This window comes from Carcharodon carcharias, chromosome 14, assembly GCF_017639515.1.
Source record: "Carcharodon carcharias isolate sCarCar2 chromosome 14, sCarCar2.pri, whole genome shotgun sequence".
Classification (NCBI taxonomy): domain Eukaryota; kingdom Metazoa; phylum Chordata; class Chondrichthyes; order Lamniformes; family Lamnidae; genus Carcharodon; species Carcharodon carcharias.
The window spans coordinates 49740751-49884929 of record NC_054480.1 but is presented as its reverse complement, the minus strand read 5'-3'; the positions used below and the strand labels follow the sequence as shown (position 1 = coordinate 49884929).

The following is a 144179-nucleotide window of genomic DNA, read 5'->3' as shown; positions in this document are numbered from 1 at the left end:
TGAGCAGCCCGTCTCTACCTCTGCTAAAGCCATAAGAGTTGCACCATTTAGAAATGGTAGGAAATGGAAGATGAAATCTTTGTGGTCGCATAAGGGTATATGGATATGCCAAACCAGTATATTCTGAACTTCAAACTAAATTTATATTTTAAAACTGAACACAAAAGACTACAAAAGATGGCCTCCCAAGGGTCACCTGACTCATTTTATGGATTGAAACCACTCCCTTGTCTCAAAAGAGAACAGGAGGAACATTCCAGACTGTTGTTGGCTCAATGCCCTTTCTTGAAACTAATACAAAAAAAGTATAACAAATTGAATGGGCCATTCAAACACAAATGCCCTGGCTGTCTCAAACTCAAGGTGTGAAACCCACAACATAAGGTGTATAATCAATCTAACTACCCACCTTATTTGGAAAAGGGCTTTGAACTTGTAAAAGGTCACGTGATATGACAGCTATGTTTTCTGTCGGCCTTTAAATTGGCTGGAAGCTGCTTGTAGACAGAGTTCTATTGAAAGTTATCAAACTAGATGCAAGTTGTTCAAGTAGCCAAGGTAATTAACAACAAATACCTTTAAAGCAGGAGATTCGAAAAGAGAGAGAGAGAATGACTCACCTAACCTGATCCAGTTAAAGTTCACTTGAGAACCAACCTCTTAGAAATTGACTACAAGAGACCTCACATCCAGCTGATAATCCTTCACTTTATAAGGCTTTCACTTCAACTACAAAGCATCAACTGCATTTAAGAAACTACAGGCTTGCCACAAAAGAGACTAAGGTAATTATAAGTTGTAACACTATATTTCTTTCAACTGTACCTAATCTTTGTGTGTTTGAGAGTATGTGTGGGACAAGTAAGTGAAACATTGTGGCATTTCGGGTTAAGTGTGATAATAAATAACTTTTATTTTTAAACTCATAAAAGCTTCCTGCTGAATTATTTAATTTGGACATACTCCATGAGTAAGAAAGCAGACACCTGTTTCAACTTACTGATCATGGATAGTAAAAAGGAACATGTAAATTCTGTCCATAACAAGATAGGGTTTGAGAAAATGTTATGTTGCTTAAGATTGCCAGCTGTAGTAAAGTCATATAAAATTTAAAACTTTGCACTATTTTCCTGTTTAGTCTATTGCTGGTTATGATGGGGTTGGGGGGGTGCAGGTGGTGGGGGGCAGCTCACCTTTTCATTGCTTGCTGATGAATAGGAAGACATGAATTGCTGATGCACCATGGGTTGGTTGATAGCAGGACTGCTTTGTGTCAGCAGGATTGAGGGTGGGGGGAGGGTGGTGGAATGGGAAAGTAGGATAGCTGCCAGTTCTAGTTATTACATGGGTCCAGTTGTGGTAACTAACTGATCCTCACAGCTGTAATGGAATCCCAAGCACCTTGGGCAGGAATCTAAGCGGCTGGTGCTTGGGGTCACCACCTTCTTCACACTCTTCTTTATCTTCCATGGATTCTTCTGCAGGCAATATGTACTCTGCACCTCGTTCCTTCTGCAGTTTCAATCCTCACTGCTAGGGAATGTGTGCAGCACACCATACCATTCTGAATATCCTGGCTGGCACATACTGAAGGTCACCACCAGATCTGTCCAGGTACCTGAAGCACAAGTTGAGCATGCTTATCACTTTGTCAATAACACATTGGGTAGTTATATGGATTTCATTTTACCATTCCTGGTCTTCAAAAAATAAAGAACAAAGAAAAATACAGCACAGGAACAGGCCCTTCGGCCCTCCAAGCCTGTGTCGATCATTTTGCCTGGCAAACTAAAACATTTTGCCCTTCCGGGGTCCGTATCCCTCTATTCCCATCCTATTCATGTATTTTTCAAGCTGCCTCTTAAACACCACTATCGTACCTGCTTCCAGCACCTCCTCTGGCAGCGAATTCCAGACATTCACTACCCTCTGCGTAAAAAACTTGCCCCACACATCTCCTCTAAAGTTTTCTCCTTTCACCTTAAATCTATGTCCTCATTGGTTGTGTTTCTCACAGGTGTCAGCACCAAGTTTGAAGTAGATATTCTTTGTCTCCTAGCAGCCACCTTTTAAGTCTGCTTACAGGTGCAAACAGATTAGGAAGCTTGGAGCATTGCAAGATGAATTGACAGGGATCAATTGGAGGTGCAGCATTCTGGCACTTCCCCAGGAATCTGTTGCATACCTGAATAAATTCTTTCTCATTGTTTCACATCATCTGCTCTTGCGGTTTAAGAATATTCCATTAAGAATGGGTCTGGGTGTTTGCTGCATGTGTACAGTCAATGACACCTTACACTTGTGAGAAGCCAGCTAGAAATGCAAGCCTGAACATCTGCTTATTCTGTCTGGCATCATCACAGGCGAAGTTAACATAAAGCCAGCCTTTGCAAACTACATCATTGACCTGCCTTATGCATTTATGTGCAGCCAACTGGAAGATGCTGGACATGTCTCTGACAGTACCCTGCGAGGATTATGAGGCAAAAAAGTTGACAGCAATGGTCGCTTTAACAGCCAACTGGTAATGCATTACCACCAGGTGTATCAGGGAACAGGGCTTTTTCTAAGGGGCTGCGGATATCTGCCACCCCTGGACTGACAATCGCAACATTTAGAAGCATTGCTCCATTGAGACCCGTAGGAAGCTAATCCTCTGCCTGTAGACTCTGCTACCCAGGAAGTTAGTGCTTCCTTTCATGGTGTAATGGTATTGTCACTGGGCTAGTAATCCAGAGACCCAGCGTAATGCTCTGGACCTTGGTTTGAATCCTGCCACAGTAGATGGTGGAATTTGAATTCAATAAATATCTGGAATTAGAAGTCTATTGCCCATGAAACCATTGTCGATTGTTGTAAAAACCAATCTAGTTCACTAATGTCCTTTAGGAAAGAAAGTCTGCTGTCCTTATCAGTCTGGCCTACATGTGATTCCAGACCCACAGCAATGTGGTTGACTCTTAAATGCCCTCTGAACTAGGGCAATTACAGGTGGGTAGTAAATGCCAGCCTGACCAGCGATGCCTACATGCTATGAATTAATTTTTTTAAATGAAGTGCTGTAGGATGTTCTGACATGGTTAAATATGTTCAATGTAAGTCTGATTCTTTATGGAGCAAATACACAATATATTCAGTGAGCATGTATGCATATCAGCTTGGGTTATTTAGTAGCAGTTATGACCTTTTGGGCCAGAAGGTTGTGAGTTCATGTCCCACATCAGGACGTAAGCACATAATATGGTCTGACATTCCAGCTTGGCACCATGGGACTGCTGCATTATTAGCATTGATGTCTTTCAGTTGAAACATTAAATGGGGCCCTGTTTACCTGATGTTCAAGATTGCATATCACTCAAAAAAGTAATTTCCCTCAAAATATTAATCAACTGGTCATTTATATCATTGTTTTCTGGTATGTTGGTAACTGTAAGATGCCTATCATATCTACATTAAACCACTCCAAAACTAAATACTTGTATGCAGTAATTTAATTTGATGAGGCCCTATATAAACGCTGTGTCTGTTCCTATTCAAGATCTTTAATACAGGTAGTCCTCGACTTTACGACGTTCGACTTACGATGAACGGCACTTTCGATGTTTATAAATTGACAACCTGTTTTGGCTTTCCATGTTAGTTTCAACTTTACAATGCCACGCCAGCAAACAAGTTCAGATGTTCCTAAGTGCGCATTGACATTCTGCGCCGCCCATCTCCCTGATTCAAAATGCTCAGTTGCTGTTCTGATGCCATTAGTACAGTATTGCACTAAATTTCTATATATATTTTTAGCTTATTATGTGATTTTTATGTCAATATGATTGCTATTTGCAACATAAATGCATTAATGTTGCTCTATTACTCATCTATAATTGATTGAGTACAAAGTTCTGGGTTATTTCGGTGAAAATAGGGTATCGGGCCTTGGTTCAGGCACCAATTCACCATTTATAATATTGTTCTTATGGGAAAATCGGTTCCAAGTTACGACGTTTCAAATTAAGATGCAATATTCAGGAACCAATTACGTTGTAATTATGAGGACTGCCTGTAGAAGGGAAATGTGTGTTTGAGTTTGAACACACTAAAGCATTCCAGAAATCTCTGTCCTAAGATTCCACCCCTTCCTCTGATGATGTTGGTGACTCATGGTGTATGATTTCATGAGCACTAGCCATCTCCAACCTCCGCCTAGTGGCCATGCTTTGCATGTGGACCTTAAAGTAGTTTATTGGGGTGAACTAACATGGGATGGGCAATCAAGTCCAAGCAAGCGAGCACCTGCTCATTTTATACTGCCCACTCACCAGACAGGGAGGTTTAAAGTTGACTCCATTATCACTGGCAACTCAGTTCATAAACCTTAACCTGGCTGACTTTGAGGATTATTTAATGCCAGCTAAAATATAATTTCAGATCTTCTAAGCGGGTACTGTTGCCAAACCTCCTTTAAAAATAAATTGAATTTCCTTAACTATATTAAATGGTTGATCATATTTTGCCAATTACATAGAATGTTTGGAATTAAATGAGAGCTTTATTAGACCTGAGCCAAATACTTTGACTACCTGTGATAACTGGTTGTCCAGCCAGTTACCAAAGGCACTGTTCATAGTATCATAGGATTTTACAGTAGAGAGAAAGGTCACTTAGCCCATCACACCTAGGCAAGCTCTCAGAGAGCTCCACATTTAGTGCCATTCACCTGCTTTTTCCCCATACCTTTCAAAAAGTTTTATTTTTAAATATTTATCCACTGTCCCTTTAAAGCTACTTTGCATTTGTTACCACCACTGTTTCATGTCAACAACTAATTATTTGTTTTGTTCTTTGGTGACTGTCTTAAGTTTATCTCTTTCAGTTACGAACCAGTGGATATTTTTCAGATTTATTTTACCAAGAAGTCTCATAATTCTCAGCACATTGAATAGATGCCTATAGAACACAAACCCATGTGCATTTGGTCAATAGTTAAAATCTCATTTATGTTGAATTACTTAGAAATTACATTATGGAAACAAGCAACTCAGCCCTACCAACCCCTGTTAGTGGTTATCCTCCACACAAGCAGTGGTTCTAATCCCATGTTAACCCGTTCCTTTTGACAGAAACCAGAAGTAAAATGCATAGTGATTGACTTCAGCTGTAGGATTATAATATGTATTTCAGTACCTTGGAGAAACAGCTAACAGACTCTAGTAGACTATTATTAACCCCATTTGTATTGTAGCCAACCATAATGAAAAACAATCAATAAAACTTGAGCAAGGCTTGTAAGTGCTAATAATTCACAGACCCATGCCCTTTCCTGAAAGCACTGAGACCCTTTCTTTCTTTATAATCTTGACATAAAGCGACCAGCCAGTGTGAAAGTGCTGGCCTGAAGTTGAAAGAAGTACATTCTTTTCTGTACAACAAACATTAGCAATGACATCGAGGATGACCCTAGAGCAGTGCTGGAAAAAAATAAAATAATTCATCAGGAAATGTTTAGAAACCTATATTTTCACTGGCAATAATCATTATAATTTAACAATTGATTCTGTACTTCCTTACTGCTCTTCAGGTTTCTTGTCATTTTTCCTCTTTCATCCCAATCTGAGTGTTCCAGTTGCCAATCTACCTACAAAGTAGCCTATGTTGTTCAATTCTAATTTATTCTGGTCTTTGATCCAGAGTTTGAATTGCTCTACCTGCCCCAATTCTAGTTTCTCCCCAATACCCCAACCCCCACCTCCCCAACAACCTTCACTTTATATGGCACTTGGAAAGACGGGCCTGTTATATATGGTTGTGTATTAGCAAAATAATGAACATAAGAACATATGAAACAGGAACAGGAATAGGCCATTCAGCCCTTTGAGCCCACTCAGACATTCAATAAGATCATGACTGATCTTCTACTTCAACATCATTTTTCTCTCTCTCAACCCTAGCCCCACCTGGGAACTCAACAGACAATATTCAATTTTATATCTCTTACCATCACCCTGGTTGAAACCAGTTAAGTTAGCACAGCTGCTGATACCTCCTCCTTTGGTTTGGTGTTCATTTTTGACTGATTACACTGGTGTGAAACACCTTGGGATAATTTGCTGCATTAAATGTGCTATCTAAATCCAAGTTGTTTGAATGATTTCTTTCTGTTGAGCATCATTTCTTGGATCTTAACCATTGGTTCTTAACCATTATGCCGGTTTTCACATTTCATAATCTGCTCATATTTGTGCAGGTAATAGAAGGCTTCCTGCTGACCTGTAAGTCAGGTTATCAGATTGCGACATTTCAATGTTAACCACTTTTTTGTGGGTGACATATTGGACATTTCATTTTGCAAAAAGACAAACTAAAACATGAAATATTTAAGGTAGTGCTAGACTAATGTCAGAAGAAGGATGAAATGATACTGAGGCAGAGCTAACTTCAATATTTTATCTATAGTATATTTTTAAAATAAGGCTGTTTTGGACTGTTTCCATACATTCTGCATTACCTGCTTCATTTCCAGCAATAACATTCATAATTTACAGGACATTGTATGATCAACAAATATTTCCCTATTCCTCTCAGTTGTAGGTGCCTTTAAAAGTTAAATATAATGTCTTTTTATTATGCTTTGGTTGATTCCACTGTTCTGATTGTTAAAAACAGTAAATGGCATATGTACGATTAGAGAAAAAATAATTTTGGTGAGTTTTATCTTTAATGTTGACAAATTTTTTGAAGTCCCAGATTTGCTCCTGTCATGAACGTGTAATTATGATAATACAGATTTTAAGGGCAACTGTTTTAAAGATACATTTCGATCTTCAAACCTTGTTGGACTCATATCTGTAGAGCTGGCTATGAAAAGTCATTTAAAATGGGGTTTTCACAACTTTTTAGAGAATACAATGAACATCCTCCAGTGATGCTCATCGTATTCTCTAAAAGGGGTAAAAACTCCTTGGCTTCTGAATGAACAGGAGGCAGGAAGGGACTTCAAAGGACCACAATGTAATTAACTACTTTGCCTGGTGAAAAAAATGACTCTTTGAAAATTAATATAGCAGTAATTTTTGTGTTTTTTGAGAAGGCTGTAAGAAGCCATCTTGTGTGTGTGAGACACAATAGCAGCACACAGTTCTCAGTGGAAACAGCCATGAACCCCCCAAGAAGAACCCTCAGACATCAGAGGGGTTTTCTCTCTGCCACTGGGAGTCAAAGAACAAGGGATTAAGAAATCAACTGCTGTTCTGCTGAAAGAATCCAGGCAATCTTCGAGTGTTTTAAACGCAGAGCTAGTGGGAACAAGAAATCTTCTCTCTCTCCCAGAACCTGCTTGGTCTGCAGAGCCCACCCAAAAAGACAAATACCGACTAATCAACTGCAAAAGCCATTGAAACTAAGGATCAACTCCTACCAACACCACAAAAAGACAACAGGAATCAAGGACAAGCAGGATAAAGGCTGAGAAGAGGGAAGAATGATGAAAAAGGGAAAGGAACACAGAAAGTGGGCTTATTTTATTTTCCAACTATATATTTTTTTTACTAACATTGATGATGTCCCTGGTTTTCCATGTTAAAAAGTAACCTCTTGAGCTGCCTTTTAAAAGGAAGGAGGACTTGCATTTATATAATGCTTTTCATGGCAACTGGACATTTCAAAGCCCTTTACAGCCACTGAAGTACTTTTTGAAGTGTTATCGCTGCTGTAATGTTTAATAAATTTAATGTTAATAACTATTCTCCCAACAGCCCTGGAACCATCTGGCAGGTGCTTCATGCACACAATCCCTTTGGGGTATTTCTTGTTATTCCTCAGTTAGGTGTAACCTGGCTTCATTGTCATTTGTATTTAGAGCCACTGCTTCAATAACCTTTAGAGAATGTTTTGTAAGTGTATGTTTGTTAAGTCAATTAGGCCCCAAAGGGACATTCATAGCTGTCAGAAAGTCACTAGTATAGTTTTCCAGTGCTATTTATGAGCACACAACATAATGACTTAATTCAGTTCAAAACATTATTGCATTACTTGTGTCTGAAATCTTATAATAACATGATATGCAGCTCTCCTAGTGATGTACAATTCTCCCAATGATGTAATACAGATCTGCTACGGTTGTTGTGTTCTATCTTGAAGTTGTCTCTGGCACTTGCAATTTTCTTGTTAGCAACGCTTTTAATTAATATTTCTTTACTATGGGTTAAGAATTCAAGGAGATGGAATACTGAGGGAGTATTTACAGTGTAAATATTCCCCCTCAATGTGAAAATAGCCCCTAACATCTATTATTTAATTAAGGAACCTGTGGTGTTTTATGCCTAAATCCCCAAGATCAATGAAGTAACTGGGATCTTGGCCACTTCCCATACACACAGACACAACCATAGAAACAGACACTTTGATTGCATAAGCTTAATCCATTGTGGGAAACAAACGATAAAGATAGATCAGATATATCAAAATCTGACAATAATAAAAATGCTACCATAGAGACTCACAAACATGCCAGCATTCTGTGTATACACAATAAACAACACCTTACAATTTGTCAAACTGAACATGCATAGCACTGGTTTGCTAAAGCAAAGGGAGTGATTAAACTCAGATTATCTCAATTGTGTGAAAATCTTGATTTCTTAAAATAATTCCAAATGGTCATCATTTAGATTTACTTGAGGAACAATTTTCCTATGGGCTTCCAGACCTTGCTGTCGGGGTCAAATGGGGGTCATGAGCACATACTGTGTTGGAAACAGAGACGCACCTGTGATTTTCCCTGATCAGCTAATCAATGGCCAGCGGACGGGCTTGCCATCCAATGAAGGACATCAGGTAGCCCTTGAAGCTGAAGGGCCAATCAGAGGCCCTCTAGCTTGAAAGCAGCAGCAGCAGGATGCCCTATGGTAGATGAGGGAGAGGGAGGGTGCCCCAAAATGAAGGCACCCTTTCTTGACCTTTTCAAAGTTAAAGTATTAAATATATTCAGCTCAGGAACAGAATTACCTGGAAAAACTCAGCAGATCTGGCAGCATCGGTGGAGAAGAAAAGAGTTGATGTTTCGAGTCCTCATGACCCTTCAACAGATTTGAGTAATATTAGGAGAGGGGTGAAATATTTGCTGGTTTAAGGTTGGGGGTGGTGGGGGGAGAGAAGTGGAGGAGGGGGTGTGGTTATAGGGACAAGCAAGCAGTGACAGGAGCAGATAATCAAAAGATATCACAGACAAAAGAACAAAGAGGTGTTGAAGGTGGTGATATTATCTAAACGAATGTGCTAATTAAGAATGGATGGCAGGACACACAAGGTACAGCTCTAGTGGGGGTGGGGTGGAAAGACTAACAGGGCATAAAAGGTATAGATTTAAAAATAATGGAAATAGGTGGGAAAAGAAAAATCTATATAACTTATTGGAAAAAAAACAAAAAGAATGGGGAAGAAACGGAAAGGGGGTGGGAATGGAGGAGGGAGTTCAAGATCTAAAGTTGTTGAATTCAATATTCAGTCTGGATGGCTGTAAAGTGCCTAGTCGGAAGATGAGGTGCTGTTCCTCCAGTTTGCGTTGGGCTTCACTGGAACAATGCAGCAAGCCAAGGACAGACATGCGGGCAAGAGAGCAGGGTGGAGTGTTAAAATAAAGTGTTTAAATATATTCAGCTCCCTGGCCAACAATGGGTAGAGGGGAGCCCCTTCACAGGGTGACCTGCAGCAGCTGCTGAACGCTGGCAGACAGGGAGGGCCTTGAAACCTGCCTGGAGTGCTGACCACCCCACCTCTGTCTGCGACCGGGAGGCCACCTCCAGGTAGCTGGACTGTCTCCCGGTGCCTGTGGGGTCTGAAGGCCAACTAGAAATTCCCAGTCAATTGGCCTTAAGTGACAATTAATTAGCTAAGTTGACTGCCTGTAGGTGTGTAACCCAACCGATGACCACCCCCCCACCCCCCCCCCAACCCATTCCACCTCTGGGAAAATAGTCCAGGGACGAGATGGAGTTTGGGAACTGGTACTCTGGCCGGCGGTACTATTTTTAGCGTTCACCTGAACTGATCCTGGCCCTATTGGGGCCTTAAAATCCTATACGAACATACAAAAATAGGAGCAGTAGGCCATTTGGCCCATCAAGCCTGCTCCTCCATTCAATAATATAACAGCTGATCTGTTTGTGTTTGGAGTTCCACATTCCCATCTACCCCCAGTAACCTTTGATTCTCTTGCCTAACAAGAATCTACCTAACTCTGCCTTAAATATATTCAATGACCCCGCCTTTACCACCATCTGGGGCAGGTCACACAACCCTCTGAAGGAAAAAAAATTCTCCTCATCTCTGTCCTAAAACCGCAACCCCTGATTTTAAAATAGTGCCCCCTAGTTCTGGACTTACCCACAAGATGAAACATCCTTTCCATGTCCACTTTGTCAAAACCATTCAGGATCTTAAATACTTCAATCAAATCACCCCTCACTTTTCTAAACTCCTTTGGAAACAAGCCCAGCCTGTCCAGCCTAAAAAGGCAACCTGCTCATTCCAGGTATCAATCTAGTAAACCTTCTCTGAACCACCTCCAATGCATGTACATCCTTTCTTAAATAAGGAGACCAAAACTACAGTATTCGAGATGAGTGTCACCAATACCCTGTATAACTGAAGCATAACATCCTTACTTTTATGTTCAATTCCTCTCATAATAAAGGACAGTATTCTATTCGCCTTTGTAGTTACATGCTGCACCTGCATACTAACTTTTTGTGACCAATGCACTAGAACATCTAGATCCCTCTGCACCTCAGAATTCTGCAGTTGTTCTCCATTTAAGTAATACTCCACTTTTGATTGGATTCAGAAGTAGTGCTCATTCACAATGGCAGAGTAGCTCTCTGGAGAATAAATACCTGCAGAAGAAAAGTCTAAAAGAGAAAAGATATGGAGCTAAATTTTATGGGGCGGTGTATGGATCACAACTTCCCCCACCACCCTCCCCACAACCACCCCAATTACAAAAGTCTATTTCAAACTTACCGACATAAAGAAAGGTGACAACAGCATGCTGGTGTGGCCTAAGGGAGTCGGTAATGGGACTTCCACCCCTCAGTGGGAGGAAGTCTGCCCTCGAGAGCTGACGGCCAGCAACGCTGGCAGTCCCAGCAGTGCCAGAACTCAGTAGTGGACACTGTCAGAACTGCAAGCAAGCCCCAGGAGCAATGGATATCCTAGATTAAGGTAAGTACTGGGCTTTTAGGGCGGGAAGGGATCAGGCACCCTAAGGAAGGGGAATGGGGGGTGTGAGGAGGGGCTGGGGAAAGGTTTGAGAGGTTGGGTGGGGAGGTATAAAGGGGGGGTATGATATCATCTTGGTGGTGGAGGGGGGGTGACCCCAGTGCATACAAGGCACCGTCCCCCACAAAGAATAATCCCCCACCTTCCTTCCCGCCTTTTAACCAGTTGGACTAAAAAGACGGTCTGCCTGTTGATGCCAAACATATAATGGCATGTTAACAAACTCAATTGTCTGTTAAGTATTTTTTAAAAATATAGCATGCAGGCTGCCAATTTTGGCACCAGCCCACCTTTTGTTTTATGGGGACCCGGTCGGGGATTGGCAAGAAGACAGTGGGCTAGCCGCCCATTATATTTTACGTTCCCCCCCCCCAACCCCCAATGAAACGTGCCTAGCAGGGCTGTAAAATCCATCACATGGAAATGAGACTAAATGAATTGTTCTTTCAGAGAAGGAATGCGCCCAGGGTGGGTCAAGTCGCCTCCTATTCAGCAAGATTCCATCTTTCTAGCTGGAAAATTTTGACTATTGAAAGGAATTCAAATTTATGCCCATTGAGTAGACTCTAACTCACAGCCACTAGAGCTAAATGGTCACTCTTGTAAACTGTTTTAAATGCAGTAAGAAGCAGTTTGTGAACAAGAGTTTGAGAGCAACTGTTGATGAGCAGAGCATGGATCAGAAGGAATTTATATGCTGCTGTCCAGATCCAACTAAAGTTATCACAAAATGTTTAAAATAAAAGCACAATTTGCCCTTTTGAAAGTTGGAAAATGAACAAGGGCAGAGTAGGGTGAGGAACAGAAACTCAAAGAAACGTCAGCTATTGGAAAGGCTGAAAGACAGAAAAAGAAGAATAAGAAAGAATAAAGTGCAAATTATTTTAATCAGACAAAGTGATGTATTAAGTGAGACTGGTACAGTTCATATGAGCCCTGCAACAGGCAGTGCACCTGGGAGGTCCAACCTATCGTAATGGCTGGACCTCATTACTGTTACATTCATTGAAGCCCTGCCCAGACTCAGCCTGAGGCACTACCTAAAGAGAGAAAGAGCAACTATGAAGTTCAGTTCACAAGCTACACCGTTCCCTTAATGATGTCTTAGAAGAAGTTGTTTAGGGAAACAACAGCTCAGTATGGAGTTACACAAGGAACTCTGTCTCCCATTGCAAACTGACTTTCATATCAACACTCAACCACACAAAAAAGCAAACGTACCTTGGAGCACCGGATTTCATATTACAAAGTGGCTTTACTGTGCTCATGTTTTCAGAAAATGTCCTTTTAACCACCATGCCTACCATTGGTTCCTCTCTATGGTGTTATTAAACTTAATTTGGTTTTGTGCCACGATGCCATCTGGGGACCAGGGGTACTAGTGGTATTTGTCTGCGCTGTGGTGTCATAAGCTTCTTGGGATTGAGATGGCCCTTTTCTCAGTGTTATGATGTGGCAGATGATGCGTGCCAGGCCAACCAAATCCATGAAGGAAACTTGGTCACACTATCACAACAGTTTTGCAATTTGTATTTATTACGAGATGTGTGTACTGGATTCAGAAGTAATAAGTCCATCAAGACCTTTAGAGATTTTTAGAAAATAAAATTAAAATATTTATTAACAAAATAAAAGATGTCAAGCACATTCATAAGACTACAATTATTACCATAATAACTCCTAAAAATTCCTAATTAACCTGACCCCCAGTTACACTACCTTTAAGGCCACGGTCTGAGATAGATTTTAGATTTAAAACAAACTCAGCAAATTAACACAATAACCTGGACAGTGGAATTCCAAATGGCTTTTCTCCAGCTTCTGTTTAGTTAGACACCAGACTTAATCACAAATGCAGGCGGCTTCATTAAAGCTATTTCACACACTTTTGTTAGGTCTTACATGGTCTTCCCCTGATACATAGCCTTTCATTCTCCTTTAAATATGTTTCTCTCTTTTTAATATGTAAATTCTATTGTTCCAAAAGTCTTTGGAACTGTATCTTCCCTATAATATAAAAGCTTTCATATTGTCACTATGTATTGTCAGTAACCTTTGGGAAAAATAAACACATTCTTTTAACCTTGCTTATCTGGCTAGTTGTAAACAGACTAAAATCCCTTTGAAATCCAAATATGCCCTCATTTATCTAAAAATGCAAATTCTCTTCACACCTTACATGCTAAGCCAGCATCCATGTTTACTTATTAGCATGTCAAGAACCTAGCTTCTGTTGATGATTTAAACTTGCAGTCTACTTGACTCCAAATGTAATTAAATTACACACAAACCCAACTATATTTACCCCCATAAACCTACTTCACATTAGACCAGAAAAATATTATGAAAATTATTATACTTTCATGACACTCAGGGATCTGAGTCCCAGAAGGACTCCAGTAGGACGTATCACCACTGAAGATGATTGGCCAATCTAGTCCTGTTTCATGCCACCAAAATAAATGTGCAAAATAAATGATGACCAGAAAGAGCACATAAGCTATCACCAAGAAGAGAGGATAGGACCCCAAACTATCAGAAACTGTTATGCATCACAAAATCACAGAATCTTTACAGTGCAGAGGAGGCCATTCAGCCCATCAAGTGCACTGGCTCTCTGAAGGAGAATTTTACCTAGTTCCACTCTCCTGCCTTATCCGCGTAACCTTGCACATTCTTTCTTTTCAGGTAGCAATCTGATTCCCTTTTGAATACCTCAATCAAACCTGCCTCCGCCACCCTCTCAGGAAATTTGTTCCAGACTCCAACCACCCTATGGGTGAAAATGTTTTTTCTCACATCATTATTACTCCTTTTTGCCACTTATTTTGAACCTGTGCCCTTTAGTTCTTGATGTTCTCTTCAGTATGAATAGTTTTGCACTATTTACCCTGTCCATACCCCTCTGGATCTTGAATACCTCTACCAAGTCTCATTTCAGCCTTTTTTCTCCATGGAAAACAGTCCCAACCTCTCCAATCTATCCTCATAGCTACAGTTCTTCACACTGGGAAACATTCTTGTGAATTTCCTTTGTATTTTCTCCAATACCTTCACATCCTTCCTCCAGTATGGTGTCCAGAACTGGACGCAATACTCCAGATAAGGCCTAACCGGTACCCTATACAAATTCTCATAATATTTATCTATACATAATTCGCTCCAAATTTCCCCAACCCCCCAACAAAACACTTGAATAATAGTGGTCAAAACAACCATTTTGGATACAGTGATTTTTCTAGAGGTTTTTCCAGCATGGGGATAGATGCAGGCGTTACTGGTATCATCACTCATTCCAGGTGCCACTGTATTGTTTCAAATCATTTTAAGATATTGTCACTGAAAATGACGTTGAATGCTGGCATAATTCCCACTAACTCCCATTTGCTCCCACTTCTATGTGCAGCTCCCATTGTGGCCTTGGGTCAGTTGGAGGCATCCTGCTTGCTTGTCTCTGCTTGCAGCTGAGCTGCATGTGGAGGCTGTCCTCATTGTGGAGGTGGCAGTGGAGGCACCTCCAGAGGCTGCTGCACCAGCGTCAATGTAGGGACAGACTATGTCACAGGGCCCTGCAGCACAGATGGTCCCTCAACTGAAGTGTCTGCTGGAGGTTGAATACCCAGAGGCCTGCCATGTGTGTTTAGTATTGCACTCATCTTGCCAGAGTGAAAAAGGTCCTTGAACTTTTTCCAACATTGGGCTAAATTTCTGTCTATCACACTTCATTTACTAACATTCTGACATGGGGAGATGATGGTGTAATGGTATTGTTGCTGGACTAGGAATCCTGAGACCCAGCATAATGCTCTGGGGACCTGGGTTTGATTCCTGCCATGGTGGTGTCATGAAGTTATTAATGTATATAATGTTATTGGAAATTATTTTAAACTGGACTTGTAGTGAGGTCTGCGTTCAGGGTACGAGTGTGTTTGTCTTAATTGGATTAAAGCCAGCTAGTCTAGGTGCTTTGGCGTATAGTGGTTTTGAGATGTTAAACAGTACGGTAAAGGGTACACTTGCATTTTGTTGAATAAACCATTCAAAGACTGGGGGTGAAATCTTGCACCTAGCTAGGAGACACCAAGCAATGTGTTTATATTACTAATAAAATTGGTACTGTGAAAGGGGTTTTATTGTTAGAAGAGGTGGAGCTCAAAGGGCTTGGTAATACAATGATAATTTGCATTCAAAGGGAAGGCTAGGTATGTACACAAAAAGGTTTTGTGTGTGGGTCAGAGGCATATGAGATCTAAGCAGCCTGTAAGCCCTATCACTGTGTTTGTGAAGGAACAAATTGAAATGAACCTCATTTTGAATTCGTAAGATAAAGTGTGCTTTGCCTGGTGTCTGTTTAAGTCTATGGCCAAGATATTGAGGTAGGCAAGCCCACTCACAGACACATAAAATTACCACAGGATGACTTCGAGCAGAACTCCCGATGCCACCCCTCGTCATTTCAATTTTCAGGTCGGTGGGGATGCAGCCAAATCAGCGGTGCACCTGCCGACCTGTCATTGGCCAATTGAAGCCATTTAAAAAGTAATTGAATTAGTTAATGGACCTGCCTATCCAACCTTAAGTTTGGCGGGCAGGCTGGGAGCCCTGGCGGGCTTCAGCAAAAGCATGAAACCTCATCCACGGGCAGGATGAGGTTTCATGTAGGTTTTAAAAATGTAATAAAAGTTTGAATGAAAGTGATGGACATGTCCCAACTCATGAGGCAGTGTCACATGAGGGGACATCTCAGGGAAATTTTAATTTTGTGCATTGACCATTTTTGAATTTGGCGCCAATCTCCCTGAGGCAGCACTTAGCCTCAGGGAAATGAGTGTGCCCTTTCATGAGCATGCACTCCTGGCTGAGGGAATCCCCTCCTGCCCACACAGGGAGCTCATAGTGCTTCCTGGTGGATGTCAAGATGGGTGGGCCTTAATTGGCCCGCTTACATAAAATGGTGGCGTGCCCCCAATTGGGGGCGCTGATCAGAGGAGTGCCTACATGCGTCCACTCCTGCACTTCCCCTCCAACAGGGGAAAAATTCTTCCCTATGGGTTATTGTTGCCTTGGGGAAGATTACCTGGGAGTGATTAATTTGGGGATTTGTTTAAAAGTTATTATGGTAGTAATTTGTAGACCAGTGCATGTGTATAAATTTGCTGTTAACTTAATAAAATTTTAATTTGATTTATATTAAAAACCTCTGGAGCTTGGTGGTTTCACTTCTGAATTAAGAGCTGCTTCTCAAACATGCCAGTTGGAAATATAGGTTATGAGAGTTGTTTAAAGTTTCCCTCTGGGATTATACCAGCCTTTACCAACCACTGTGTCATAACAGGCAGATGGTGAAATTTGAATTCAAGAAAAATCTGAAATTAAAAGTCTAATGATGACCATGGAACCATTGTCGATTGTCGTAAAAACCCATCTGGTTCACTAATGTCCTTTAGGGAAGGAAATCTGTTGTCCTTGCCTGGTCTAGCCTACATGTGAGTCCTGACCCACAGCAATGTGGTTGACTCTTGCCTAGCAAGCCACTCGGTTGTATCAAAACTGCTACAATTTCACAAAAAAGATTGAAACCAGACAGACCTCCTGGCTTTGACATAGGCACCAGAAATGCCAATGGCATTCTCAGCCCTGTCGACCCTGCAAAGTCCTCCTTACTAACATCCAGGTGCAAGTGTCAAAATTGGGAGAGCTGTTTCACAGACTAGTCAAGCAACAGCCTGACATAGTCATCCTCACAGAATCATTTCTAACAGATAATGTCCCAGACACCATCATCACCATCTCTGGGAATGTCCTGTCCCAACTGCAGGACAGAACCAGCAGAAGTGGCGGCACAGTGGAATGCAATCGGGAGGGAGTTCCCTTGGGAGTCCTCAACATTGACTCCGGACCCCATGAAGTCTCATAGCATCAGGTCAAACATGGGCAAGGAAACTTCTTGCTGATTACCACACACCGCCTTCCCTCATGAATCAGTGCTCCTCCATGTTGAACACCACTTGGAGGAAGCAATGAGCGTGGCAAGGGCACAGAATGTACTCTAGATGGGGGACTTCAACGTCCATCACCAAGGATAGTTTGGAATCACAACCTCTGACCGAGCTCACCGAGTCCTAAAGGACATGGCTGCCAGACTGGGTCTGTGGCAGGTGGTGAGGGAACCAACAAGAGGGAAAAACATACTTGAACTCATCCTCACCAAACTGCCTGCTACAGATGCATCTGTCCATGAAAGCATTGGTAGGAGTGACCGTCACACAGTCCTTGTGGAGATGTTGTCCCGCCTTCACTTTGAGGATACCCTCCATCGTGTTGTGTGGCGCTTCCACCATGCTAAATGGGATAGATTTCAAACAGATCTAGCAATTCAAGACTGGGCATCCATGAGGCGCTGTGAGTCATCAGCAGCAGCAGAATTGTACTCGATCACAATCTGTAACCTCATGGCCCAGCATATCCCCCATTCTATCATTACCATCAAGCCAGGGGATCAACCCTGGTTCAATGAAGAGTGCAGGAGGGCATGTCAGGAATAGCACCAGGCATACCTAAAAATGAGGTGTCAACTTGGTGATGCTATAACACAGGACAACTTGCATGGCAAACAGCATAAGCAGCAAGTGATAGATAGAGCTAAGTGACCCCACAACCAATTGATCAGATCTAAGCTCTGCAGTCCTGCCACACCCAGTCCTGAATGGTGGTGGATAATTAAACAACTCATTGGAGGAGGAGATTCCACAAATATCCCCCTCCTCAATGATGGGAGAGCCCAGCACATCAGCACAAAAGATTATGCTAAAGCATTTGCTACAATTTCCAATCAGAAGTGCCAAATGGATGATCCATCTCGGCCTCCTGCAGAGGTCCCTCAGCATCACAGATGCCAGTCTTCAGCCAATTCAATTCACTCCATGTGATATCAAGAAACGGCTGAAGGCACTGGATACTGCAAAGGCAATGGGGCCTAACAATATTCCAGCAATAGGGTTGAAGACTTATGCTCCAGAACTTGCTGCACCCCTAGGCAAGCTGTTCCAGTGTAGCTATAACACTGGCATCTACCTGGCTATGTGGAAAATTGCCCAGGTATGTCCTGTACACAAAAACAGGACAAATCTAACCTGGCCAATTACCACCCCATCTATCTACTCTCAATCATCAGTAAAGTAATGGAAGGGGTCATCAACAGTGCTATCAAGTAGCACTTGCTTAGTAATAACCTGCTCACTGACACCCAGTTTGGGTTCTGCCAGGGCCACTCAGCTCTTGACATCATTCCAGCCTTGGTTCAAACAGGGACAAAAGAGCTGAACCCTTGAGGTGAGGTAAGAGTAACTGCCCTTGACATCAAAGCCACATTTGACCGAGTGTGGCATCAAGGAGCCTGAGCAAAGCTGGAATCACTGGGAATCAGGGGCAAAACTCTCCGCTGGTTTGAGTCATACCTAGCACAAAGGAAGATGGTTGTGGTTGTTGGAGGTCAGTCATATCAGCTCCAGGACATCACTGCAGGAGTTCCTCAGGGTACTGTTTTTGGCCCAAACATCTTCAGTTGCTTCATCAATGACATTCCATTCATCATAAGGCCAGAAGTAGGGATGTTCATTGATGATGGCACAATGTTCAGCACCATTCGCGACTCCTCAGACACTGAAGCAGTCCAAATGCAGCAAACCTGGACAATATCCAGGCTTGGGCTGACAAGTGGCAAGTAACATTCACACCACAGAAGTATCAGGCAATGACCATCTCCAACAAGAGAGAATCCAATCATTGCCCCTTGATGTTCAATTGCATTACCATCACTGAATCCCCCACTATCATATTCCTGGGGGTTATCATTGACCAGAAACTCAACTGGACTAGCCATATAAGTACAGTGGTTCCAAGAGCAGGTCAGAGTCTAGTAATCATGCAACGAGTTACTCACCCCCTGACTCCCCAAAGCCTGTCCACCATCTACAAAGCACAGGTCAGGAATATGATGGAATATTCTCCACTTGCCTGGATGAGTGCAACTACCAAAACACTCAAGAAGCTTGACACCGTCCAGGACAAAGCAGCCCACTTGATTGGCACCACATCCACAAACATTCACTCCCTCCACCACTAACGCACAGTAGCAGCAGTGTGTACCATCTACAAGATGCACTCCGGGAATTTACCAAGGCTCCTTCAACAGCACCTTCCAAACCATCGACCACTACCATCTAGAAGGACAAGGACAGCAGATAGATGGGAGCACCATCACCTGGATGTTCCCCTCCAAGTCACTCACTATCCTGACTTGGAAATACATCACTATTCCTTCATTGTCACTTGGTCAAAATCTTGTAACTCCCTTCCTAACAGCACTGTGGGTGTACCTACACCACATATACTGCAGCACTTCAAGACGGCAGCTCACCACCACCTTCTCAAGGGCAACTAGGGATGGGCAATAAATGCTGACCAAGTCAGCAAAGCCCACATCCTGTGAACAAATAATAAAAAAAAATTCTCAGCAACCCCCCCCAATCCATGTTTGCTTGGTCTGGGAAGGTGGCCTTCTCCTAACACCAGGTGGAAAGAGGACCTCCCCACTCTCCCTCACTGACTCTAGAAGGACCTCTAGGTCAGTGTTGGCAAAGTGAAGGGCAGTCCTGCCCAGGTGCTGACCCTTTGCCTCTCCCATTACTGCTGCTTCAATTTGCTTGGTAAAACAACAGTCTCATTACTGGCTGCCGTGCATCATTTAAGCCGGGCCTACACTCAATCCTGCCTCCATTCCTCCCCCAAGGACACTAATTGGCTACCCAACCCAACCTTTGGCTAACTAGCAGCCTGCCTCTGTGAAAGTCAGGGGCCGTAACTGCTTCCCCACTGGGGCAGGATTGAAACTCGAAACTCTGATAAAGTCCTGACATCAGTTTCCCAACCCCAGAAGGAAAAGTGGATTCATCATCCCTGTGAGACCTGCCTCCAGCACCTTTAACCCTCACCTAATGCAAGACCTAACTACCCAATTACCGTTGAATTAAACAATGTACTCAATTACATTATTAATACTTCATTCCCTTAGCTGCTGTTCCTTCAACCTTTAAAACTGCCTGTTCTTGTTTTTAAATTCCTCCATTACTTAACTCCATCCTACTGCTGTAAACCTTCTCCTACCCTATATGCTAACAGGTTCTGTGTTCCTCTATTTCCTCTACCCCAGCTTTGGAAATAGACCTTTCAGCTCATTATGTCTCCATCTGCTTAACGTTCTCTCCATCAACCTTGAAAAGCCTCTGTAAAACTTTCCTCTTCAACTGTGCTTTTAATCAGTGTTTCCACTATTGTATATTTATGTACAAGTTCCATTGAAACTGAATTCCTTATCCTGAAACACTCTTAAGTAACTCAGCACTCAGTTAGCATGTGCCTAAGTAACATGAAGAGAATCTACTGGTGCCGAATAAATACTAAAGTAACAGTTTACCTAATACTGTTGTAACGTGTTGTTACTTATCTCTCAAACTTTTGAATTTTCCTAGCCAACCTCCATGTACCACTAGAAAAAAGAACTAACGATACAATGAACTATTATAAAATAGCTAAAAAAATCTACTTCCACCCTCCCCTTCCATAACCAGCTATAATCTCCTCCAGCCCCACAACCATCTGAGATCTCTGCTTTCTCCCAATTCTGGCCTCCTACACATCTCCAATTATAATTGCTCCATCATTGGTAGCCATGGCCTAGGCTCTAAGCTCTGGAATTCCATCTCTATATCTCTCCACCTCTCTACCTCCTTCTTGTCCTTTAAGATATTCCTTAAAACATATCTCCTGACCAAGCTTTTGGACATCTGTCCTAATATCTCCTTATGCGGTTCAACATCAGGTTTTAGTTGATAATGCTGTTGTGAAGTAGCTTGGGACCTTTTACTACATTATACTGTATAAATGCAAGCTTTTGTTGTTGTTTCCCTAAATTTGCTCAATGAGGTATAACATACATGCCTGGGCACAACATATTTTTTATTAATTCATGGGATGTGGGCTTTGCTAGCTAGGCCAGCATTTATTGTCCATCCCTAGTTACCCTTGATAAGATGGTAGTGAGCTGCCTTCTTGAACCATTGCAGTCCAGATGGTGTAGGTATACCCACAGTGCTGTTAAGGAAGGAGTTCCAGGATGGTGTCAAACATCTTGAGTGTTGTGGGAGCTGCACTCATACAGGCAAGTGGGGAGTATTCCATCACACTCCTGACTTGTGACTTGTAGATGGAAGACAGGCTTTGGGGAGTCAGGAGGTGAATTATTCATTGCACAATTCCTAGACTCTGACCTGCTCTTGTAGCCACAGTATTTATATGGCTAATCCAATTCAGTTTCTGGTCAATGGTAACGCCCAGGATGTTGATAATGGGACATTCAGTGATGGTAATGCCATTGAATCTCAAGGTGCAATAGTTAGATTCTCTCTTGGTGGAGATGGCCATTGCATGCAACTTGTGCAGCATGAATCTTATTTGGTGCTTGTCAGTCTGAAGGTTGAACAGGTCTTGCTGCATTTGGACATGGACTGCTTCAGTATCTGAGGAGTCACGAATGGTGCTGAACGATGTGCAATCATCAGCGAACAACCCCACTACTGACCATATGATAGATGGAAGGTCATTGATGAAGCAGCTTAAGATGGTTGGGCTTAGGACACTACCCTGAGGAACTCCTGCAGCGATGTCCTGGAACTGAGATGATTGACCTCCAACAACCACAACCATCTTTGTTTGTGCTAGGTATGGCTCCAACCATTGTAGAGTTTTCCCCCTGATTCCCTTTGACCCCAGTCTTGCTGGGTTCTCCTTGATGCCATACTCAGTCAAATGCTGCTTTGATGTCAAGGGCAGTCACCCTCACTTCATTTCTGGAGTTCAACTCTTTTGTCCATGTTTGAACCTAGCTATAATGAGGTCAGGAGCTGAGTGGCCCTGGCGGAACCCAAACTGAGCTTCAGTGAGAAAGTTATTGCTAAGCAAATGCTGCTCGATAGCACTGTTGATGACCACTTCCATTACTTTACTGATGATGGAGAGCAGACCAATGGGGTGGTAATTGGCCAGGTTGGATTTGTCCTGCTTTTTGTGTGCAGGACATACTTGGGCAATTTTCCACATGGCCAGGTAGATGCCAGTGTTGTAGCTGTACTGGAAAAGCTTGGCTAGGGGCGTAGCAAGTTCCGGAGCACAAGTTTTCAGTACTATTGCCAGAATATTGTCAGGGCCCATAACCTTTGCAATATCCAGTGCCTTCAGACATTTCTTGATATCAAATGGAATGAATCAAATTGGCTGAATATAGGCATCTGTGATGCTGGCCATTATCTTTACAGTGCAGAAGGAGGCTAATCAGTCCATCGAGTCTGCACTGGCTCTCTGAAAGAGCATTCCACCTAGTCCCACTCCCCTGCCCTATCCCCATAACCTTGCACGTTATTTCTTTTCAGGTAGCAATCCAATTCCCTTTTGAATACCTCGATTGAACCTGCCTCCACCACCACCTTTTCAGGAATTTTGTTCCAGACTCCAACCATCCTCAGGGTGAAAAACATTTTCCTCACATCACATTTACTCCCTTTGCCAATTATTCTGAATCTGTGCCCTCTAGTTCTTGATGTTCTCTTGCGTGGGAACAGTTTCTCACTATTTACCCTGTCCAGGATTTTGAATACCTCTATCAAGTTTCCTCTCAGCCTTCTTTTCTCCAAGGAAAACAGTCCCAACCTCTCCAATCAATCCTCATTGCTACAGTTCTTTGTCCCTGGAATCATTCTTGTGAACCTCCTCTGTACTCTCGCCAATGCCTTTACATCCTTCAAGTATGGCACCCAGACTGGATGCAGTACTCCAGATTAGGCTAGTGTCTTGTACAAGTTCAACGTGACCTCCTTACTCTTGTACTCAATGCCTCTATTAATAAAGTCTAAGATACTATATGCTTTATTAACTGCTCTCTCAACATGCCCTGCCATCTTCAATGACCAATGTACGTATACACCGAGTTCCCTCTGTTCCTGCAGCCCCTTTAGAGTCCCTCCCCTTATTTTATACTGTCTCACCATATTCTTCCTGCCAAAATGGATCACCTCACACTTCTGTGCTTTGAACTTCATCTGCCACTTGTCTACCCAATCCACCAACACGTCTATGTCCTTCTGAAGTTCAAGACTATCCTCATCACAGTTTTCAAAATTTCCAATCCTCATATTAGCTGCAAATTTTGAAATTTTCATGCCGTATCATCCCAATCTCGCTTCTTTAATCATGCATTCCCAGGAAACATGCCTTCTCAATGGCGGGCAGGCTCTCATTTGCCCTCAACACTGTACCTTCTGCTTCCTCACACAAGGCACCATATGCGCAGCCGCGCGCACACCTCTCAGTGCTTCCATTCCAAGACTGCTGCAAGAAGACATGACCCTGAAAGGCAAGAAGACTGCAGATCCCCCCTGCAGATGCATCCCTGGGATGCCTTCTGGACACCATTGGAGCCCACTGCGATGTCCTCCACCCCTGCTCTGACCGCAGGAGGCCCATCAGTTTCACCGCTCCAGCTTGGAAGGCGGTGGCAGTGGTGATCAGTGTCAATGCTGCACACAAGAGGTCAGCCATCCAGTGCAGAAAATGGATGAATGGTCTCATCCGTGCCACCAGGATAAGGCAACCATTTCATCATTCTAAACTCACACACTCACAAGCCCATTACAGATTCACTAGCATCTCACTAACTGCCAGCTCAAGGGATATCACCACTCACTCTCTCACATATGCCCGCACATCTCCAACTGGCCCCATCTCCACTGGAGACTGCCTCCTCAGCCCTCACGCTCTAGACACCACTTGCACAGATCAATGTGCGCCAACTCTTCCTTTGCCTCAGGGCACCTCCCCTTTCCCCAAGCAACCCCTACCCCTGCAGCTATTGAAAAGCCACCCCGTCCTTACAGCTAGCCTGGTAGGTAGAGACCTGCCCATGAGCCCTGCTAAAAGTGATGTGGTGCTGCCTGCGAAGCTTGGCACTGATGGCCGTGGGTGCTGCCTGAAGGCAAACAAGTGTCGAGCGAAGTGCTGAGCGAAATGCAGCTCGCCAAGTGCATGTCACTTATGTTCAGTTGTGAAACATGTCAGCATGGTGCTTGGATGATCCCGCATGGGGGGATGATTCCAGCGATCTGGGCTTCTAATGGTATGTGGATGTATTACAATGAAGTTCCCGGCAGGTGGCAATGGTAAATGGGACCTGCCATTGATGGGCAGAGTAGATGACTACAAACTGGTTTCATGACACGTGATTTTTGGCCTTCCCACCATATTGTCCATTCACACCCACCAGGACGCCAGCAGGCATGGAAAATTCCACCTTTTAAGTTTTTTGTTCAAATGCGCCTCCATATCGAGAGGAAAATTTGACCCTGTCTAGAATTCTCAAAGTTCCAAAGAACAAATGATGAGTGATTAAAGTAGGAGCAAGTAGTCAGCACTGAGGGCAGTCAGAGCAGGTAGTATTGAGGTATGCTGGAGTAGTCAGCAATCTGCATCATAGAGAGTAGGCAACAGTTAAGGAGTAGGTGGGAAATGAGTGATAACACTGTCCATACTTGGTGATTGAGGGGGTTCTTGATCCTCCTCCTGTTCTGAGCTGGAAGTGGGGCAGGACTTCCACCTACCAACATGATTCCACTTCTAGCATGCTCAGGTTTCCTAAAACGGGTCTCATATCTATAGGGGAGACAGGAAGGCAACAGTAAAACCACTGGTGCTGGATTTATCACCACCAGGAAGGAGAAGAATTGAGTTCTGCTGCTGCAGTTAAAACAAGTATAAAAAGAGTACAGGGAGGGTCAATTCTGAATTTGAATGTGCTTCACCAAAGAATGCAAGAAAGGGATCCAACCAAATATTGGATCAGGGCATTTTTCTGGTGACTGTCTAAAAGGGGGATTAGGTTCCCTGAAAATGTAAATAAGGGCTAGTGTCTGTTTTAGGTTCCTCCTGTGAAACTTGATATTGTAGACTGAGACAAGCTCCAGGCCTACTCTGCTCTGAATTCTTCAGTGATCATTGCAACCTAAGCAGAGGCTACCAACAAATGATAAATTTTCTGTAACTTAATAATGTTGTTGTGGAGCCAAGAGAAGCAAGAGTGCTCCACAACTCCACTGCATAATAATTTCCCCCATGCCTGGCACTTATACCTTCAGGCCATGGCTAATAAAGCAACTGACGTGAAATTAATTTTCTCCAAAAAAGCGAGCTGCTTTTGGAGGTGCGAAAGGTGCCCAATTGATATTAACAAGGCCTAATTTTATGCCAGCCTTGGACCCGCCATCCATTTGAGTCTGAAAATGGACCTAAAGTTATAACCTTACTGTACATTCTGTAGGATGGGCCTTTCAGTCTCATATCTAGGTGAAAGGAATATTGATTTCTTCTCAGTGAACCTCTGGAAACAATAATACATCAAGTTAACTGCAAATTACTATGCAAAGTCATATTACTTCTAATACAAGGCTTTGAACAAGGAGTGTTTACAAAAAGTCTTCACCTGCAAATCTGATAACAGTGGTATGTATGTATACAAACTTATGAGCAGTAAGCATCCTTGCCAGTCACATGCCTTTAGTTTTGTGTGCTCCCATTGCAAAAGAAATGGTATTGTATAACAAGCACCAAAGAACTGCAATTGGAGAACGAACAACAAACAGGAAAAGCTGTAGGAGAAAGAGAAGTATGAGGCCAGATGCCAAAATCAAGGTGGTAAAGTTAGGACAAGGGAGAGCACAGGTTGTTTCAGCTTTATCCAAATTGTCACAAAATATAGTAATGACCATGTACTTAATTGCCATTTCTTCAAAGAGTCATGCAAGTTGCCTACACAGCTAAACTAGCTTGTGTATTTTTAAATCCTAGGAGTTGACTTAGTAGAAGACACCAACCTTTCGGATGAATAATTAGGCTCAATGAGATCCACAACTTTTCGCCATTGTCACCAACTCTGACATGGAATTTTACCTGACTGAGTATATCGACCACTTAGGAGGAATTAGTAAGTGCAAAGTGTCTTTGTTGGGTGAAGAACTGTGTACTAGTGAGTATGAGGAAGTGGAAGATTGGGAGTGTGCCATTCTTTCATGGTGTAGAGGTGATCACAATACATTGAGAACTATATGAATTCAAGTTTAAGATGTCCAGTCTTCAAAAGAACAATGGTTCAGGGCATAAATATCATGTGCAGGTAATGAAGCTGGTTTTCATGTACATTGTTGTCAAATAAGTGGAGTCCACTACACATATCTGTAACACTGGAGACAGTGACAGTCCACAAGACTTCTGTATCAAGGAGCTGGCAGGAAGAGGATTTAGGGATATTGGTGGATTCTAGAGTGGTCACTACCACTGTTCGTTTAATACTTAGAGCTTCAGCCTTTTGTGAGACTCCCAAAAGTTGATTGGGGCTACCTGGTCTATTATGACACTAACCCATATCTGAGCCTATGACTTGCACGAAGGGGTTAGGCAGAGAGGTCACAAATGTTGTTAGCTCTCATGGTATTATGACTGGTCCCCAGGTGAGGTCTCCCAATTTGTTATGATCACGCATGAGGTATCCCAAATTGTTATGCTCCTGGGTGAGGAAGGATGAGCTGGCTCCCCTTCTTTGTTCAAACCCCTCAGTTGGTCATAACAATGTTAATTTAAAAAGGATCCCTTCCCTTGTGGATACCTTTTCCCAGTCCAAATGTATTTATGTTTTAAAAGGAGCCGATTTAACCAGGCTGTCTTGAGTCAAAAAAGAGAGTTTATTAGTTACTAAACGCAAGAAAAAATAAAAGCGCAACACACAGATTAGAAATGAGAAAATTAAGTCCAAAATTAAAAGTTAGAAATATATATGAATCAGTCCTTTGGCTTGTTTGTGAGGAGTAGATGGTGAAACATTGCGGCTGTTAAGTAGGGGTGATTCCGGTAGTGCTTTGCAGTTGGCTTTGCAGGTAATCTTGGTTCTGCATGTCTGCTGAAAGGAATTGTTCTGTTTCCTTTTCGACTGTGGCTTGGCTGACTTGTGACTTGCTTCCAGCAATCAGAGAGAAAGATTTTTTTTACCTGCAAGTGCAGGGATACCCAGTTGTGTTCCTCAGCTGTGGCTTTTAAAGCACACATACACCAGAACAGAACACCAGACTAGCACACAGAACTAGGGTTGTAGTTGCCTTTTTTAAACCCGTTTCCTTGTGTATTCCTGGAAGGGAAAAACAAACATGTCTTTCGCCCAGATCTGTTTTATTTTCAACTCAGTTCATGTTTATAGTCTGGGATATAACTCAACAGGAGGTGGTTTTGGCTGAGATGGTAATCATTTTCCATTATCCCTGCAACCACAGGAGATGACAGTTCACGTTGCACTGAATCTTTTCCTTTGAAGTGCCTCTGTCTGAAGTTGACAGTGTCATACCTTTTAGGTGCAACATTCCATTCTCTCTGAACTAGTTGGTTAAGTAATCCACATGGGAGCTTTCCAGCAAGTCTGAGTCAGCTTTTACTTGTATGTCCTTCTTTAAAAAACCCATGTATTACTTAAAAGTTCCATATCTCCACAAGTCATTCGGGGACAGGATCCATGGTCATGACAATGGTAATGCCATCACTTGGGGGAATTTTATACTTGAGTTTGCTCCCCACCATCTCAAAATGGAAGAGAAAGGCCCATTGTAATTTGCTAATCAGGGATAGCAGTTTCACTAAGACGAGAGTTGCCTTAGTCCTCATTTCCAGTCACCCATTCTCCACCCTAGACCACTCGGGAATGACTCACCAAAGTAGCAGAAAAGCAGCAACAGGAAGTAAGGTATCTGATATAAAGAGTAGTGGTAGGAAATCGTAGAGTGCATAAAGTTATTGTAATTGGAAAATTTGAAATTTTAGAACTTTTTCTGGTTTGTAAGTATTATGTGGTCACATAAACTTCACCATGGGAGATGGCAGACACTTGGTCACATCAGGCGTTTACCATTTCTGGATGTTTGTGAAGATTGTGAGGAGTGGAACTTCCATCCATCCCATAAATGGCCAATGAACAATGATGTATAGAGATAGGGAGATCCCAGTCCTCTCTAGGGAAGGGGTCCAGGTGTTGCAGTGGCAGCCATATACAGAGTGAGATGAGGTGTATCCACAAGTATTCTAGGTGGACCATTGGTATCCAGGACTGGAAAGCAGCCTAAATGCCCAAAGAGAAACACTTATGGTAGACCATCAACTCAGGATAAAAACACTCTTTGGTTTGCCTGAAACCTTCTGGCCTTCCAGTGCCAGTCCACTGAGTGTTGCTGATTGGCACATTCCAAGGTCCAGGACTATCTGCTGAGGGAGGCACTGAAGCTTAGGGCTACCGCCACAAAGACTAGTTGGGAAATGCCACAGTCTAAGGCCTTTCCATCATGGTACACCAAGGATCAGGAACCTGTGTAAAACCCCTCAGACTGTATGAACCAGAGACTGTTTGACATGAAATGTGAATGTATATTGTAAATATAACCAGTAATTGTGAGTTTAATGAGACACTTCAGAGTGCAGAGTATTGAATTGGAAGAAATCGCACTTTATTGCACTTTAAGTAATGTCATATCTGAACTATTATGTAATGTGCTTTTACAAATGTTACAAATGAAGTGTATTTTTTGAGAAAAACAAAACACTTCTGTAAAGAAAATCTGTACAGACTTACTTGCTCAAGGGCCAATGGAGCAGTCCTGGAGGTGAGGGGCCCGAGAAATTGCACCCCCTACCCCACCAACCCCACCTTGCAATCACTTGTCCACTACAGGTAGGTGAGTGTCTGTTTGCTGGGGACATGGGACAAGCAAATATGCCCTAAGTTACAGATCGATCTCTGAAACTTCAGAGCCTATCTAACACACTCCTTAGTTAAAGGAGATACTGAAATAGACTTGGGAGTGATAGTAGATTCGCTATCTAGCATGTTTGTAATTGTGAAACAAAGATTAATAAAATTAACAGAATGCTGAGCCATACTGTCAAATCAGTATATTACTTGTCTGAAGTGGTCATAGGGACATGTACAGTCTTCTGGTCAGGCCATATTTTGAGTGCCATGATCATTTGGTCACTGGTCCACATAATTTAGGTCCTGGGGACAGTGCTCATAAAGACCCATGAGGGTGATTCCTACTTTCATACAACTGAGTAATTAGGTTCAGTTAGAAAAATGCAAGGCCCTCTGGACTTGAAAGAAAAATTCAGAAGGGATATATAGAGATATTTTTTTTTCAAAACAGCCTCGATTAGAAACTTAGATCCTGGAATAGGACTTGGATCAACAACTTTTTAACTCAAAAGGTAAGAGCATCTCCAAAGAAGCCAAGCTGACACTTGTGGCAGAATTCAATGGCATGAGAAATCACAATAATAAGTACAGATGAGGGAGGTCATCATCCAGCTAACTCATTCTTTAATAGAAATATAAAGTACCCCAATTATTGTACTTAAATAGCTTTTGAAAGGTTTCAGAGATTTTTGTCTTCTGATTTAAATTTGCCTTTGAGCATGTTCAGCCCATGTTATACAGTTATGCAGTTGTGGCGTAAGGCAAAATAGGATTCTAGATTTACCTTCTGCTAATCATCTTTTTTCTTTATATGGCACTTGTTATGATCCTGGACCAGACCACCAAGTTCTTGGTACAATCTGGTTAGGGACCAGTAACTTTTTGTTTTTCAGTAGACAAAATCTGATATCAAGACACTTGCTAAGAGAATAAAGCCACAAGATTCCATACATTTTGAACAAAGGTAAATTTTACTGTACAGAAAGATAAAACAATTTACAATATCTACCTTTAACTCCAACATTCATGGTTAATATGAGATGCATGTGAATAAACTGTGGACCAACATATCACACTGCACAATAAATGGTCAAGATCGATCCCACAGGTTTCTCAGCAGCCCATCTAGAAATTGGAAGCACTGCAAGTCAACAAATCTCATTGAAACTCTGTCTCTCTCACGAGGAATTCCAGTCTTCACCTGCTCCTTTCTTTTAGTTCACTATTGGATACTCTGTTTCTTCAAATTTTCCTTATCTGCTTTTAAAGTCTGGATCTGTTCTTCCACTGCACATATCTCATTGTTTTTGTTCTCTAGACTACTTCAGAGTTCAAGAATTTCATTAAGATAAAGGCAAAAAACTGCGAATGCTGGGAATCCAAAAGAAAAACAAAAAGACCTGGAAAAACTCAGCAAATCTGGCAGCACCTGCGGAGATGAACACAGTAACACAATTAACATTTCGAGTCAGAATGACCCTTCAACAGAACTAAGTAAAAACAGAAAATAGGTGAAATATAAGTTGATTTATGGGGGGGGTGGGGGGTGGGACAAGTAGAGCCAGTGATAGGTGGAGATAACCAAAAGATGTCACAGACAAAAGGACAAAGAGATGTTGAAGGTGGTGATATTATCTAAGGAATGTGCTAATTAAGGGTAGAAAGCAGGACAAGCAAGGTACAGATAGCCCTAGTGGGTAAAGGAATCGAAAAAGTCTAAAAGGTAGAGATAAAACAATGGATGGAAATACATTTAAAAATTTAAAAATAATGGAAATAGGTGGGAAAAGAAAAATCTATATAAATTATTGGAAAAAAAGGGGGGATCAGAAAGGGGGTGGGGATGGAGGAGAGAGTTCATGAAGGCTATATATATATATATATATATATATAAAGTGCCGACTGGAAGATGAGGTGCTGTTCCTCCAGTTTGCATTGAGCTTCACTGGAACAATGCAGCAGGCCAAGGATGGACATGTGGGCATGAGAGCAGTGTTGAAAAGCAAGTGACAGGGAGGTCTGGGTAATGCTTGCGGACAGACCAAAAGTGTTCTGCAAAGCGATCACCCAGTCTGCGTTTGGTTTCTCCAATGTAGAGGAAACCGCATTGGGAGCAACTAATGCAGTAGACTAAATTGAGGGAAGTGAAAATGAAATGCTGCTTCATTTGAAAGGAGTGTTTGGGTCCTTGGACGGTTAGGAGAGGGGAAGTGAAGAGACAGGTGTTGTACCTTCTGCGGTTGCATGGGAAGGTGCCGTGGGAGAGGGTTGAGATGTAGGGGGTGATGGAGGAGTGGACCAGGGTGTCCCGGAGGGAATGGTCCCCGCGGAATGCCACCAGCGGGGGTGAAGGGAAGATGTGTTTGGTGGTGGCATCATGCTGCAGTTGGCGGAAATGGCGGATGATGATCCTTTGAATGCGGAGGCTGGTGGGGTGATAAATGAGGACAAGGAGGACCCTATCATGCTTCTGGGAGGGAGGAGAAGGTGTGAGGGCGGATGCGCGGGAGATGGGCCGGACATGGTTGAGGGCCCTGTCAACCACCGTGGGTGGAAAACGTGGGTAAAGGAAGAAGGAAGAAGGAAGCCATGTCAGAGGAACTTCACTTCCCCTCTCCTCACCATCCAAGGACCCAAACACTCCTTTCAAGTGAAGCAGCATTTCACTTGCACATCCCTCAATTTAGTCTACTGCATTTGTTGCTCCCAATGCGGTTTCCTCTATACTGGAGAGACCAAATGCAGACTGGGTGACCGCTTTGCAGAACACCTTTGGTCTGTCCGCAAGCATTACCCAGACTTTCCTGTTGCTTGCCATTTCAACAATCCACCCTGGTCTTATGCCCACATGTCCGTCCTTGGCCTGCTGCATTGTTCTAGTGAAGCTCAACGCAAACTGGAGGAGCAGCACCTCATCTTCCAACTAGGCACTTTACAAACTTCCAGACTGAATATTGAGTTCAACAATTTTTGATCATGAACTCTCTCCTCCATCCCCACCCCCTTTCTGATCCCCCCTTTTTTTCCAATAATTTATATAGATTTTTCTTTTCCCACCTATTTCCATTATTTTTAAATGTATTTCCATCCATTGTTTTATCTCTACCTTTTAGCCTTTTTCAATTCCTTCACCCCACCCCACCCCCACTAGGGCTATCTGTACCTTGCTTGTCCTGCTTTCTACCCTTAATTAGCACATTCCTTAGATAATATCACCACCTTCAACACCTCTTTGTCCTTTTGTCTGTGACATCTTTTGGTTATCTCCACTTATCACTGGCTCTACTGGTTCCACCCCCGCCACCGCCCCCCCACCCCCCCCCCCCACCCCTTAAACCAACTTATATTTCATCTCTCTTCTACTTTTACTTAGTTCTGTTGAAGGGTTATTTGGACTCGAAACGTTAACTGTGTTCCTCTCCGCAGATGCTGCCAGGCTTGCTGAGTTTTTCCAGGTATTTTTGTTTTTGTCAAGAATTTCATTGCTCATTTCATAACGAAGTTCCAACAGTTCAACAGTCTTGATTTTTAATTCCACATTCAACCAACTGTTCTGATTCATTAGCAATTCCTTTTGCTGTTCAAAGCTTTTTCGGCAATGCTTAATAGAGACTCATGATACTTGAAGTTCATCAAGTTTTAATTGAAAATCTAACTATGTTGAATTTGATTCTACAAATTTATCATTTAGATGTTTCAATCCTCATTCATGTGTTTTACTTCCTGCTACCAAGACCCCAGTGTTCTCACCCATTTCTCGTTTTTCATTAGCGAACTTATATTTCATACGTGAACGTTGATTCTCCATACAGATCAGTTTTTCATTCAGTTGCTTGCTATCAGCAAAAAGCTTCTTGTGTTTGGCCACAGCAATTTTGTGGAGTTTGGCAAGATCAGCAATAATCAAGCAACTGCTGCAATACAGTTATCGCCACGTTACTGTCCACACCAACCCAATCATTACACCATATAAATCATACACTTTCAATAAGTAAACCAGGAACAGTTTCCACAGTAACCATTCCATTTACTAAGTCACTTCATAAATTGGCTTTACACAAGGGAACAGATTCAAAAATCCCATGAATACCCTCTATTAATACTTCTCTTTTCATCATCCACCATCAATGACTGAACTGCCTGTGTCTCTCAAAATATTCATTTGTTTGCTTGTTTTGCTGGTGGAATAATGAAATACTTCTCCCTTAGAGACAAAACTTCTAAAACCTCCAGTAATCTGACTCACCTTAGTAGTATACAAAGAAGAATCCCCTTGACTATCCTGAGCTACATTCCCCATTCTAATAGATTTCAGTTGTACTATTGCCATTCTTTTAACACCCATTTCCTCTTCAGGTACCATATTTTCTGAAGATTCCTTAAACGTTCCTACTACTGCCACTGGTTTACCATTCAGCTTCCAACAATTGGCTTTGAGATGCCCTGTCTCATGGCAATAAAAGCATACTGGTTTCTTTAAATCACTTTTATCCTCTATGTTATCATTTCTATTGATTAGAACAGCTTCTGCCTGCTTCCTAAAGCTAAACTCTTTTCTATTTGTCTAGCTTCCCTTTTCATGTGACAGCATACTAACACAGAGCTGTCTGTGAGAAATATCATATGCATCTGCCAGAGCTGCTGCCCCTTTGACTTTAGATACCTGATAATCACCCAGGTAAGATTTAATTGCTATCGGAATGCTATTCCTGAATTCCTCCATAATCATGATTTCCCTCGCATTATCAAAAGTTTGCTCTAACTTCAATGAGTGAAACCATTGAGCCAATACCAGTTACTTTTCCCTTGCAAATTCAACAAATGTCTGACTGGGTTTCTTCTGCACTGTCCTAAAATTTAAGTCTTAAGCCTCAGGAACAAGCTCATAAGTGTTAAGTATTGCCTTTTTAACTTTTTCGTAATCTGAAGACTGTTCTTCTGAAAAATTCAAGTAAACATTTATAGCTTTACCCATCAAGACACTGTAGCATATGAGTCCATGAGTACTTTGGCCACCAATTATGTAGCAACTTTTTCAAATGATATAAAATATGTCTCAACTCTATCCTCTGTAAATGTAGGCACTAGGCAAAGATTCTTGATTAAATCAAATTTCCGAATGGGACTTTGCTCCTCATCTGAACTATTAGACTCTCTTTCATCTGATAAGCTAAGCTTTTCTTTTGCCTGTTCATTCTTTCTGAGTTCTTTCTCTCTTTGAAACTCTCTTTCTCTTTCCTTATCTCTTACCTCTTTTGCTAACTTCTCTCTCTGGAGTTCAAGTTCAAACTTTCACATTTCTTTTTTCTTTTTACAGTTTGAACTTTTTCATTTCTCTTTCTTTTTCCTCTTTTTCTCTTTCTATCTCTAGCTGCTTCATCTGTAACTGAATTCTAGCTAATTCTAGCTAATTCAACTGAATTACCATCTGGATTAACTTCTCCTTTGGATGTCCTCAATGACAGCCCACCTCACAGGGTTTCAGTTTTGTCTTCTAAGACTCTGTTCCCCTGATGCTTGAGTCTGCACTCCAACACCAACTCACAAGCACAACTTCAGCTCTTTGGCTGCGTTAAGCAGAACATTATTGCTCCAAAGAGGTACCGTTCCCTCATTGGCCTGCAGCACCGAGTCACCAACCTTTTGCTGCCTTCTACGATCACCATGGTTTCTCCTGAGCCCTCTTTGATCTCCATGGCTTCTCCTGAGTCCTCACTGATTAAAGTCTGCCAACCACAGCCCTTTTTCTGCTTGAAGCCTCTTTCTCTGCTCCCTTTTCCTCTGGACTGAGACCTCACCCTGTCCAGGATTCTTTTCTGATTATGATTCTCCAATCCCAATCAAATGGCTGGGGTTTTTGTGCCGTTTTCTTTTCACACAGGTGCACTGGGCCCATCCTCAGCCTAAAGAATTACAAAAATGCCAGGTTGCGCATGCATCACCCCTCCTGGCCTGCGAATGCACGAGACCCCCGAGGCTTGACAGGACTTGGAGTTCCCGGCTCCAGCTCCACAAGGAGGTAAGTCTAGACTTTGTAACACAGATCCTTCAGTGCACCCATATGTTGCCATTATTACTCTCTTCATAAATCTTCCAAAGATCCTGCTCTTTTCCTCCTCAACCTTCTCTTATTCTTGTTCATGGTTAGAAAGTTATCTACTGCCTTCTAAAGTGTTTTAATATTTATCTTTGTACCTGAGGTGCTATGCAAATGATACCTGTTGATTTGCTACAAAAATTCTCAAAATTTTTAGCCTCAAGCTGATAACTCCATTTACAATCTCAGACAGTATTCAGCCTTTGTGATTGGAAATGACTCAGTCTCCATGGTGGAGAATGGAATTTGAACCATGCAAATGATGCATACAGGCACAGAACAGCAAATGACTATTCCTTTCCCTTTATCAGAATGTATGAGTCATGTGACATTCCATGTAGACACCACAAAATAGTGATATGTAAACCTGATACTTTGTTTTGTTGATTCTAATGGACAAGTTTTAATTATAAAATATACTTTACTTTCAGTAATTAACTAATGGTGCCTCATTATATTTGTTTATGTGGAATCAGCTGACACAAATTCAGTATGACTTACTTATCTGAATTAAAAAATATTTTTTAAGTGCTCTGACTGAGAATTGAAATATTAAGTTTTGACTACTACATCCAGACAGATCCTAAACATATGTCTATAAACATATATTTTAACCATAGCCTACAAACTACTTTTGTTAATATTAGCAGATGTCTATGTAAAGAATTCATGATGACTTTTCTTTCTCGGATATTTTAGGGAACACATTCACGCATTGTATTATAGACATCTGCATCACCGAATGAAGCCAATCAGCCCATTATGGCTGCGCTGGCACTTTCCTAAAGAAATTCATAACAAATATCACTGCTCTGCTCTGCTCCCATATCTCTGTATTCTTTTCTCTTCCAAACGTTTATTCACTATGCCCTTAAAACATACAATGGTCTCTGCTCAACCACTTCCTGTAGCAAACTTTTCAAACTCCACTCTGGATAAAGACACTTTTTCATATAAACTCTCTCCTCATTCTCTGAAAGACAATTTTAAATCAATGAGTCCTTCTCCACTAAACTCCTATGCGGGGAAGTAGTCTTTCCTTATTATTTCCCCATTAACTCCATCAACACAGTTCTTAAATTTCTAAAAAGAAATGCTATTAAATGCATTTTAACTTTCTTTGCTGCAGTGGAAGTAGCCTAAATACCTCAAGTATCTCCTGATAAATAGCAATTTTCCTGGGTTTGGCATCCAAACGTCCACTAATCTTTTGCTCAACTTTTAATCTGAATAACACTGCAGTTGAATCCCTTTATGACTATTTGTGTAATTGCACATGACTGTGCCTGAAGGGGGCATAGAAATGTAAATTCATGCACATGAATATGAGAAACATATGTACTCAGATTTCTGGGTGCAATTCAGGAGAAAACGGCTTTTAAAAAAAACCTGCCACTATATTTCTAGAGCTGCTTTGTCTGATATGCAACATGAAGGGACAAGATGCTTTTTTAAAATTCATTCACAGGATGTGGGCATTGCTGGTTTGGCCAGCATTTATTGCCCATCCCTAAGTTCCCTTAAGAAGGTGGTGGTGAGCTGCCCTCTTGAACTACTGCAGGCCATGTAGTGTAGGTACACCCACAGTGCTGTTAGGGAGTTCCAGGGTTTTGACCCAGCGACAGTGAAGGAATGGCGATATATTTCCAAGTCAGGATAACGAGTGGTTTGGAGAGGAACTTCCAAGTGATGGTGTTCCCATGCGTCTGTTGCCCTTGATCTTCTAGATAGTAGTGGTTGTGGATTTGGAAGATGCTGTCGAAGGAGCCTTGATGAGTTCCTGCTTTGCATCCTGTAGATGGTGTACATTGCTGCCACTGTGCATTGGTGGAGGAGGGAGTGAATGTTTGTGGATGGGGTGCTAATCTAATGGGCTGCTTTGTCCTGGATGGTGGCAAGCTTCTTGAGTGTTGGAGTGTTGTTGGGATGCGTTCATCTAGGCAAGTGGAATATTCCATCACACTCCTGACATTCTTTTGTAAGCACAAGTCTTGTGAGACAATTTTCATATCTGCTGCACATTGGTTATGAGCATGGTGAGTGCACCACCCACCACCCAGTGATGACTGTGTGAGACCTGGTCAACTTCCGTGGTTGGATCCCAGATAAATAGAACAGGCATTCAGCCAGATCTGATCACACAGCTTAAAGTAGCTCATCATTAGGGAAAGTGGGAAGACTAGAGCGCATGAACTGTGAATCTTCAACAACATCTGAAAAGATGAAAGTCAATGCAGCCTTTAATGTCACAGTGCCCCAAACTCAAGCAGCATGCTTCTACATCCTCCTTGGGTCCACAAACCAGACTTTGCCAATAGACCCATCATTTTAGCCTGCTCCTGTCCCATGGAAAACATCTTCTCTTGCGTTGGCTTTGTTTTTTCTCCCCTTGACTGAATCCACTTACATCCATAAGTTTTCTGACACTCTCCACCATTTTAATTAATCCAGTTTCTAACATTAACTATCCCTTTTTCGTTAGGATGTTCAGTCCCTCTACACCGCTTGGATGGTTTTCTGGACTTTTGTTTCATCCTTGAACAGCAGCCCAATCAGTCTCAATCCACAACCACCCTCCTCCAACTTAATGAATTTAATCTTCCATGAATAGATATTCCTTTACCACCATTCTCTCTCCTAATGGAAAGTGCTGCTACAAAAACATACACAGATTCTAGCTATGCTTTTTTTTGTAGGATATGTTGAGTATTTTATGTTTTGCTGTTGCTCTGTGGTGCTGCTTCAGCCCTGGTTTAGAAAATGTCATTAATTTTCTTTTTAACCTCCTTTATGCACCTTTATGTGCTCCATCCCATACTCTTCACTTCATTGCCTTGACTTCTCTATCTCTATCTCTGACAATAGACTGTCCACTGATTACTACAACCCCAACAACTTCCACAACTACTTTAGTCATACTTCTTCCTACCCAGTTTTGTAAGAACACCATTCCTTCTTCTGTTTTTCTTCCAATCCCATCTTCCCTGATAATGCCATCTTCCATACCACATAGTATACCAACTCTCCAAGATTGCCCTGGATGCTGCAAACCATTAAAGACTAAGGGCAGAATTTTACTGCAAGCTTCAGGACCCTGACATCGAGGCCAAATGGGATTCCCAAGTCTGCATTTGCCAGCAGTGGAACCAGCTCAGTAATCTTGCTGGGGGCAGCCTCCAAATTGGCTACCTTCAGGTTCACCATCCAGTTAAAGATGGCAGGTAGGATGTACATGGGGCCAGCAACTCTGAAGAGTTGGGGTGGGTGTCATCCACACAGAGGCACCCTCGGAGAGATAGGTCAGAAGGGCCCCCAGCTGACTCCTCCCTCCCCCGGGAAAAGATGGGAAAGAACAGTAAAAACTGGAAATTAAGAGTACTAGTCCATTCAGACTAATTTCCCAGTTTTAATTGTTCTTTCCCATTGAGTGTTCCTCACCCCTAGATCTCAACACACCTTCCAAGTGTAGCTGTTTGATTCAGAGGCAAGTGTGCTGCCAACTGAGCCACAGCTGACATTCTAAAATCCAGTTTAAATTACATTTGCTGCAATAGTGTTGTTTGCTCTCTGCTACCACCTCAAAGGTTCAATAACATTAACCAAATAGTGTTTTAGAATTCAGAGCTACTCCCACTCCCAATGCTGGCCTCAGCTGACCCAACTCATCATAGGCGATGCCAACTCTGATTGGTCAGCACCGTTCCACAACAGGCAGACTTTGATTGGGTCCATCTGGGTGATGGGGTATTTTGATTGGTTATAGGAGTCGGCACTGTCACGTCATGCTGCGGCAGCCGTGCTGTGATTGGCTGTAGCCTGTTGTCGGAAGCTGGGGCCAGTTGAAGATGGCGAGCGGGTTTTCCCGGAGTGAGAGCTCATCTGTGCTCAGCCTCGCCGAGGAGAGCTGGCACGAAGACGGGGAGCCAGCCGTGCCTCGCTGGGGGCCTCAGCATCCCGGCGCCAAGGAGCTGGCGCAGCTCTACTCTCCCGGTAAGAGAGCGATGGAAGGCGGGGCCGGGGTGGTAGCAGGAGGTGGAGCGACAGCGGAATCTCCCTCCGAGTTCCAGCTGGAGTGGCCTTGAGCGCCATTCCTTTGGCGGGTACCTCACATAGGCAGCGATAGCTACTTTGTGTAGTATTGACCCACTGTGGGGTCCGTGATCCCAGGGAACCTGGAAATCGATGGGAATGAAGGGGGAGGGTGTGTGAGGGGCAGGCCACGGAGTGGGGTAGCTAATGGCTAGGGAATGAGGTGTTGTGAGTGGGGAGATGATTGATGGAATGAGTTGCTCTCAGGGAGGGAGGAGTTCTCCTGGGGAACTGATAGTGGAGGGAGATTCTTACAATTAAAGAGGGGATGAGTCTTCCAAATACTGTGCTAATGAGGGAAGACGAAGACTTATAAATGGATGGGGGAGGTGAAGACTTCTGAAAGTGGAAATAGGGGTGATAAGAGCTCTTGTGGTGGTGGGAACGAGATGGAGACTCAACATGAGAAGAGATGTTGCAGGTTAAAGGGACCTGTTCCGATATCTTTTTAACTGCTACCCAGGAATTTTGTGATTGCAAGTTTCTTGTTTGTGTTTATGTCATCTGTGCTGGTTATTTTAAAGATCAGGATCAGGCTCTCCACTGCAGAGAAAACTCTTTTTTAGTGCTCTATACAGAACAAGTTTAATCAGCAGTCCATCTTGACCTTAGTTGATTTCAGTCTGGGTGTTTGGAACACATCTGTATGTAAACCCTGTCTCTAGGTTACAAAATAGAAAAAGCAAGCAAGATTCCTGTGTTGAAAGGGAGAAAGGTGAAATAGCTACTAAGATTCTAGGTTTAGGGAAGGCTGACTTCAAGGGGATGAGACAGAGACTATCCCAAGTAAATGGAGCAAATCTGTCAATGGGTAAACTGCATTACTGACACAAAAGGGTGAGAGATCCCCAGGACTAGATGGCTTCCATCCCTGAGTTTTGAGAAAAAAAACATTGTGGATACCCTAACTCAATCCTCAAAAGTTCTCTTGATTTAGAAACCATTATTTTGAATGGAAAGTTGTGGATGTCACTCAGCTTTTTAAGAAAGGTGACAGAGGGAAACCAGGGAATTGTTGACCAGTTAGCCTAACATCTGATAACAGGAAATCGATGGTCTCCATAATTAAGAAGACTACTGAAAACCTTGAAATTTTTTAGTAAAGATCAAAGCATGGATTTGTAAAATGTTGGTCATGCCTGGTGAATCTGGGGCATGGAGGATGGTCTTAATAGGCACATTAAAATGTCATGAACAGTTACAGATAATCAAAAAAGTAAATGGAATGCTGGCCTTTATATGTATAGGAATAGGGTACAATAGGTAGCAGTCATGCTTCAGCTATACAGAGCCCTGGGTGGACCACACCTGGAGTATTGTGAGTAGCTCTGGGCATCGCATCTTAAGAAGGATACATTGACCTTAGAGGGAGTGCAGTGTAGGTTTAGTAGACTGAGTGGACTCCCAAGAGTTTTGCCGCATAGAGAGATTAAACAAACTACTGTTGTCTTCCCTGGAGTTTAGAAGGTTAGGTGATGATTTGGTCAAAGTTTTCAAGACAATAAGGGGAACAGATAGGGGCGATCTGGAAATTTTTTTCCGCTGGCTGTGGAGTCTAGAATGAGAAGACCGCTTAACAATTAGAACCAGATTTTTTCAGGAGTGAAATTAGTAAACGTTTAAACACAAAGGTGGTGGTCTGCAGCTCTCTTTGGCCAGTAGCAATTGATGCTAGATCAATTTTAAAATTTAAAACTGAAATTGCAATAACTTTGGTCAATAAAAATTCATCAAGAGTATGGGATAAAGGAGTTAGATATGGAGTTAGGTCGCAGATCTTCCATAATCTCATTGAATGGCGTAACAAACTTGAGAGGCTAAGCGATCTATTCTTGTTCTTGTGTTCCCAATTGTTGTATTTTGATTTGCTGTGTGAAGGTCTTGGTGATGTCCCTGGGTGGGTTATGGCCACAAGTGAAGAACATTGACCACTTTAGTGGCAGGCAGCTCTAGAAAACAGCATGGAGTTAATTCTTCAGAAGGGAAGGCAAATAATTTAGATCTGAATGCACTTTTTAAATTGATGAATATGGCCTTTGGTTTGTAGTGATAGAGTAGGTTAAATTTAAATTTTATTGTGTGGGATCTTGCATTTATTACTGTTTTGAGCATTTGTTTATTTTTGGGATCGATAAATTTATGGTATCTAAGTTAAATTTTGCTTTTAATATGTGGAATCATGGGATCCTACCACTGTTTTGGCAAATGCGTCCCTGATTCTGATGATTTTAAGTTATATCCAAATTTCTGGGGCATTACTTGAGCAACTGTTGGTCAGGCTGTATGTTTAGGGAAATTCCTCTTTTTTTTGTTTGTGCACTGTGATAGTGAAGCAATGATTGCGGTTGTGAAGCTCATGAAATGTGAGGTAAACTTTATTTCTGTAATGACGATGCTAAATTACCATCATATAATGATTCGAGTAAAGATAAAGTATTTGAACACTGTGCAATTGACCTGTCAGCCCTTTTTCTCTTGCCCATGCCATTATTTAACTTACTTTAACTCATTCTTAACCTTAATTTTTATGTTAAAAAAACAATAATTTACCCTACTACGTTTGATTTCCTGTTCTTATAATTCATTTTAGAATTTGGAAGCAACTTCTTTAAAAGCAGCATTTTCAGCCTTTAAATTGATGTAAACCCTGGATTGTGAAGATCAATCTCTTTGTAACTCTTTCGAGTACAAACCCGTTTCCATCTGTTTCAGATGAAGTTACATAGTTTGCCATTGTGAGATTTGAACTCTTGATCTTGGGGTTACAAACCCAGTACCATAACCACTTGGCTATTTAGGCCAAGCTCAATCTCTTTGTAGCAGTCCGTGATGTGAAAATGTATAAAGTACATCCTTGTTACTTGTTGATGGTCTTTAAAGCTTCACAGTTTCCGAACACAAGAAGAGGGGAGGGGGATTCAGAAACGGTTTTGCTGTTCTTTTCCAAACTCTTTTCCGTGCATTGCCTTTGACCTGTTTCAAAATATGGCCAAAGTTATAAATGAAACCTAACCAATAAATTACATAAAAGTTGGCATTATCAATTTTTGAATATATACTATCACCAAATGACAGCAAAACAAATCCCGGTGAACTAAGTTAAAAGATAGCCACAGATTTTCTGTATAGAAAGGTGACCGCTTTACTGTGCAATAAAGCGCAACAATGTTGGAGAGATTTGGATGATGTGAATCTTGAAATCAAATTTCTAAAACTTAATGTAAAACAAGAGCCTTTCATGGCCTCGGGGCAGCCCAAGGTGCTCTACAGCCACTGAAGTATTTTTTTGGAGTGGAGTGCTGCAGTTAATTTGCGCACACAATGTCCCACGAAGAGCAATGAAATAATGAGTTGTTTTGGTGATGTTGCTTGAGGGATAAATTCTGGACAGGACACCAGGGAGATCTGCCCTACTCTTCCAATGGTACGATCGGATATTTTTATGACCACCTGAAAGGACAGATGTTGCTCCAGATAATGTAGTCAACCATCCTAATATCATTTTTGGCTTATTCACAATTTGTGCCTGATGGGATGGCTGGGGGAGTTAGTGATGGTATATTTTTCTTACAAAGAAATTCTTGAAGGAGCTACACACATATTGTTTAAAAAAAAAAAATCATGAAGGTAACACATTCCAATTGTGTTGTTTTGGGATACCACAAATTGAATACTTATTACTTGGAAGTGGTAAAATTGAGCTGTAATGTATGACTGTCCTTTTAAGGCAGTGATTCTCAAAATGTGGTTCATGGGCTGGTCCAAAACACACGTCACTGATGCGCAATGCCAGGGCCAAAGCCATCTGAGGGAATGCACCAGAACCCTCATCCATGCCATCCATCTGGCATCACAACTAGATTAGCTTCCAGGTGTGCAGCAAGAGTCGTCATAAGTCTGAGCATTAACAATGTAGTTTAATAAGCATGACTTATGTTACTATTACAACATACAGCTGTGAGATCAGATTTTCAACACCTGAATGTGTGCAACCTTACATGAGACTGAAGCTCTCCAGTTTGAAACCACATCACCTCATTGGTGCTTCATCAAAAGCAACACAGTTCTCCCTATTAATTCTGAGTTCCTTTTGTGGTGGCAAGTGAAAGTGGGTGGGGCAAGACTGGTAGGTGGCCCTGAGGGTCTTTTGCCTCACCTATATTGTCCATGGATGAAAAGGTTTGAGCACCACTGATTTGAGACAAGAAAGTAATGGCTATAAGTAAATAAACCTTGAGGCCACTCAGTTTCGTTGATCGCTCAAGGAACTTTGCAGTATGCTTGTCAGTTTCAGGTTGCAGCTCTGAAGCATGCACCAGTTTAAACTTGAGCTGGGACGTCTGCAATCGCTGACATACTGGTCTTGAATTCCCTGCATGGATGCTTCCAGAAATCATATCCAGAAGTACTCCCACTCCTGCACCTAGTCCCCTGCTGTCAAGGTGTGCTGGAATTCCCTACCAATTTAAGAACAGGTGTATATCAACATAAACAATTGGGGCCCAAGCAAAGTGCCAAACTTACCTTATCCTTCCTTTTAATATGAAAATAAATGATCCAACTTGTTCAAATGAACCTGCAATTGGGCAAGCTTTTCAATTTGTAATATACCTTTTGTTACTGACCAGGTGAGGAGGGGTGAAATGACTTCCCTATTCTACCACTCCAGGTCTAACTGTAACAGTTTTTTTTTGAGAATTCAGAGAGGATGTTCCTTCCGAATGCTGGAGGAGTCCCACTATTTACGCTTTCAGATTATAATGAATTAGTCAGACACGTTTTCTTAGGTTAAACAAAGAACAAGATAAATTTATTGAAACTATTTCCTGAATTGAAATAAGATCTAGGTAAATTGTAACCACCATTCATACATCTCGCACATTCGCCCACACACATACTGGTACAGATGGCAGGACAAGAGGTTAGACTTGAGAAATGTTTAGTTTGTGAGGATAAAACAAAGGAGTATACGAGTAGCTGTTCTTGGCTGGTCTTGATGCGGTGATTCCACATTGCGGCTGTTTTGTTCAGTCATCTTCCTGGGTGTAGTTATATGGAGCAGATTTCCATGTTTTATTCCCAAAAGATGTCAGTTTGCAATAGATTTCTCGTGATGGTTACTTTGCAAATCTGGGCATAATACTTCTGAGAGAGAGGGAGAGAGAATGGCTTTTGCAGCTCTTTTCAGTACAGCATTCAGATGTCTCTCCTACTTGGTAAAACAATCTCTTAAAATACCCTGCTGACTATATTCCAAAGAAATTCTGTTTGTCCAAGTCTGCTGTGGTCATTGTTTTAGAACAGGTAATTGTGCTTTGATGTCTCATCTCAGACACATTTGACAAGTTTCAGTATTGTATAAGCGAACAGGAAATGGGGTCTTTCATGCCCTTCAGAGGGTTGTGTCTTTTTTTTCCACCTCACTTGGTGAAATGCAAACTGTATATTGTAGCCATCTTGCAGTCCCCATTGTCTCTTAAGGGTTTCAGTTTTTTAAAAAAAAGTCCAGCCAGAAAAAGAAAAAAATAAGAGATTGTATTTTTTTTGAAAAAAATGCACCTACTTGTAACACTTTCTGTAATATGAAGACCAGAGTTTAGTACTCTGTGATCTAGTCAAGTTTCGATGTAAGTTTAATATAACTTCTATGTTCTGAATGTTAATCCTTAAATCAACCCCAGTGCTTTATTTGCATTTTATATGGTTTTGATCTGTGTTGCTACTTTAAATAATTTGTGAATCTGTAACCCTAGTTCCCTTTGCTCCTGTACTCTGTTTAAACTCTTATTTTCCACAGGAACTCCTTATTTCTCCAGCCAAGATGCACCATGTTGCAGTTATCTCTATTGAAACTAAGTTGTCATTTGCACACCCATTCTATATTTTGTTAAGGATGTCTTGTCTTGTATTTTGTCAGTCTTCCTTGGTGTTAATTAAATTTGGTATTGTCCATATATTTTGATATGTCAATATTTTGACATTTCAGATCGTAAAAAATGTCTAAATATATTTAAATAAGTTGTAGCAGGTCATAAGATTTTGGTTAATTGTTTAGATATTGTTGCCATCATTTACTATCGTGGCTTTCATACTCACTTGGGTGGCCAGCCATTGATACAATGGCCCCTTGCAGTAAAAGCTGACGAAGTAATGCTTATACAGATTGAGAGTTTTTAGTACAGGGAATATTTCTTGATGTAGGAATGTGTCAGCATCCATAAGTGTAAACACAGTAATGGTGTTAGAGGCTTATGCTGGATTGCACTATGTGCTCTTGAGTTTCTTCTCAGCTTTCCTGGAATTCACTGGAGCTCAGTCAACTGTAACCGTTGGAGTTTGAGTAAATTGGACAACATGGTATGACTTGTCTGCACCATCAAAACTGACTGATACATTTGGATAGATAATCCTGATCAACTAACATTCTGGGCATGTGCTTGAACAAAGCTCACTGTTTAGATGGATTGTGTGTTACCTGAGTCAGGATGCCACCATCTTTATTTTGGGGTACAAATCTCGTACTATTTATAAAATTAAATGGGAAATTGAGCCTAAACCAGGGGAGATGGACAAGGAATGTCCCTAAACTTGAAGCTGAGAAGGTAATCTTTAAAAGAGCAGCATGAAGTCAATCAGTCTCAAGGATTCTAGCCACATTTGGATAGATAATCTTTTCCAAGGCTTCACAACATATCCCAAAAACAGCGCTTTCTTTGGTGCACCTAATTTTAATTAATTTACATTTGTGGTCCATGTAAACATTACGAGCTATTTTCCTTCAGGTACCCAGTTTTCTTCCAGGCTGTAGACTAGAACCCAGCCCCTCCCTTAGGAATTATAACGATGCACTAGTGCCCCTACTTGCTTATCTGAAAGATTGACTGTACAGAGCTTTGGTATTTCAGCCAAGGAAAGTGCTTCATTTAATATTGTAGTATTTCAAAATGTAAAACAACTGGCAAGCTATATTTGTGCTGAGAAAATAGAGGTAAACTTCAGTCATCTGATATATAAAAAAATTTCAATAAATTTGCATATTTACTCACTTAAAAAACTAAATTACTATTTTTTTTTCTCCCACAGTGAAACGATTTCAGGAATGGGTGTGTGTTATTTTAAACATTGTTCTAATGAACTGCAATTTCTATCATCTGGTCATAAATTTCAACTGGGACCACATCCATTTGATCCTTATTGGAATTAGTAAGTATACATTAAGCAAGTAAATGTTTAACATGCTGTGCAACAGAATTATATGGCCCAAAAATGTTTCCTATTTGACCCTAGACTGAGTTTTTGATTCAATATGCTTTCAGTCACAAAGATCAGCCAGTTCATCTCCATAACATTGCCACCTCTGCCCCCAATCGCCATGATTTTTAAAGCTATCAATAGGATTTGTATTTACGTTTACATAAGCTGTCATTCTTGAACATAGCATTGAATTACTGTTAAAAACAAAAAACTGCGGATGCTGGAAATCCAAAACAAAAACAGAATTACCTGGAAAAACTCAGCAGGTCTGGCAGCATCGGCGGAGAAGAAAAGAGTTGACGTTTCGAGTCCTCATGACCCTTCAGCAGAACCTGGACATGAGGACTCGAAACGTCAACTCATTGAATTACTGTTTGTTACTATTATAATTAGCAGTTGACTCCTGGAATTAAGTGACTTCAGTTACAGCCTTGGATCCATACAAAAGACAGCAATTCCAGCATCTATTAATTTATCTTACAAGATGTCTATGCATCTTGTGCTTCATTTACATATGGTTGGCTCTGACTGCCTCTAGAGATAGAACAGTATTACAGGAGAAATTATTTAAGGACCTTGAAGTAGTTTTGTTTACTTGCCTCTGGTGACAGCAAAGATAAATAGCTGCCAATGTGCTATTTCATTCAAGTAATTGATTGGCAAACATTCTAGGCATGTGCTTGATCAAAGCACATTGTTTAGATAGATTGCATAGTATTTGAGCCAGGATGCCACCATCTTTGTTTTGGGGTGCAAACCTAGTACTATTTATAAAATTAAAGCAAGAGGAGATGGACAAGGCATATATCTGAACGTCAGGGGCAGAATTTTGCCCGCGGTTGGTGGGTGGGCCCCACTGCCATTTTAATTGGTGGGCCAATTAAGGCCCACCCAGCGGCCTGCCCAACGGGAAGTGCTATGCGCTTCCTGTGCAGAGGGAGATGGATCCCCATCTGTCAGTGTGATGCGTGCGAAAGAGCGCACTGCTCTCTGAGATTAAGTGCTGTCTCAGGAAGATCAGTGACAGTGTTAGAAAGTTAAAAACTTATTAACATGTTTCCCTCGTGACAATGTCACACGAGGTGGGACATGTTAATAAATATCACATAAAATTTATTAAAGTTTTTAAAAATGGACATGAAAACTCATCCCGCCAGTGGATGAGGTTTCATATATTATCAGAAGCCTGCTAGGGCTCCTGGCCAGCCCGCCAGCCTTAAGGTTGGACGGGCAGGGCCTTTAATTATTCTAATTACCCTGTCAATGGCCTCAATTGGCCATTGACAGGTCAGCGGGCGGACAGCTGATTTCACTGTCCGTCCGCCTTCCTAAAGATTTAATTGGACTGGGATGACATCAGGGGTTCCTCCCAACATCATCCTGTGTAATTTTCCTGTTGGCGAGCGGGCCCCGCCCCCAAATCGCCGATGGGAAAATTTTGCAGCAGGTTGTAAAGGTAAACTTTTAAAGGACGGTAGCAAAGTCACTCAGTCTCAAGCCCCAGTTTAAGGACAGCAAATAGTGCATGAAAAGAATTTACACAAATAAATACAAGAACGAAAATAGTGTCAGCTGTAACTCAGGTAGTGATCTTCCCTTGGAGAGAAGGGCTATGAGTTCAAGCACCACTCAAACCTGAGCACAAAAATCTAAGCTAACATTTTGATGCACCACATTCTTCCTTGTCACAGATAACAAAGTAGGAATAAATAGGTCATTTTCAAGTTGGCGGACTATGCTTAGTTGGGTACCGCAAGAATCAGTGCTTGGGCCCCAGCTATTCACAATCTTTATCAATGATTTGGATGTGGCAATTCAATGTAACATTTCCAAATTTGCAGATGACACAAAGCTAGCTGGAAGTGAGTTGTGAGGAGAATGCAAAGATGCTTCAAGGGGATTTGGAGAGGCTAAGTGAGGGCAAAAATTTGCCAAATGAAATACAATGTGGAGAAATGTGAGGCTGTCCAAGTTGGTAGGAAAATGGCGAGAGGCTGGGAAGTGTTGATGTTCAAAGGGACTTGGGTGGCCTTGTTCATGAGGCACTGGAAGATAACATGCAGGTACAGCGAGCAATTAAGACAAATGGTATGTTCACCTTTATTACAAGAGGATTTGAGTATAGGAGTAAAGATGTATTACTGCAACTGTATAGAACCTTGGTAAGACCATAGCTGGAGTATTGTGTGCTGTTTTGGTCTCCTTACTAAAGAAAGATATGTTTGCCATAGAGAGAGTCAGGAATGTGATGAAATATTCTCCACTTGCCTGGATGAACGTAGCTTCAACAACACTCAAAGCTTCACACCATCCAGGACAAAGCAGCCTGCTTGATTGGCACCCCAGGCATTCACGCTTTCCACCACCAGTGCACACTGGCAGCAGTCTTTTCATGTGATTGCCTTCCTTTTAAGTCTTTAACGTTTTGCAGCCTTGCCACGTTCCTCAGTTCTCAGCGTTTTTCCAACTCTTGCTGTTGTGCACATACTGACTCCCTTCACCCCACCATTGACAACATGCCTTCAGTTTTTTGGGTCCTAATCTCTGAAGCATCACCCTCGATCTCAATTTCTTCACCTCCCTCTCCTAATTTAAGACCCTCCTTAAAACATGCCTCTTTAATCCAGCTTTTGTCATCCCCGCCTTTAGTATCATCTTTGGTTCGGTATCTATTTTTGCTAAGCACTTTGGGTTTTTTTGGGATATTTTTCTACATTAAAAGTGCTGTATTGATCCAAGTTGTTAAATAAAATGGAAATTGATCATTACTTTAGCTTTAAATTCATATTTACAGCAATGCACAGCTTTGGATTAGATTTTATTTAAAGGACTTGTTCTAAACATTTGTTTGCCAATTGTTGTGTGTGTATATATGTTGTACAATCTTGTATCTTTTCAAATACCCAATTCATAAAGGTGGTAAATGTTCTAATTGTGTTTTTTTTTATCCAGTTGCAGGGATGATTACTGCTGATTTTGCTTCAGGATTAGTCCACTGGGGCGCAGACACGTGGGGTTCTGTTGACCTGCCTATACTTGGCAAGGTACATAATAGGACTGTACTTCTGTACTTCAGGCTTTCTTCATAGCCATATGCTGCAATTACTTAGTTTGGTGTTTCTAGCTTATGAATTAAACAATGTTTTTCTTTTTCAGCCATTATCGTGTATGCACGAGCATGTGGACGGTGAGGGGGGAGAGGTGGTGTGGGCATGAAAACTTCAAAATTGAGCAAGGATAGAACAGTAGAGGCAACTGAATAGATGATTCAATCTTAGTGTCAAAGTCCATATGCTCCTTAAGTCTGGATCAGTTTCCATATATGTGTTGGTAGTAAACAGAGAGCCAAATTGAAATGGTCATGGGAAATAAAGCTTTAACTTTGGGAAAACAGAAACTGCATCTGGTTCTTGCAAAAAACTCTAACCTTGTTTCTGACTCTCTTCCTTCCCAGCTGCTCACTCAGACTGAACAAGATAGTGTGCAGTCCAAAGTTCTAGTCAGTGAATTTTCTTTAAAACTCTGTATCTTGTTGTCAAAGTAATAACCCCTGCAACTTGCCCATCTCTTCTCCTTTGCAGCTATTCTGCCTCCTCTGTTAATGATTCTTATCCATGTTTTTCTTACTTCCCCGTGTGGACTTCTCTCTTTCAGACCCGCCACCACCCTCCCCAACCCCTTTTTAAATAATTTGCTTGTCCAAAACTCTAATGTTTTCATCCTGACCTCTTTGCTTATCACCTGTGGTCTCACTGACCTTGACTGTCTCTTTTATTCCCCCAACATACCAAATGCGTGTCTTCATGAACAAATTGGTGCATGGCCTCGACCAGCTGTACCTTTAACTTTCTCCAATCCTAAATCTGAGCCCATGTTCAACAATGCTCTAAGGCTGAGCTCCAATGCATCTGCTCCTTCTGCTACCCCTTCCAGGTGTTTCTCAATTACCAGCAAAGCTTTTAGCTGTTTGGGACTCTCTACTTAAACCTGTCTACCTTGTTATTTCCTTCCTAAATCACCAATAGCTAGTTTTATTTCTATCCACTGTGAAATGTGTTGGTATTTTTATTATATTAAGGACACTATTTAAGTTGTGTCCCTGCCATGCTGGTGCCTGTCTCACTCACCAACTACTTGTTAAAATGGTTATGGGTATATTATCTACATACCATTTTAAAACGTGCTCCCTTGCACTAATGTGGTCATTATTAGCTGGTTACACCACTCAGTTGTAATGTTCTCTTCATAACATTGCTTGAAGGGTGATAGCTTACAGCCTGCAGCAGGAACCTTCACCAGTTGCTTCTGCTAATTGCTGGAAATAGCTCGCAGCCTACTTTTTTTGGTCTATTTTAAAAATCCTTAGCTCCTTCCACCTGTCTGAAATGCAGCTGGTTGAACACACGCACCACACACATCTTTCTCTCTTTCTTCCGACCTTCCCAAAGTCATCTTTATAATTCGTTGGAAATGATGAACCTGGACCACCAAATCTAGCTGAGAAAAGCTAACTCAGTAGTGATTTTGGCAAAATTGAAAGGCTTAGTCAATGAATGCTGATGCTAAATTGTATTGACATCCACATTTATCCACATTGATACATGTTTATAGATGTTGAAAAGCTAGATTCTGCTAACTATTGAATTCATAGAAAAATTGACAATAGTAAATAATACATACAAACATCTGGGCCATGCATTCTGGAACTTTTTACTTATCATGGGATGTAAACATTGCTGGCAAGGCCAGCATTTGTTGCTCATCCCCTAATTGCCCATGAGAAGGTGGTGAGCTGCTGCCTTGAACCACTGCAGTGTGTACTCTGGAAGTTGCTCTCTGATTTACTCTGTGATAACAGTAAGCGCTGATAGCCTCTCCATTATTCCAATCCCAAACTTTTATGCACTTGCGCACATATTTTAGTACCATACTGAAATTGTGCACTGTTAAAATGGAAATATTATCTTGTAATGTAGAAGCACCTTTTGTGCCAAAAATGTTCACAAGCTGCTAACATTTTTTTCTGTAATGATGTTTCCCCTTCTTCCAGGCTTTCATTAGACCATTCAGAGAACATCATATTGATCCCACTGCTATAACAAGGCATGACTTCATAGAAACAAATGGTGATAACTGTATGCTTACTGTGATACCCTTGGCTAACATGGCATACAAGTTTTTTACTGCACCCCCAGGTATGTTGATCAGATGCATTGATTTTTCAACAAGTGCAGTGTGATTGGTGAATAGAACTGGCATGGGATTAATCAAGATCAGTTTATTCCTTTAAAGGCTCCCCAGCTGGCTGAGTGGGTTTATCCAGGGAGCAGATGAGCCATTCACAACAAGAATCTATGTTTCCATCTCGAGTATTATGCTGAGGTAACTGATTTCAGCAGGGTTGGTGGTAAATGTTAGAATTGGCCAGAGTTACCATTTTAGAATTGCAATCTAGTAGCCTTTCTGGGTGAGGATAGGATTCAATTTTGCTGTGATATGTTCTACTATCCAATACTGTCTGTTAACATTTGCTGTAAAATCTGAGGGGGATTTAAATCAGTGAAACTCTACCCCAGTATGAATTCCATTTCTTTAGGAGAGGAAGGCAGAGAGGAAATTGACAAGGAAAAAGATGTTTATTGTGAATCATGTTCAGTGTTCCACAGTAATCTACATTTTAGACTCCAAGACATTTTGAGGATTTGATGAGACATTTATATGAATGCATGTTATTTTTAATTTGGTTACACTTGCTCTGCATAGTACATTGTTGTACTTTAGAATGAACTATGCAGTAATGTCATTACACTTTGTCCATGTCCCTCTTTAAATGCTGTAAGCTTTGGAATGTGTAAAACTTGAAAGATTCCATGCAAATTGCAAATCAACACCTTTTAACAATTATCGAATAAATTGATCAGAGTTCATATTGTTGCTCAAGTTCTACTTTCCCACCATTCTCTGTATTTTAAAAAAAACTTCATCCTAAATTATTTATTTGATCTGTCAGTGGCTGTCTTGTATTTATGCACCTTGTTCAGGACTTGCCCAACAGTAGAAAGAGGGTGGGTGCGGAGAAACTTCATATATTTAAAGACTACTATCAGGTTTCCTTTTAGCCTTCTCTCTTCAAAAGTAAAGAGTCCCAGGCAGCTCAATCTTTCGTGATTGTTGCAACCTTGTACTTCTGCTAATACCTCAGTAAATCATTTCTTTGCTTTCTCCGGTGCTTCAATATCCAAATATCCAATATCCTGAACTACACACAGTATTTTGGGTTTGCTTTAATTAAGAATCTACATACATTTAACATTACCTCTCTGCTTTTGCATTCTGTCCCTATAAAAGTGAACCCCAAAAGCACTTTGCTACTTGGAGTAATTTGTGGATATGTATTCATAGATCTGTTTGCTCATTAAGTCTTTAATCACACCTTTTTTCCTCCTGTCAAAATAAACTGCCACATTTTGCCATATTGAATTTTATTTGCCTGTACCTGCTCACTATGCAGCTTGTTTGTCTTCCTGTATTTTGGTGGAGCCTTCCATGTTAGCTATACCCCCAGTTTGATACTATCTGAAAATTTCAACACAATACCTCTAATTTCTGGGTCCAACTTATTTATTTATAAATATTGGCCAGGTTGCCAAGAAAAATCCTACTCCTTTCCAGTAGTGCCGTGGACACTTTTTTATGTCCAGCTGATGGGCAATGCGGCGGGGGGTGTTCTTAGTTTAACGTCTTGCCTGAAAGATGGCACCTCGAACTGTGAAGCACTTCCTCAGGACTGCCCTGATGTTTCTAGATTGTGGCAAATTCCCAGACTGGGCTTGATTACATTGATTTTGACTCATGGGTGAGAGTGAGATGCTCCTCCCCCCCCCCCCCCCCCCCCCCCACCCTTACTGAGCAATACCACAGGTGATCCAAAATAAAAAGCAGTTACTGAGATAATGTTTCTGCATATTTATTCATGTCTGCAAAGCTGTTCAATTAATTTAATATTAAAATCACTGTTGGGAATTTCCCATGGACATGTTTACCCCTCTTACTTTGGCTTAAGTTATGCTTTAGACACGAGTAGAAAATTTCACCTAAGCCTTGTGTGCTGGATATTTTAAGCTGCTGTGAATAAGCTTTGCAGGTGTGAGAGAGGTAGCATAAGAGTTTTGATTTTTTACCTGAGGAAGCTAATGAGCTAGAGTGCACCATGGCAATGTGTGTTACATGACAACCAGGTAGAAACTGGGAGATAATTGGGAGATATACAATAGGATGGAGACACAGATTTTTCCCTGCTCTTTATACAGCTCAAGCTATTAATTTTCTTTTAATAGCTAAAGGTGTTTGGGCTGTCACTGAGGAGCGCAGATGTTTGCACCAGCATGGAATATTTGCACGGCCCATTGATTCTAGCCTTAGACATTCCAGCTGGAGGTGACCTAGGTCGTGATGTGATCAAAATCATGATCACTAGAGACTTGACAATGGGGAAAAACTACAGGGTGAAGCCCACAGCTGTCCTTTGCAAGATGTATTGATCTACTTTTAGTAAGGCAGAAGAAAAAAAAATCTTAATATGTAAATGGTTGATGATAAAGATTTGGGGGAGGGAAAGGAATGAACAAATGATGTGCTTGAAGCAGTGTTTTAAACTGCATACTGCTAACTCTTCAAGTAATGTCATAGGAGTCTGTGTGTCTTTGCCCATCTGTCAAACAAATTGGGAGTGAATTGGGAGTCAGGTTAGCATACTTTATTTAACTCTCAAAGGGCAATATTTGAATGCAGTCCATACATTTTGGCTGAAAAGTCTTTGTGTTCTTGTCTGTGTGTATCTTCAATGTCACATGAAGACATTTTTATAACATTACTGAGTTGATGCAATGCACTTACACACCTTTTCCTTCCCCAACAAATGTGTGATGGTGATCTGAGCTATTTTTAAAAATGGATTTTTAAGTAGACACCTTAAATCAAAATAGGCCATTAAGCTCTCAGGCCTTTCCGATCTCCAGGGTAAATGTCAGAGTCTGTACATGCAAACGCAGCATTTTTCATGAACTTGTGATGTATGAATGTAAATAAGCTCGTGTATTAATTATGAAGTTATCAATGTCTTTGTGCTTCTTGGAGGAAAGATTTAATAGTTTGTTTACAGGAATCTGGTAAACGTTCTACCTGTAAAGCATTTTTTTTTATTTACTTCTAGCCTTAATCTAATTTCTCGGTTTTCTTTAAAAAAAAGTTATTTTCCCAAAAAAGCCCCCAGGAATTGCTATGAAGTGATCAAACATCATGGTTAGTTGCTAATGAAATTGGCATGCTTCCTCTTACAACACAGAGCTTTCTCAGGATATGTCACTTTTTTTCCCAGAAAATGCAGAAATGTCTTTTGAAGAAAGCTACAAAGTGAGGAATTCATCCCCACCCCACCCCCTTTCCCCTGCCCAGTTAAGAGAATGGTTGGTACCAATTAGATTTTTGTGCTGCTGTTGCATCAGTCACTGGAAGGTACCAATTTTAACTGCCCCCAGGGGAGGTGGTCATGCAATGCAGCTTTTTGGCAGTATTTTTAAGATGTAGAAGTGTGTAGGGGTTTCTGAGCAAGAAGCTGGATTCTACATTTTCTTCTAAAACACACTTTTAAAGTGATTTGCTCTACTACCTTTTCAGAAGATTATAAAAACTACTGTTGCATCAAAACCCTAAAGCCAAGGTTCTTAATGAGTTGGAGGCCGGTAGGCAGTATCCTTTTCATTGCCTAAAATCCAAATGTGGAACTCTGATTAATCAACTTTAGATATCATCCCATTTAATTAAATGTTTGATCTGTTATAATTGAAATCATTTTGAAGATTCTCTAGTACCTCCCTTATTTCACCTAAGCAAAAATTATTGACGAGCACCACCTGCAGGGTTATTGGAGTTTCAAGGCTAAGTGAATCTATCTTTTGCTCTGCATCAATGCAATGAATGAACCGAGTTTTATAACATGTCACATTGAAGCTTATTGGGATGCAATGTGGATGATTCATGAGAAATTTGCTTTTAAAAGTAAAAACCTAGCAACATTTAAGATGCTGGTTATTAAATGCCTGCAAAGAGTGGTTTACCAAGGTGTGTCTACAATGGATGTTTTATACAGTTGCCTGAAGGCTTTAAGTTAATATTCCTCCATAAGTTACTCACTCTCGTTCAAGATAATATTCTAAGATATGTAGTGAAAAGCTTCATCCTTGGCTTAATCAACTTGGTGAGGGGAACAACAGGTTTTCTTGTGTGTTTATGACAAGGTTCCTCCTTACCTTGGAGGGCCCACTGATGCTTCTGCCCTAGCTCAACTCCTGTGAAAATCCCAGGATAATGCAGGTCATATTGTATCCATAAACTGGAATTGAGCTCAATAGGGTGAAAAGAATTTTAATCCCTAGTTGATTACAAACAGCCCATGGGTGACTTTAATTGAATATCACTTGGGTTCTATTGAGAGAATGAGAGAGAGATTTTCAACTATATATTTTCTGTGGGCAAGAATTTTTCTGAAAACTTGTGTGTTAAAGACATTTGTTTTATAGGCATTAAATTTGTATTTGAATCTAAATTGATTTTAAGTTTTAGTTTGACCACTTATATGGAACTAAAGTATATTTCTTACAGTGGCTAGAAAGTGACTTGGAAAGTAGTTCTTGAGAATTCTGGAGGATGGGGTGATGTGATGAAAAGAATATCAGCTGCTGGATTGGTAGGCTTGTAGAACAAGTTATAAACTTGTTTCATGAAAGTGGAGGGTAGAGCCAGGATTGTGATGGAATTTGTAGATGAGGATAATATCATCTTCTGGGGCGTAAGTCAATAGCGAAGTGAAGAGGGGGAGTTGAGGAAGTCAATAAGTAAGCATTGCAGTAATCTATCCTTTTAAAGATTCGAGCATTGAAGGGCGAGGTTTGGTGATTTGAGCAGGTAATGTTTAAGAAGCTGGAAAATAAAGTAGTTTTAGTAATGAAGTTCAGCTTTCACTCTTAACAGAATACCAAGCTTGGGTTCAACCCAAGTGAACTACCAGAGAGTTTCATGGAATAGAAGTATGTAGGTGCCGGAAAAGACAGTTATAATGTAGAAAGCCACAGCTTATTAAGAACCTTGTCAGGCAGTCCCATAGAAAATGAAGAAGAGAATGGAGAAAACTGAGATGCCTGCGAATGCTGTGCAGGGGCTGAGAATGACGCTGTGTTTGGAGTTTGGCCACGATCACAAGGATTACCCCAATACACTTCCATAGCCCTATTTAAGGACTTGGTGCCACTGAGTTGACATCACAAGGAGGCAGTGGTGGAGCTGCACTGTGCTGTTTGTTTTTTGTATAGTTGCGTGAAATTTAAACCTTTTTCTATTTTGTTAATTGTTTGTCATCTTTTTATAAAACTGAAATTTCAAATAATATGTTCAAAAAGAAAAAAAATGGCTCTTGATTAGAGGATGATGATAGGTGGAATAAGTTGGCTATTAATTGGGCAGCATAGAGGTGAGAAATAAAAAGGGATGTTGACATGGTGAAGATTACTGCAACTATTGGAAGATATTGTGACTACCTTAGTACAGACTGGAGTGGAACTGAGAAGGTAATGCCATTGGGCTGCACCACTCAGATAAGTGATTGAGTAGAAGGGAGTGGTCAATATTTTTGAATGCAGGGAAAAAAAATTCCATCTTCCTCAGAAGAAAACCCGCGACAGGCTGCGGAGTATTTTTTTGTCCCCACATTTACAGTGTAAAGCTTTTGAGTTAGCCTGCTTGCTTACTGTCATGTTTTTGAGCAATTTGTTACTGTAGATGGATATGCACTAGAAATCTGGTTGATGGAGACCAGCCAATCTTAAATACTTGCATTGCTGACCTGGAACTCAGCTTGTGGATGTAGAATCATAAAATGTTTACAACACAGACATTGGTGTAAAGGGCACAATTTCAAAGTTTGTGGATGTTATAAAACTTGGAAGTATTGTGAACTATGAGAAGCATAGAGTAGAACTTCAAAAGGACATAGACCGGTTAGTGGAATGGGCAGACAAGTGACAGATGAAATTAAATGCAAAGAATTATGAAGCGATTCATTTTGGTAGGAAGAATGCAGAGAGAGGTGAACTGCCCCATCAGAAGGCTAGCCTAACGGACTGAATGGCGTCCTTTTTCCTCATGTCGTCATTGCTTCTTTTGATAATTACCTTAAATCGACGCCCTTTGGTTCTTGATCCTTCCACCAACAGTTTCTCCTTATCTACTCTTCCCAGACCCCTCATGATTTTGAATATCTCTCTTCTCAAAGGAGAAGAGTCCCAACTTCTCCAGTCTTTCTCTGTAATTTTCTATGTATATTCTTAATCCCTTGAACCAGACTTGTGAATCTTGTCTGCATCTTCTCTTATGCTTTCACATCCTTCCTAAAAGTGTGGTGCCCAGAACTGGTTGCAATGTTCTATTTGAGGCCAAACCAGTGTTTTATACAGATTTAACATGCTTTTGTAATCTTTGCCCCTATTGATAAAGCCCAGGATGCCGTAAGCTTTATTAATCATTCTCTCAATCATCCTGCCATCTTCAATGATTTATGCACATATACACCAGGCCCCTCTGCTCCCTTTAGAATGACACCCATTATTTTATATTTTCTCTCTGCATTCTTCCTACTAAAATGAATTGCTTCATAATTCTTTGCATTTAATTTCATCTGTCACTTGTCTGCCCATTACACTAACCTGTCTATGTCCTTTTGAAGTTCTACTCTATGCTTCTCATAGTTCACAATACTTCCAAGTTTTATAACATCCACAAACTTTGAAATTGTGCCCTTTACACCAATGTTTAGATCATTAATATATATCAGGAAAAGCATGGGTCCTAACATATCCCTGGGGAACTCCACTATAAGCCTTCCTCCAGCCCAAAAACAACTACTCACCACTTTTTTTTGTTTCCTGTCAATCAATTTCATATCCATGTTGCTACTGTCCCTTTTATTCCATGAATTGTAACTTTGCTCATATGTCTGTTGTGCAGCACTTTAAAAGTCCATGTACTCCAAATCAACAGCATCACCCTCATCAACCTCTTGGTTACCTCATCAAAAAAAATCCAAGTTAGTTGAACATGATTTGCTGTTAACAAATCCATGCTTGCTTTCCTTAATTAACCTGCATTTTCCCAAGTGACTATTTTGTCCTGAATTATCATTTCTAAAACCTTCCCCACTACCAAGGTTAAATTGACTAGCCTGTAGTTGCTGGGCGTAACATCCTTTTTAGAACGAGGGTAAAACATTTGCAATTCTCCACGTAGGTTTTGCACTGATGATATTAGTCCTACCTTGTTTTACATCTTCATTGCAGCTAATCCAAATGCCAAATACACTGCACTGGCATATTTTTGATCAAGAAGCTGGATTTTATGACCAGGGTGAGAATGTTTAGGTGCAAAGTTTGTGCCCTTACCTCTAACACAACAGAATTCTGAAGATTCGCCTTGTATAAATACTGATTTCACACCAGAAAAGCACTTACTCCGGACAATGGTTAAGAAAGAGATTCCAAATCTCAAGGGCGACCGGATTAATGTTGATGTAGTAAGATTTGCAGTCATCTTTAAACCAGTTGTATAAAGTAAATGGTGACTTAGAAAAAAATGTTTTCATGTAGAGTAATGGTGTGGTATGCATTTATGTACTTTCAAAACATTGGTAGCCAGTGTCTTTCTGCTTATATGCTTCTAATGAAGATGTAATTCTTTCTACAGAGGCCATGTATGATATATATCCTTGGGAGTGCTATGTTTTTTCTCTTGGATTATTTGTGACACTGACCAATCAGATTCACAAATGGTCTCATACGTATTTTGGACTTCCATCATGGGTCTGCCTTTTACAGGACTGGCACATTATTCTGCCTCGAAAACACCATCGTATTCATCATGTATCTCCACATGAAACCTACTTCTGTATTACCACAGGTCAGCAATTGGAATCAGCCAGCTAAGTAAAGTGTGTGTGTGTGTACCTGCATATGATGTGGAATGTTAAAGTGTTGGGGAAATATAGATTATTGTGCAAAATACATCAGTGTTTTTGGTATATTTCACTAAGCAGTCAGATGTAAAATGAATACAGAATGAACCTAAGTTTATGCACGTCCAGACTCCACTCTAGCTAATTATTTTCCTTCAAATTTACATGTTATTGTTTGAATTAATGATGCCACTTAAATTGGTAACTCTGTGAAGTATTATGCCTGTCCTTTTTAAAATTCAGAGTAGAATAATGTGTAATACTTATGTTTTAAGGTTGGCTTAACTACCCCCTGGAGAAAATAGGATTCTGGAAAACTCTGGAGGGCATTATCCAAGGATTAACTGGAAACAAACCCAGAGCAGATGATTTCAAGTGGGCTCAGAAAACAAAGTGACCCTTTGCCAATGTTTTGACTTTTTAAACTACTTCTTGCCAACTAATTGCACCAGCCAAATCTATGACTGCAGTCTGAAAATGATGTACCCTGGAAGCGCATTCTACTTGAAAAATAAGGACTCATAAAACTGAAGATGTTTGAAGGAACTTGAAAGTATTTGAATAGTGATCCTTTGATGTAGCCATTTCTGTTTTTTAAATTAACATTCACTTAATGTAATATGAACACAATGTGTGTTGCACTTGACATTAATAAGGTCAATAGAAATATGTTCTAGGGATACCCTCGTATAGCTGTGGTAATACTGGAATTTCATCTTGGGGATGGAATTGCTACAAAGTTGCAGTGTCCATATGGTGCTTGCTTGTTTGTGTACTATAATACTGACAAGGCCTTAAAATAAGTTGTTTGCCAGAAATATTTAACTTTATTATTTTTGAGTGTGTGTAGTATATATATATAATGTAAAACTGCTGCATACTAGTTATTGTTCAATTTAAAGTCATACTTTACAAGTGCTTGCATATAATGTTAGGCAATTTGACCTAAGATCTGTTTTTTTTATCATAGCTGCTTAAAATACAGGAAGAATTCAACTTTCATTGAGGAGTGGTTCAATATCAATATTTCTGATGTCTCTGTTCTGATATCCAGTATTTTACTATTTGGAACTATTGTGGAAGCTTTAAGGTTTGAAAACCAAAAGCACCTTGCCACAGGGTTCCAATGCTTTATAAGATCTAGGAATATAAAGTACTTTGCACATCATCAGAAATTTAAACTTGTTATTGATTTTCAGTACCTGTTGATAAGATGGCTTCATGTAGTGTTATGGCTTTAAATACAATTGCCAAATAAAAAATTTGAGCCATTCCTAATACTTGTAAGTATTTATGAATCCAGGTTCTAGAATTGAGGAATATTTGCTTATTACTGGAAAATTGTCTGAATAGCTTGATACCACTCAAATACTACTGTAACTAGTAAATAGTAACTACTGTAAATAAAGCCAAGGCCAACTACAGTGACAACTTGGAGCCTATCACATTGGAGATCTTACCATGATTTGAACTAATAAAGTATCTCCATTCTTAGGACTAGCAAATTTGCATAATCCAGTTATTGGGTTTACTCACTTTAACCGTAATGAAGGAATTCTTGTTTTTAGACCCTCTAAGTTCTCAGCTCTTTTTATTAAAAAATATACAATTTATGTATTTATTATCCATTTGCATGCGGTTTTTGACTGGAGCTCCAGTCAACTTCCTGGGCCAATTACTTCTATCTCCATTTTTCTTGCCCCCACCCCCCCACCTCTTGTCTCTCCTGTTCCCTTCCCTTGAAGTCTCCTTTTGGTTATTTTGCTTTTCTACTCTACTATCACAATTCCATCTTACGGTTTCCTTCTGTGCCCCTCTTGGTATTGTCTGAAGTTTGAGGCACCCATAAAGGCCTTATGAGCAGCAACCCAACTGCCCCTTATTCTGTCTTCCTGTTGAGGACTAACCTTGCTATCCTCTCGCGCGCGCTCTCTCTCTCTCTCCCTCCCCTTCCCAATCTCCCCACCTCATCCACTATCATCACTTTGGACTCTGCTCGTGGGCCGACAATTATACCTCCACATTGTCTTCTATAACATTCATTCACTCACAATTGCTGCCTTGACATCTACAATCTTATTGTGGAGAATTATATTGTACTGATGTTCTAATTTTACTGAAACTTCCCTCTTGCTAAAACCTCCACTCCTGGCTATAGTTCCTATCACTTGTCACAGCATGCCACAGTGGCAGTGTGTCCCTTATCAAATTGCACTTTGGTCTCTTCCTTTTCTCCTGCTATTCATTTTATTCTGCCTCCTTTTAAAATCCTCTTTGGTTACTGCTCTTTCCTAGTCTCACCCTGAGTTTCAAAAGATCCTCCTTCCTTTCTTCCCTCAGCACTCATATGACTCTTCGTCCTTAAAGCATTTGACTTTAATCTTGGCTTCCTGTTCTTGCATTCAAGACCTCCCTCCAATATCTACCTCCATATAAATTCTCTCATCAATATATTTGCACCTTACCTAGCCTCTCATCACTTATGATATTGAGCATAGAACAGGCCAGATCTTTTTATTTGTGTGTTTCACCCCACGTCCCTTAACCCTTTCCAATTCCACTTCTTACTGTCACCACTCTTTGGGTGGGGTGGGGGCGGTTGACACCAATGGACTTGCAAATGCATTTTCTAAATTCAAACTGCCTACATTTTGGCCCTCCATTCACTATTCTGCTCAACCCCTTCACGTTCAACTTTCATGCTTGGTTTCCAGCACAAATTTTGATTTTTCCCATCCTGGTTGATTCCACTGCAATGGCTATCATCTTTGCATTCTTTGCACTAAATGGAGCAAACTAGAGTATAACTAATGAACGCCTGTCGTATCATTATAGATAAATTATAATTATCATTATAGGTATTAGATTAAATGCTGATGGATGTTGTTGTTCTCCTCTGCTAAAACCTCCCACTATTCCAGGGATGTCCTGGACAGCAAGCAAAACCCAGTTTGTTTTCTCAACTACCAACTGTCTGCTTAAGGTCCTCTCCTCTTCCCAGCCCCCATCTGCAACAACTGAGAAGCTCATGGTCAAAGGTTACTAAATTCTCTTGAGCTCTTTCTTATTTCACCCCAACCACCCCCATTCTCCTTGCCAACCAAAATCTTCCTGTGGTTCCGGCTACCCTAACAGTAAGCATGAGCTTATATCTCCTTTTCTTTCCTATCTCCCTAATGCTCTTTGTGAGGTCATGTTGCCCAAGGGACTCCCTTACTGCATGTCTCACTCCCACTAAACTGCCGACCACCCAAGTTCCCTTCCTGGTCTGCGTGCTAGCTGATATTGTAAATGGATTTCTCTCTTCAGGGACTATCTTCTTCCTTCTGTGAAAACTGACATCACCTCTCCTGAGGGGGAAAAAATACTCACTACTCTATTCTTGGACACTGTAGAGGGGAAAATAAGCTAAAGGGGGTAAAGTAATTGGATATTTTGCTTTGCAAAACAATGCCTACCTTTCCTGCAATGCCATGTTTGAATATCCCCAAAAGATTTCTACCCCACTACATCACTGAGACAGTGCTAACCAAAGCCACAATGTTGATGTAACTGACTATAGTGTATTATCCCTCCTTGTCCTCTCTATTCCTTTAGCGCCTGACACATATTCTACCCTTACCACCTTACCTACTCTAACCCCTTCCCTGGTTATTGTCTTAAACTGAATTAAACTGCTAGCTGTGTCTTATTCAAGCTGAGCCTGCAATGCCATGCACACTCTATCACAAAGATGCCCTACGTTCATCTTCAATATCACTGCCTCAGCTGATCCGCCACTGAAACCCTGATGCCTTTTGTCGTCACCAAAATCTACTATTCTGGCCTTTCCACGCCAGAGCTCCATCCTTGACGCTATAAACTTCAACTCACCCAAAACATTCCTGCTTGTATCTTATCCAACGAAACCTCTAATTTTTCTTGGCGTGCATGGGCAGTTTGTTTAAAGTCTGTGGTTCCATTAAATTTCTTTTTGTATGTCTGCACATATGTATTAACTTGTGCACAGCCTGCATGGGAACTTTCAGGTTGCTGTACAGCCATGCAGTTTACAGGAAACGCCAATCTGATCCCACATCAGATCCTGTTCATCTATTATCCTCATGTTGGTTGTTTTCTTCGCACCCCCGCCCATTTCCCGTAACTACAACTTAAAATTCTCAAAATTGTTCAAATCCCTTCATGGCCTTGCCAATTTCTCTAACCTCTTGTCCCAAAACTTTTTTCAAGAACTCTGTTCCTCTGATCTGGCCTTTTGTGTATTCTGTCCCCAGTACTTTTGCCCCATTGACTACTATACCTCCAGAGACCTCGTGCTCTGGAATTCCCTCCCTAAACCCATCTGTTCCTCTACCTCATTTCCCCCACCACTCCCCTCCCCCACTTTAAGAACTTACTTACAGTCCACCTCTTTGTTCAAGTGTTTGGTGAGTCCTGCTATTACCACCTCCTGTGGCTTGAATCTGAAGGGCTGTGGTATGTTTTTCTATGTAAAAGATGCTATGCAAATGTAAGTTGTTGAACGTTCTTGCTCATTTTCTGGAGCAAACCTGTAATTTTTATTTTCAGAAAAACAATATGCCCAACAATGGTTAGCTATGAAAGGGAATCAAAATGTGTATAATTCATACATTTCCTATGTTCACATAATATTTATCAATACTTTCATAAGATTAAGTTTAAATGCTTTCATTTTTGCCAGAACAACTTTTTTATATATATATGCAGGCTTGTGTTTAATGCAGTCATTTGATTTTGTTTTGCCAATTTATCTTCTCAAGGCTAGCATAACTTTAATAGCTAAACCTTACTATCTTGTATCACTGTATTCTAATTACAATCCTCAAAACAATTTCCTGGTCTACAATGTTTTATTTGTGTATTATTTTTAAATTCATTTTTCTAGTGAGCATGATGGTTACCAGCAGTACATGTAAATAAAATTAATTAAATATGACTTATTTATGGTCTGCAAACTGATGGTTATATAATTAGACAGTACCAGTATATAAATTAACATTTAAAGATTATCAAACAAAACATTTGAAGTAGCTTTTACACACATTACAAAGTTAACATGAAATTCAAGTTATATTTCACAATGTTTAACGTTTGATCTGAAATGATTAGTTTTCCCCAGTTTTTTTTTGTAAAACACATCAGCTGGTGAAATGAATAAGGCAAATCAATATTATTGTGTAGGGTCTGTGGTTTTATTATTTTTGGGAGGGAAGAAGACTTTTTGCTTAAACCATAACTGTTGAATGCATGTCTTGGTTTTAAATAAAATATTATTTTCAAGATTAGAGTTGTAACAAAGCTTAGGACCCTGCTAACCATGTCCAATGAAAAAGCTGTGTTCTTTATCTGGCCTCGTTTAAGCTTTATTATTGGGACCATTATGTTTCCCTAGTTCTGTTCAGTTACTTTAACTCTGTACCAATGTCAAAGTTCTGAAGCTTTATTAGATGTGTCCAGAGCATTGTTATTTTTTCTCATCTCCAAAACGTTTTTGTTCCAGCTATATTTTTAGGCTGTGAAAAACTGATTCTGATGAGATGCTTTCTGCTCACCATTAGCTTCAGTGCGTATACTATAAATGTGACACTTAAGGAAAACATATTGTAATTTTATAACTTGTGGAGTAAACTTAATTGGCAAAAATAAAAATTCAGTGATCAAATGCAAACTCTGTCCGGTGATTTTACTTATGCGAGAAGGGACTTTGTTAGTCTTTTGGGTTTGGATTCCAATACCCCTTTTATTGTGAATTAGCAGCACTACCTTGTGGTGCTCCTGGATATAATACAAGTATTTGAATAGTTAGCCAAAGTTAATTTAGGTTTCCAAGAAAAAAAATGTTTGAATCACCAATATCTTAAGCATATTTGTACTCCAGGTCTGTTTGTGTTGTGGTCACCATCTCTGTTGCTTTATACATCAGCAAAAGGCTGTGTTGGTGTAATATAATTCTTGGTTTTGCTTATGACCTCACCTATCAATTCCAGCCACCTGTTTGTTGGTCAGATAATCTAGGAAACATCCCGGAGACGTAAAAAATTGTCTCAGTCAATGATCTTACCTTAGAATGAAGAATTGGATGGAGTGGGAGGCATAGTATTACTTTAGATAATTAGCGCCAAATCTGTTGATCTTCAATAAGTTTAGTTATATGGGTCATCACTGAACCAAAATCCTTGAACTACCCCTATGTAACTTCACTGTGAAAATATCTTCACCACACAGACTATGGCACCTCGAGAAGCTCCACCATCACCTTCTCAAAGACAACTAGGAATGGACATTAAATGGGGGGCTTGACATTGCCCATATCCTGAAAATGAATTTCTAAAAAGCCCATTTTCAATATTCTTCATTTTTGTTTATATCACTACAATTGTCATGTACCTTTTTTTAAGTCTCATTTTAATTTTTGTAAATTATTTGTTCAGAGGATTTGGGCATTCCTAGCTAGGCCAACATTTATTGCCCATTCCCAATTGACCTTGAGAAGGTGGTGGTGAGCTGTCTTGATCTGCTGCACTCCAAGTGGTGCACAGTACTGTTGGCGGGAGTGTTTCCAGAATTTTGACCCGACAACAGTGAAAGAATGGCAATATAGTTCCATGTCAGTGTATGACTTATGAGTGGAACTTGCAGGCGGTAGCGTTCCCATGTGTCTGCTGCCCTTGTCTTTCTAGGTGGTAGGGGTCACAGGTTTGAAAGGTGCTGTCAAAGGAGCCTTGGTGAGTTGCTGCAGTGCAACTTGTATGTGGTATACACTGCTGCTACTGTGCATCAGTGGTGGAGGGATTGAGTGCTTAAGATGGTATATGGGGTGCCAAGCATGCAGGCTGCTTTGTCCTTTTTTTCCTTCATGAGATGTAGGGATCACTGTCAAGGCCAGCATTTGTTGCCTTGAATTGAGTGACTTGCCAGCAGAGGGCAGTTAAGAATCAAACACATGCTGTGGATCCGAAGTCACATGTAGGCCAGCCTAGGATGGCAGATTTTCTTCCCTAGAGGGGCATAGGTGAACCGGATGAGTTTTTATAACAATCAATGATAGTTTCATGGTCACTGGGACTAGCTTTATATTCCAGATTTATCAAGCTTCCATGGTGGGATTTGGACCCATATCCCAGAACATTAATGTGGGCCTTGGGGGTACTAGTTCAATGACATTACGACTATGCCACTCTCCTCCCCTATCTATCTCTACCCATCTCCTGGATGGTGTCAAGCTTCTTGAGTGTTGTTGGAGTTGCGCTCATCCAGGCAAGTGGGGAGTATTCATCACACACCTGACATTTTTATTCATTCATAGGATGTGGGCTTCACTGGCTGGGCCAGCATTTATTGCCCATACCTAGTCACCCTTGAGAAGGTGGTGGTGAGCTGCCACTTTGAGCTGCTGCACTCCATGTAATGTAAGTACACCCACAGTGCTGTTAGGGAGGGAGTTCCAGGATTTTGACCCAGGACAGTGAAAGAATGGTGATATATTCCCAAGTCAGGATGGTGAGTGACTTGGAGGGGAACTTCCAGATAGTGGTGTTCCCATCTATCTGCTGTTCTTGTATTTCTAGGTGGTAGTGATCGTGGGTTTGGAAGGTGCTGTCGAAGGAGCCTTCGTGAATTCCTGCAGTGCATCATGTAGATGGTACACACTGCTGCTACTGTGCGTCGGTGGTGGAGGGAGTGAATGTTTGTGGATTCACTCAAGCAGGCTGCTTTGTCCTGGACAGTGTCCAGCTTCTTCAGTGTTATGGGAATTGCACTCATCCAGGCAAGTGGACATGGACTGCTTTGGTACCTGAGGAGTCACAAATAGTGCTGAACATTGTGCAATCATCAGCGAACATCCCCACTTCCGACCTTATGATGGAAGCAAGGTCATTGATGAAGAAGCTGAAGATGGTTGGGCCGAGGACATTACCCTGAGGAACTCCTGCAGTGATGTCCTGGAGCTGAGATGACTGACCTCCAATAACCACAACCATCTTCCTTTGTGCTGCGGAGGGTTTACCCCGAATCCCATTTACTCCAGTTTTGCTAGGGCTCCTTGATGTCACACCCGGTCAAATGCTGCTTTGATGTCAATGGCAGTCACTCTCACCTCACCATGGGAGTTCAGCCATTTTGTCCGCGTTTGAACCGAGGCTGCAATGAGGTCAGGAGCTGAGTGGCCCTGGCAGAACCCAAACTGGGCATCAGTGAGCAGGTTATTGCTAAGCAAGTGCCGCTTGATAGCACTGTTGATGACCCCTTCCATTACTTTACTGATGATCGAGAGTAAACTGATGGGGCCGTAATTGGCCAGGTTAGATTTGTCCTGCTTTTTGTGTACAGGACATACCTGGGCAATTTTCCACATAGCTGGGTCAATGCCAGTTTTGTAGCTGTACTGGAACAGCTTGGCTAGAGGCATAGCAAGTTCTGGAGCACAAGTCTTCAGTACTATTGCTGGAATATTGTCAGGGCCCAGAGCCTTTGCAGTATCCAGTGCATTCAGCCGTTTCTTGATATCACGTGGAGTGAATCGAATTGGTTGAATATAGGCACCTGTGATGCTGGGGTCCTCTGAATGATGAGATGGATCATCCACTCGGCACTTTTGGCTGAAGGTTGCTGCGAATGCTTCAACCTTATCTTTTGTACTGATGTGCTGGGCTCCTCCATCATTGAGGATCGGGATATTTGTGAAGCGTCCTCCTTCAGTGAGATGTTTAATTGTCCACCACCATTCATGATTGGTTGTGGCAGGACTGCAGAGCTTAGATCTGACCTGTTGGTTGTGGGATCACTTAGCCCTGTCTATCACTTGCTGCTTATGCTGTTTAGCATGCAAGTAGTCCTGTGTTATAGCTTCACCAAGTTGACACCTCATTTTTTAGGTATGCCTGGTGCTGCTCCTGGCATGCCCTCCTGCACTCTTCATTGAACCAGGGTTGATTCCGTGGTTTGATGGTAATGGTAGAGTGGGGGATATGCCGGACCATGAGGTTACAAATTGTGTTCGAGTACAATTCTGCTGCTGATGATGGTCTACAGCGCCTCATGGATGCCCAGACTTGAGTTGCTAGATCTGTTCAAAATCTATCCCATTTAGCATGGTATCCTCGACGTGAAGGCGGGACTTTGTCTCCACAATGCCAGTGTGGTGGTCACTCCTACTGATACCGTCATGGACGGATGCATCTGTGGCAGATGGGTTGGTGAAGATGAGTTCAAGTATGTTTTTCCCTCTTGTTGGTTCCATCACCACCTACCGTAGACCCAGTCTCGCAGCTATGTCCTTTAGGACTTGGCCAGCTCAATCAGTAGTGGTGCTACCAAGCCACTCTTGGTGATGGATATTGAAGTCTGCCATCCAGAGTACATTCTGCACCCTTGCCACCCTCAGTGCTTCCTCCAAGTGGTGTTCAACATGGAACAGCACTGATTCATCAGCTGAGGGAGGGCGGTACGTGGTAATCAACAGGAGGTTTCCTTGCCAGTGTTTAACCTGATGCCATGAGACTTCATGCGGTCCAGAATCAATGTTGAGGACCACCAGGGAAACTCCCTCCCAACTGTACACCACTGTGCCAGAGTCTGGGAGATTATCTGTAAGGTATGATTCCGTGAGGATGGCTATTCAGGCTGTTGCTTGACTAGTCTGAGAGACAGACTTGTGCCTTGTAGATGGTGGACAGGTTGGGGGAGTTGGAGGTGAGTTACTCCCTGCAGAATTCCCAGCCTCTCACCTGCTCTTGTAGCCATGAATTAAAATCCTTTAATATGGCATTTCACCTAGTTTGCACTCTAAGCATTCTTCCCATTGTCCACTCTTTTGTCATTGTCCACAAATTTTCCTATTTATCTGGGCTAGGTCATTTTTCATTGAAATAGTTTTTGTCTGGTCAAGTACAGTATCTCTATCTTTTACTGTCCATTTTTTCAGGTGTTATAACAAAGCTAATTACCTCTGGCAGGAATGCTCAACCAATACTTTGTCAGCTGGCAAACATTACAACTATTCATAAAAAGAAACAAAACTAAGTTTTTTCCTATTTAACTTGCAAAACAAATTACAAATGTGCACTTTGATTGAAAAATTTAATTTCTTGGTCTCTAAATGCCAAATAATCACCATCAGAAGCTAAAGCTGGGAAACGTGGGCCTCTTCATGACTGTAAAGATATTAGAGTAGTGCAGGAAGTTCTAAGAGATTTTCGAAATGAAAATGAAACAAAAACAGGAGATTCTGGAAATAAACGCCAGACCAATCATTTAACTTCAGGAGAAAATATGAAGGATTTAAGCCCTATCTTAACTTGTCTTTTCTGTTTAATTAGCTACTGTGCATTTTCCATAATTACTAAAACTCTTGCAAAGTGAAACAAAGAAAAAGCTTCAAACACGTGTAAATAGCTTTGGATAGATACAAAACAATCTGACTGGTCGATATGGGAAAAGTTGCAATACTTCAGTGTAATGTTGCAAAGTAAGACTCAGAATGAGAACAGCCACAAAAGAGCAGCGGAGCGGAGCGGGGCGGGACCCCAACGGAAGAGCGCAGCGCGCACATGGAACGGCGCCGTGCCCGCCGGGCGCGCGCACACAGGAGGGCGCCGTACCCGCGGATGGGGCGCATGCACACAAAACGGTACCGTGCCCGCCGGGCGTGCGCACACAGAGCGGGGCCGTGCTCGCGGGCGCGCACACAAATAGTGCCATGTCCATAGGCGTGCGCGTACGGACGTTGCTGCACTTGCGGGGCGCATCCTCGCCGACAGTTCCCGCGTTTAGTGACGTCACGACCGGAGGAGGTCAGCAGCGACCGGTAGCGACACAAGATGGCGACCACCGGGAGTAAGAGTGAGTCGGGGGGGGGGGGGGGGGGGGGGGGGCGGTCAGAGGGTGTTGGTGCGGGTGCGCTTTCTCCCCCACCCGCTTTATGAAATCTCCATTGGGAAGTTGCTGGGCCCAGTTAGGCGGGAGGGGATCCTCCTCGATCTTAATGCGGTCTCTTTGCTGATTACCGGGAGCTGCTGGTTCCTGGGGAAGGGCCCAGGGGCGGGAGCCGTGTCTGCAGGTTAGCTGCGATAATCTGCGCCCGACCCTTTGGTTTGGGGCAACTCGGGTGCTTTCGTTTTCACTGAGGAAACCGGAATCCGTCAACGGCCCCACTGGCCGGCCTACCGGATTACTCAGCGGGAGGGGGAAGAAAGAGGAAGCGCATTTTAATCGGAAATAAAATATTTGTTTTTATTGGATATAAAATGCCATCCAAGTGTATCTGCCTTGGCCAGCGCTGTAGGGGCAGGTTGCGGTGTTACTGTTGCTCTAGCCTGTCTGCGGTTTGCCTCTTGTGGGTGAGGTTGCGTCGCTTTTTCTTTTTTTTTGTGGGGTTTTGTCCGCACCTACGTAACCTACGCAGGCCAACATCCTTCTTCCTTAGGGGTGGGGGGGTTCTCCCTCCCATCCTAAACCGAACCTCCTTTTTTATTACTTTAAACGTCTGATTAGGTATTTCAAATTTAATTCACATGTGTGGTAGCAATTTCCCTCATTGTCATTTTATCTAATTCACAAACAGCGCGATTTTCTTTTACTTTCAGCTGCTGTGAAACTACAAGGGGTAGCCTGTTTCACAACATTTGTTAGAACTGTTTTAGAGAACCTTTTATTTTGTGTTAAATTATTATTTTATGTTTCGAATTTAAGTCCATCATTAGAAATTTATTTTAGATGTCGGCTTGATTCAGTTTGATTTATGGCAGTTAGAAGATTGTGACTTAAAGCTCAATCATGCATTTGTAAAATAATATATGTACACCGACAGGCTTTCTAGTGCAATCCTGTGGGAGTGATCCAATTTACAATCTCCACCCAGGACCTTGTCCCAATGTTGCAGTTGAATTTGTAATTGTGTTCTGGATTTACCTTTTCTGTAGGAGAAGGTATGAGAAAAGAGCATAAAAATTCTGCTGAGGAAATTACCAACTGACATCATTTTCTTTAAATGTATGAAGCAGTGGGTGAGATATCTTAGTTTGCATAGAAGATTGTCATAATGGGAATGAGAAGGTACGAGAGAAGAAAGTAAAATAATTGCCTAAAGGAATTGATGGTGCACTTCAAAGTGGGAAAAGGTCCTGATGGCATGCATCCTGGAATGCTGAGGAAATAGTAGAAACTTCAACTTCTATGTTTCAGATATTTTTAGCTATGGAATTTATGCTGGAGGACTGGAGGACTGCAGGATCACCAACATGACACTGCTGTTCATGAAGGGAGGAATGGCTAAGCAATGTAATTAGTTATAAACCAATTAGCTTAACATCAGCGGTGAGTGAATTTTCAGGTGTCATAATCCTAGATGATTTGCTAATTTCAAATGAATAGATGTGTGGAAATAAAGTATATTCATAGAAGAAATGCAGTGGGTGTATATTTCAGAAAGAGCCAAGGTCCTACCTACTTAGGAATCTATTTCATGAAAATGGAAGTGCATGATGCTAAAGGGAATGTGGCAGCATGTATGGTAAGCTAAAAACAAAAAAAAACTGTGGAAGCTGGAAATCCAAAACAAAAACAGAATTACCTGGAAAAACGCAGCAGGTCTGGCAGCATCGGCGGAGAAGAAAAGAGTTGACGTTTCGAGTCCTCATGACCCTTCGACAGAACTTGAGTGAGTCCAGGAAAGGGGTGAAATATAAGCTGGTTTAAGGTGTGTGTGTGTTGGGGGGGGGGGGGGGGGGGGGGGGGCGTGGTTTGAGTGGGGGGAGAGAGAGAGAGAAGTGGAGGGGGTTGGTGTGGTTATCGGGACAAACAAGCAGTAATAGAAGCAGATCATCAAAAGATGTCACAAACAACAGAACAAAAGAGCACATAGGTGTTAAAGTTGGTGATATTATCTAAACGAATGTGCTAATTAAGAATGGATGGTAGGGCACTCAAGGTATAGCTCTAGTGGGGGTGGGAGGAGCATAAAAGATTTAAAAATAATGGAAATAGGTGGGAAAAGAAAAATCTATATAATTTATTGGAAAAAACAAAAGGAAGGGGGAAACAGGGGGTGGGGATGGAGGAGGGGAGCTCAAGACCTAAAGTTGTTGAATTCAATATTCAGTTCCAGACTGAATATTGAATTCAACAACTTTAGATCTTGAGCTCCCTCCTCCATCCCCACCCCCTTTCTGTTTCCCCCTTCCTTTTGTTTTTTCCAATAAATTATATAGATTTTTCTTTTCCCACCTATTTCCATTATTTTTAAATCTTTTATGCTCCCCCACCCCCACTAGAGCTATACCTTGAGTGCCCTACCATCCATTCTTAGCACATTCGTTTAGATAATATCACCAACTTTAACACCTATGTGTTCTTTTGTTCTGTTGTTTGTGACATCTTTTGATGATCTGCTTCTATTACTGCTTGTTTGTCCCGATAACCACACCAACCCCCTCCACTTCTCTCTCTCTTTCCCCCCCACTCAACCACCCCCCCCCCCCACACACACACACACACACACACACACCTTAAACCAGCTTATATTTCACCCCTTTCCTGGACTCACTCAAGTTCTGTCGAAGGGTCATGAGGACTCGAAACGTCAACTCTTTTCTTCTCCGCCAATGCTGCCATAACTGCTGAGTTTTTCCAGGTAATTCTGTTTTTGTATAGTAAGCTAATCAGAGGATAGAAAATAGAGTAGTGATGAATAAAACGTTTGAGCGATTAGATTGTAAACAGTGGTATCTTTCTGGGCTCGATATTATGGCCATAAGCGGTTACAATGTAAACACTTGGAAAAAGTAAGGAAGCTGGATCCTGGAGAGGACTATAATCAGCTTTGGGAGAAAGTAGGCTAGGCAAAGAGATGCCAGTTGAAATTCAATGTAGGGAAATGTAAGGTAATCCATTTTGGCTCAAAGAATAAGAGGAGTATTTGAGCAACAACTTATAAAAGTTTAAATGAGCACACACTTGATTTAGACACTCAGATCTTTAAAGTTAGATAAAAAGTTAAAAATAGAGTATAATGCATTTGGACTTGTATAAATCACTATTTATGAACGAAAACCAAAGCAAAGAGGCTTGATAAACCTGTGCAAAAAATTACTTAGGCTGCAGTTAAAATATTGGATCTGGTTTAGGATGCTGTACTTCAGGTAGGATGTCAAGGCCATGGAGAGGGTAAAGAGGCATATTAAGTTGAATATCAGAGATGAGTCACTTTAGTTAGCAAAGCAATAGCCCCATCACTAAAGCAGACAAGACAAATAGGAGACCTGATAATGGTGCTCAAAATTATAAGGAACTTTCAACAGGTAAATTAGATAAAACTATTTCTACTCTTTGGTAACGAGATGATGTACATTGGCGATCATACAGAGGGAAAGATTAGGAGAAATTCTTCCTGCTCAGATCTTAAATTGAGACATGGAATGTCTCACCAGAACTAGAGGTGGGAGCAAAAGCTTTTAAAAAGGAATGGATAAGTATTTGGGGGGGGGGAAAAAACTTAAAAGCATTTCATGACCTGCATGGCCACTTCCTGTACTACTTGTAAACTTCTATCGCATTTACTTTCTCCTATATCTTTGTGGTTCTCCCTCAGTTTCTTCCTTTCAAAATGGAAAAGACCCAAGTTTTTCAAGTCTTACATCTCAGTCCTCTAAAACTAGAGATCAGTTTTGTATCTCTTCTGGCCTGCCTCCTGGGCTATATTAATTCTTATACTGTGGAAGTCAAAAGATATGAAAAGAAAAAGTGCAAATACTGAAACTCTGAAAAACAAAATGTGCTGAACGGCATAGGCCTGCTACCATTTGTAATGGGAAATAGTAGGCTAATGTTTCCATTGTGGAATTTCTTTATTTAGTTTTCTTCTTGTAATTGCTATAGGGGTGCAATACATTCTGGTAACTTCTGTTTTTATGACGTTATCATGGTAAGGTGTGGTGTGGCCTAACCAGATTAGAACTTCCTCCTTAAACTTCACAGTTGGTTGAATAATTCAACATTATTGATTTTTGTTGGTTGTTAGTTGTTGAGTCTACTAAAAACTCCACATCTCTTTCAGCTTCACCTTTTGCTGTTTTGCTCCCATTCGAGCAATTCTGTACATTGATTATTTTGTATTCTTATATACAATACTTTGCACCTATAACTTTTGTTTTGTCACTATCTGTCCATTTGTATATTTTACCTATTTAATTTTGTAAGTTCATGGGTGCCTCTTTAGATTCACTTGCATGCTCTCCCAATCTTCACATCTGCAAATTTGATTGGTTTGTTTTGAGGTTTTGAATCAAAGTTAATGTAAATTTAAAGACAGTAGGGGTCCTAGTATGTCATCTCAAGGCTGCTGGGATGGAACAAGTGAGTGGAGTTATCCCTTCAGTAATTTAGAAAAAGTGCTTGGTTGTTTTATGTTTCTTAAGCCTCATCTTGATGTTGAACAGGTTTCAGATACAATAATGTGTACAAGACACAATATGATGGAAATTACATTGAATGTACAGCACAGGAACAGGCCATTCAGCCCAACCTGTCCATGCTGGCATTTATACTCCACTTGAGCCCTTTCCATCTTTCCTAGTCTAACTCTTCAGCGTCACTCTCGATTCCTTTCTCCCTCTTAATTATCTAGCCTCCCCTAAATGTTGAAATATTCATCTCGACCACTCCCTGTGGTAGTGAGTTTCAAATTCCCACCACTCTGGGTAATGATGCTTCTCCTGAATTCTCTATTTGATTTCTAGCGACTATCTTACGTTGATGGCCTCTGCTTTTGTACTGTTCCACAAATAGAAATTGGGTCTACTTTATCAAAACTTTTCATAATTATAAAGACCTCTATTAGGTCACCTCTTCATCTCTTCTCAAGAGGAAGGTCTCATCTTTCCTGATGTGTACAACCTCACATTTCTGATTCATTTTTGTAAACCTGTTTGCATCTTCTCCAGTACCACTGTATCTTTCCTATGATATAGGACCAGAATTGTACAGTGTGTTCTCACCAAAGCTCAAAGCAAGTTTAGCACAGCTTGCCTACTTTTCATTTCAAGTCTAGAAATAAACCCTAATACTTGGTTTGGCTTTTTAATGGCCTTATTAAGCTGTGTCACTGCTTTTAGTGATTAATGTATTTGTACACTGCAATCCCTTGTTCTTATACTTCGTTTAGATTTAAATTTGCCAACTAATATGTGGCTTCCTTATCTTTTATTACCAAAATGTTTTATACTTGGATTAAATGAATTACAATACAATGCATTTGTCAATTATATGCCCATTCTGCAAGTTTATTAATGTCATCTTTTAATCTGTTGCAGCTCTCCTCAGCATTGACTATTACTGCCACCAAATTTGGTGCTGTCCAACAAATTTAGAACTTATGTTTCTGATTCCAAAATCCCAATCATTGATATAAATTGTGAATAACAGTGGCCCCAACATGGATCCTTGTAGGACTCCACCTTCTACCTACTGCCACTCTGAATAACTACCCTTTACCCAAACTCTGCTTTCTGCCTTGATGTTAGCTAGCTATCCATTCTGCTACATGTCCCCTGGTTCCACATGCTCTGATCTTATTCATCTATTACCTGGCACCTTATTAGATAATCATTTGAAAATCTAGATAGATTACATCTACTCCATTACCCTTGTCTACTCTGTTACCTCTTTAAATACTTTTCCTTTATTTTTGGTTTCCTATTTTCTTTTCTAGTAGGGATTCCATTATTTTTCCTAATACCGTTATTCAGCTGATTAGCCTATAATCCTCTGGGCATGTTCTATCTACCTTCTTGAATGTGGATATTATGTTAGCTATCTGCCAGTCCTCTGGCACTACACCTTTCTCTAATGAATTATTGGATAGGATATGTGTAATAATGCCTCTATCTCTTCCCTAGGTACTTTTAAAATGCATGGATGTAATTAATTCAAATCACTGGTTTATACCCGGAGTTTGATTAGTTTATTTAATATTTCTGTATTTTGAATGTAGTTAATTATTTATAATCTCATCTTATAGCATGTCTACCTGATCTGTGTCCCTGTTAGATGCTGAAGCAAAATAATTATTTAATATTTCTGCTGTTTTGCTACCACTGACAGCGATTTTTGTCTTGTCCATCCCTTAGTGGCTCTATTCCTGTCTTAATTTTCATTTTTTAAACTTATGTAACTGTAGAATATCTTACTGTTTTGTTTTATGTACCTTGATAATTTAGTTTTCCTGGTTCCTTTTTGCCTTCCTAACTTTTTTAACTTCATTCCTAATCACCCTTGCCATGCACTCCACTGCATGTACTTAGTGTACACCTCTTTGCTTACCCCCAGTTTTCCCTTCTGTCTTTATTCATTCATGTGTCTCAGGGTTTAGTTTGTTTTTGTTTTTTAGTAGAATATATTTTTCCTTGGACTCTCTTGAACACAGTTTTAAATGTTTCCCATTGTTGTCCTACATCATTATTGCTAATATTGTTGCCCATTTTACTTTCCAAAGTTCAATTGTTCTTCCCCCACCACCTCCCAAATTGGCTTTTCTCCCTGGTCCTAAGTTATAATTGTGCCCTTCTCAATAATTATCTTAAACTGTATTATATTATGTTCAGTGTTGCAAAGATGTTCCCCTTTTACTTATCTTATCCACTCTGCTTCATTCCAGTAGCGAATCTTCCTTTGTCCGGCTTTTTAATAATGTGTTAGGAAGGAGTCCTGTACACATTCTAGGAATTGCATTCCCTTATCCTCTTCATCTACCTCTTCTGGCTAATTTGAGGTATTTGAAAGTTCCCATCATTATTCAATGTTTTATCACTTATTCCCTTAAATTTTTGCATATTTCTTCTTCCATCTGTAGACTTATGCCTCTTAGTGTGATTAATCCTTTTTTAATTTCTATCACGTGGATTCTATTTCTGTTCTACTGATAACTGTGCCACTTTTTTCCTGCTATTATGTTGTTTCTAGTAAATCCAGCTAGTTCACCACCCTCTTTTCCCTTTATCTTTTCTAAGTATGTTATACCGTGCAATGTTTAATTCCCGGTCCTGCTTGTTTTGTAGCCATGTGTCAGTAGTTTTTGCTAAGTCTGGTTCCTCAACGCATTATTGCCTTCAGTTGCTTTGCTATGGGCACTGTATGCATTGCTGTATAGACAGTTTAACCAATTTTTAATAGCAGTTCCTTTCTGTTTATTTTTAACCATCTTTTTACACCTCTGTTCTATAACTCCGTTTATTCCCTGGCCAAATAGTCCTCCCTTGATTTAAGCAAAATCTGGAAGAACTCAGGTCTGGTAGCATATGTGGAGAGAGAAACAGAGTTAACATTTCTAGCCCATATGATTCTTAAGAACTACTTCTCTATAGCTCTGAAGAAGTCATATGGACTCGAAACATTACCTCTGTTTCTCTCCCCTCAGCTGCTGTCAAACCTGCTGAGTTTTTCCAGCATTTTTGTTTTCATGTCAAATTTCCAGAATCTGCAGTATTTTGCTTTCCTCCCTTGATTTAGTCGGTCCAATGCTGTCCTATATCGTTCAGTTTATATTTAGGCTTGTTTTATTTCTTGCAGACCCCACCTCTCTTTCTAGTTTAAAGCCTTTGTCACTTCCCTATTACTCTGCTTCCTGAGGTGGACGTAAAAGATCTCATGGTATTATTTCAAAGAAGACTGGGCGAGATAGTCAGGATGTCCTTGCCAATATTTGTCTCTCGATCAACATAACAAAATAGATCTGGTGACTGTCATATTGCTGTTTGTAGGAACTTGCTGTGTGCAAATTGGCTGCTGGGTTTCCGACACTACGTTAGTAACTACACCTTGAAAGTATTTCATTCACTGTAAAGTGCCCTGAAGCGTCCAGTGGTTGGGAAAAGCACTATATAAATGCAAATCTTTTTTATAGTTCAGGTGGAGCCCTTCCCAACAGTACAGTACTTTCCTGTCCTAGTATTGGTGCTAGTATCCCATGTAAAGGAAACCTTTTTATGCACACCTGCCCTTTAACTTATATTAATTCTCCTGACCTGCCTGTTTCAATGCCAATTTCCATGAGGCTGAGACAGTAGTCCAGAAATTAATACGCTAGCAGTCCTGCTTAATTTAGCTCTTAACTCCCAATGCTCAGCAGGACGTCCTCCCTGTTCCTACTCATATTGTTTATTCCAACATGGACTACTACAACAACTGGATATTCCCTTCCCATTTCAAATTCCTCTCCAGCTGCCTTAAGATATCCCTTACCCTGACATTGCAGTGGCAACACACCCTTTTGGACCCATTCATCCAACTCCCTAATTTTAAAATTCCCTATCATTATTACATTTCTATTCTGCTCCCTCCCTGCCTCCTCTACCCCAGAACCGTTTTTCGAGCCATGGTGCCTTGGTCTGCACTGGGGCTGTACTTTTCGCAGTCTTGCTGCAAATCCACACAGATGATAAGTACTTGTTCAATTGGACCAGTGTCCGTCCGTTTGACTTCATTTTCAACCTCTCCTAAGCCCCTGCTACTTGGCCCCCTGACATCACTCTTCTGTATCAAAACATCCAGAAATTCCTACCCCTCCTTTACGTATTACAGTGCCTCAGCGACTGAGCCAGAATGACCCAAGGCAGACATGTTTCTGGCAGATGTGGGACTGTCTCGCTGTCCAATCACTTCCACGTACTGCTGTCCTGACACAGGGCTTCCCTGCCATTTCTAGTCTGTCTCTTGGCTTTGGCTTTCACAGGCTCCTCTATTCCCATTGACTGAACATGATTTTTGCAGATTTTCTAGTTTGTTTTCCCCTCTGCTGCTGCTCTGTCGCCTCTGTTTAAAATGTATTGTAAATATGCTCCTCTTTGTTTTGTGTTTGGGATAATATCTATGGTGATCTGAGAAAACTGGCAGACTAGAAAGGAAAAAAATAAAATCAAATGACAGAGCGTTTGGTTGCTTAAAGAAAAGTATTTAAATTGATAGATTTTTGTTAGAATTTGTAGGTTACTGACCCGAAATGAATAGATGGAGTTAGGATGCAGGTCAGCTGTGATCTGCCTGAACGACGGAACAAACTTGAGGCTGAATGGCCTACTCCTGTTCCTAAATTCGATGAAAGGAAAAGTGGCTTGCGTAATGCTATAAGACGGATGGTATCAGCTGAACTGCTTGATTCCCTTTTAACTTTGTAACATACTCCCTGTTAGTTGTTCTGCCTGATGAGTTAAAATTAGCACCACGGAGTCCTGAACTAGGAGTTTTGGCAGCAATATAGAAAGTGCCAAAATGTTTGCGAAGACCATGCTGTATATGCATTACAGTATGTTTCCCAGTTCCAAGTTGCAGATTAGCTAAATTTAAATGGTCTGCTGAGGGATGAGCTTGATCCTTCAGCTCTCTTAATTTGAAAACTCGATAAAGCTGTTATATATCCATGTACTCAGTCCCAACATAGATAAAATGCCCCATGTTCCTACACTGTAAATGGGTAGATATTAGTGGTGCAGCACTTAATTTCATTGCTTGTATTTAAAATAGTGATTACTATTTATAATGTTGGTATGGTTTTTGACTGAGGCTCTGTCTGCCCCCTTAAGTGAAAATGAAAGATCATAGCCAATGTTTATTTCTCAAACAACACCAAAAAAGGCACACCCTCTGGTCATTTGCCTCATTGCACAACAGCAGCCCACAAAAGCAAAAATTGTCTACTACGTTTCCCTAAATGATTACCACATTACAACAGTGACAGCACTGTTTTAGGTATTAAATGTTTTGGGTTATTCAAACTATTTTAAAATACAAAGATATTTTATAGGTTTTCCAGCAGTTGAGCAATGATAACAAGACCTGGGGCAAGCCCTGCCCCACCTTCAACCCATTAGCAGATACTAGTGTCAGTAGACACTCCAGAGCAAGGGCAAACTCATAGAAGCTTAAAAACTGAAGAGGCCATTTTGAGGTCAGCAAGGATGTGTTTGCAGTAGATATGTGGAACATTTTTTGTAGAATCCTTTTGTGTTTGAGTATCAATGTATCGAAAAAGAAAATTGCTTTTGTAGCAGTGTTTTATTTATGGAATAATTGTTTTAATGACAGGAGGAAAGTATACAAATGAATGGGAATGTTTGGTTGTATCTGAGATTTCCTACATGGCAAGACTCTTGCTTCTCATTGGTGCACACCAGTGGCTGAATTTTTTTCCAAAACAGAAATACCTGGAAAGACTCAGCAGGTCTGGCAGCATCAGCGGAGAAGAGCAAAGTTGATGTTTCGAGTCCTCATGACCCTTCAACAGAACTAAGTAGAAATAGGAAAGGGGTGAAATATAAGCTAGTTTGGGGGTTGGCGGGGGGGTGTGTGGTGCGGGGTGTGGGTTGGGGTGGTGTTGTTGGGACAAGCAAGCAGTGATAGGAGATAACTAAAAGATATCACACATAAAAGAACAAAGAGGTGTTGAAGGTGGTGATATTATCTAAAAGAATGTGCTAATTAAACATTATTTTATCCGGCAACTCAGCAGTGAAATGATGACTGATACAGTGAGACCTAAAACAAGCATTAAGTAAAAGAGGCGGTCCATCTTGAAACAAGAATTTGATACATGGTTTTTATATTGTGATGCAAAAGTTTTTTCAAACATCATTAGGTAATGCAAAATTTACCCTCAGTCTGTCTACAATCCTGTTTGTCAGCTACTATACTCAACTTCATAATTTTCAACCTTTCCTGACTTGTTTTAGGGGCTAATCAACCCAGGACTTGAAATTCAATTTTATTTGCCCAAGTAACATAGCAAAAGCTCAGTTAGTTGACCTACATTAAATTGTACCATTTTAAAATATTTATTGCTAACTAGCTAGGTGGTTTGGTATCAGTAACCGTTTAATAAATGCATGAACATTTAATAACTGCATAAAGAATCATTGACAGTGATTTATTAAATGTTGAAACAAAATAAACTTGGATTTTTGAAAGTGGTGGCTGAGACAAAGATCTAAATCTAAGGGTTTGTTCACACAACCTGTGATTTCCATTCAGATGGTTGATTGAATGAAATCCAACATTGCTGTTGAAAAATAAACTCTTAAATCCAATGAGCATCATCTTAACAGAAGAGTAGCTGATTATTTTTTTGTTTTTCTCTCTCTCCCCTGTCAAATTGCCTAAGTGACCATTCTTTTCTAAGGCTGAATGGTGACTGCCACTATAATGAAGCCTAATCCTGCTCTCTTGAGATGTCCACACATGCACACCTCAGTACTGACCATTGGACCGTTGTCAGGAATGGAAACTCTGCCTGATTTTCTCCACCCCCCTCACCACTACCACCACCCATCCCAACCCCTCCTGGGAACGCAGAGGAACGAGACTAGAGAGCACATTACAGCAACACCCTAGCTGAAGTCAACTATCTCACTGCTAACTGAGGATCAAATGCAGTTATCCATTCACTTTACCTACCAAGTCATTAGCGGAGCTGATTGATCAGTTTCTAAAGTGCTAGTGTTGTTTTATAGCTTGATGTAGGGAATTGTATCATCCTTGCCCTAAGCCATGTATTTTGTGTAACTCAGAAATTTGTTGCTTGAGCAAAATTATCTTCCTTTTAACAAGGTTCCTGAGCTTTCTCTCAATGTATTTCATTCTCCTGCAGAGTGGTGTCACCAACCCAACAAGAAAAATATGGATGGCAGGCATACTGGAACTAATGGTGCAGTGTGAGGGAGTAATTATTGCTCTCTAAATAATGTTGCAGTACAACCTGAATTTATAAAGCACCTTTCTCATAATATAACATGTCAAGAACTTTCACAGGAGAGTTAGCAAACAAAGTTTAGCACCAAACCCACAGGAGATAATAAGGCAGATTAATAGATTAGCCAAAGAGGTAGTCTTAAGGAGCATCTTAAAGGAGGAAAGAGAAGCTCAGAGGTTTAGCAAGGGATTCCAGAGGGTAGGGTCCTGGCACAAGTGATTAAAATAGGATTTTCTTAAAAGGCCAGAGAAGCTCAGATATCTTGGAGCATTGTGGAGAAGATTAGTGATAGGGAGGGGAAAGTCCATGGAATGATTTAAAAACAAAAATGAAAATCTTAAAGTGGAGACATTGCTTGCTGACCTACAGTGGCTCTTGGTAAAGCACAGAGGTGATGGGTGAATGAGACTTTGGACATCAGGGCTTTTGTGAGACAGCACTTTTGAGTATTGTGCACAGCTTTGTTCTCCTTATCCAAGGAAGGGCAAACTTGCCTTGGAGGCAATGCTGTGAAGGTTCAATAGATTGATTTCTGGGATAAGAAGGCTGTCTTATGATACGTTGAGTAGATTTGGCCTATGCTGTCTGAAGTTTAGAATCATAGAATGGTTACAGAACAGAAGGATGCCATTTGGCCCATTGTGTCTGTGCTGGCTCTCTGAAGGGAGCAGTCAGCGACATTGAGCAATGTTTTACCACACTTTTCCATTTTACGTGGCCCAATTCAGAGTTTTGCCACACTGTTTCATTCAAAATAGTTCAGTTCAGGGTTTTACCAAACTGCTTCAAGTCTAGAATGCTTATAACATAGGAGGCCATTCAGCCTGTTATGTCTGCTGGTGTTCCACAAGACCAACTCAGCTAGCCCCACTCGCCTGCCCATTTCTTATAACTCTGCAAATTTTCTCTCTTCAGGAGCTTACTCAATCCCTTTTAGAAAGCCAGGATTGAATCTGCCTCTGACACTTTCAGGCAGTACATTTCAGATCCTAACCACACAACTGTGTAAAAAAGAAGGATTTTTCCCATGTCGCTATTGCTTATTTTACCTTAAGTTGGTGTTCTCTTCTACAAAACCTCCTCTCAGCCATTTCGCTGAGGAGATCAAACCCAACTTTGCCAATCTATCCAAGTAACAGAAGTTTCTCATCCCTTGAACTATTCTTTTAAATCTTTTCTGCACCCTCTCTAAAGCATTCACATCTAACCAGAATTGGACACAATACTTCAGTTTAGGCCAAATCAGTGTTTTATAACACTGCTTTTGTATTCTCTGCCACTACTTGAAATTCTTAAAATTTTAGGATCCCTATGCAGTTCTCAGCTTGAACATGAACCCTCAATGATTTGTGCACATATACTCCCATGTCCCTTTGCTCCTGCACCCTTTAGCATTACACCCTTCAGTTTCTATTTTGTCTCCTAGTTCTTCCTACCAACTATATTGCTTCACTTTTCTCTGCATTAAATCTCAACTGCCATGTGCCTGCCCATTTCACCAGCCTGTCTGTGCCCTCTTGAAATCTATTACTACCCTCACAGTTCACAATGCTTCCCAGCTTTCTGGCAACTGCAAATTTTGAAATTTTGCCCTGCACTCCCAAATGTAGATCATTAATATAGATCACGCAAAAGCGGCTGACCTAACACTAACCCCTGAGAAACCCCACGATAAACCTTTCTCACGTTGTAAAACAACTGTTCGTCTGCTACCGGTTCCTGCTGCTCAGCCCACTTTGTATCCATGCTGCCATTTTCCCTTTTAATTTATGGGCTTGAACTTTGTTGACAAACCTAATATGTGGCACTTTTATCAAATGTCTTTTGAGAATCCAACACATCACATCAACTGCATTACGCTCATCAACTCTCTTATTACCTCAACAAAAATTTCAGGTTAGTTAAATGCAATTTTCCTTTACTAAATCCGTGCTGGCTTTCCTTAATTAATCCACACTTTTCCTGCTAATTTTGTACCAGATTATAATTTCTAAATGCTTTCACAGCGAGGTTCAAATGACTGGCCTGTAATCGCTGGATTTATCCTTATATCCTTTTTTGATTGAACTAAGATTAGCATTTGTAATTTCCCAGCCCTCTGGCACCACCCCTATGGATTGGAAGGTTATGGCCTGTACCTCTGCAATTTTCACCTCAGCACCCTCAGATGCATCTGATCAAATCTTGATGACTTATCAACTTATAAGTACAGCCAGACTTTCTAATACCCCCTTTTTGTTCATTTTTAATGAGAGGTGATCTCATTGAAACTTATGATCCTGCAGGGGCTTGACAGAGTAGATGCTGAGAGGTTGTTTTCCCTGGGTGAAAAGTCTAGAAGGAGGGGGCATAGCCTCAGGATAAGAGGCTGTCACTTAAGACTCATAAGGGTGAATTTCTTTGGAATTCTCTACCTCTGTGGATGCTCAGGTGTTGAGTATATTCAAGATTGAGTTGCCCTAGTAGAACCAGGGGTGTGGAGAATTGATGGGAAAGTGCAATTAAAGTCAAAGGTAAGTTATGATCTCGTTCAGTGGTGCAGCAGGACCTACTGGGCCGCACAATCTACTCCTCGCATTTTATATGTATTTATGTAATGAGTTTGCAGTAGAGGTTTGGATGACTTCAAGTTTTCGGAGTGTGTTGGAATAGGCATGCCTAGAGGTAACAAGGGAATGGATGAGCGTTTAAGAGGCAAAGGCAGAGTCAAGCATGTTATGGAGTTAGAGGCAGGTGATCTTAGTGATGGCGCAGTTATGTGGTTGGTAGCTCATGGGGTCAGATGTTGCCCCAAGCTTGCGAGCTGTCTGATTCTACCTTCAAGAGAGAGATGAAGTCAGTGGCTAGGGAATGGAGTTTGTTGTGAAAATGAGGGCAGTGGCCTTGGTTTTCCCCCTATATAATTGGAGGAACTTCTGCTCATCCAGCACTGGATGTCAGATGAGCAGCCTGACAATTTAGAGGCAGTGAAGGTGTTGAGAGAGGTGCTGGTAAGGTACAGCTGGATGTCATCAACTTGTATGTGACAACCAATGCAGTGTTTTCGGATGATAGCTCGACAAATGGAAGGAGACAAAGGACAGATCCTTGGGGGACACCAGAGATAACAGAGTTGGGAGGGAAGCCATTGCAGATGATTGCCTGTTTACGATTAGACACACAAGAATATTATCAGATGAGTTGAAATCCCATCATGCTGAATGATGATGGAGAGGCTTTGGAGGGGATTGTTTCCTGATGTTGCAGACATATACAATGTCATTTGTGACTTCAGTAAGAACCATTGTGTTACAGTATTGGTGAGATTAAAAAGTGGAGCTCTGGGAAGATAGGCATGGATTTGCAAGGCGCAAACATAGTCAAGAACTTAGGAGAGAAAAGAGGTTGGAGGTGGCTGTTAGTTTGCAAAGATGGAGAGTCATGCATTATTTTTTAGGAGAGCATATTTGAAAGAGGTAGCTGAAGAAGGAGAACTAACAATATCAATTAAAGTGGAAACCAGGAGGGGAAGTTGGTGGTCAGTGGTTTTGTAGGAATAGGGCCGTGGGACCAAGAGATAGGAATCATAGATGCTCAAAAAGGGCATGAGAGGGCATAGAACATAAACTGAAGAACAGTGCGGTTTTAGCGCTGGGATGGGAGGAACCTTAGAGGGCATTTGGCTCGGTGGGCTGGGGGAAAGGAGCTAAGTGAAGGCAGCTGATTGGATGGTCTTAATATTAGTGACTAAAGTTCATGAGCTCCTCACACTGCTTGTTGGAAATGAAGATGGAGGAGATAAGGGAGAGTGGGGTTTAAGAAGGTGGTTTGCAGTTGAGAAAGCAAACAAGGAAGTTATTTTTGCATTCTAAGATGACCCTGCACTAATGAACAGTTAGAGCAGATGAGCAGGACCCCACAGTGCTCTGGTCCAGTCAGACCTGGCGATGAATGGCTAAAGCATGTCCACTATATCCATTAAGCCTGTGTTCCTCAGACTTAAGGGACCAGAGCTGAGGGCAAGGTGAGAGAGTAGTGGTTTTTAAGTTTAGAGGATTTTTGTTTGTTTCAATATCTGAAGAGCTGAACCAAAGCTTTCAAAAAGACAAAGATATTTTCAAAAACAAATTATTTGTAATGAGATTTTTTTTTTGCATTTGTTAGCTGTTTTGCACGGATAAGAGGAGGAATATGGCCAAGAGCAAATCTAATTAAAGCTGCTGTAAGACCATAATACTAGCAGTAGCTATGTTAACTTGCTGCTGAATGGTGGAATTGATGACATTGGCAAATGTGTATTTAGGTAATCTTAAATTTATGCAAATAAACATTGATAAATGCAGTAGCAAATATAACCTAATTGCATGTTTCATCTTTGACATAATAGAGGAGGTTCTGATCTTTTGGTATGGAACTGCACACATTAACCAAGATGGTGTTCCTGTACTGTCTTGATTGTTAGGTATCCCCAACTATATGCACAGATCATCCACTTATTCATCAATTCCAATGAAGTTCATGTGGGATGGCAGAAAAGAACAAACTTTCATTCAATTCACTTTCTTGGTCAGAAGAACACAAAGTGATATGAGAAATCACTTTGAAGTTATTTGTCATGGGGGCCATCTTGTATGCAGCAACTTGTTACAAAAAACAATGAGATGAATGACCAGTTAATCTATTTTTGGTGCTCTTGGTTGAGTTAGAAATGTTGACAACAATACCAGGAGAACTCTCTATTCTTTGAAACATCCATCGAACACAGCCAGTTAGGGGCTTGGTTTAATATCTCATCCAAAAGTTAGTGTACTCTAAATGCATTAGTGTCAGCCTAGATCAGAGCTTTTGAGCAGGAGTCTGGATCTGTGTGGCACAATTGTAGAGTGACTGCACACACTTAAATTACTTGGGGGTTTCACAGAATTGTGATTAAAACTGTCCGAAACAATTACTTCCTTTAATACAAAGCTGGACAAATGTTTGCTTCTGTGTTAACTATCTAATTTCAAGAGAAGATCTGAATATTGCATTTACCAATGAATGTATTTAAATCTATTAACCAACCTTTTGTGACAGGATTATCTCAGTTTTTCAAAGTGAGATTGGGCTAACTGTTGATTCTCTCAGTCTTTCGTTCTTGGTGCCAGCTTTGTTGTGGAAAAATGAAGGATGTGATGCAGATGTAGGATCAGTGACTCTAGAGCAAAGCAAGTACATCTGCAGATTCATTTGTTCAAATAATCTTTCTGAATCACAGAGCCAAATAATAACAGCACACTGGGCATAACTACTTGTTGAATACTCATACAATCACATGAAACCTGCTCTTCAGCATTGGTGTCAGGTTCATTTAAAGCACTGGAACACTTCAGATTGAGAAGAGTTTCAAAACACCTCCAACAATCTGTTACGGAAGGCTTAGAAGCAGCTGATTAGTCCACGCACCCAAGCCTTCATCCTGGAAGTGTAGGAGCTATGGTTAGTACTCCTTTTCTGTGACAGCGTATGAGGGAAATGTAGCAACTTCTCATGGCAACTGGCTTTTGAAACATCAGATCTTTTAGAAATTACCTATAACAAAATTAACAGTCACTTGGACAAGAATAGATTAATTAAGGCACGTCAGTGTGGATTTGTTAAAAACCTAACAGATCTAACTAGTTTGATTTTTTTGAAACAGATGAGGGTAATGTAGTTGATGTGATATATGCGGGACTCCCAAAGGCATTGATAAAATGTTACATAATAGGCTTGTCAGCAAAGTTGAGACCCAAGGAATAAAAAGGACAGTGGCATCAGATCTGAAGTCAGCTGAGTGGCAGGAAACTGATTTTGGTAAATGGTTGTTTTTGAACTGGAGGATGGTATACAATGATGTTCCCCAGTGGTACGTACTAGGATCACCGTTTTCTTTGATCTATATTAATAATTTAGTCTTGGGTGTACAGGGTGCAACTTTGAAAGTTGAAGATGGTAGAACTTGAAAGAATAAGAAAAACAATGCTTCCGTGGGATGTGAACATTGCTGGCAGGCCCAGCATTTGTTACCCTTCTCTAATTGCCCATGAGAACTGTGAACTGTGAGGAAGATAGTGGTAGATTTTAAGAGAACATAGACAAGCCGCAGAATGGGCAAACGTAGCACGTGAAATTTAATGCAGGGAAGTGTGAAGTGATTAGTTTTGGTAGGAAGAACAAGAAGAGGCAATATAGACTAAAAGGCATAATTCACAGAGGGTGCAGGAGCACAGGCACAAATCACAAGGTGGTAGGACAGGTTGAGAAAGTGGTTATAAAGGCATATGGGATCCTGGAATTTATAAATAAGAGGCATAGAAAAGTAAGGAAGTTATGATTAATCTTTATACAATACTGGTTTGACCTTTACCGAAGTACTGTGTCCAATTCTGGGCACCACACCTTCGGAAGGAGGTGAAGGCTTTAGAGAGAATTCAGGAAAGATTTACAAGAATGGTTCCGGGGATGAAAGACTTGGATAGGTTGAAGAAGCTGGGATTCTTCTCCTTATAGAAGAGGAGATTAAAAGGAGACTTGATAGAAGTGCTCAAAAATTATGGGGTATCTAGAAAGAGTAGATAGGGAGAAACATTTCCCTTTGGCAGAGGGGTCAAGAACCAGAGGACACATTTAAAATGATTGTTAAAGAACCAAAGACAATATAAGACATTCTTATGCACAGTGAGTAGTTTGAATTTGGAATGCACTGCCTGGGAGTGTGGTGAAATCAGATTCAATTGTGACTTCCAAAAAGAAATTCAGTCAGCTCCTGAAGACGCACAGTTGCAGCATTACAGGGAAAGGACAGGGGAATGAGGCTAGCTGAGTTGCTCTTCCAGAGCTGGTGCAGACCTGACAGGTCGAATGGCCTGCACTGTAACTATGCTATATTCTTATTCACATAAGCATGTAAATGGCTGAACACTTGATCAGCCTCTTGATAAGAGTACTGAAATGTTTTGTGAAATCTGGAAGAAATGCAAGATTCATCAGACATTCCAGAGGCAGAATTCTGTCAGGGGTCTTTCCTTGCACTCCAAGAGGTATATTCCATGATGCTTTGTGCATTATATGCATAGCTTTGCAAACTTAAGTCTTCCAGCAGGTTTTCAAACTGGAGGTGGTTCGGACCTCTTGCTTGAATTGGCTGCAGGTTCATCCATCAGAGCTCCTTGGTGTACAACATGTGGCTGAGTGTTGGATTTTTACCTTTAACACAGATGCAGAATGATATTTTTCAGGATTTGCATCAATGTCGGCAACACAACCGAGTGCAAGTGCTCAAATATGGGTGGACATATTTAGTGGGCCATAATGATGGAGTGATGTCACGCGCAGTGTTTTTTGGCCAGGAATGCAATCATGTTCCCAACACCCAGTGTTGCTATAAGATCAAGAAGAGGATTTCAAAGGCCTAGCAAATTATTGCAGTTGACCACTGGGCAATTGGAACTAGAAACCCATATTTCAGAATTTTGTGATGTTCGAAAACTGGTATTATTCAGCTGTCCCTTGTTACAAAGATCCTCAAATCCTACAGCAGTCATTCCTCTGCTTCAAAGCAGGCTTCATATCAGGGGCCTGAAAAAATCATGCAAATTAATCTGATTCTGGAAACCCTCACATTGAGAGGCAGCCAAGTCGAGTCTTGCAAAGAACATTGTGCCAATGTCAGGAGATTCAAGGGGAAACGTTTTCAACTAGAGAGTAGTGAGGATCTGGAACTCGCTGCTTGGAAAGGTAATAGCGTCAGAAACCCTCAATATTTGAAAAGTGCTTGGATATGTACTTGAAGTGCCGTGACCTACAAGGCTGTGTGCGCACCAAGAGCCAGATTAGGTTGGGTGGCTCCTTTGTCGACTGCTGCAGACGCATTGGGCCGAATGCCCCCTGTGCTGTAAATTTCTGATTCACCCACAAGGTTTCTGTTAAAGCATGGTTCTAGCACACTAGACATACCCGTGATAACTTGAGACATGCATCTGTCTTTTCCAAATGCAAGAATGCAGGTTCTGTTAAAGCAAGTCATGTAAAAATGTGAAAGCAAAATACTGCAGAGGTGGAAAATCTGAGATAAAAACAGACTGGAAATACTCAGTGGCAGCTTCTGTGAAGGGAGAAAGCAAGTTAATATTTCAAGTAATAGCCTTTTATCATGTGAAAATGTAATGGGCTGTTTTTGAATGTGGAGATTATAAATAGGTAGAATTTAGGTTCATTGTTACCTGTCTATTTTTCTCAATATTCTTCAAAGTGACTTGTCTATTGCATTCAAGAAACTAATTCCTAAGCTGTGCAGTTGTACAGTATTCACATTACCATTCTGCCCTTAGGCTGTACAACATGAAATTATGGGCCTTATCAAACAATTGTGCTAATGTCTTTTGATTTTTTTTGCAGCCTTTGTATGATAATCTGTTGTTGACAGACAGCTCTTCCCTGAACAGATAATTATGCTATGGCCTATACTCAAAATTTTACAGCAGCACCACCTGAGAAGGGCTTTATAATCGAAACTAGCTCTGTGTACGTCCTATATACTACTTTTTTCATGCTGGGAAATGCCTTTCCAGTAAATTGCCGTTTCTATTCACTGATGTCACTGCAAGAATTTATGTGACTCGAGCATTTATACTTTTTTTATTCTCGCATGTTAGGATTTGAAGGTGTTGGCAACAATCTGTTTGCTTGTTCCTCTTTGATACTGTGTTTGAAAAGTTAAAGACCATCATACACAGAAATGCAAGCCTCCTCTGTAAAATTAGGCTGTTACCTTTTTTGCTCTTCACTACTAGGCCTGGTCTGACGCCCTACCAACAGTTGTCTTTTAACAACTAGCCTACTTATCACAATCTGCTGTCTTGGCAGATACACTGCTGCCTGCCTCTGCCTTTTCCTCCAGGTTTGTTGTTACTGTCACCTGTAGCTCTTGCATTCTTCCTCAATCAATATGTCTGCTGTGAAGTTAAAATGCTTAGTAGCTTCAACTTTGGCTCTTTTAAACTTATCAGCCTTGGAGGACAATAAAAGCTTATTGACCTATCCCTCTTTTCAATGTTTTCTTTCACTCATACTGTTGCTTTTTTGCTTTTTTCCATTTCACTTTGTATCTTTCTTCCTGATGCTTTGTCTCCTCTTTTCTCTGTTAATCCCAATTCTCTTTGCATTTCACTTTTTCTGCTTTCTCTTGGCACTATCTTTGTTGCCTTGTCACTTTTCTCAACTGCTCCCACATTTTACACACACTCTTTTATTCATTCTCTGTCTCAAATCTTGTCAGCTGAAAAATTATGCCCGAAAAGTTTTGAGGAGACAGAATGAAAGAAAACAGAACTGCGACAAAAAGACTCCTCCACTCCTGATTAATTGAGCAGTGCACTTGGCCATTAATGATAATTCTCTGTTCTGTAAACAGTTGATCATTGCTTTCCTTTTGTTGCAAATAATGTCATGGTTTAGATGAAATAGCCTCGAGTTACAGAAGCTGAGAGTGAAACATCAAATTAGATTCCCAAATTTGAATTGGCTTTCTTTTTAAGACTGAAGTTGGCTAAATCTAAGTGCTACTGCCAACCATTACACAATTTGTGGGAAGTTTTTTTTTCCACTTCAAGCTTAGTGCCATATAAAAGAAAAACACACCTTAGTTTTCAGACAGTAAAGGATATTGTAGCTGTGAGATCTCTCTTTTTGGATTTTGCAGTAAGAATAACTGAGAGGCATCAGGGCTCACTGGTGTTATGGGGTAAATTGGACAGCGACTTCTAGCATCTGTACATGCACAGTTAAATGGAAATTTGGAAGTTGTTATCCAATTTGACCTGATCCTCCGCAAGCTCCACTAAACCTGTATCTCCCCAAGAGACTGGATATTGAAATACATGAAGGGCATGAAGTTGCGGGACTTGCCACACAACGGGTTAGAAAAAGTTGGCTTGTCCATTCCAGTGAATTGAATTTTTACAGCAGGTTTGGTCTTGATTACTACCAAACAATCGCTCTCTCATTGAAGTCAGTGCGGAGTCTTCATTTCTTATTACTTTTAATTTTTATTTTTAATTACTGTTGGCAATATTTTTTTTAAAAAGCTACATTTTCTTTCAATATCTAGTCTCATCCACTTTTCTTCCCCCCTCTATTTTTCTTTCTGTAAATATTTTGACATTACAATTTGGAATTCTTAATTCACTTCCTGGTTTAGACTCTGCATTTCTCAGTATTAGTTCTTAAATCTGGTTGAAGATTCACACTTGCTTGCCCTGTACAGACAGGACTTGGTTCCCTTGTATATAGTACCATGTGGAAATTGTCAGGAACTGCAATGCAAGCAAACTTGAAGTCCGTGGGTAACAGTAAGTTTATTGAACGGCGAGTACAGTTTGTGCTCCACTGATTGCAAAATCTGTCTTTTTAGGTGACATCGTAATGCATGCAGCACTGATATTTTCCAGATGCAACCGTGTTTGTATGAAAAATATATCTGTGATGCCTACCTACGTGCTTTTACTTGCATGATCCTTGCACTTGCAAGTTCTTCTTAAATTGTTTTTATTCCACTCTCTCTTAAAGGACAACTTTAAGGCATTCTTACAAGAGAGCAGATATGGTCCCCAATCCAGATATAAAAAGGGTAGAAAGAATTTATAGAAAATGAGCCACATGTAAATACAAAGTTGTAATTTGACGCCTTTTTTTTAAAGTCACTAAATGATTTTAACAATCTATTGCGTTAATCAACAAATGTCTCCATCTCTGAGACACTATCGCGTGTGGCAAAGGAAGTATGCACTGACATATTAGGGTTTGATCATTGGTTTAAATAAATAAATTAGATTAATGATAAATTAAAATTAGAATAGTGTGACATTGTATTCAATGAACTGGATCTCTGGCTATTAAAAGTGCAAGTCAGTTTAAGTGCTAATATTATTGTTTTCCTCTTTGTAACTTGTGCCCCTAAATCAAGATTTTAATGGAATTGGTGGAATTTAGTTTAACTTTTTTATTTAGGAGGGAACTGCTTAAGGATGATAATGCATCCTGAATTGTTTTTCTCTTTAATATTTTGAGTCCACCGTGCATTTTTATTTTCCAGTGATGGTCCCTTTATGACCTCCTCACCTGGCCATGTTGTCCATCTTCTCTCTTTCCCCATGTATATGTATCTCTTTCCCCATGTATATGTATGAATTGCAGTATATGAATGTGTCTATAGTAAAGATGTCAACTTTTCTGTAAATGAGGCTACTTTATACACTGAACATGCCTGCAAATAACAGTTTGAACATAGGTCCTTTCTCTACCTTTCCTAAAGACCCATTGCATTCATCCAGTGAGTAGCTTATAGTCAGAAAGGTTCAAGTTTCGGTCCTTGTTCTGTGCTAATGTAGCTAATCTCACCCAACCAAACAGCTCAGTCAAGTTCCTTTGAGCGTTGTTGAGTTAAGGAGGAGTGAATTGATCAAGTTCTCATTCTTAATCACTATGCTGCTGCTGCTATTAGAAGTGTGTGGATATACATGTCTGGTAAGGGCAGCATTGAACTCTGTTGTGATACCACATGGTTGAGCTGCCTGCAAACAGTACCAGCAATTTTCATATGCATAATTGCCATTAGTGTGAGATACTGGGGGCTAACACACTGCAAACTATACCAGCAAGGAGGTTTTGAGTGCGAAAATTTTAAATCATGTCTTTTAACCACTCAAGCGCATTCTTAGTTAAGCAGTGACCACTATTTGCCTTGCTAACTGACAAAATATATAAGCTGAGATTCAATATAGGCCTACAGTTTCTTTTTAAATAAATTTTAAAATTTATATATACATCAGTTTTGGTTATTTTCTAAAATCATACAAACCTGCGTTCAAAGATATTTGAGGTTTCTGTGAATGGATTAAATGATGACTGGCTGAAATAGAGGGCAACTACATTTGATAAGTTGGATCAAATTTTACACTGCAGTCATTAAAGTAAAAATAAAACTTCAGATTACAAGCCTTAAGCTTAATGAATTGAATATTTTTACAATTTTTCGCTTTGCACTGTGCAGACTTGCCAACTGTAATGACATTCATCTTTCTACTCATCTGAAATAACTGTTAATTGCTTTTGGCAGTGTGTTCTGAAGAGTGATACATTTTTTGTGTCCATAATTTTTAAACAAGCGATCAATGGGTTAACGTTTTTTGATGGACAGAGGCTCTAAACTTTGCTGAAAGAAAAATTGAAACTGAAGTTAAAAGATGCCAAGAATATCATTTATTTTAGTTACAGCAGGCAGTGTAGGTTCACTTACTGAAGACTTTCTAAACAATTCATTGCTGCCAAAAAAACAAGTGGAGATTATTTGGAAAGCTCTTTTGTTGGTAAAGAAGGGAAAAATAGTGCTTAAACATTAAGTATTTTCTATCAAATAAAAGTTGAGTATAGAGTTTGCTTTTCAATAAAGTTTAATCTTAACTAGATTGCAATTTAAAACAAAGGGAAAATATTCAAATAGTCATTTGGTAGTACAGAACTTGAATATTGCTGAAAAAAGAGACATGTCAAAGCTTTTTGTCTTGCACTCATCAGGACACTTCGCAAGATATAAGGGGAAAGCACCAACTTATACTGTATGAGAAGAGTGTGCTGATTGGTTGGCAAGTGGGCTCTCATTGGTTGAGCTGTTGCTACAGAGAATGCGCCAGTGATGGCGAAAAGCTTTGACATGTCTCTTCAGCAAAATATTCAAATGTATACCGTGATAGACTTGATACATTCTAATTATTAAATATTGAAATATATTGACAAAAGGCATGGATGTTTGATCTTGCTGTTTTGCATTGAGCTCATTCCAACTAAAATGCTGGCTATCAAAATTCCATTCGTGGACCCCATGCTAGCTGACATTGCAAATGGATCCTATGCTCAGGTACTGCTCTTTATTATTCAAAACTGGAATCGTCCCTCCTTCAAAACATCCAGCCTTGACCCCCTATGTCCATGAAAACTGCCACTCTTACCAACCTTCCCTTCCAAAGTCCTTGAATATGTCATCACTTGTCAAGTCAGTGCCCTGCTTTCCTGCAACTCCCTCTTTGAATTGGTCCAATTAGGTTTCCTCTCCTGCAACAGCAATGAAATGACCCTGATCAAAACCGCAAGTTACATTCTCTGTGACTGTGGCAAGGTTTATTTTTCCCCCTTCACCCCTCTGCATATTTGCACATAGCTAATGTCGGAATCCTCCTTTAAAATCTTTTGTCTTTACCATCTTAGTGGGGCTACTCTTGTTTGCCACTAATCTTCCCTATCTCATTATAGGAAGAGAATAGCTGACAATGGCTCCTCTTCCTGCCCCAGCACCATTGGCTTTGGAGTTCCCCCCGCCCCCCAAGAACCTGTCCTTGGCTCCCATGTTTTCTTCATTCACATGCTCCCTATTAGCCACATGTGTAGAAACGGAGTTAGTTTCCACAGGTATGCTGATGACATCCAGTTCTTCTACTTCTTCACTCCAATTTCTCTCCCCCTTTTCTCCATTAATTCTGTATCATCAGACTTGCATGTCCATCATTTGGTTTTAAATGAGCTTCCATTTCCTTCATTTAAATAATGGGAATATTGAAACCATTATCTTTAGACCCTGCCACAAACTCCATGCACTTGCCACTGATTCTGACCTCTGACACAGTCCCTGGTTGTACCAGACTGTTCATAACCTCAGTGTCCTATTCAATTGCAAACTGAGCCTATTTCCCATATCTTCATTATAAAGGCCACCTTACTTCTACCTCCATAAATCATCGACATTGAAATATTTTTCCATCTTTTTTCAACTCCAGACTCAGCAGTTGCAATGCTCCCCAGATAAGCCTCCTAATATTGTGCTCTCTAAACCTCAGCTCATCCAAAATGTTGCTGCCTATCTTGTCTCACTCACCCATTACTTCTTTCCTTTTTGACCTATATTGGCTCCCAGTCCCCAAAACACCTCCAATGTAAAGTCCTTGCAGGGATGCAGAGGTTTGGTGTCAGTGCACATGTGCAAACTGACTCTTTCATGAAACAGCAACTGTTGTGCATCATATAGCACCTTTTTTAAGGTACGCCTGAGGCATATGAGGACAATATAGATGCTGAAAGAAAGGAGTTACTGAGGTGACTAAATGGTTGGTCAAAGAGAATGGAAAAGACTAATTTTTATCTCTAAACCCTGAATGACTATATTAACTAAGAACAGATGCTTCAGAAACTGAATCGTATTTTGTTTTTTTCTAAATGGAATCAGTCACCACTTTTTAAACCTAAATGGGTAAGGTGGATTAAACAAAGTTCTGTCATTGGTTTAGTGCTAATAGAATGCTTACGTACAAGTTTGAAGGCAGAAGAAAAGTTTGCATTTCTGTTTCATGATTCTTTTGTACTTTAAGCTGAAAGAAGGGCTCTTAACTATTTCTGCCATTGCATTAATTTCATTGAAAATGTTGTCCTTTGACAAAAGTATGTAAGTTACTTCCTGTAGGTTCAGTGTGATAAGATGAATACAGGAAATAAGCTTCTATTTTTAGAATTTGAAGACCTGTGCTGTGTTTTGAACTGTTTGATCTGTTTTTCCATTAATGAGTTGCATAGCACTACAGCATGAAAATCTCAAAGTAACAAAGTTCAGCATCTTCAGATTCTTGCTGCTGTTGTTTTAGAATGAATTAAGTACTGGAATCAGATATTCCAGTTTCTGTTCAAGGTCCTGTGTCTGTGCAGTTTCTGGCCTACCTGATGATGGGAAAAATTAAAGAGTCTGACCAGTAAATTCCCCAGGGCCTGTCTGATTACAGTTCAACTTAAGCTAATTTCAAGAATATGGCATTGTTTAGCATTCAAAACCAAACTGACACACTTAATTATATCGGGTAAAAGAATCTTTTGCCAAAATTCAAGTGAGATTTAAAGGCAGACTTGTACAGATCAGAGCATGTATTAACACTGTTCTTTTTATCCTTCAGTGACAGTGAATTTGACAAAAATAATCATTATGGTGTAAATAGTCAATATTTATCACTCAATCAACATCACAAAAAACATTATCTGGCCATTATGAGTACTGTTTGTGGGAGTTTGCTTTGTGCAAATTGACTGCCGTGGTTCCTACATTGCAACATTGACTACACTTCAAAAGTACTTAATTGGCTATAAAGTGCTTTGAGACTTTCGGTGGTCATGAAAGGCGCTATATAAATGTAAGTCTTTCTTTTGAAATATAAGCAGTGCATTTAAAGAAGGAAGGTTGTAGAATGCCCCATTCCTTTCAATTTTTGATATTTTAACATTACACGTGAATTCTGAGCCAGTAATTGAGATTTAGATAGGTTGAAGATGATCAAATGTGGCTGATAAAGCAGACATTGAAACATCAAACTTTTCCTTTAGTCCATTTGTTTTGTTATGAAGTCAATTCATTATTAATTCAAGTAATCAGCTTTTGTAATTCACATATTTCAGTACACATTATAGTATTGCTGAAAAAAGACACTTGCACTCGGGACAGTCGCAAGTATATCAATATCAAGGGAAGCAACAACTTTATACTGTATGAGAAGAGAGTGCTGATTGGTTGGCAAATAGACGCTGGTAGAGGCATTGCTATGGAGAATGCATCAGTTAATGGTGACTGACAGTTGACTGCCAAACATTGTTTGAAATTTAAACCAGGCAGCTTGACTCTGATTGATCAAGGCATTGCCCTGAGGAATGAACCAGCAAATGGCTGTCACTTATTTTGTTTAGCTGAAACAGTATGTACGCAACATCTTTCTGTCTGCAAAGAACAGGGCCCTGTGTATTAATATATGTAGCTTCCAGTACATGGCCACGAGCCTGACTAGCAATCTTAAATTGATTGCCAGTGTAATTTTTAACACACTGAGGATTATTTAGCAAATGTTGTACAATCACAGAATCACAACTAATTGTTGACACTGCTTTGAGTTTTGCAAGCATGGGCTGTACCTTGCCCGGTCCAAACAGTGGAAAAGACGTGCTATATGATATGATCCGCCAGTCTTTGGGATGTACGGCCTACATACGTAGCATTACGCTGGCACTGAAATTTATATACCACACTATCCGTTTGTGTGATAGACAGAACATCTTCTTGGCTTGACAGCAGCATCCTATTAGTGGCGAATACCACTCATGTTGCTACTGCGTGGTAGCAGCATGAAACATCTAGCTTCTCTAGCTTTAGCATTCTCTCCTCATACAGTATAAAGTTGTTGCTTCTCCTGACATTGGCATTCTTGTGATTGTCCTGATGAGTGCAAGATGAGAAGCTTTGACAAAATTATTTCAGCAATACTCAAATTCTGTACTACCAAATGACTATTAGTACACATTATATAAATAAGAAGCATTTACAGGCCATTCTGTGGTGGCGTCCTTCTGAACCACAAGAGAAAAACTTGAGCAATTTTTATAATGCTGGGTTTGTCTTACTGACTTTAATTCCTCCTTTCCCAACCACAGCTGCCTTAGATTGTCGAAGCACATCTTTGTATGTAACACTTCCATGTGGCTAGTAACAACATGCTATAAATCTTTGTTGAATGGAGATCCCTCTGACTCACTTTTAAAGTATTATAATTCAGTCCTGTGGGAATTAATTTGCTGTACCTGCAGTTGAAGTGGTTTAAGTTCAACAATTTAAATTATGTAAAAGTGTTCTAGCTTAAGTTTACCTTATTATTTGTTACAGCTGTAACAGTTCCACGTAATTTCCGCCTTTTGGAAGAACTAGAAGATGGCCAGAAGGGAGCAAGTGATGGCACAGTAAGTTGGGGACTTGAAGATGATGAAGATATGACACTTACAAGGTGGACAGGGATGATTATTGGACCTGCAAGAGTAAGTATATTTAAAAACACTAACCTAGTGTTTGCTTACCCCAGATTTAAGTGGTTTTGGACTTATGTGATACTTTCAGTTTTAGATGGTGTTGGGGAAATGCAGAGTTTGCTTTGTTTTAAAAAGCAAAGAGTTTTGATTATAGGCCAGAGCTTGTTGGAACAGGAGTAGGCAATTCAGCCCCTCAAGCCTGCTTTGCCATTTAATTAGATCATGGCTGAACTGTACTTCATCTCCATTTATTTTCATTAATTTGGTGTGGGTATCAGTGGCAAGGCTAGTATTTGTTGCTCATCCCTAATTGCCCATGAGAAGGTGATGGTGAGCCACCAGCTTGAACTATTGCAGTCCATTGGGTACAGGTACTCCTACGTGCTGTTAGGGAATGGGCTCCAGCACTTTGCCCCAGTGATGATGGAGTAGTGGATGGTATGTTTTCAAGTCAGGATGATGTGTGACTTGGAGCAGAACTTGGAGATGATGGTGTTCTGATGTGCCTGCTGCTCTTATTCTTCTATACAATAGAGGTTGTGGGTTTGGGAGATGCAGTCTACGTAGCCTTGACTCGTTGCTGCAGTGCATCTTGTAGATGGTACACATAGTGTGTTGGTGATGGAAGGAGTGAATATTTAATGTGGTAGATGGGGTGCCAGTCAAACAGGCTGCTTTGTCCTGGATGGTGTTAAGCTTTCTGAATACTGTTAGAACTACACTTATCCTGGCTCGTAGAGAGTATTCCATCACACTCCTGACATGTCTTGTAGAAGGTGGACAGGCTTTGATGAGTCAAAAGGTGAGTCACTTGCCACAGCATACCCAGCCTCTGATCTGTTGTTGTAGCTACATGTTTATATGGCTGGTCCATTTATGTTTCCGGTCAATGGTAGGCCCCAGGATATTGTTGGTGGAGGATTTGGCAAGATCAATGCCATATAATGTAATGGGGAGGACAATGGATCAGCCATTGTCTGGCACTTTGGTGTGAATATAACTTGCCACTTATCAGCGCAACCCTGAATGTTGAACAGGTCTTGCTGCTGTGGGCCTGGTTTGGTTCATTATCTGAGGAGTGCAAATGGAACTGAACAATCTGCAATCACCAGTGAACCTCTCCGCTTCTGACCTTATGATAGAGAGAAGGTCATGGATGAAGCAATGGAAGATGAGATATTACCCTGAGCAACTCCTACAACGATGTCCTGGGTCTGCGATGATTTGCCTCCAAGAACTACAAGCATCTTTCTTTGTGCTAGGAATGGCTCCAGGCCACTGTCCCCTTTGAACTCTTTTTTTTGTTGTGCGTAGCCGGTTCATGTGAATGTACAGTATTCACATGTTGTATCTTAAAGGGGACATTTTGTGGGCAGCATGTTGGTACCTTGCATGTGTAGCTTACATGGAAAATATTGTTCCAAACAGTGGAAGTTTTTCCCCTTGATTCCCATCTCAAATTTGGCTCCTTGACGCCACACTGTCAAATGCTGCCTTGATAAGGGTAATCATTTTCACTACACTCTGAAATTCAGTTCTCTTGTTCATGTTTTGAACAAAGCTGGAATGAGGCCTGCTGCTGTGGGGCCCTGGTGGAATCCAAACTCTATTGCCTATAAGTGAGTAAGTGACTTTTTTTATTCATTCATGGGATGTGGGCGCTGCTGGCTTGGCCAGCATTTATTGTCCACCCCTAATTGCCCTTGAAAAGTTGGTGGTGAGCTGCCTTCTTGAACTGCTGCAGTCCAAGTGGTGTAGATACACCCACACTTCTGTTAGGGAGGAAGTTCCAGGATTTTGACCCAGTGACAGTGAAGGAACGGCTATATATTTCCAAGTCAGGATGGTGAGGGCTTGGAGGGGAATTTTCATGTGGTGGTGTTCCCATGTGTTTGCTGCTCTTGCCCTTCTAGATGGTAGCAGTTTTGGGTTTGGAAGGTGCTGTCTAAGGAGGCTTGGTGAGATCCTGCAATGCATGTTGTAGATGGTACACACTGTTGACACTGTGCTGGTGGTGGAGAGTGTGAATGTTTGTGGATGGGGTGCCAATCAAGCAGGCTGCTTTGTCCTGGATGGGGTCAAGCTTCTTGGGGGTGCTGTTGGAGCTGTACTCATCCAGGCAAGTGGAGAGCATTCCATCATACAACTGACTTGTGCCTTGTTGATCGTGGACAGTCTTTGGAGAGTCAGGAGGTGAGTTACTCACTGCAGGATTCCTGGCCTCTGACCTGCTCTTGTAGCCACAGTATTTATGTGTCTAGTCCAGATCAGTTTCTGGTCAATGATAACCCCCAGGATGTTGATAGCAGGGGATTCAGAGATGGTAATGCCATTAAATGTCATGGGGTGATGGTTAGATTTTCCCTTGTTGGAGATGGCCATTGCCTGGCACTTATGTGCTGTGAATATTACTTGCCACATGTCAGCTCAACTCTGGATATTGTCCAGGTATTGCTCCATTTGGACGTGGACTGCTTCAGTATCAAAGAAGTTGCGAATGGTGCTAAACATTGTACAATCATCAGTGGACACCCACACTTCTGACATTATGATGGAAGGATTGTCACTGATGAAGCAGCTGAGGATGTTTGGGCCAAGGATACTACCCTGAGGAACTCCTGCAGTGATGTTCTGGGACTGAGATGATTGCCCTCCAACAGCCACAATCTTCCTCTGTGCTAAGTATGACTTCAACCAGCGGAGAGTTTCCCCCCGATTCCCATTGACTCCAGCTTTGCTAGGGCTCCCTGATGCGCTACACGGTCAAATGCTGCCTTGATGTCAGGACAGATCCTCTCACCTCATCTCAGGAGTTCAGCTCCTTTGCCCATGTTTGAACCAAGGCTGTATTGTGGTCAGGAGCAAAATGACCCTGGCTGAAATCAAACTGAACGTCAGTGAGCAGGTCATTGCTAAGCAAGTGCTGCTTGAAAGCTGTTGATGACCCCTCCCATCACTTTACTGATGATCAAGAGTTGACTGATGAGGTGGTAATTGGCCAGGTTGGAGCTGTCCTGCTTTTTGTGCACAGGACATATCTGGGCAATTTTCCACATAGGGTAGATGCCAGTGTTGTGGCTGTACTGGAACAGTTTGGCTAGGGGCACGGCACGTTCTGGAGCACAGGTCTTCAGTGCTATTGCTGGAATATTGTCAAGGCCCGTAGCCTTTGCAGTATCCAGTGCCTTCAGCCATTCCTTGATATCACATGGGATGAATCTAGTTGGCTGAAGACAGATATCCCTGATGCTGGTGGTCTTGGAGGAAGCAAAGGTAGCTTATCCACTCAGGACTTCTAGCTGAAGATCATTGCAAATAGTTCAGCTGTATCTTTTGCACTAATATACTGGGCTTCCCCAAAATTGAGGATGGGAACATATGTGGAGCTGCCGCCTCCAGTAAGTTGTTTAATTGACCACCACCATTCATGACTGGATGTGGCAGGACTGCAGAGCTTAGATTTGGTCCATTGGTTATGGAATCGCTTAGCTCTGTCTATCACTTGCTGCCTATTCAATTTGGTATGCAAGTAGTCCTGTGTTATAGCTTCACATGCTGACACATCATCTTTAGGTTTGCCTGATGCTGCTCCTAGCATTCCCTCCTGCACTGTTCATTGAACCAGGGTTGATCCCCTGGCTTGGTGGGAATGGCAGAGTGGGAGATATGCTAGGCCATGACGTTACAGATTAGGGTTGAGTACAAGTCTGCTGTTGCTCATGGCCCAAAGAGTCTCATGGATGCCCAATTTTGAGTTGTTAGATCTATTATCCCACCTATCACGGTCTTGGTGCCACAGAACACGATGGAGGGTGTCCTCAATGTGAAGACGGGCCATCATCTCCACAAGAATTGTACTCCATCCCGACAGTATACCACTGTGCCGCCACCACTGCTGGGTCTGTCCGGCATGTGAGACAGCACATAATCATGGATGGTGGTGGTGCTGTCTGGGACATTCTGTGAGTATGACTGTGTCAGGTTGTTGCTTGACTAGTCTGAGACAGCTCTCCCAATTTTGGCTCCAGCCCCCAGATGTTTGTAAGGAGGAGTTTGCAGGATTGACAGGGTTGAGTTTGCCCTTGTCATTTCTGGTGCCTCCTTCTGGTTGGGGTCTCAATTCTATCATGGACAGATGCAGGGTGGTCTGTCTGGTTTCATTCCTCATTGACTTTCTAGAGGTTTGATACAACTGAGTGGCTTGCTAGGTCACTTCAGAGGGCAGTTCAGAGTCAACCACATTGCTGAGTCACATGTAGGCCGGATCAGGTATAGAGAGCATATGGAGAGCCTAAAGGACATTAGTGAACCAGGTGGATTTTTACGACAGTCAACAATGGTTTCATGACTTTATTTACTGAATTGAAATTCTTCCGGGTGGGATTCGTACCCAGGTTCCCAGAGCATTACCCTGAGTCTCTGGATTGCTAGCCCAGTGACAATTCTACTATGCCACCACCTCCCTTTACGCCACTTGATGGCACTGTTGTTGATACCTTCTATCACTTAGCTGAATGAGAATAAGCTGCTGGGGCATAATTGGTCAGATTGAATTTGCCCTGCTTTTTGTGGAAGCAGAACACACCTGGGCAATTTTCCACATTGTTGGATAGATGCTAATGTTGTAGCTGTGCTGGAACAGCTTGGCTAGCAGCATCAGTTAGTTTTGGAGCCCAAGTCTTCACTACAACCAGGGTATGGTCAGGGCTCATAGGCTTTGCTGTATTCAGTGCACTCAGCAGTTCATTGATATCACTTGAAGTGAATTTAATTGGCTGAAGATTGGCTATTATGATGGTGGTGAGCTCAGGAGAGGGTCAAGATGGATCATCAAATTGGCACTTCTGGCTGCAAATATTTAAGCCTCGTCTTGAGTTCATTTTTTTTTAAAATTATGTAACATTTTATTTCCACCCAACATTTGCACAATTAAAAAAGTTATGTCCCGAAACTAAACCTTTATTATTTAGAAATTGCAGTAAATAAGAACAAAGCAATAATAACAAGATATAACTTTAAGACATATTCCTTGGGGACGTCTTCTGGCTTGCCTGTGAACTTCTCTGGTAGCTTTTTCCACATACCTTTGTTCATTTCCTATATCTGTTTGATGTTATCTGTTGCAAGAATCATTCGGCATTCTTCCACTGTTACACCAGTAAAACTTGTGTTTCTGAGCTGAGGGTACTTGTTTTTGTAATAAGCAGAATGGATTCTGGCTAAACTTTCATACATCCGATCACATTTCTCTGGATCTGTAATCTGGGTGCTCTCCCCTTCCCGGAAACCTTGCGCCACTCACTGCCGAGTAAAAGAGCCTAGATCGTGGCCTTTCTTGGTCTGATCGAGGGGCCACTTTTCGCCAAGTTTGAGGATCCGGTGGTACCGAGTCGCCGCCATCCCTCCCCCAGCCGGTGTCCAGCTCGTTCAACAATCAATAAAATGCTGCACTCTGCTATTGAGGATGGAAACGTTCATTGAGCCATCTCCTCCTATTAGTTGTTTAATTGCCACCAGCATACACAACTGGGTATGACAGGATTAATGAGCTTTTAATCTGATTCATCGGTTGTTGGATCATTTAGCTCTGTCTATAGCTTGTTGCTTCCACTGTTTAGCATGCATACAGCCCCGTGTTGTTGCTTCACCGAGTTGGCACCTCATTTTTAGGTATTCCTAATGCTGTTTCTGGCATTTTCTTCTATACTTAATTTAACCAGAGTTGACTCCCTGGGCTGATGGTAATGGTAGAGTAAGGGATATAAGAACATAAATAGGAACAGGAGCAGAACATTTAGCCCCTGGAGCCTACTGTTGCCATTCAGCTCAGCATGATCATGGCTAATAACCTACCTCAACTGCACTTTCCTGCATGCTCCCCATATCCCTTGATCTCTTGAGAGATCAAAAATTTGTCAATCTCAGTTTTGTATGTATTCAATGATGAAACATCCACAACCCTTTGGAATAGACAATTCAAAATTCACAGATGACTGAGTCAATCTGGTGGAGAGAGGACAGGTGCTATCATGCTGGGATTGATGATTCAGCAGGCCAAGAGCCACCAAGTTTAATTCCATTGTTTACATTATCTCTTCATCTCAGTCCTAAATGATTGGCACCTTACCCTGACACTCTGTTCCTGTGTTCTATATTCCCCAACCAGGGGAAAAGTGTCAAGCCTCTTCAGAATCTTGAATGTTCAATGTGACCACCTTTCATTCTTCTAAACTCCAGAGAGTTTGGGCCCAATTTACTCAGCCTAGCATCAAAGGATAACCCCCTCATCGCAAAAGTCACCTAGTGAACCTGGTCTACCAATTAAGAATATATTTTCTTTGATTTGGAGACCAAAACTGCACACACTGCTCCAGGTGAAGTCTCTCATCAAAGCCCTATATGATTGCAGCATGACTTTGTAGCCAAATCCTCTTGCAACGAAGGCCAACATGCAATTTGCAGCCTTAATTGCTTTCTGTACCTGCTGTGTTCCTTGTACAAGTACACACCAAGTCACTCTGAACATCAACATTTAAAATTTTCATGCTTTTTAAGTATTCTGTTTTTCTATTCTTACTACCGAAATGAATAATTTCATACTTCCCCACACCTTATTGCCCACTCACTTAATCTCACTTATATCGCTTTGCAATCTTTTTGCATCCTCATAGATTGTTACCACCTAACTGTATCATCTACAAACTTGGATACCTTGATCTTATTCTCTTCACCTAGGTCAATAACATAGACAGTAAATAGCTGAGACCCCAGCACACTTCCTTGCGGCACTCCAGTAGTTACAGCCTGCTAACTTGGAGATGCACTGTTTATCTCTGCTTCTTATCTGTTAACCAATCATCCATTCCTACTAATACATTACCCCCAACTCCATGAGCCCATATCTTGCGTATTAACCTTTTGTGTGCCATCTTATGGAATATCTTTTATAAATCTAAATATACCCTTTATCTATGCTACTAATTACATTTTCAAAAAACTAATAAATTTGTCTAATAGGATTTCCCTTTTATAAAACCACCTTAGTCTGATTATGCCATAATTTTCTAAGGCTTCTTTAAAGCTTCCTTAATAATAGATTCTGGCATTTTCCTGACAATTGATGTCAGGTTAACTGGTCTGTAAGTTTCCTGTTTTCTCTCTCCCTCCCTTCTTGAAAAGCAGAGCTGCATTTGCAACTTTGTCTTCTGGGATCACTCTAGAATCTGGGAAATTTTGGAAAATCATAACCAGTGCATCCACCATCTCTGCAGCTACCTCTTTTCAAACCCTAGGATGTAGCCTATCATTAGATCCTTAGGATTTTGTCAGCTTTTAGTACCTTAAATTACTCATACTTTCTCTCTGTTGATATTAGTTGTCATAAGTTCCTCAATCTTATTAGCCCCTTGGTTACCCGTTATTTCTGGGATGTAATTTTTGTCTTTTACTGTGAAGACAGACAAGTATTTGTTCAGCAGTTCTGCAATTTCCTTACGTCTGTAATTTTTTTGCCCCTTTCTCTAAGAGGCCAATGTTTATTTTAGCTACTTTCCATTTAATATTTTTGTAAAAGTTTGTTTTTAAATTTCTGACCAATTTACTCTCATTCTATTTATTCCCTTTTACCAACTTTTTGGTAGCCCTTTGCTAGTTTCTAAAACACTCCAATCCTCAGGCTTACTAATATGCTTTGTAACATTATAAGCCTCTCCTTGAATACTACCCTTAACTTCCCTAGTACCTTAGATGGTGGTGTAGATGACATGTAGATTCTTTATTCATTGTCATGGCCCCAAAAATCACGTTTTTGCTTATACTCAGCATGTAAGTCAACCCTGACATCCATGGCCTTTGGCCATCAGCAACAGAACTCTATACCACTACAACCTGTAACCTCATGGCCCTTTTCAACCATGACATGCAATACTTGCATTTGTAGTCTGCCTCAATTTTTCATCCCAGAATTGGATGTTTTACTCACCAGCACTATATAACGGGGTGCATGGGTGCAGGCAAAATGAGCTGTGTTGCAAAGATGCTGGGCAGTTTGAGATGTTATGAACGATATAGATGGCATCCACCTATAGCCTGCCGATGGTTCATTTTTATACTCGGCCCCTATTTTTCAAGGGATTTTACAAGGCCTGAAGGGATGACTTATGTGTCAACATCTACAGTAAACTGTGGATAAATCATTCTTGCTGAATTTTTGCTTTTTAATGGAATGTATTTTTGTTGAATATTTTAAATTGTTTCTGTAAATGTTTAATTTATGTGGGCCATGAGGTTACAGGTTGTGCTGTATACAGTTCTGCTGACAGCCAAAGACGCCTCATGGATGTCCAGTTGTAAACGGCTAGATCTGTTCGGAATCTATCCTATTTACATGGTGGCAGTGTCACCCAACATGATGGAGGGTGTCCTCAGTGTGAATACATCAATGGTCATGAGACAGATGGTGAAGAGGAAGTCAAGTGAAGGTTTTGCTTGTATTTGTTCTTTCATCACTTTTTCTTTATTAATTCGTAGGATGTGGGCATTGCTGGCTAGGCCAACATTTATTGCCCATCCCTAATTGCTCTTGAGAAGGTGGTGGTGAGTTGCTTTCTTGAACCACTGTAGTACATGTGGTGTAGGCACACCCACAGTGCTGTTAGGAATGGAGTTCCAGGATTTTGACCTAGCGACAGCGAAGGAAAGGCAATGTATTTCCAAGTCAGGATGGTGAGTAGCTTGGAGGGGAACTTGCAGGTGGTGGTCTTCCCATCTGCCTGCTGCTCTTGTCCTTCTAGATGGTAGTGGTCGTTGGTTTGGGAGGTGCTGTCTAAGGAGGCTTGGTGAGTTCCTGCAGTGCATCTTGTAGATGGTACAAATGGCTGCCATTGTGCATCAGTGGTGGAGGGATTGAATGTTTGTGGATGGAGTGCCAATCAAGCAGGCTGCTTTGTCCTGGATGGTGTCGAGCTTCTTGAATTTTGTTGGAGATACACTTATCCAAGCAAGTGGAGACTATTCCATCACACTCTTGATTTGTGCCTTTGTAGATGGTGGACAGGCTTTTAGGGGCCAGGAGGTGAGTTACTTGCTGCAGGATTCCTAGCCTCTGACCTGCTCTTAGTATTTATATGGCTAGTCCACTTCAGTTTCTGATCAATGGCAACCCCCAGGATGTTGATAGTGGGGGATTCAGTGATGGTAATGCCATTCAATGTCAGGGGGCTGTGGTTAGATTCACTTTCGTTGGAGATGGTCATTACCTGGCATCTGTGTGGCACGAATGTTACTTGCTACTTGTCAGCCCAAGCCTGGATATTGTCCAGATTTGCTGCGTTTGAGCATAGACTGCTTCAGTATCTCAGGAGTTGCAATTGGTGATAAATAATCAAATATCCCTGCTTCTGACTTATGATAGACGGAAGGCCATTGATGAAGCAGCTGAAGATGGTTGGATCTAGGACGTTACCCTGAGGAACTCCTGCAGTGATGTCCTGGAACGGAGATGATTGACCGCCAACAACCAGAAATATCTTCCTTTGTGCTAGGTATGACTCCAACCAGTGGAGTGTTCCCCCTGATTCCCATTGACTCCAGTTTTTGCGAGGGCTCCTTGATGCCACATTCTGCCTAATACTGCCTTGATGTCAAGGGCAGGTACTCTCATCTCACCTCTGGAGTTCAGCTATTTTGTCCATGTTTGAATGAAGGCTGTAACGAGGGGCAGGAGCTGAGTGGCCTTGGCAGAACCCAAACTGAGCAGTGAGCAGGTTATTGCTAAGCAAGTGCTGCTTGATAGCACTGTCATCAACTTTCATTCCTTTCTTGATGATCAAGAGTAGACTGAAGGAGTAGCAATTAGTTGGGTTGGATTTGTCCTGCTTTTTGTGTACAGGATGTATCTGGGCAATTTTCCACTTCGCTGGGTAGATGCCAGTGTTGTAGCTGTTCTGGAGCAGCTTGTCTAGCGGCACGGCAAGTTCTGGAGCAGAAGTCTTCAGCACTATTGCTGTAATATTAGTGCTTTCGGCCATGTCTTGATATTATATGGAGTGAATTGAATTGGCTGAAGACTGGCATCTGTGATGCTGGGGACCTCTGGAGGAGGCAGAGATGGAACATCCACTTGGCACTGCTGGCTGAAGATTGTAGCAAATGTTTCAGCCTTAACTTTTGCACTGATGTGCTGGCCTCCTCCATCATTGAGGATGGGGATATTTGTGGAGCCTTCTCCTCCAGTGAGTTGTTTAATTGTCCACCACCATTCGTGACTGGATGTGGCAGGACTGCAGAGCTTAGATCTGATCCGTTGGTTGTGGGATCACTTACTCCTGTCTATCACTTGCTGCTTATGCTGTTTGGCATGCAAGTAGTCCTGTGTTACAGCTTCCCCAGGTTGACACCTCATTGTTAGGTATGCCTGGTGCTCCTGGAATGCGCTCCTGCTCTCTTCTTTGAACGAGGGTTGGTCCCCTGGCTTGATGGTAATATAGAGTGGGGCATATGCTAGACCATGAGGTTACAGCATGTGGTTGAGTACAGTTCTGCTGATGGCCTACAGTGCCTCATGGTCTTGAGTTGCTAGATCTGTTTAAAATCTATCCCATTTAGAATGGTGGTAGTGCCACACAGCATGATGGAGAATATCCTCAACATGAATATGGGACTTATTTCCACAAGGACTGTGCAGTGGACACTCTTACCAATGCTGACATGGGCAAATGCATCTGCGGCAGGCAGGTGAGGATGAGGTCAGGTATGTTTCTCCCTCTTTTGGTTCCCTCACCACCTGATGCAGACTCAGTCTGGTGGCTATGTCCTTATGACTCGACCAGCTCGGTCTGTAGTGATGCTACCGAGCCCCTCTCGGTAATGGACATTGAAGTCCCCCACCCAGAGTACATTTTGCACCCATGTCACCTTCAGTCCTTCCTCCATGGAGAAGCGCTGATTCATCAGCTGAGGGAGGGTGGTGGTACGTGGTAATCAGCAGGCGGTTTCCTTGAACTGATGCCATGGGACTTCGTAGGGCCTATAGTCGATGTTGAGCCCAGGGCAACTCTCTCCCAATTGTATACCATTGTGCCACCACCTCTGCTGCATTATCTGCAATCGGGACAGGACATACCTGGGGATGGTGATGGTGGGATTCCATGAGGATTACTATGTCTGGCCGTTGCTTGACTCGTCTGTGAGTCAGCTCTCCCAATTTTGGCACTAGCCCCCAAATGTTAGTTAGGAGGACTTTGCAGGGTTGACGGGGCAGAGTTTGCCATTGTCTAGTTCGATGCTGGATGGTCCATCCGAATCCATTCCTTTTTGACTTTTAGCGGTTTGATATAGCTGACTGGCTTGCTAGACCATCTCAAAGGGCATTTAAGAGTCAGCCACATTGCTGTGGTCTGGAGTCACGTGTAGGCTGGACCAGGTAAGGACGGCAGATTTCCTTCCCTAAAAGGCATTAGTAAACCCGAAGCCCCAGAACATTACGCTGGGTCTCTGGATTACTAGTCCAGTAACAATACCACCACGTCACCCCCTCCCCGATACCTGTGTCCTTCAAAGCTCTATGATTTGAGCTAGTCCTGGGACTACCTGGTACACTTTTGGTGATGGACATTGAAGCCCTCCAGCCAGAGTATATTCTGTGCCCTTTCCACCCTTAGTATTGCTTCCAACTGGCATTTAACATGGAAGATTGCCATTCATTACCTGCAGGAGGGTGGTAGGTGGTAATCAGCAGATGTTTCCCTGCAAAGTGCGTGTTCTGCTGCCATGTGACGTTATGGAATCCAGAATAAATGTTCAGGACTCACATGACCCTGTCTTCTGATCAGGGTTCAGTATATAGGGGGGTGGTAGATGTATTCAGCCTGGAAACCTCACCAATAGCCCCCCAAAAATAAATGACTGGGGTGAAAAATTCAGGAAATATCACTCCCCTATATTTTGATTGGAGGAGCAGCAAGCACAGTAGACAGAATCTGTGAGAAGTTGCTTTTCCAATCACAGATTCTGTCTCTTTCATGTAGCAGCGCCAGCTCCTCCAGTCACAGGCCTCCTCCTATGTTCTCTCTAAGATCCGCACTTCTATGGCTGTGCAACTATTTGGAATGGCCTGCACGTTGTATCTCTGCGCCGCACACAACAGCAAGCTTGTGCGGGGAAGGGTGGGGCCGAGCATTGAACCTCAAATGCAAAAGCTCAAGCAGCTGGAAAGATAGCGAGCGAGTGCAGGAAAAAATGTTTGGAGGAGTTTTGAGTTTGGAAGAGAGAATCTAAATGAAGGAGAAACAGGAGTATGAAAAAAGTGTAGCTTTGATTGGATAAGCAGCAAGGTGGAACTGGAGGGAGGAGCAGATGTGTCCTGAAGTGAGATGGCTGTAAAATGACAGGCCTGACAAGGCTTCCAAACCCCACAACAGACTGTGCTTCAGAAGGTGAGAATGCTCCAGATTCACAGCTCAAGGGTTGTGGGGCAGGGGAAGAGACAAGGGAGAAAAAACCCCTGTAGTCGGTCAGCATGTGAGATGGGGAGGGCATGCTTGAACCAAATGAAAGTGATGGAACCTGTGATTCAGGAGTGCTCAGATTAGACTAATTCTGCTTCTATACCAATCCTAAATGGGGGCTTTGATTGACTTTCCTCGTCTCTGTGCTACAAGTGTAGTTATATTGTCCAGCTAACTGCAGTAACTGAGATCAGATAACTTGGCCCAGCTTTGGAGTTTTGCTGATCTGCTTTTGCTGTGCAGCCCTCTTCACACTTGAGCGGTCTTTAGGAAGTTCAGCTGAGATTTTTTTCGCAAAAACAAATAACTTTATCCAAAAAGAGCAACATCTTCAAGCTCTGTGCAGTGAACCCAACAGGAACAAAATCTGGAATATGCATTTATGTTTATTTTATATATTGTGACAGCTCTCTCGGGCATTGCAGGAGAGAACCAGAAGATTATCAGAAAGCACAATCCATTTATTTACTTGTCACTACTTAGGCCCAACAACCAAAGACAATAAGCTTCATCAATTAAGAGTTGTCAAAATGAATGTGGCATTTTTTTTTCTGAGTATGCTTTTATTTTGTTTACTTTTATGGTGTTGGTGCGGGAGCATAAATGCCTACTGCAGGTTAGACTGTACATAGGCATTAGACAGGAAAGAAACAACTCATGAGAATGATTCCTGGCATGAGGAATTTCAGTTATGTGGACAGGTTGGAGAAGCAGGGGGCCGATTTCCTTAGACAAGAGAAGACTAAGAGGTGATTTGATAGCTGTGTTCAAAATGCTGAAGGGTTTGGGCAGAGTAGATAGAGGGAAACTATTCCCATTGATGAAGAGTGAGAACCAGAAGGCACATATTTAAGGTGTTGGACAGTAGACATGAAGAAAGCTTTTTATGCAATGAGTAGTTAGGATTTGGAATACACAGCCTGAGATTATGGAGGGGACAGATTCAGTTCTGGTTTTCAAAAGGGAATTGGATCATTATCTGAAGAGGCAAGAAAAGGAGCCCATGTAAACCAAAACGTTGCCCCTGAAGCTCAAAGTAGACCCCGAGAGAATCTCAAGAAGAGCCCTTGGGTGGGGGGTGAGGGGGGATATTTTGATGCCTGCATCTGATTGTATACAACTCCGATGGATCTGTCTTACTCTTGTCAAATTGTAGCAAAGTGGAAAGATCTATTTAGCCATAAAATATGACCTCATAAACTTGGCAGTAATTGACACAGCCTAACAGGTTATACTTCCCATTTTGGCTGTGGACAACGGAGCATGCAAGGACTGGATTCAATTCATCTTGTAGACTTCTCAAACTGCTGAAATTTCTTTGGATCTCTCTAATTTGCTGAGGCTTCTGTAGCTCTTGGATCCCGGCTAGGATCAATCCCTTCCCTTTGGATCTTCCTTCTCCTACAACAAACATGGTTTCAACCTCCTTCCTTATACCCTAAACAGTTAATTAGTCTTCTCTTTTACAAACCATTTGAGCCAACTGACCAATCACTAGGGCAAGTAATTGATCTTAATCTACAACATTCCTAAGTAAGAGATTACTCTCACATCCAGACACTTTATCTGTATTGTACTGTTTTAACTAGTTTGGCAGTACAGTTTCATGCAGTTACAGGCAAATAAGCTAAGAAACTGATAAAGGGAGAATAGAATAGTAAACTAGCAAAAACAAACATACTGTAAAATCATCTAAAAGTACATAAAAAGAAAATAAAAGCAAAAAAAACTGCAGATGCTGGAAATCCAAAATAAAAATACCTGGAAAAACTCAGCAGGTCTGGCAGCATCTGCTGAGAAGAACACAGTTAACCTTTCGAGTCCGTATGACTTTTCAACAGAATGTTTGGTTAAAACAAATATGGGTTCATTACAGGCAGAGTCAGGGGAATTTATAATCGGGAATAGAGAAATGACAGAGAAGCCAAATGATTTCTGTGTCTGTCTTCACTGAAGAAGATACAAGAAATCTCCCAGAATTAGGTATCAAAGAGACTAGTAAGAATGAGGAATTGAAGGAAATTTGTTTCAGTAAAAAGGTTGTATTGAAGAAATTAATGGGACTGAAAGTTGATAAGTCCCAGGACCTGATGACCTACATCCCAAAGTATTGAAGGAGGTAGGTATGGAGGTAATGATGCAGTGATGATCATTTTCCAAGATTCTATAGATTCTGGAATGGTTCCTGCAGATTGTATAGCAGCAAATGTCACTCCACTATTTAAGAAGGGAGGGAGAGAGAGAACAGGGAGCTACAGATTTGTTAGCCTTACACCAGTAGTGGGGAAAATGCTAGAATCTATTATAAAGGTTGTGATATATGGACACTTGGATAGTAATGATCTGATTAGGCATAGTCAACATGGATTTATGAATGGAAAATCATGTTTGATAAGCCTGCTGTAGTTTTTTGAGGATATTAGTAATAGAATTGATGAGGGAGAGGCAGTGGACGTATTGTACTTGGATTTTTCGAAGGCTTTTGATGAAGTTGGTTAGCAAAATTAAAGCACATGAGATAGGAGGCAACACACTTGCATGGAGTAAAGATTGGTTAACAGGCAGAAAACAGAGTAGGAATAAACGGGTCATTCTTGCGTTGGCAGGCTATGACTAGTGGGATACTGCAGGGATCAGTGCTTGGGATCCCAGCTGTGCACAATATATATCAATGATTTTGATGTGAGGACCAAATGTAATATTTCTAAGTTTGCGGATGATGCAAAGCTAGGTGGGGATGTGTGTTGTGGAGGGAGATGCAAGGCGGCTTCAGGAGGATTTGGACACATAGTCAGTGGGCAAGAACATGGCAGATGAAATATAATGTGAAAAAATAGTAGGAGGAACAGATGGGCATAGTATTTCTTAAATAGTAAAAGATTAGAAAGTGTAGATGTTCAAAAGGACCCGGGTGTCCTAGTCACTAAGCCCCTGAAGGCTAACATGCAGGTGCAGCAAGCAATTAGGAAGACTAATGGAATGATGGTCTTTACTGCAAGAGGATTTGAGTACAGGAGTAATGAAGTCTTGCTTTAATTATATAGAACCTTGGTTAGACTGCACCTGGAGCACTGTGTGCAGTTTTGGTGCCCTTACCTTAGGGGAGGATATTATTGCCATAAGAGGGAGTGCAACAAAGGTTCACCAGACTTGTTCCTGGGATGGCAGGACTGTCCTGTGAAGAGATATTGGAGAAACTGGGCCTGTTTTGAAGAATGAGAGGTGATGTCATTGAAACCTACAAAACACTTAAAGGGATAGACAGGGTAGATGCAGGTAAGATTTTTTCCCTGTTTGAAGAGTCTAGAATCAGGGACACGATTTCAAATTAAGAGTGAAACCACTATGACCGAGATGATGAGAAATTTTTTCACTCAGAAGATTGTGAATCTTTGGAATTCTCTCTCCAGAGGGCTGTGGAAGCTCAGTCGTTGAGTATGTTTAGAGATTGACTGATTTCTAAATGCCAATAATGTAAAGGGATATGGAGATAGTGTGAGGGGGGGAAGGCATTAAAGTGGATGATCAGCCCTGATGATATTGAATGGCAGAGCAGGCTTGATGAGCTGAATGGCCTACCCCCTACTCCTATGTTCCTATCTAACAAAGGTTCGCTTAGAATCTAAGCTATGGTACTTGAGGTTACAAGACATGACTTACAGGTGCAGAATTTGAACACGTGGTTTGATTCATTCACAAAGTGTGGTTTTAAAACTTGATTTTCTCACATGCAATTACATGTCTTTGTTCTATATCCCTTGATGCGCTTACCTAACACAAATTTATCAATCTCAGTCATGGAATTTTCAATTGACCCAGCATACTCATTTGGGAATGAGCTCCAGTTTTCCAGTTTGCTTTTTGTGAAATAGTGTTTCCTAGTTGGCTCTAATTTTAAAGATTGTGTCCCACTATCTTTTTAATTCACTATCTTGCTCTCACGCTCACATCTCTGTCCTCTGCCTGCTGCAGTGTTCTAGTGAATCTCAAACCAAGCTTGAGAAGCAGCATCTCACCTTCCGATTAGGCACTTTGCACCCTTCTGTATTCAACACTGAGTTCAGCAATTTCAGACCATCAACACTGTCCGCCATTTTGATTCTTATTGTTTTTGCCATGTGCTAGTTTGAATATTGTTCCTGTTTTTGCTTTTCGACAGCTGTCTGTTCATTATTCTGTCATTTACACTCAATCTGAACAAATACTGTGTCTCTTTAATGCAACTATTGCCACTCCCTTGGCTTTTTGTTCCAGGATGTCTTTGTCATTTAATCTTTCTCATCCTCTACCCTATCCCAAACCCTCCCTTTTGTTCTCCCTCTCTCTTTTTCAATGGCATAAAGCCCATCGCATTTCAATCCTACTTTAGTTCTGAAGAAGTTATATTTGACTTGTAACTTTCACTTCTATGTGTCTCTCTACAGATGCTGCCAGACCTAAGTATTTTCAGCAGTTTCTGATTATATTTCAGATTTCTAGCATCTGCAGTATTTTGCTTTTAAATATTTGAATGCATGTGATTTATTAAACAATAATGTTAAAACATGCAACTCTTTCTTTTTACAGACAATTTATGAAAACCGAATATACAGCCTTAAAATAGACTGTGGTCCTAGATATCCAGAGGTAGCTCCACATGTTAGATTTGTAACAAAAATAAATATGAATGGAGTAAATAGTTCCAATGGAACGGTAAGTTTCTATTTGCCATCATAGATAGCTGTGCTTGTTTTTCGATAACCACATTACTTCAACTATTATTAAACTGAACTCAGTGCTTCCACAGTGGAGTGAGTGCTGTCTGATAGATTTCTTTGAGATGATTGGAGGATTTGACTCACACATGGCTTAATTTTTATTGAGACATTGCCTTTAAATTTTTCAGTGTTAAGCAAAAGCAAACCATCATAAAAGTAAGTACTGTACCCATCTTTTGGCTCAGTCAGTTGCAGAAAGATAGAGACCAGGAAGCTTACATGGTTTATTCTTGATCTGAACTCCTTTTGGCTTTTCTCAGCTGGAGCCTGTAAGATAGTAAAACAGAAGTTAATAGTATAGGTTAGGAGAGGAAAAATTAATTAAAGGTTTGAATTCTGTTTGCTAGCAAGCAACCCTTCACCCCATGAACTTTGGTTATGTTTTGTAGCATTATTACAACACAGAAAAGGGCCATTTGCCCATTGGGTCCATTATCATGTCAGCCTGTGATGCGCACATGGGAATAAGAGTAGCCCGTTTAACCGCTTGAGCCTGTCCCGACATTCAATTAGGTCATGGCTGACCTGTACCCTTAACTCCATTCACTCATTTTTGATCGATGTTGCCTAATACTCTTACCTAACAAAATTCTATTGGTCTGAATATTGATTCTGGAGCCACACCCTTTCGGAGGAGAGAATTTCAGATGCTGTTGCTCTTGAATGGCTTAACTCTAATTTTACACTTGAATAAAGACTGGAGGCAGCCTGATGCCAATTCAGCTGTTTCCAAAATTCCCAAAAGGAATCAGTCCTTTGAGAAGAAGTGAGAAACATTTGGTAGGAAATTTTACTTTTAAAAAGTATGTGGCAGGCGTATTTAGTTTTTAACGTGTTGTCAGTGTAAGTTATGTTTTACCTTGTTTTACGTATTAGTAATTATCCTTTTACTTATTTTCCAATTACTTATTAATGCTGTTGCACTGCAAACCAAGTTGAATGGGTATAAGATAAGCCATCATATGATAACTCCTTGGAGTTCTCCTTTGGAATGGTTATAGATTTTGCCCTTGATGCTGACCATTCTTGAAATTCACCTAACCTAATGGTTAGGTTTAGATTATTCCACAAGATGGAGCAATTCTTAATAGTGGAGCATAACTGAAAGGAGACAGGTGCCCTCCCCTTCCAGGCTGCAAACATGCCTTATGCATACAAAATGTTTTAAATTATCATTATGCTCCAAGCACTTTATTTAGCTTTTTGTATTTTTTCAGTTTTGAGGTTTAGTTTTACATTTGACTTCTGCCATTAGCGTGACATTATATATCTATTGTACCTGAACAAATGGAGATTTTTCAAGCCCGTATACATTTTTAAGTAGTATCTGTTAAAATAATTAGTCCCTATTGCATACTGTGAATGGCAAATATTCGTTCTTTTGATCCTTGCTCATAATAAGGATCAATTGTATGATTTATAGTATATATAGAATAAATACATGGAAACTTAATTGTTTGATGTAGGAAAGTCGTGACCTGATTCACTTCTATAACTTTTGTGTTTAAATCAAAAGTGAACAAAAATACTCCAGCAAATATTTGTGTAATTTGTACTTGCATCTTCTCCAGGTGGATCCAAAAAGCATATCAGTCCTAGCTAAATGGCAGAATTCATATAGTATCAAAGCTGTTCTGACGGAACTTCGGCGTCAAATGATGTGTAAAGAAAACGGAAAACTCGCTCAGCCCCCAGAAGGACAAAGTTACAGCAATTAATCTGGAATCGTACCTCCCTCTATTCAAGCTTATTTCATTCTCCACTGTAGTATTTTTTTTCTAGGCGCATCTTGTAGATCTCAAGTACTGGAAAAAGAATAATTCCCATTAAAAAGCAATTAATCTTAATACTGTAAACGTAAGCCAATACTAATTGTTTTTGTTGGACAAAAGTTGTATGATAACACAAATAATCTTGCGCGTAACCACTGTCTACACAGTAGAATCTTTGTTGTCAGGAATTAACTATTGAAATTAGTACTGTTGAGACCAGTGTGGCACATTTAGCTAAAGCTGTGAATATGCACATCACACAGACACTTGCTGCAGGTTTGGCCTTTAAATTATTGTCCCTTCGCAATAGTATTAAAGCTCAGGGCTATTTATTAGAGTCTAAACACAAAGGTTGGAACGATCAGTGCAGTATTGTTTTCTGGTCTTCATCTGCCAATGGGATTTATCTTGCTTTCAGAGCCAATTTTTCCTTTGTGCTGTCTCTAGTAAATGCTGAACACGGCTGATGTATTTTGGACCACTAACCTTAGTTTGCTGTAATGTGGATGCAAGCTACGTGTATAACTATTTGGTGTGTCCAGGACTTTTTTGACATTCATGTTTGTACAAAGCCACATTTTAAAGCAGTGGGTATCACCACAACTCTTAAACGACCATTGTTTCCATTAAAAGCCTATTTTGTTGAAAAATGTTTAAGATATTAGATGTATGGATATAACAGTCTCAGAAATTAAAGAATTTAACATAACTTAATGGTATTCTATTAATAGCCTTTTATTGTGTCAGCCTGATTATGAAATATTAAAATTGTGCATTATGGGTAATGCATGGATTATATTTAAGCTAAATTGTAAGTACAAGGACATATAAAATGCAAGTCAGAAAAACACCCTCTTTATAAATTTGTCATAAACTTTATATGTACTTTAGAGAACTGAATATTAGTAACTTGTACTGCACTTGAGACCATTGTAGTAGAAATAAGGCATTTAAAATATTTTTTGGATATGTTTGGGCTATTTTGTATGTGTTGAAAATTTATCTACAGTAGCCACAATTGTTTAAATTATAATATTCCTGTGAAACAAGACAATATAGTGAGTAACAACAATTCTCTTGTATATCTGGGACTTCAGCAATCCAACTGATTGAACCACCGTAGCAGAGTTGTAGCCACTGTAAAATGATTATGGAAAATCACAATCTGCTTCTCAATATACTTGAACCCACAGCCTGAGCTGCTTTTGGTTAGGCAATAATTGGTAATCTCACTTGAAAAAAAGTTCACAAGGGTATGGATTGCAAATGTTGCTATAGTTCCTCACAAAGTATAGTCCTAAAATTGGGTTACATTTTTTTTTACAGTTTTCTTGGATTCTGCATTATGAATAGCTCTCAGTAATCCTTGCATTTCCTATGATACCAATTAAATTTTCTGTTGCTCAATACCTAGGTAAAGGGTAGTGAAATCCAAAGATTGTAACTGAATCCTTACTGTGTACTCCAAAACGTATTGTGCTACCAAAACTCTACAAATGGAAATTGATGTGTGCTCCTTTCAGGCGGAGACTTGGGCTTTGGGCGAGCTGCTAGTTTTATTTGCACAAGGCAGATGAATGAGCAATAAAAAGTGACAGTTAAGTCTAAATTTACCTAACTCAGTAATAGATGCGACTTTCTTTCTAATCATGGACACATTTGAAAATGTAGTGCTGATCGTAACTGTAGAATATTTATCTCGCCTGTTTCTGCTAACCAGCTACAAGACTGAAACTAGATGTAGACTGACTTCCAGGTGAAACAGGCTTCCCATAGAAATAAAATGCACTCTTTGAAGTATATGGAAACAAAAGATAATAAATGGCTATATATTTCATGGTTACAAAGATCAAATACAAATTCATCATTGTTGAAAGGCTGTCAAACATTGAAAGTGGCAAAAGGTGCGTTGGTCCTTGGTTGATTAGCTTTATATACATCTTTGTGTGGCCTATAGCAATGTATTCCTTCTGGTGTCCCTACAAGAAAACTTGTCGAGACTGGGCTGGTGGCTTTTTTGACCCTGGGTATTATGTCCTTGCAGTTCATTCAGGCTGTATTTGCTGCTAGCGTTGGATGGTAAATAGTTCTAAAGGAAAACAGACAAAGCAGTGTTCAACACAAATTGCTTTTCCTTTTTATTTAAAATATTTTCTGAAACTGTGGAACATTTCCCTCTTCAAGCAACCAGCACTAATTTAAAATGTCACTTAGGAATAATTCATCTCCTTGAGTTTGTTCCAACCTTCAGTTAGATCGTGGTTGATCTGTATCTGCCTTTGTTCCCTCTATCCCTCTATACTCTCTGTAAGAAAAATCTCTCAATCCCTGTTTTGAAATTTTTAATTGACCTAACCTCAACAGTTTTTTTTTTGGGGGGTGGGGGGGGAGTTGTTTGGGAGGAAGTGTGTTCCAGATTTGGTATACATTTCGTCTGTTAATCTTTATTTGGTCAGTCATATTTTAGACAAGTCTTGTAACAGGTTAAAACAAATGAGAGTATATCATAGTATTGAGATTGTGTTATTGCTTCCTGATTCTATATTCCATTTTTACAAACTGTTCTGCTCCATGCTCCTTAACCCACCTGAATGCTGTGTGATCTGAACCATATTACAGTCTATCTATGCAGTACCATGGGAGATATATTTGTTCTCCTTTAAATAACTGCATTTTTGTTTCTTTTAATTTGAACATCTGTAAGTAAAGTTTTTTTTATTTATCTCCCACTCTTATTATCTCATAGTCATAAAACATGAAATACAAAAATAAAAGTCAAAATTTCAATTCTATTTTTTTTTTAAAGTGGAAGATTTTTAAAAAGCATTAAAGACTGTCCATGTGCGCAAGCGTGTGTGTGTGTGAGTGAGTTTTTTAAATTCCAGTATTGGTAGTCAGAGAATCTTCTCTGTCTTAAAATTAGGATAGTGTGTGTGAAGGCAAGGAGAGAAATGTGAGTTAATGAAATACCTTTTTAAAAGCCAACATAGACTCCCATAACCCTAATTTAATCCTAGTCCAGTTATTTGTCAGACTTCAGTTAGCACATCAGTAGGCTTGCTACAATTTCCTAGTGCACTGGGATAATTTTCTTCATAGTTTCATAGTTCTGATTTCTTGCTGTTTTATGAATACATAATTTCATCTAATCAGCCAAAGTGTGACAGGAATTTGCATAATACAGGCATGGTGCCAAAGTTTAACAGCAGAATTTGATGCATCAGGTGTGTTGAACAGGAAGTGTGTGCAGTATGTACTGCTTTTAATACATTCACTTGTAGGTATCTTGTGGCAAGTTGGAGCGTATGCTGTTTTATAACAACGGTGTTATGCTATGTAACTCGGGTTGTATTTTTATCGGTGCTATTGTTATAGCATCAGAAGTCATTGTATTTTTATCTCACATTCTGGGGTTTTGACATTTTTTGAGATTGTGTTTGTGATTCCATTTTTCTGTAGCAACACTCAGGCAAGAAACTTTGAGGAAAGGAGCCCTGTCATTTAGCAGCGCTGGAAAGAATAAAATGAGAGCAGCAAGCACCGATTCTGTTCTTTTACCTATGACTCCCTGTTCTTATACCTACGACTCCCTTTGTTTTTACTTCTATCTCAACATTAGCATGTGGCTGCTTTAATACAAATGATATGAATGTAAAAAATAGTTCATATTTTGTTTTAAAATTTTCCAAGAAATGTAGATAGCAATTCATTCTTTTCCTCAGTAAAGAGTGATATCAAATAATTAATAACTCTGTGCCTAAATGTAAACTTCTCTATAATTTCCAAACAGCAATGTCCCAAACATACTGCATGACTATTTAATGCCTTGTAGTAAGTACATTTGTCAACATGAGTAATGGGAGTCATATTTCTAATTAACTCGAGCTCAACAAATGACTATTAACAATGAAGCTAATTATCAGCAAGAAATGATTGAAATTTTAGTGTAGCCTTTAAAGTTCTTTGTTATGCTTTACACAAAGTATCTGCATTATTTTTGGTGTATTACTTGCTACTGGGTGCTGTGTTCACCATGGGAATTCCTTTGGGCATTCCTGTGGCAATTATGGAGTTGGAGGGGAGAAGAGGAGTTAGTGTATGGATGGAGGGGAGAAGAGGAGTTAGTGTATGGTGTAATTGCCCCTTGGGTAAATAACACCTGTTTATCTCAAACTGAGACTTCAGACCCATGTACAGCTATGTGGGAATGTCAGAAGAGACCTGTTTGCTTTCTGTGCTACACTATGGAGTCTACCATTTCTAGAAAAGATCCAGCAGAGGCATAATAATTCTGTTCATATCTGACAAGATTATCACATTATTGACATTCTTACAAGCCACTGCAGGTGACATTTGGTGGAGTGCTCCATTTTTAGCGCACCAATCCATAAAGTAACTGTAAATCTTGTTGGCTGGGAACAAAGGGTCAATTTCCCAATGAAAAGAACAGTTCCCTTTTCAAATCACAAAAGGAAAAAAATCTTTTTTAAAAATAGTGGGTAGAATACCTTTTTGAAAAATCTTCAGTGAAGACTCTAAGGGAGTAATCCTAACACTAAATTTGGTGACCTTGTTTTAAATCAAGAAATACAAGCTGTGCAAGACCAAATAATTGTCAGATTTCCTTGTGTAATATGCAATGTTTTCCTATATGTTTTGGATATTTTCCTACAAAAGATTTAAAAAAAAAAGATATGAAGCATTGACATTGCTAGTTGCGAGTTCAATATTTGATCAGCTGGAGACATAATTTGGTAGCATTTTAAATTCTGGAAATGTAAAGCAACAATTTTAGAACTGGACAAAACAACAATGGCTTGGATTTTGCTGTGAGTGGTAAACAAATGGGTTTTGCTCTTCATCTCACATTAAGTTGCCCACAGACTTTTAGCGGGATTGTTTATGGAAACCTACACTCATCCAACAGCTGTTTGAATTTGGTGTCCTCTACAGGGGATCTGTAAGCAGGTTTAGCAACAAGAAAGCTTTTTTAACCAATCAGACCCGGAGATGCAGTCATCAATGAGATGCACAGTTGTCAAAGCAGAAAATTTTTTTAAAAAAGTGTGAATTACATTTAAATCATTGTATAAAAAGTGAAATTATGATTGGGATGTACAAATGGGATTATGAGGAGGCCATAAAAGAGAGGAAAACAAACTAAATTTTAAAAATTGCAACATTAATTTTCTATTAAGGAAATGAGACTCCACGCTTGTAAAGGTAATTGCTTAGGTCAGAGAGGTTGCTCAACAATAATTATCACATCATCATTAAAACCTCAGTTATCCCCACTAAAGAAGCATTTTTTAAACTCTCTTTAAAGCAATAATAGTCAATAATTAGGTCTAAGTTCATGCCATAACAATGATCTCTGTGCAGATTCCTTCATTGAAGATTAATAGAACAACCTGTGCAGAAGCAGGATATTATTAATAACAGCATCTGGATTTCAGCTTTTAACTGCAGATGTGCAGCCACCAGAAATTGGCACCATTTTATCCTGTAATAATGGTGATGCTGACAGACTTGCTGTTATTAGTACAGCAAAATTTAGACCAGTAAACTCCATTGACTTGGGTATTGTTTTCTCCTTCCAACCTGGAAATTGTTTCGACAAAAGTATATGTACGCATGTGGAATGCATGATAACTATCCTAAAAGGAAAATGTCTTATGTCTCTTAAAATGTGTATAAATATTTAGTGCAGGTTTATGTTAATAAATGTTATAGCCTTCGTGAGTAATAATGAGGCATGCATCAACCAGCAAGTGATGTTCAGTTAGTCAATATTCCAATTTGAAAACTACAGTTCATTGTTCTAGAGTGTCTAACATTAATTTTAATTGTACAGCATAAATCTGGCGTTAGTTGCTTTAAGTAATCACTTATTCTAACCATTTGTTTTCCCAACAAGCACCTGCAATGCATAGGCATTAATTACATGAATTTAGCTATCAGCTGTTGCTGAAGAAAAATAATATTTTTCTATGCAATTGGATTTTCAGGAACAGCAGAAGAGGAGCTTGATCGTATGTAAATAGCAGAAGTTGTTATATGGCTTCCACTGCATACCCTAAACCTGGAATGTCCACATTTTCAGTGCATGCAGTGAGGTTTTATGGGTCACAGATTAAGATTAAGTCAACATGCCTATCATTTTGCATGTACCATCAACAACGTTCATTTATATAACACCTTTAATGTGGTAAAATGTACCAAGGTACTTCCCATGAGCAAAATTAATAACAATTTGACACCAAGCCATGAAAAGTGATCTCAGGACAGATGTAAGAAAGCTTGGTCAAAGGTATTGGTTTTAAGAAGTATCATAAAAGTGGAGAGAGAAGTGGAGAGGCTTAGAAAGGGGAATTTCAAAACATACAGCTGAGGCAGCCAAAAGCATAGCTGCCAATAATGAAGCGATTCAAATCGGGATAGGTAAGATGCCAGAATTGGAGGAGCACAGAGATCTCAAAGACATGAGGCTGGAAGAAGTTACAAAGTGGGGTTGGTGGTGGTGGGGGGGGGCGGGGGGGTTGTGGTGAGACTGGAGAGATTTGAAAACAAGACTGAGAATTTTGAAGTTGAGGCATTGTCAGACCAGGAGCCAATGCACATCAGCAAACGTCGTGGTGATGAGTGAATGGGACTTTATTGTAAATTCAAGTTTTAAACTAGTGTATTTTAGTGATCTAATTTAGTGTTTATTCACAATGAGGCAACAGTGCAAAGAGTAACCTGTTTTTTAAAAAATCCCACAAAATGTATTTTATGCATTATATGACTGAATGCAAACAACTTATTTACAGCAAAATGCACAATAAAGCTTTGCTCAGTTCACAAAGACTTATAAACTGCATATATGTCAATAACTTTTTAAAATGTATTCACTTTGCTGCTGGTGTTGCTTCTGTTAACGTGTATTGCTAACCTGGAATTATAATTGTTGCAACTATTTTATTCAGAGTTGATTGTAGCATGCTTGTTTTACTATCCATATAATCCAGCTCACTTCAAATATAATTTAAATGGCTTGAAATAAAATGAGTCTCATTTCCATATAATGCTAAGATTTCAGTGAGTATCCACAAAATAAAAGCTATGCCTTATGATGTGTTACAATCCTCATAGACACCAATAACTTTTAAAAAAAAAAATCCAAGCTGGAAGTTAATAGTTGAAACAATGACACATCACAATTTCATGTTTTAAGATGTTTACTGTAACAAAGAACTAAAAAACATCTTTGTAGGCAACTTAAAACCACAGAACAGAATACCATACCATCTTTCTTATTCTTAGCCCAACCAAAAAGAGCCACAGTTCACAGGTGTACTTGTTACAATCTCTGTACAGACTTAACGTTTAAAGAGAAATTTGATCATCCAGTGATTTACCAAAAGAATGAAGCCACAAGATTTCACTTTAAAACAAATGTATTTTACTATCAAAGAATCGAGTAAAGCAAACACTACTAAATAAACACTTTTAGGTAATTATACTTTACTTTGAAAGACAATAAAACACAACCACACATACTCAAGTTTAAAACTTCAACTGAACCTTTTCTTTTCCACTATAACTCCCCCAGAAAGTCTTTGGCTACCCATCAGGTTATTGAAGGTTATCCACGTCTTTGGAAGTAACTTCAAACTTTTCCACAGCTGCCTTGTAAGGTCAGGGACTTCACTTCATCCTCTTTTTCTATTCTCTGGCATTGGATTGCTCTTTATCAATTCCACAATTATAGTGATAGGTGACAGTTGGTCTATCCTGCTCTTTACAGAGCGGATGAACTCTGGGCTTATCTCTATAGTATTTTTTTCTCCTCTTCCTTCGTGCAGCTCACCATGACACATGCTGGGGTGGAAGATGACTCTGTTGTGAGGATGTGACTTGGTAGTCAGCTTACCTTTGCATTTGGCTGTGTGGTGTGTGGTCATCAATGGATGACAGCTATTCAGTTCCAGTATCGTTTGTGGCTGTCATGCTGGCTGGGGATTGCATCATCTGCTCTGTGGTCTCAGGGTTTATCTCTCCAACTGGCACCGGAGGCTGAGGCCCTTCTGTTTGCTGGTTCCTCTCTTGACTGTCATCTCCTTGAGGTGTCACGGTAGCCATTTGAGTGGTTGGCTGGTCTGACCAATGAAGGGCTTCTGGCACCTGTAATGAAAGTGGACAACACTGATCTGCAAGAAGACAGTTCACAGCTAAAGCCTTGGTCAAGAGAATCTTTCTTGCTGGAGCTCTCAGGAGCTTGCAGTTCTGTATGGTTTATCATAGTGGTTGTCTTGACAACTTCAGTCCTTTTGAGGAGATTCGGGACTACACAGGCATCTCTGCTTAAGAGAAAAAGACTGGTTACTGATTATGTACACAGCTTGAAGATTTGTTTGCTGCAGTACCTTAATTGTTCCAGAGTTATGCCCATGACTGGAAGCCAGATTCCTCCAGGCCCATAAAGTGACATGTCTGTTGGTTCATGGCCAGAGGTGTCTCAGCCACGGCTGTTTGTCCAATTGGATCCTGACACTGGCTTCCATGTCCAATTTAAAGTTTGTGAGATGGCCATGAGCTGAGATGTCCACCTTCCAGAATAAAGATCCAGGATCTTTGACCTCATTCAAGAAGCATGGTTGTGTGTCCTCTTGGTGTGCTGTCTTGATCTTGTGAATCCTCATGGGATCTCTGTGCATTTTGATGTTTTGGCTTTACTCAACCTCCCGAGGTGTCCTATTCAGTTAAATTGAAAGCATTGGGCTGATTTGTTGGTCATTGATCACGCTTGTGGGGGCGCTTTGCTCCACTGGCATGGTCGCTCTACTGGTCATTTAGGGTATTGCTTCCTTTGGCATGGAGTGTCCCTGTTTCTGTGCTGTTTCACTAACTGGACAGTGGGGTTTACTTTGTACCATGGTTTGCTTTCTCTCCTTAATATGGATCTGTGCTGCAAATGAATTTCAGATTGCCTGACAATCTGGATGGCTTTCTCAAGGGTTAGATCTTCCTTCGCTTGAAGCATGTCTGAGAGTGCATCGTCTGTCACTCCTACAACTATTCTATCCCTGATTAGCTCAAATTTCAGGTCACTGTAATCACACCCTTCAACCATTCTGTGAAGCTCATTAATGAAGGAGTCAACAGGTTCTCCTGGCTGCTGGACATATTTATTTAGCCCATTCAAGGGTTTTGTTACTTCTGAGATTGAAATAAGTGTTGAATGATTTTAAACTTCATCAAATTTTGCAGATGATGCGTTGATTCCTTGTCCAGCTATTACATCAATGGCTGTTGGGCTCGTGTATCTAAGGAACCCCTTCTTCCAAAGTCCCCAATTTTGTGATTGCTCTGTGCCTTATTCCAAATTGATCTGGAAAAGTGAATTTCTGACCCATGGTTAAAATTTTTAAATTACAAGTTCAGCTTTAACAGTTTTCTGGAAATCCAAGATGATGCCACCGAACAAAGAGTTTTCCTGTGCTTGCCAGTTACGGCGAGCTCCCATGGTAATTTCATTTGCGATCTCCATGTTTAAAGCTTTTCAACAATGACTACTAGATTGACTGGCTAGAGTCCTGCCCGCTGGTTAGAGTCCTGCCCACTTTAGCGAAATGTTCTTGGTCCTGGAAGTGTCGAATACTGGCTTTTGCTTGGTTTTTAAAGCTGTCTACTAAGTCGTGATTAATTTTTAATTAATGAATATTTTCTTCCTTGTTCAGAGTGAGTTCTTCAGGTTCCAACTCGGGAATCAGTTTTCTCGGCCTACAACTTAAACTGCAATTTATGACCACTGCAGTATTTAACTTTTTTCAGGACTTGAATTGTCCTGGAATTTTTAATTTTTAGCCCATCCCTGCTCGGTCTGCTGACTGCACATTCTGCATGCTCTGGGTATTTAAGCTGCACTTCCAGAGAATTCGATGAAGTCTTCTGCTACAGTGAGGAATTTAATTTCTGTCTTCAGCTTCCGAGCCTTTCACTGGAGCTTTTCGCTGGTGGTTTCCTTCTGTGCCTTTGCTTCTTGAGCGTTTCTTCAGGTCAGAATGCTTCTTTGATTTTTCCTTCAGTTTTCCAGGATTTTGATTTTCTTCTGCAGTCTCTGTGAGGTTTTGAGTTGTTCCATTTGCTGCCACTACGATGTAAGGTATTGGGTGAATTTGGTACATCTTTATTAAGGTATTCATAGTTTTAGTAAGTATTTATTAACTATTAGAAATTATATACATAGGTACAGTAATGGTCCAAGTTAGGAGCTGTCTCCTTGCCTGCTTCTACACACAGCTCTGTTGAACACTACGCTAACCCCTAGGTGCAGGCCTTGTGTTCTCTTACATCACTGTGTAGGCAGTACAGTACTCAGTCCCACGTTAACCCTTAATGTGTCACACCCTTATACTGCAGCTTCTGCCTCTCTCGGATCTAGGTAAACTAAAAACACAGTCTGTGATATTCTAGGAAGACCTGTAACCTGATCTTTACAATGTCTTCCTCTGCATCCTTCCCCAGGACAATGTGAATCACATGGCTTTTATCTAGGTAGAAATGCTATTTGGCTATCCTTGAGAGCTCAAATCCCTTTCATCTTGGAACTAAATGGACAGATTAAAATGCTACTGTTTACATCCCGACATTCTCAACATTTTTCTGGGACTTTTGAGAGTCAGTCTCCAGGCTTCTGCCATTGTCTCCAAGCATAAATACCTTCCACTCTTCTCAGTAAAACAACCTAAACCTTCTTTTGATTTCTAACATTCAAACCACCCAGGTCTACAGTCAGGCAGATTTCAGCACAGGTCACATGACACCCTTAATTTTACCCTAAATTTAAAGACAGTCCCAAAACTTAATCTTATAAACCTCATAATTATAACAAATAGTATTATAACAAATTGGGAGGTCTTCAGGGACTTACTTACTTATGCAATGCATTTAGCATATACAATTGCGTGGCATACAAAGTGAACTAAAGTCGAGTATTGCTGAAAACAAGATTTTTTGTCAAAGCTTTTCACCTTGCAATCATCAAGATAATTTGTAAGAAAATACATCGGAAACAACATATTTATACTGTATGAGAAGAGAGTGCTGATTGGTTGACAAGTGGACTCTGATTGGGAGAGGCCTTGCTATGGAGAATGCACCAGTGGATGGTGACTGACAGTTAATTGCCAAGCATTGCTTGAAAGTTAAACCAGGCAGCTTGACTCCGATCGGTCAAGACATTACCCTGGGGAATAAACCGGTGAATGGCTGTCACTTATTTCATTTAGCTGGAACAGGTGCAATGTATGTGCATGTTTTTTCTGTCTGCAAAGAAAAGGGCCCTGTGTATTAATATATTTAGCTCCCCGTACATGCAAATGCACTGTACTCAGGATTTATCCTCGGTGTGCTAAGAAATATGCTGACAACCAATTTCAGATTTTCAGTTAGGCTCACAGTGTGGTGCATTTGCATGTACTGGAAGCTACATATATTAATACACAAAGCCCTGTTCTTTGAAGACAGAACGGACATTACATAACATTGCATCTGCTTCAGCTAAACAAAATAAATGACAGCCACTTGCTGGTCAAGACATTGCACTGGGGAATGAACCAATCAGAGTTAAGGTGCCTGGTTTAAATTTCAAACAATGCATTGCAGTTAACTGTCACTCACCATCCACTGGTGCATTTTCATGGCAACACCTTTACCAATCAGAGTCCACTTGCCAACCAATCAGTACTCTTTTCTCATACAGTAAAAATATGATGTTTACCCTGACATTGGTATTTTCTTGCAAATTGTCCTAATGAGTGCAAGATGAAAAGCTTTGACAAAAAATGTCTCTTTTTTCAACAATATTCAAGCTCTGTACTACCAAATAACTACAGTCAACTTGTGATTTGATGCCTAATAATAACTTCCAAAGTGCATGTACTCCCCTTGACCTTATTGGATTTCTTGAGAAAGGTGTAAGTTCTAGGAAGCTGAACCTGAAGCTTAAAAAAGGTGGGAGCTCCAGGATATTTAATTAATGTTATAGCTAACATTAAGAAATACTCAACCAACAAGAAAAAGCAGAGACACACGAATTAATTGGAATTCCATTTTGTGTTGCCACTTGATACCCTTGTCACAAAACTATTAATGTATATAATTTGAAATTATTTTTCTTTTAAAATAGAGGTTTAGTCTGTGGGTGTGTCTTAATTGAGTTAAATCCAACTAGTCTGGGTGCTTTTATGTATACTAGTTTTGAGATGTAAGAGAGGTAGAGTGTATTTGCATTTTGTTGAATAGAGCATTCAAGAAGGGGAGTAAAATCTGGCATCTAGCTAGCAGAGACCAAGCAATGTTTACTAATAAAATTGGTACAATGAAAGGGGTTTTATTGTTAGAAGAGGTGGAGTTCAAAGGGGCTGGTGATACAATGAGAATATACATTCAATGACATGTGCTGGGTATAATAGACAACAGTTTTGTGTGTGCAGAACAGAAGTAATGTAACATCAAAGCCTGTAAGTCAATCACTGTGTCTGCAAAGGAACCAAAGTGAAAGGAACCTCATTTTGAATTTGTAATGTGAAATTGCTCTGACTGGTGTCTACTTAAATTCTATAGGTTGTTGTTGCCTTAATGGAGGTTAATTAGGTAATTTGTTAAAAGTTATGATAGTAGTAATTTGTAGCCATGTGTATATATTTAACTTGTGTAAATTAATAAATGTCTCATGTAGTTTGATATAAAAGCCTCTTGAGAACTGGTGGTCTGATTCCTGAATTCAGAGTTGCGTTTCAAACATACAAAGTAAAAATATAGATTATGACAGTTGTTTAAAGTTTGCCTCTGGGATTTTTAAATAACTCAGCTTTACCAACTGCTGGGTCATAACACCCTTAATACTTTTAACTACTTTGATGAATCTGTGTACCTTTTAGAGATTTCTATGCAGTATTTTACAGTCCTTTATTCTAGATTTCAGTTTAAAAATCCTTCACAGGATATGTTTACCTAACTAAACCTTTGTTAAAGTTTCTGCGCTGAAATTTGGATTGAAGTGCTATTTCTTCAAAGGTACAACATCAATAGAGTTCTTAATAAGATCTGAGAGGAGAATGTTTTGAAATATAATAGCAGTTGCTTCATTTAACTTCTTAAACTAACCAGCAATAATGGAACAAATAAATAAAATGTGACACCTGTTATTCATCCTGCAACTTATTCCATGAGCCTTAAAGTACTGTTCAGCTGTTTCACACTGAAGCTGAATTAGATGGAAGTTGACTGTTTTAAGTATTGGTTACAGACAGAAGGGGGCACTGCTGCCTTTGTACTGTCGCTGGAATGAAATAGAAACATAAATTACTCAGTACCATACAACCCTCCTGATGACTGGAGATGGGACTATATCATAATTGTTATTGCTTGCAGGGCAGTCAGTGCTTTAGTATGATAAATATAAAAGGTGACAGCAAGTCGGGCTAATTGACTGAAGGGTTGGGATGCAGACCATTATTAACAATTACAGAAATAAAATGTTTATATGAAATATTGCAAACTTTTGAAGCTTATTGTAACAATTAAAACACAAAAACTGAGTTTCGAGACACCTACTGCATTAGAAAGTTTACTTCAAATACAAACAAAACAATGATGGTCTTAAAACACTGTGAGAGAAAAGCAATGTGTATGATTGATTTTGTAAGACTTTAAAATACACAACTTTTAGAAGGATTCAAAGAAATACTTTTAAATAATTTGTGATGTGTTATATATTCCTTTGAGAAAGAAAGACCTTATGAGAAGAATGCACCATTCACGGCTAACTAAGTAAGTTAAGGATAGTATCGAATTGAAAGAAGCAGTGTACAATACAGTGAAGATTAATGGTAGGTCAGAGGATCGGACAAATTTCAGCAATTCAAAGAATGTCAAAAAAAGGAGGGATAAATTAGAGAATGAGAGAAAGCTAGTTAGAAATACAAAAAGCAGATAGGAAGAGTTTCTACAAATATTTAAAAAGGAAAAGAGTAACTAAAGTGAGCGTTGGTCCCTTCGACAGTGAGGCTAGGATATTACTATGGGGAAAAAAGGAAATTGCAGAAGCCTTAAGACACAAATAATATCCCAAGAGTACAAGAAATCAGGAGGTAAACGGGAGTGAGGAACTTAAAACAATCACAATCACTAGGGAGAAGAAACCGGGAAAACTATTAGAACTAAAGGCTGACAAATCCCCTGGACCTAATGGCCTGCATCCTAGCTCCTTAAAAGAAGTGCCTGCAGAGATAGTGGGTACATTGGTTGTGATCTACCAAAATTCCCTAGATTCTGGAAAGGTGCCATTTGATTGGAAAATCCCAAAAACACCTCCATCAAGAAAGGAGGGAGACAAAAAGCAGGAAACTATAGGCCAGTTAGCCTAGCATCTGTTATAGGAAAAATGCTAGAATCCATTATTATGGAGCTTGTAGCAGGGCATTTAGAAAATCATAATACAATCAGGTTGAGTCAACATGGTTTTATGAAAGGGGAATCGTGTTTGACTAATTTATTAGAGTTATTTGAGGAAGTAACAAACATGGTGGATAAAGGTGAACCTGTACATGTAGTGTACTTGGATTTCCAAAATACATTTAATAAGGTGCCACATCAAATGTTACTACACAAAGTAAGTAAGAGCACATATTGTAGGGGGGTGGGGGGGGGGTGCAGGGGCTAACATATTGGCATGGATAGAGGATTGGTTAGTTATCAGGAAGCAGAGTGGGGATAGATGGATCATTTTTGGATTGGTAAGTTGTTACTACTGGGTTCTCACAGGGATCCGTGTTGTATTTACAATCTATGTCTAGATGAAGGGATTGAATGTATGGCAGCTACATTTGCTGATGACACAAAGATAGGTAGGAAAGGAAGTTGTTAAGAGGACAAAGAGTCTACAAATGGATATAGACAGGTTAAATTAGTTGGCAAAGATTTAGCAGATGGAATATAATGTGGGAAAATGTGAACTTGTCAATTTTGACAGGAAGACTAGAAAAGTAGTATATTATTTGATTGGGGAGAGACTACAGAACTCCATAGTACAGAGGGATCTGGGTGTCCTGGCACATGAATTACAAAAAGTTAGTATGCAGGTACAACAAGTGATTAGGAAGGCAAATGGAATGTTGGCATTTATTGCAAGGAGAATCAAGTATCAAGATAGGGAAGTATTGCTACAGCTGTACAGGGCCTTACTGAGACAGCATCTGGAGTACTGTGTACAATATGGGTCTCCTTACTTAAATTGCATTAGAAGTAGTTCTTGGAAGGTTCACTTGACAGATTCCTGGGATTAGAGGGCTTGTCTTATGAAGAAAGGTTGAGCAGATTGGGCCTATTCCATTGGAATTTAGAAGAATGAGGGGTGACCTTATTGAAACATATAAGATCCTAAGGAGACTTGACAGGGTGAATGTCGAGATGATGTTTCCTCTTGTGGGGGAGTCTAGAACTAGGGGTCACTGTTTAAAAATTAGGAGACTGAGATGAGAATTTTTTTCTCCTAGAGAGTCTTAAGTCTGTGGAATTCTTTTCCCCAGAGAGCAGTGGAGGCTTAGTCATTGAATATATTCAAGGCTAAGTTAGATAGATTTTTGATTAACATGGGAGTCATAGGTTATGGCAGGTGGGCAGGGGGCAGATAGAAAAGTGGAGTTGAGGCCAAAATCAGATCAGCCTTGATCTTATCGAATAGCGAGCTCAAGGGGCCAAATGGCCTACTCCTGCTCCAAATTCTTGTGTTAAATTAGTAATGGTTAAATTGGGCTAGATCCAGGGTGTTAAATATGAAAGGAAAACTTCATTGGGTGCTTCTCTGTACTTCAATGTCACTGATTGTCAATGGTATAGCTGGATAATAATATCCAATGCTTCCAACTAGTTCTAAACCTGGAAGTACTGTGTGTGTAGGAGAAACAATTAACATAAAAAAGACATGGATTTTTTTCAGTATTTTGCTGTACTAAGAAGACACAATCTAGTGCTAAAGTATAAATTTGAACTGAACTATTAAAATTTTTGTGTTTGCAATTTCAACCATAAAATTAAATATAAATATTTTGTTTGGTTCCTGCTGTTTTGTTCCCTGCTTCCATCCACCCACCTGTGTCATTTTCATAGATATTATTAAAAATCTTCCTGTTGATGCAATTTGTGGCTATATTTTTAAGTCAAAGTCTAACATAGATACTTTCATTGTAAGTATCATGAATGGAAATCCTATAAGTAGTTACATATAGCAATGTGGTTGCAGCCTCTGGCCAGTAGGTGGTTCTGTGATGTGAGTTTCTGAAATTTCTCTCCCAAATTGATTGTCATCTTGTACATTAAAACCCTTTTATGCATCAACTGACTATGGGCAATACCACAGACAAATTACTAGTACATATAAAATTCTCAGGTTCACAGATTATATAAATATGTGTTCTGAGCAAACCGGAACCAAACTAACATTTTTTTTCTGTTGAAATAAGTCACTCTGTAATTTAAGCTTATGTCGAAGCAAGTCAACCTTATTTATGCCTGGCAATTAGTGGAATATATGCACCACATACAATAATAGGCACTTCCTGACCAATGTCCCTTCTGTTCCATCACTCAGTGCAATGTCGTTGTTAATTCTGGTCTTTCTTATGAGACGAATGGCTAAAAGTAGATAAACATTGCTCACATCTATAATAGCTATGCAAAGGGCTATAGCAATTTCTTTATCACATTGCAAGGGGCAACCCAGGCATGTGTGTCGTGAGACTGCATCTCCAGGAGAGCTACCTGACATGTGACTAGACATTTTTCATAATTTAGTATACTTTAAAATAAGTTAAATGTTCTCTCCTGAGTACTACTGGTTGAAGTACATAACCTTGTTCAAAGCTGCCTCAAGACTGTTTCAGAAAGTTGAAACTCTGTGACTAATTGTACACAACAACCGTTTACATGATGGCTGAGGGCTTGCTACTTACATACTTACAAGCTTTACATTTTAGAGTGATCTTTGGACTGGCTGTAAAACTAGGAATTCTATTGTTCTAAATTGGTGTAAATTTTTGCAATGATATATTTTACATTATACTTACTTTATCCCAATAGAGTAAAGACAGTTTTATGGCAATAGATACAGATAGTCACTGAGCTATTGGTTTGACAGATAGACAGGCACAGTAATCCATGTAATCCTCTTCAGGTTTTATAGCCCTTAAAAAGGCTTAATGAAGAACTTAACTAACAATGATGGCTATTTGAGGGAAAAACTCTGGAGCACCAGATTAAGTGAAATTTATTATGTTTTTTCAGGTTGTTTGCCAGATGTTCCTTGGATGCTTTTTTCAGGTTGTTTGATCAACACCAAGCAAGGTTCGTTTAAAGATTTTTTTAAAAAAGGATGAGTGTATGTACAGCATTGTCAGCATTAAATTTTCAATTCTAAGCTTCAGCAATCCCTTCAAAACGTATTACAAACATTGGCAACTTTATTATTTTTCTTTGTAAAACAGGAGATCATTGATGTTTTCTGTAGCACACTTCCATATCCTGCGTGGGCCAGTGTTGGGTAGCCACCTGCTATTGCAGTGTATGACTGGTCCTCCCCCTCATTTCTCTGGCGCCAGAGCAGTGTGGTCCCTGCAATGTGATTATTTGTGTTAGCAGATAATTTAGCCCAGCAGACACATGTGCCAAAGCTGCCTGTACCTCGTAATGCTCCTCAACAAAAGCTACTTTTATGGCTCCCTCCTTTCCATTTCTTTCCAAATTGTGCTCACATTTTGTGTGAGGAGATTATTTTTGTCTGTTGCCATGAGAGACTGTAGTGTTTATATAGGCTTTAAGGGGACACCAGATTAATTCAATCATTTCAATAGACTTCTAGACATTTTTACATAGAGTTTATACTTCCTGTTTAGTTCTGATTACGTGGAAATTAAGTTGATGTAGATTCTACCACATTGTTTTGTGGAAAGAATTATTACCAGGTAAAGACCTGAGAGTATTTTAAAGTGGAAGCCAATATACATAAATCTAATGGGAGAAACTTACAGCTTTCACTTAATATTGCTTCAGTAACTTTATACGATGGGCCCACATTTAAAACCATTACAAGCTCACTGTGAGACACAAAAAGTTAAATTGAAAAAACATTTAGTATGGAAAGAAAATAAGTTGTGAGAGTAAGACGGGCTCAATCTAATGTTTTTATTCTTATAGGTTGGCCCGAGCCTTATTTGATTGGTCTCCAGGAATATCCTTAGTTATCCAATTTAAAAAAAAATATATATTCTCCGTTAACCCACAGAGTGCCCTTGCTCTTTGTTTTCTGTTTCCAATTTTTCTTGCTCTTTTCTCCTGAAACAATTGATTTTTTTTTTGTTGCTGTATAGTTCCATGGTTGCTGATTGCTGTCTGGTCTTGCACCAAGAACAACTTATAATAACAAAGCACCTTTAAAACAATGGAGTACCCCAATGTTCTTCACAGGAGCATTATAAAACGTTGTATGGCACCTAGCCACATAAGGAGATATTAGGTCTAATGACCAAATGCTTTGTCAAAGAGGTAGGTTTTAAGGAGTGTCTTAAAGTGAGGCTGAGAGATGGAGAGGTTCAGGATGGGTATTCCAAAGCTTAGGGCTGAGGCAACTGAAGGCACAGCCACCAATGATGGAGCAATTAAAATTGGGGATGCTGAAGAGGCAGAATTAGAAGAGTGCAGATATATCTGAGGGTTGTGGGGCTGGAGGAGATACAGAGATAGGGTGGGGAGGGATTTGAAAACAAGAATGAGAATACCGTATCCAAATGTCCAGCATTTATTATTCATTAATGTGCCAAGGTTGGTTGACCATGAGGGCATCACAGCTAAGTCTGATCCTGACCTGACCTTGTGCCCCATTCCCCACATCTGGCCATGGATTGCAATTTAGAAGAGAATCCTGAGGTTTCCTCTTCCTGGCTCAAGGTGCTGAGCTGAACTGCAGCATTCCTGCTGCTACCCTAGCTAAAGCCTAACTCAGCATAGCCTTGAACTTGCTTGGTCTAAATAACTTATCAACTCAATGATCTGACCAGCAACAGAAATTTTATTTATGTTCATGTCCACTCCATTTACCCAGCATATTTTAAAATATCTGATTGGAGAAACAGATTTACAGCATGCATATTCTTCAAATTATTAAGTATTTATTTCTTTTTTGACCCTTCATTAAGCATTCAAGTTCTCTGTTTCTTCTTCAAGTTTCATGCAGGAATGTCATAAAGTGAGAGAAGTTAAACAGGAGCATATAAGATAACAAATTCTTCCACGTAATTTTTGTTTATTTTAAATGCTACAGAAAATAATAGTTAATATTACACTTAAAATAATATGACAGCTTCTTATAATTCACTGGTTTATTGCAACTAGCTTTGAAAGTATGTATGCTAGATGGTCCACAGTTAGATAAGGCTGTACTGTGCTCCCATCTCTTTTCCAATGCACTTTCATTTGGCTGTGCAGGTGTAAGAATTGATTTTCACACTCTGTCTGTAAGTGGCTCCATGCCTATGTTTTGACTTTTGGTCTGAAGCCATTCTGGCTCAGCAATTGCAATAAAATCACCATTTGTAAAGGACACCCCAGTGACTACAAAGTGACAATGAAGAATTCTTAGTCTCTAGTCAAGCATGCTTTAATGCTTTAGGTCACTATCATGCTGCTTGTCCATTCAACTCAGCTGGAATATAGTTTTACTGATTCAATCTGTCTTTCATACCATTGTATTTTTTCTCAATCAGTGGTCAATTTTGCAACATTTTGATAATGGTGACAGAAGATTCAGGGCATATTAATGTCTGGCTTTGTATTTAATTTAGTTCTGTAATTTCAACTTTTTTTAAAATGCAGGCAAATAGACTTTAATTCCATTTAAAAGCCGTTTGTATTATAATACAATAAATTGTGTTGTGTTGATGGTCAGATTAATACAAATTGGTAGTGGCTTCAATGTCATTAAGTTACACAATTTCTTTCTGGTTATATGCAGTATCATAAGGTAATGAAAAGATGTAGAGCTAAATAAAAAATGCTGCATTCAAAGGAAAAGACAAAGATTTTTTAATAGGTTTTGCTAAGTGAACAAGCAATATTTATTTATTATTAAAAAATTATTAAAACAATTATATGGATAAACAGATCACTCCTATATTTAATTGTGTCACAATTCAGTATTAAGGTTGCACCATAACTCTGAGAAGTAAAGATTAAAGCCCATTATTAAAGCCCACCCCTCGCCCCCAGTATGACACGCAGCTCGTCACTGGCTGGGAAGGGCCGAGAGTGGGCGGGAGCATATCAGCCGCCAAGTCAAATGGCGACCCAGTGGCCTGTTTAAAAATGACCCAGGCAGCCCCAGAAAGGCTGCCAGGGAAGGATGTCTGTGTGCCGTTGTAAAGGTGGACTCAAGTGCGGCAGCAAACGCCAGGCAGGAGGGCAGCTGGTGTAGGCACACGGCCCCCTTTTTTCTGATGAGTACTTTGCTACCCTCCTGGACGAGGCGGCTGTCAGGAAGGACATCCTTGACCCCAGAGATGGGAGGAGGAGGCCACCACACCTGACAAAGAAAGCATGGGAGGAGGTGGCAGCCCGGGTGAGCAGCCACGACGTGGTGCGGCACACCTGGGTTCAGCACCAGAAGCGCTTCAATGACCTGCTGAAATCAGGAGGGTGAGTACCATGTTGGCATGGGTCAGTGTGGTCAATTGTTTTGGGCTGGCCATCCCCTGGTGGAGCTCAGGGGTGCTAGAATCTGAGTGCCAACTGTCAATCACGCCGGAGCTGGCCAAGGGGCTGAGCCCTGGCTGCTTTGACTGAGTGCCTTGCGGCTCGAGGCCCACGATCTGCATGTGCCCTGCAAGCTGCTCCTCAGCTGGAGTTGGCCAGGCTGCATTGACGCTATAGGTACAAAGTGGAGTAATCAATGCTCTTCTCTCCATTCAGGGGAAGACATCCCACAACAATATTGAGAGGCGCGGACTGGTGGAGGGCCCCCACACCTCCTCATCCTCTCCCGGTACGAGCAGGAGGCCTTGGAGCTCAAGAGTCGCCATGCACCTTGGTCAACCGGCCGCAGTGAGGCTGGGGTATAAGACGAAGGTAAGAGTGCAGTGCACTGAGGTGAGAATTTCGGCTTGTACAACCATACCAGCGTAGTCTCTTCATTGATGTGAGCCTCGAACCTGGAGACTCCATTGATCATTGAAAGATGAGGGCACCACGATGCAGATCTCCATTGTCTCACCAAGGTGCCTGGTATGCACAGTGACAGTGTGATGACTTTAACTAATCACATTCTCCTTCTTCCTTTTAGGTTCACCAGCAGGTGTTTGCTCTCCAGACCTTGAAGGGCCACCCCTAACACTGGAGGACAACTATGCTCCCCAAGCACCTGCATCACAGTCACTCTCTGAACCAGGCACCAGCGCAGATTCCAGTATCTTGGTGGGAATTACTTAGTGGCTAGTAGCTCAGTGCACATTGGTAAGGGCACTTCACACTCGCTTGAGGAGCATGCGGAGGCAGATGATACCCAGGGCACTGGCAGTTGGAGGACTGCTGAAGACCAAGACAATGCTCAGTCGAAGGCTGATGATGGGCCTCTGGGGTCGTCCATTAGGCAGCAGTTGCTGGATGTCCAGCATGGTTTGCGGGAGGATCTGGCGGAAATCCAGAAGGGTGTGCATGCCATGGTCTCTGTTGTGGAGGATTCCCTGCAGAGCGTGAGCACTGAGTTGACCCTCTTGGCTGAGCACAATGCCTCCTCCATGGAGAGAGTGGCGAATGTCATGGAGAGGCAGCAGAATCAGGGGTTCCTGGGGTTGCGCTCGGATCTGCAAGTCCTCACACAGGCAATGATCTCAGGGGTCAGTGCCAGTATGGGAGATGGATGAGGCACCCAGTATCCCAGCTAAGTGCCCGTCCATCAATGGTGAGCAGGGAGGTCCAGAGTGAACTCAAATTGGTGTACGAGCTGCTTGTTGTCTCTGCGGGCTCCTCTCAGGGCGCTCTGGATGATGGCAGCATTTCCTCCACCCCTCTGCCAGTGACGTGGCATCTGATGCAGCTGAGGCGACTGGGAAGATGCCAGCCATGGCACTGGCCACTCCCTCCCAGGCAGGGCCAGCACAGGCTCCACTGGCCAGAAGACAACCGCCAAGGTCATCAACGTCATCAAGGTCAACAGGACAACAGAGTCAGCAGGCTGTCTCCAATGCCGGTGCCAGCGAGGGGGGAGCACCTAGACGTAGAACCCGTAAATGTAAATTTGAAGCACCCTAAGCATAAGAGGGGCTGGTCCTGGATGATTTTGTTCCCTCATTTTGTTTCTCTTTCTTTAATGATGTGACTACCAACACCGGATTTTTTCCATTCAAGACTATACGATTTCCAGCATAAAATTACATTTGCTTTTGTGTTATTGGCCTGAGTATGCTTCATTTATTTTGTAGGTGCAAGGTAGGCCAATATGTAATGCTGGACGTGGGTAGCTCAAAACTTTATTGCACAGGCACTGAGTGTATCTTGAGGGCCAAATGAGATCATTTCTGTGATCCAGGATGGAGGTGGCAGCCCTGTCATGATGTGGTAGTTCTTATTTGGCAGCCTAGTTGAAAAAATGTTGAACCAAGGCGTCCTTGGTATCCCTGCTCTCCTGGAGGTTACTGAGGTCTGGCGCCACGCCCTCAGTCACCAGGCTCCTCTTCTGACTCTATGCTGGATTCATCCTATGCAGCTGTGTCAAGATCCTCTTCCTCCAGTGGGTCCCCCCTTGCCAGTGCCAGTGGCAGATTGTGGAGTGCGCAGCATGCAACCACGATCAGTGACACCTGCTCTGGGGGGTATTGCAGTGTGGCCCCTGAACGCTTCAGGCACCAGAAGCGCATCTTGAGAAGACCCATAGTTCTCTCTACCACCGCCCATGTGGAGGCATAACTCCTGTTGTACCGCTGCTCGGCCTCTGTTCTTGGCTGGTGGAGAGGCGTCATGAGAACTGGGTTGTTTTTTTACCAGAGCCAACCATACTGTGTACCGGGGTGTTATTGAGTGGTCAGATGAAGGGGCCTGTTAGTTCATGTTTAATCTAAGTCAATTTTAGTTTAATTATTCAGTAAAAGTTTTAAAAAGTGAAACCTTGTCCAGTGGTTTCTCTTGTTGGGGTCATTTGGGAAGTTTGATTATTTCATGTTATTGGTCTCCACGAGGATTGTAATAGAGGTACCTGAAAATTGGATAGCGTTCATACAACCAACATAATACCCAGATTTAAATAATTAGCAGTTTCGGGTGAAAATGCTAGCCTGTTTGAAAATTGAGTGTAGCGGGAGTAGGTTTTCCTTTAAATTTTTGTCTGCCTCCTGCTTTTCAACTTAAATAGAGAGGTAGGGAGATGAAAATAACCCTCCCTTATTTAAGAAAAAATGTAATCGTGTGGTTATTTCCCATCCAAGGGCTTAAGGATCAGCTATGTGGTTCAAGGTAATTTTTGACACTCAACTTACACTTCATCACAACATATACTTTTCAATCAACTCTCTTAAAGCACACATCCAGTCCATGGATCCAGTGCAGTCAGGGTAGACCAAATTAATTTCACTTTTCTTTTTTCTTTTGTAAAACAGATCAATTCTTTGCTATTGTTTTTTTTTAAGAGTTAGTTATCTTGTTCTGATGAACAGGAATGTCAGGCCAGGCATATACAAGAGAAAAATGCTAACATTTTGGCAAAAATAATTAAATTTCCCAGGTTGGATTTTCAAACTTACTGGCCTGAAAATTTGGGTCCTTAACACCCATTTCCTGGGCACTATGAATATCCTTAGATGTTCAAAATGCTGTCTGTGACACTTGCACATCCCTGATGTGAGTTACACTGACTGAACCCATATTGGTTAATGCTCAATAAGTGTCTGCTAGATGAAGCATGTAGAATAGGCAGATCATGATGTTAATCAGCAGGTAATGTTGATCTGACACCAACGCTACCATTTTGGAGTTCAACACTCCTGCTGATGTTCTCTCTTAAACACACAGAGCTGAACATGTGTTCAGCAGCAGGAAGGAACCCCCACAAGTGCAGTTTAAAAGAATCATCAAGTATTTTCAGGTTTATTGATAATTGATTTCTCCTGGCTGTTGCTATCATTGTACAAATGTTTGATGCTTCTAGAGTTTTTTAAATTGATATAGAGCAGGACAAGCTGCAGAAGAGGAAGCAGGAGGAGGGACTGAAGAGTTATCAGCAGGAGGCCGCTACCCAGGGTGTTCAGGGAGCACCATTTCTACCTGAACATCAGCATGGAACAGTGTGTCAGACAACTGTGCTTCAGTAAATAGGTTGGCTCTGAAATCTGCCACCTGCTGCACTGACAACTACAGCCTCAGTGCAGGGCGAGGATCGCATTGCCAGCAGCTGTGAAGGTGACTATGGTGATGAATTTATATGTGTTGGGCTCCTTCCAAGCTGGAGATAGTGCAACATATCACAGTTTGCTGTCCACTGGGTACGGGAGATCACTAATGCACTAGATTCAAAGAGTGCTGAAGACATGTCATTCTCGTTTACCAGAGAGCAGCAGGCAGAGTGAACATGGGCTTTGCATGGATTACAGGTTACCCAATGGTGCAGGATTCTATTGACTACATTTTCTGGGCACTACATGTCAAATTCTAAGAATCTACTGCATCCGAAAGAGATTCTACTCCCTCAGTGTCCAACTGGTGTGTGACCACAGACAGCAAATTATGCAGGTCAGTGTCTCGAACCAGTTATGATGCCTCTATTTTGCAGTAGTCCACTGTGCCATTTGCATTTGAGTCAGCACAACAAACCAAAATGTGGCTACAGGGTGACAATTGCTATCCATTAATGATGTGGCTCAGACTCCAGTATAGAATCTGTGCACATAAGAGAAGCAGGCAAACAATGAAAGTCATGCAGCCACACAAATAAAGCAGACCAATGGTGATTTGAAACAATGCTTCTACTGCCTGGGCCATTTTGGAGGAACCCTGAAGTACTTGGCAGAGCAGCTGTCAAGATTCATGGTGGTCTGCTGCATGCTGTTCAACTTCACCATCATGAGGGCACAGCCCTTGTCAGCATCTATACCTTGAGCAACTGAGATGCAAGGAGGAGGAAGAAGAAGGGGAGGAGGCAACCTAGACAGTCCCTTTCTGGCTGGGCTGGCCATGAACAAACTCAGCCGACTGCGACATCAGGCAATGCAATCCTAATTCCCCATTCATCAGCATTCCCACAACTTAACTTCCTTCTGTCATCGACTGTCACAACAGCTGCTTGGCCACAATGCAAAAATAAAAAGCATTACAAAGTAATCATTCCGAACCAAAGTTAAAAATCAAAGCATGCCATATTACATACAATCATAAACTTAATAAACCTTGTGCATTCCTTCAGTGCCTCATTTTGCCTATCCTAGTGCTGTTACACAGTGCTACCATAGAGCAGCATGGCTAGTGCATGGCTGCTCACTTCCAGCGGGGGAGACTGCAGATCATCCTGCAGGACAACCTCAGGCAGCTCTGGACTGCACCACCTCAGCTTGGGCAGCAGTATTCTAGGCTGGCTGGCTGACAGGCAACAGCAAGGACACTGATGGAGTGGCAATGGTGGGAAGATAAACGCTGTCATCCTCAGAGCGGAAAGCAGGCATGGAGCCACTTCCACTCGCTCCCCACGACCCTTGGTAGTCTTAGCAAGGTGTTGCAAGGTAAGATTGCTTTTTTGCTGTGGCACCCTGCAAATTCTTTGGTGTACTGGTATCTAGAGTTATGATAGTATTCATGA

At 40.8% G+C, this 144179-nt stretch overlaps 2 protein-coding genes, 1 long non-coding RNA gene and 1 pseudogene across 8 annotated transcripts in view; 3 read left to right on the top strand and 1 right to left on the bottom strand.

Moving 5' to 3' along the window:
* LOC121286959 overlaps positions 1 to 8123 on the top strand; it is a 9896-nt gene extending 1773 nt beyond the window's left edge. The window contains exons 2-3 of the long non-coding RNA XR_005945130.1: positions 585 to 785; positions 7079 to 8123. This is a non-coding gene — a long non-coding RNA (uncharacterized LOC121286959). The remainder of the gene's footprint in view (positions 1 to 584; positions 786 to 7078) is intronic.
* A 30947-nt stretch (positions 8124 to 39070) lies between these two features.
* On the top strand, positions 39071 to 65335 carry LOC121287050 (plasmanylethanolamine desaturase-like). Its single transcript, XM_041204502.1, has 6 exons — positions 39071 to 39236; positions 46419 to 46538; positions 49542 to 49633; positions 51640 to 51784; positions 59379 to 59591; positions 59922 to 65335. The coding sequence occupies exons 1-6, from the start codon at positions 39092 to 39094 to the stop codon at positions 60041 to 60043; spliced, it is 837 nt and encodes a 278-aa protein (XP_041060436.1). The 5' UTR covers positions 39071 to 39091; the 3' UTR covers positions 60044 to 65335.
* Positions 65336 to 70350: 5015 nt separating this feature from the next.
* On the top strand, positions 70351 to 136919 carry LOC121287051 (ubiquitin-conjugating enzyme E2 variant 1-like). 6 transcript variants are annotated; one of them, XM_041204506.1, is made up of 5 exons: positions 70351 to 70509; positions 99135 to 99283; positions 116347 to 116472; positions 135638 to 135697; positions 136720 to 136919. In XM_041204506.1, the coding sequence occupies exons 1-4, from the start codon at positions 70488 to 70490 to the stop codon at positions 135680 to 135682; spliced, it is 342 nt and encodes a 113-aa protein (XP_041060440.1). In that variant the 5' UTR covers positions 70351 to 70487; the 3' UTR covers positions 135683 to 135697; positions 136720 to 136919. The 6 variants fall into 6 exon arrangements, with proteins under 6 accessions (XP_041060440.1, XP_041060441.1, XP_041060439.1 ...); XM_041204507.1 differs by lacking the exon at positions 136720 to 136919 and adding an exon at positions 135838 to 135855; XM_041204505.1 differs by lacking the exon at positions 136720 to 136919 and having other exon boundaries at positions 70352 to 70509; positions 135638 to 135716.
* LOC121286819 lies at positions 104237 to 104674 on the bottom strand (annotated as a pseudogene).
* Positions 136920 to 144179: the final 7260 nt, after the last annotated feature.

Coding starts and splice junctions, on each gene's coding strand:
- LOC121287051 (XM_041204503.1), top strand. CDS start 70,488: ATGGCGACCACCGGGAGTAAGA. Junction 70,510..99,134: donor GGCGACCACCGGGAGTAAGA/GTGAGTCGGGGG, acceptor TATTTGTTACAG/CTGTAACAGTTCCACGTAAT. Junction 99,284..116,346: donor TGATTATTGGACCTGCAAGA/GTAAGTATATTT, acceptor TTCTTTTTACAG/ACAATTTATGAAAACCGAAT.
- LOC121287050 (XM_041204502.1), top strand. CDS start 39,092: ATGGCGAGCGGGTTTTCCCGGAGTGAGAGCTCATCTGTGCTCAGCCTC. Junction 49,634..51,639: donor ACCTGCCTATACTTGGCAAG/GTACATAATAGG, acceptor CCCTTCTTCCAG/GCTTTCATTAGACCATTCAG. Junction 59,592..59,921: donor CTACTTCTGTATTACCACAG/GTCAGCAATTGG, acceptor TTATGTTTTAAG/GTTGGCTTAACTACCCCCTG.